Below are 142,036 nucleotides of genomic sequence, written 5' to 3'. Positions count from 1 at the left end.
AGAAACGCCTTGTTTACGGCATCGAGGTCCCATCGTGGACAGGCAATTACGTTAAATACTGTAAATATCGTCGAAGAAAAGCTTATATACCTCGGCAAGGTATTTAATGTAATCCGATTGCAATAGTAATTGGTCCGCGATTTTCCAGGTTCTTACCGGTCTTCGTCGCGCGAGACGGTGTACTGAAAAAGCGGTTAAACTGTAATTTTATGACACCAGCTATAACGCGTTTGGTCACGTGCACACGGAGGAACCGGTGTTCGGCGCCGATTTATAAGATCACGACTACACGGCGGGATACTTACAAAATTTCCTCGGAATCGCTTGGCGCGGCTGCAACCTTGCAATTATCGCGAATGTAAATAAGAGAATTATAATTTAGAAGCAGCATGTCTTCTTCTATTTTTTTTCCGTAACAAGTTGCCGCGCGCGCGACTTTTTTGCACGCAGCCGGAGCTGCGTTTTCATGTTACGCGCGCCAGAGGAGAGAACAGGCGAGTCGGAGCAACGGTGGGCGTGCATATATTTGCTGTCAAACTATGAATCCAAGAGCTCTTTTATCGCGGCTCGTCCTGTAATTACACGACCCGAGTTATGCTCGTCTTAACGCTTCTGATCTTTTCTCGCGAACTGTGTGATTTATTTTCGAACGACGCGGGGGTTGTTTGAGAAATCTGTGGTTTCTACGGGGCACGTGTGCTCTGAATCTCTAGGATATAATATTTCTGTCAAAATTAAATAAGTAATCGATGTGATTAGTGAACGTTGAACGATGAATACCCTATTATGGTAGTATCTTGAGAAATGTATATTATTCAAATAATTCGAGGCAATTTTTGAATCTGCCAAGATAATCGATGTATCAGCACCTACGAGTTTCTCTTCTTCTTATTTTCACATTCTCCAAGTGTGTCACGCGAATAGTGTTCGCCGATTTCGTTCCATCGATCTTTATATCCGGAGACACATCGCTTTCACGGCTCGTGTCGTATCCCCCTACGGAGACGATACTTCCTATCATCTAAAACTATTGTTTCCCGAAGTCGTGTTTATTCCGACTGTGCACGGATCACGATCAGATTAAAGTTATTCTCGAAACACACACAGGGAGAGCGTGAGTCGCGAGCGGCCGATCACTTGTCATCGACCTAATCAACATAGCGCCGGAACGAATTCCGTGAGAGAGTCGCGTTTCTAGCTGCAGAGCTTCGATGACCTGAAAGCACCAGACGGTAATGAATATTTTATAAGGATAGAGAGTCAACCTTCGAACTGGAGCTTCGTATACGCAGAGTTATCGTTCGCCGCTCCAAATAATTAATACTTCACTTAAAGAATCGTTTCTACTCTCGATACTAGGTCCGTCATTTTAGTTGTACAAAATTACAAGACGGAGGTCAGATATAGAATTTTCTACAATCTCAATGATTACATCGGTGGATTAGTCTTATACTTCTATAAGAGTCACAAGTGATCTGTCCTTAAAATGGTAAACCTTACATACCCCTCCATATTCACAGTACATCGTCTACTAAACAACAACAAAAATGTCCTTCTACATCGCTAACTCCATCCCCCCACTCCAACTCAACACACAAAAGTAAAATATCATCCACTACAACCCCTCAGTGACCTCAACGAGAAGTCTCACCCAGCGGTCTTACACCCCAATAAACGTCGTCGCGCGCTAGGGCATCAACAGGCAATCCTCTTCACCCAGCCTGAAGTCTCAATCCTCGGTTATATACGTCTACGGATTTCTTTGACACACGGTCCGTGCACGGTGTACAGACTCCTATTCGCGCACCGTCCTGTGTATCGCGCACAAATGATTGGTACCTATTTCACGGCGGGATTCATTTCAATCGGACATTATCGAGCCGGAGAAACCATAACGAGCCCACGTAGAGTTGCTCACGGTTGCCCCGGGGGCACCGTCAGAGGCCCCGGTCAGCAACGAGCACCGGTTGCGCACGGGGTTCTACACGTGTACGCGCGGTGCACACGCGTCATGCACCGCCGGTGAACCGCGGTTACCATAAGACACGTATGTTTATATCGTTGCACCGCGTTACGTTGCACACGACGCGGTGCGGTGCGCCCATTGCCCCATGTAACCGCTCTGCACCGGGGGAATGTATGCACGTCAGCTACGTGTTCGTGCTTACATAGAGTGTCGTTGTAACTGCCTGGTTGCACCGAGGCAGCCGATGGTGAGGCGGCTACCATCCTCTATACGGTGGAATATGTGTACGCGAGACCGCTGCATATTATGCCGCGATTACGCGTTCATGCGTTCGCCCTGCAATCGCTCCTCTAGGTCGATTATCGAAGAGTTTATCGGTCCCACGACACTTTCCAATGTTCTTTTACTCCGCCTCTACGCAGGATTCCCGCAGTATTCTCCGATGTTACTTCGGGTCCGCCTGGATGCTTCTTCTACAGCTATATCGGGACCACGAGCCTACTGGAAAGTTTAACGCCGCGGAGATAGGAAGCGAATATAAACGTTGCCTCTATCTTTCGATTTTAGTGCCTCGGAAAAAGCTGAATATATGTACGTACGCCTGGCTGGGACGTCCACCCGGGTATTAAACCGGATGAAATTAAATCCTGACTTTCTCCGTTTGCCACGGTTGGAGATGCTCGCTGTGCGACCTTGGTAATATAGATTCTAAATGGTATGCACGGCTTCCACTGAATATTTCGCTGTTATTTCATCTTTTTCCACTCGGGGAAATGTATGTGCTATGGTAAACACTGTTTTACCCTAGTGTACCTGGTGTACCTTTTTCTTTTCATCTTACTCGTTCACCTGATACTGTAAGTATTTCAATGGTTCGTTGCTGTGGAATGTCAGAGGTGGTTTCTGAAATGAATCCTGCGCTTTTCAAGATACAGTAAAAGTGTACGTAACACAGTACTAGTGCACGAAACGATCTATAACAGTGATGGGCAACCGAGCCCGTTCGGGTATGCTGGCGGAAATTTAGTCGATCGTATTAACTCGGAGCAACTGATGAAGTCATCAGTGGTTGCCTAAGGCCCTAAGTACCGTTCATCAACCAATGCGCGTGATCTCGGATTTCCTGCGTGCCGTTCCATCGGCTCGCGAAACCGCCATAACGAATAACGACCGCCGCACCATGCGTGCGCTTGCTCTTTCGCCAGCCCTCGAACGAGGAAGTGGGATTCGAATGATTGAACGCAGTCCGATCATTCGAACGCGTAATGCATGGTGTAAACACAGCACGCGAGCTGTTCGATCGAGCATCGAATGAAAATGGTACGCGATCAACGGAAGAAAAAAGGGAGGGGCCGTGGAACGATCGGGGTAGGAGGCCGATTTGTTTAGATGGAATTACTCGGTGACCCGCAGGCCCGAGGTCGAACCGGAAAAAGCATCCATGCCATAGTATCCGAACTCTTGCCCATCCACGAATTGCAACATCCCATCGAAGACAAATAACCCTCCATGCTACGGAATAACTATATAAACATTCCCCGCAGTGCAGCCATCTGAAATATAAAGTGTACTCCGATCCCCGTACGGGTATATCCAGGGCGTCAAGATGTATCGTTACCGTGGCGTGTATTCTAAAACCGCCTCGATTACCCGGCTAGAAGCGATTTATTAACGTTCGAAGGGCCAGCTCGCCACGTTTCTACCGAACGAGTGTATGTATGTATGGAACCTGGCGATCGGTAATCGGCGCCGAACGAGCCCGTAGAAACTCGTCGAATCGCTTAATTACGAGAAGAAACGCCTGGCGAACATGGTCTCTTACCGCGGGGCCCGATTTCTCTGTAACCCCCTCCACCCCTTCCCTCGTAAATTGCTGTAACGGAGATAAAACGACGCGGTGCGCGGGCCAGGTTCGCCTGGCGGTCGAATAATTGCGAGCCGGTTATTTTTAATTGAATTACACGAACGTTAACCGAGTGCCTTCCGTTGGATAACAGTGCCACAAAAGGCGTTCCCGTGATGCCAACCGGCGGCGTTGCTAGCGAGTTCAACGAGGGATACGACCTCGGTGGAATATAATCGACCGGTGTGCTCCATTTCCCGCGAGATTGCACCGATGGCGGACCTAAAGGGGGCGAGGAGGAGTGGAGAGGGGCAACGAGCGGAGGTGGCGAACGAGCTGATATATACCAAGCTCGGTGTACACGAGCTCCACGAGATACGACGAGGGTATGGGTGGAGCGGGGTTCACGAGGTCGGGTCAAACAGACGACGATTCTAACGCGGCGACTGTTGGACGAGGTTCTGGAAGACGGAGGATTGAGACCGAAAGGAGAGGTCAGAAATCATCTTGTCGGGGCGAATGACGATGGCAGAATTTCCGAGTTGGTTGCGTCGGGTCATTCTCTGTAATTTTGTCTATAATTCATCGTGGTTATGCAATAATGGGGCGACCCGAGGATGGATACTTTCGAGATGATCTTGCGCGAGCAGTGAAACTGGGAGAACGTTGGAGAACTTTTGACTCGGATCTGCATGACTTTTTCAGAGATTAGTAGGTTTCCTCTTTATTTGTTTTAACGGGAAGATCGGTGTAGTAGCAAAATTAGAAGATAGCCGCATTGATTAGCTGAAGAATTAGAACAATTGTACAATATTAGTTGGATCCAGAGGTATAATTGTTTCTTTTTATTTGAAGTAAATGCTACTTATATTATTACAATTATACTGAACTACGTAATCCAAGTTTTTAGGGTCTACTCAATATTTTTACCCATTATTTTTATGTCCAGTTAAATCCAAAAACGAGAATCTACTAAATGTTGTTCATTTTTAATAAGGGCTAGGTGGACTACAAGGTAACAGTAAAAAACGTTCCCTTGTTAGTGCTATACTACACCGGTATGTTCTAGCGACTTCCCCTTCACCCTCTAGGTTACAGAAAAAAAACATTGTACACGAAGCATAAGTGAAGGAGAATCGTAATCATACAGTACAAGTACTACTACGTAGGAGCGCGGAGCGCACAAAAGCATCGGGAGCCGCCTGTCAAAGCAGTAACGTAAGAAAAATCCTATTACCCATTGTAATGGGGTTCCCGTTAAGCCGATTGCCGTGCTGATTAGACACCGGTATGAAATGACATGCTGGAGTAATTAGGACCGGTGTAAAGTGACGTATCTCGAACCACGAATCTCCCCCTCGTAAAAGTCTCAGGTTCTTCGTTACTCGATTGTGGATACGATTTCATCTATAAAAACGAACGTAATGCCGGGCATATAATGTGACAGTTGCAGTATCGCATTAATACCGCCATAATTTGTGAAATACTGGCGGTGACGTAATTGTTCTCAAGGCACTGCGGTAAACTTCACTTGAATTAGATCATCGTGGTCTACTCTTTAAATTCTAAATAGAGGATTTATTTGAAATAATAAACAGAAATTTCAGGATAATGTAAATTGTGTTTTGAACAAACAAGAACATACAGTAAAAATCAATATTTTAGAATTTTAATCACAATTTTATATTCGATTTTATTATTTAGGAGACATTCTAAATTTAATGTCACCATCGACATAAACGCTTTCAATGGCTACCGTGAACAGACTCGATGGCATCCCGTGTGCCGAAAGCGTTCAGATGGTAGCATAAATACGGTGTTTAGGTAGGCGGGCGTTAGAAAGTTAGCGAACGTGTCCGCAATTTCTTCCTCGTGTAATAAACCGCGCGAGAGCGTCTTCGCTCATCTGCGTTCGACAATTCGTCGATTGACTTTATATAAGCAACGTCTGTCCGGGGGAGATTAATCAAAACTCCTTTGTATTCCTTTTAGATTTATCACCGTCGCTCACTTCCTAATTTCTAATTACGTGTAGACGTCCACCTTTCGTGCCGCGAAAGAACATCTCTATAAAACAAAAGGACACCTGAACACTAATAGAAGATTTACACAACTCGAAACAGTGATCTCTGCTGCACGATCACTCCCTTCGGCCGCGTCCCACTATTGTACCAATCCATCCTGGCGTAACAACCAGGACACCACCGGTGCACAAAGTAAATAATCCAGGCCGCAATTATCCAGAGAAACGAGAGAGAGACGGGTGGATGGTCGATCGTGCGAGTCGTCGGGTAATTCCAAGTTGCCGGACCGTCCGGTCGGGAAATTAATAGAACGGTAAACAAGGTGGATACCCTCGGCCAGAGCGAGGTCCCTTCGGAAATTGGCGCTGCATCGTGAACGAGAGGATGCCTGGCCTGGGTTGGCGGTTGGGCCCGATTTATAACTTCCACTTAGCTTTTCCGAGAGCATCGAGAGAGATCAAGACGAATCGCGAAAGGGGGCCCCCTTGGCTGTTCCACGATGAAACCTCGTGGAATCGTGGCGCCACGACGGACCCCTGCGCTTAATAGTTTCCACTTCGAGGGAGCCTTTGACCCGGGGGGCCTAGGCAATAAATCGCATCGCGGGACTTATCAGAGTGGAATATTCGTTCGGAGTGGCGAGTCCCACCGTCGACGAGGGGAAAACATCCGTGGCGGGGGCCTGGAGCTCGACGAACACGGCGAGGAGGTGGGGGAGAAAAAGGGAAGCAAAAAGGATGGAAAAGGGAGGAAGAGGCAAACGATCGAGAATTCAGAGCCGGGTTTGCCGACCGGTGCGCTCACTGACCCCTGACGGCTCCAGCCAAAGCGGACGTCACGAGAAACCTTTACCTTCGTTACCTTGCTAGTATTTAAGGATCTTCCCCCGGCGTGCCGTACATACGGCTATGCAGGCATTTAGATCTTTATCCGATCCTCCCCGTCAGGAGAGTGAGTACTCCAGTGAACCTGAAACCTCTTCGAGGAGCCATTATCGGTTCCCCGAGATACCCGCCGACCGGTGGATTGCCTGTGAAATTGTGCCTCTTGCCACGGTAAGTGTGTCGTAATGTCAAAGAAACCGTGAGGGGGGGGGGGCGATGTTGTGCCGTTCGAATACCGTCAGCGGAATTCGGCAGATCTTACGACTATGTTTTTATACAGAAACGTTTTATACGAAAGCTTAGAAGTTTTCTGTGAAGTTCAAGAACATTTGTAAAATATTCCATTTTTATCCACGTTGGTTGTGTCGATTTGTTTTTATAGAAAAGTGTTATCTACATCGAAAGTGTAGTTCTTTCTGGTAACGAAGATTAGACATAATTTTAATGCTTCCTATAATGTCTATTATTAACACAATCGACGGTAAACGTATATCTGTTTCTACTGGATTAATAACCACGACAAACTTTTGATCATATTCAAAGTTTCAAATTAATTTTTGTTCCTTTAATAAAAGTTATAAAGGTTAACAAAATACCTCCATCGAGTAAATTTTATTTTAAACCTTAATTTTCTTCGATTCAATTTCCAATGTTGAACTAGACCCATTTTCAATCGGTAATGTTCTTCGAAAATCAAATCTAAATGATATTACACTTTCATACTTATCTTTCAACTCTCCGCAGCTATCGGATGTACCTACCTCAATCTATCTTAATTAATGTGCTTTAACCTATCGATTACCCTACGTCGTCCTATTCGCGCGATAATTGAATGAAATTGCGGCGCTTTATCGATCGATGATTTTCACGCGTAATCGTCCGTCTCGAAAAGTGCACCGTAATTATTCGAATCCCAGCGTAACGCTACCTGTGTCGACGGTCGTAACACGACGGACATGCACCTCTTGGGTCGTTGAGTTTGCGCCCTTAATCGAGGCTCCGGTAGTTCTGAGCCAGTTTGTCCGTTATCTCGACTCATCACTTTTCTTTGAAGACCACCGAAACGATGCTCACGTGGAAGGGGGAAGGGAGGGAAGGAGACGCTTCCCAATGCTATTTATCAAGGCCCGCTCTTACCTGACGTTCCTCGCGATCGGATCGCAGTTGATAACGGTACACCATAGTGGAGGTACACACGCACGTTGTTTCCATGCGAATCGGTGCTTTTGTTTCTTCGCGAATTGAGGGTAGCTCAATAATTTATGTGATTCTGAGAATTGTTACCGATATAGGTGGCAAAATTACGGTAGCGTGGTTGAATCGGTATGGAGAAATACTTTTATCCATCAGAGACAAATATTTTTGTCGTGTGCTATCTTTAAGATAAGATATTATAATACTTAAAGTTTCTAGATATTGAAAATTTTAAATATAAAAATTTTGAAAGCTATTGTATGTTTAATATAACACAGTATAAGCGTGTTTTATCACCCCTTTGTATAGTTATAATAACCACATCGATTCTTGATATCGGAATCACTACCATCTAAGTTTGCGAAACAATCTTGTAATCGCTACATTTATGCAAATGCATCACACATATTTTCTGCGCAAATGAGTACACATGGAGTTTAAAACGTGTAGAATATAGATCTAAAGATTGGTCACCTATTCCAGTTACACTCTAATCGAACGAACGTTAGTAGGTGCAACGAATAATGACAGAGAATTGCCGTAACAAGAGTATAATGTTTCCTTTAAATGTCAAGGATAGTTTGAATTCGTTCTTCTATCGTGCCGTGCCGCGATATCGTAAAAATTAGGTCTTTCAAAGCTCCTCCCGGTGCAACGGTTGCGACAGGATCTTTGCTCATTGAACGTGTAGAAAATTGGAGCCTTCGGTGCACGATTCCGCGCTATTGAGGGAATAAACTCAGGCAATGGAAGGTGACGGCGTTCTATAAAGTAAACAAAGTTGTCCTAGTTAACGCGATGCTGGGTAAATGTTACAACAGTGGTAGTCAACCGATATTTCGTTGTTTGATGTCCTATTCGGTAGAAGTCCAATGCAAAACCGATGCGATCCGCCATTTTGGAGAACTACATCGACTCTAAGAAAAAATGTATCACGATTCCATGAAAGGTCTTACGAACCTTGGTTGATGTATTTTCAGTAACACAATACCAATTTTATTCTTACACACAATCTTAGCATTCATAAAATTTGATTTCACTAACTGGAGAACAATCGAGTAGAACAATTATGTCGGTAACAAATCCGACACCAACAGCGATCTACAATGTAATTCTCGATAGATGCAGTGTAATTGCGCCACTATGAATACTATCCGTGCGAAACCTTGAGCAATATTCAAAGGGCGTTATGCATCATTTATTCAGGGTAGGAAGATACCGATGCCGTGCATGTTTCCCCCCAAGGCTCGGCCCGCGGAATGACATCGGTTGTGGGACGTTCACTCGCGGGACCGCGATAGAGTCTTGTCAAGGGCAGAAACCCGAGAATTGCATGCCATTTATCACCGCTAGTACGGGCGTGCTCTTAAGTGGAGTCCATTGTTCGAATACTTCGATGTAGATACCCGGGCACATCGATTTCCGCGATGGAAAAAACGCATTCGCCGACGCCTCGACGTTCTTCCTTGAGACTTCAAGAAAAGAACACTTGTGCAAGCGTAATTCGAATCACATTGGTGGAAACGCAAGGTGGAACCTCGGTTGGACTGTGACTTCTGATTGGTAATTTAACACATATACATCGTAGTCTTGGCTAGATTCGACTGACCTCGGAACATGAAGATTTCAAGTTGTCCTTACAATGTACTATCACGCGACGTCTATCATCTCAATACACACCGCATTATCGAATTCTGATTCATATTCCAAAGGATTACGGTCTAGTCTTCGACGGAAAAATCGTTACGAATGGAATTCATTTTCAGTGAATATATTTTGCTTTACGTATCAATGCATCTCACGATCAACAAAATAAAACCTATCTCTTGGAATAGTATCCGATTCGAGATAACTTTCGCAGAGACGCCTGTCCGTTCCACCAGGGATGTAAGGCCCGCCCAAACGTCACAGTACGCGCGACGTCGAACAATAGAAATCGACGGGACCGCGGCGCGACACTTCCGGCCGCGGGCCCCAGCGCGACGCGAGCGCTCGATCAACGTCAGAATCCGTGCTCGTGCGGTAGATCTGTAACTCGATTGCATAAACTAATGACAGAGAGGGGCCCCGTAACATTTATGGATTATTTTCCGAGCGGTTCCTACGGAAGATCCGTGGGCCGGATAGCGAGGTGCCAAGTTTCATAAGCACGTCCTTGCTTATCTGGCTATCCAGATCGGTCTGTAACGCCGCGCGGTGCGCGTCCCCGGTTATATACATAAGCCTGGGGTATGTGTGTACACTACAATGAGCCGTGGAACGGCCACGGTGGAAACCGTCTAAACGGCTTATCGGGTCCCGATCGGATAATATCGGTGCCTGAACCTGAACGTAATGGTTATGAGTAATAGCCCGGAGATCGTGGCGGGACCCGGGTCGGCAACTCGGTGAACCGTGCACGGGAATACGAGATTCAGATATACAGGTACACCGAACTCGGCCGCGCGCAACCCGTTACGCATTATCTGCCCATGGGCCGAGTTTCGCTGCCACCGATTTGTCTATTGTGTCCCAGCGCCGCGTACATACCACGCGACTCCTTTCGAATTTGTTACGGATGAGGGGAATGGGTGGGGGACGATACGCGAAATCGTCGGACAATGGCTTGTAACTGGTTATGTAAGGATCCGTTTGGACCCAATGGGGCCCCTCGGAGATACGACGGGGATACGGAATAACCGTTGGAAGAGAGGATCGAATGATTCGCTCGGTGAACCGAGGGATTCGGTGCTGGATAAGTTCTCGCACGAATTGTATATAGTTTTTACATGTAAATTAGAGGTTGAACACGTGTTGGTGAGAGACGTTTAGTATGGCCGTAAAATTCAGCAGGGGCTATAGAGATAACAGGATTGACGGAAATGTGAGGTGTGAAGGAAGCTGGACTACATTGACCGTGGGGGCATGATGTGTTTGGAATTCTATTGAAATTCAATGTTCTTGTGTCTCTAATGCGGAATCGATGGCTTTTGAACGTAAGAATTATTCACCTCTTGACACGAGAGTTATTACCTGTTTCGCAAGTAAGTCGATAATCAATTCTACAACTTGCAAATGTTAACATTTCTGTTTTTGAAATGTGTAAATGTCTCCGAAGATTAGCATTTATTAGAATTTTACCAGTTCGTCGGTGTTATATCCTGATAATGGAATTGTTGTAGATGGTCATTTACGATTATTTTTTTTTTCCAAGCGAAATCAATCGAACGTAGAGACTCGACACGGTCGATCGCCTTTCGTTCACCGATTCAGGCCTCATTAGCATGATGTATGTGAACGGAAGCTTCACGAGACGTAATTATTTAAAAAATATTTTAAATAGTCTTAAAATAACCATTGGTTCTTGATTGTGCGAAAACAAAATTTTCTACAGGTACCAAAAAGATTGAGTGAGTGGGTTAAATGGGGACATTTGATTACTGACTAGACATACTGAGAAAATAATCATAATTATCATCGATTACTCAGATGTGACGGTTTTAAACGAACCACCAGGGGATCGACAAGACACCACCGTACTACATTGAATCATTATAATCAAACTCTTAATACAGGGCCCGCAGCTTGTGACCGACTGTATTCATCACGCCCAGTCTCAACAGCACACGCATCGAATAAATACACGCACCGTGTACGTTCGGTCGAGGACAGGATTGTCGAAAACCACCCGGCGAATGCAGATAAGGTCAGACTTTATCGGGTGCATCGATACGGGCAATAAATATGCTCGTATGAGCTTGATTGGAGAAGCGCGGCGATCGGCTGTCGCGATGACCAGACGACCGAGCAAAGGAGGCCGGGCAGGAGGGTGGAAGGGCCCCGAGAGAGAAGGCGATTCATTAGTCGTACAACACGGAAGTGTTCGAACTGCACGGTTTCACGACGTGTGTCGGGTCTGTTTTGCAATGGTATCTGTGCGGTCGCCTGGGTCGATTCGTGTGTGCGTGTGTTTGCGAGCGCATCGCAAAGAAGCTGCAGGGCCAAAGTCGGCTCCTCCGTTCGTGGCCCTCCGCGAGGGCCTTATTATGCGCGACGGGGGCCCCCGGAACGAGCGAACCTCGGGACGTTTCGGTCGATCCGGCTCAACATTAAAACGCGGAATATATTGCGGTAATTCTTTCCGTTCGATCTCTCCGCGGCCAGACCGGCCCTTCTCCCCCTGTCCTCGTGTCGTTCCTTCTTTCCTTAACAGGAGGACCCCGATGTCCTTTGCAGGTGAGACGAATGCGAGTTCTCTAGCGTGAACCGACGCGAGACTCCTCAGGATCGCTGCTTAATGCTGTCCCCGGTTGCCACCACCCGCGGGCTTCGTATAGAAATTTATGCCGTCTATAATTTACCGAGGCGCGTTTTATTACGACCCAGAATTCAAGCTCGCGGAGTACGGGCCACGATCGGTGCCTCGAGATTAATAAGAACATTAGAGGATACACCCGACCATCGACCCGGGAGCGAATTTATACCGAGCACGGTTCTTATTAATTCCAGCGCGGTTTCTTTCCGTACGGGGCCTCGTTGTTCTACGGACCCCCGAGCTTGTTACCAGAGCTCCCATCCGATTTACGATGTCGTCCCTGCCTCGCGCCTATCGTGAATCGTATACTCGTCGGACCTATGGGTGGCGGAATAGTTCTTGTCGCGGTAAATCACGGTCCTACACCGAGTTTCTTATTTTCTTTGTTCAATCCGGGCCGAATAAAAAATGTTCGATCTAAATCATTTTGAGGACTCGTGGAGAGAGAGAGAGAGAGAGATGGAATATGGTAATGCGTGGGATGTGTTTTAAGGGTAGCCCCCAGAATACGAGAGGAATAATGAACGTGAAACGTGGATCATTTTCGATCTCGTGGGCGAATTATAAGCTGCTGTAAAATCACTTGTCTGACAAATGATAGTTGTACTTTCCTGGTTTCGATGTTTTATGTATGACCCTGCTGATTGTTTTGTATTTGGCGTGGTTCTGGTCAGTGGAAGTGTCCTATTATTTTCCAAAGAGAAAACGGATGTTCGCAAATTTTTATAAAGACCACTTAAAAGTGTACGTACGGTCCAAAAAATTCAAAGATTCAATACCACGCACAGAGGATAATAGAAGTCCAAGGAAAGACAGTTCTATTCCCATGCCCCTCCCCGAAGCTATATCCTTGCATCACCATACACCTCCCACACCAATCATCCCAAGTTTCCCCCCATTGAAACAAGACATTCATCGGTAGCTGGACAATTGCAGATACCACAGATTCAAATACAATCAATAAGAAACGTGTTCCACCGAACAATCTCTACCTCCATCTCCTCTATCATCCCTTAAGCTCTACCTCCCAGCGTCGCACACCACCCGCGACGAGCTTCCCACAAAGTACAACATTCGCGTCCGTTTCCTGGTAAGCAGTAGTAAAAGCTGTCGCGGTTCTTACCTAGGTTTCCCCCGTTGGTTTCGCGCCGCCTACACACGCACTGAATCGAGGGACTCGCGGCCTGGTCGTTGCCGGTAATATCGCCGCAACCGTTTCTCGAATTACAAATGATAATTACTTTTCCACCGTTGCGAGGCCGTGTGCTCGTCATTGCCGCGGGCGGGGATATATCGCGTAGCCCCCACTCCACCGAGTTCTGCTTATAAACCAAGACAACGAAAGACTGTGTCTCGGATTCCACGGTCGGACTATTAGTGATCCCGGGCCTTCTCACGCACCGCAAGGACCGCGAATTCTGCAGATTGCTTCTGCTTCCTGGTTCGTCGCGGCTCATTCTCCGAGGGCCGCCGATCAACCAGTGTCCCGTTGCTATAATCCGTAGAATCCAAACGGATACGCGGCCTGTGCACAGATCAGGAAGACGACAAAGGGTTAATGGTCGCGTCGGGATTCCCAGGGACAAAGAGGATCTCGATCGACGACCACGTTCGCTGATTTACTGACGGGCCACGGTTGACGGCGGGGAGAGAACCGGCCCGATCGATCGGGGGCCTAGACATTGACCCGGGACCGTTGCTTTCGTGCCTTTTGTCGAACCGCTACGGCTACCCGGTCACTTAACGTTTCAATTCGTGAATTGAGATATACTGTTATTTGATCGGGTATGTTCGATGTATCGAGACGAAAGAATAAACGAAATTGTTTGTATTGGAATCGAATATGTAATTTGTTCGTCGTGAAAAATAGCCGGGCTCTGGTGTTATTTAATCGGTGAATTGGAACCTGATACGAAGATCGAGGAACTTTAGGGAATTACGGTTAGGGTCTTGTTTTGATAATTATGTATTTAATTCGGTTCACGTCACGTTCAACGTTCCTTACTGTTGAATTTCTATTACCTGTTCCCACGTTTTTCTGATGGTTTTGTTTCAAGGAAATCTGAATAGAAGATACAAAACAAAGCCCCTATTATTCACGAAGACGATGCAAATTATTTACAGAAATTTCAAATTTCCCACCATCTCAGTTTAACCAGACAACGTAAAAAATATTTTACGTCTCATAATTCCATATGCAGACCATGTCACAAAACAATAGCATCAAATTACAAAATATGGAAAACAGGGTAAAACAAAAATATCCCCACATGTTCACGAGCTCCGTGTTTCACGCCAATGTATTCCAAGAATTGCTGCTCGCATTTAACGAAACACCCTGTACGTTAAAGAAAGCCTTCACCTTTTCCGCCCTCATAGTTGTTCCAAACAATTCACTTCCTTACCTGTTGCACTGCCTCTTGAGTTCCCGCCGGATACTGCTGCGCGTGCGGATGAACCTCAATGCTCCGCTGCCCAGGGAATTCGCTCTCTTTTCTCCTTTGTCGAACACTGGGAGCCACTGCTCGAGCCCGTTCTGCACGTTGTCATCCATAATCAGTCCCTTGTACACGGACCCAATCCACCAGGCTCGAAAAATCGTCTCCGTTGACGAGTTTCGGTCGTTGATCGGTCTCTCTCTCTCCCTCTCGCGTTCCCCTCTGAGAGTATATCAGTTCACCGCGCCCTCGGAGCGCGCGTTCGAGCACAGAAAGTGAACCGCCGCGACGTTCACGGCCGGTCGCGGTCCCATGGCGGTGTGTAACAACCTTTAACCTCTAACGGATCCGGTCAAGCTTCTCGCGGCGATGATGCTGATCCCCGCTCTTGATTAACCGAGCATCGGAGCTGAGAAAAGTAATACACAACCGATCGCCGTTGATCGATAGTATATTCTTCTTCCGACGTTTCTGCGTTGTACGTTCAATGGACTTCGTAGGGCCACGCGGTGATTCGTCTTCTCCGTGACGGACGAGTCGAGAAAATCGTTGTGAATTATTATTCCGTGACCTCTGTACAGAGATCGAACCGGCGATCGTGTGAAAGAATAAGAAAGAAAAAATACTACGATCGTTGGAAGAAACACACTCGGATGTCCGTTAAACTGCTCCCGTATCGCGATTTTCAGATTACTTATGCGCGTGGCGTAGGCAGAAGTAGTACCGGATTACATAACCGTTCGCGTCCTCGTATGCACGCACTCGTCCGGGTACGCACGCACGAGCACGTTCCTCTCGTGTGAGCCCGTTGTGTGCCTCGTCTCGCCGCCGCGCGCCGACCGGTCTTCTTGTCCTACCGGTCGACTTTGTCGAAACGATCCGGAGGCCGATGCCACCCTGCTGCACCTTACCTCCGTGCGCGCACAGTCTCCGCTCGGTCCCTCCACTTTCCGCTGCGCTACGGTAAGAAATTCCTCGAAATTAAGTTTCCTCGAGTAACGGGTCCGGGATTGGATCCTCTTCGACGGTCCCCCTTCTTCGATACACACCTTATGGGTCCCTCCCCCCACCCCACCTGGTTCACTTCAAGCCCTCGGTTTTCGATTTCGGTATATCCACACCGACGCGACAACACCAGTCCCCGTCCCTGTTCTTCGTTCCTGGTCCCGAAACTCAGTTACCGTAACCTCGACGAATAAGCGGGGAAACACGATCCACGGCGATATCCAAGCTCATTGCTCGGTCTGTAACTCGCGATCTCGTATTTCGTAGGCCGACCCGGAAGCTCTCGCCTGGACGGTCACGAACGAACGCCATCACGACGAACGAACGCCTCTGATTTTCGTACCGCTGTGTTTCGATAGGTACGTGGTAATCACGATCCTACGGTTTCTTTCGGCGTACGACGTCGAATCGCCACGCGTCGTCGTCGTCGTAGTCGTCGTCCTGCACTCTGTGATTACCGTGGTTCACCGGTTCCAAACGATCTTTTTCCAGCCGACAGGGTAGAGAGTACAGTTTTCTTCAACGTACACGCGAGAAGATTATATTTTACCGAACCGATTTATCGGTTACCGCGCGCACACCGGCCAGGGATCTTACGGAACGACACTGAACGCACGGACGAGGCGGAATGTAACCGGCGTCGCGTCCGTGCATCGGTTCCACCCGTTCGCGTTCACGGTACCAGCAGCAAATGTGGCCTCGAGTGGTAGCGCTCTGAAGCGACACCTGTGAGGAGACGCTACCCTCTTCCTCTTCTGCCCGAGCCTTCGCCAACGGCCCCGCGGTTCGCCCGGCTCCGGTCTCCCTTCTTCCTCCCTCCTTCTCGTGTTTGTCTCGATAACGACGGGTCCGTGAACACCCTCGCGCCGTTGCCCCCCCCCCTCCCCAAGATCGTTAAGGGGGCATCGTTTGAAGCGTCAGCGAAAGGAGGATGCGTTCGGCCGAGAAATTGGCACCGGCGAGCTGATGAATTTCACGTCGTTAGAGCTTCTAACGACCCTCGATCGATGTTGTATCCCGTGAACCGTTCATGGACGAATGTTTTCGATACAACAAGCACACTTATGTATTGTTCACACTTCGTTTATCGAAATAAATAGATAGTTCTATGGAACTGTAAAGAACATTGGTTCGTAAAAGTAATTGATTTAGTGTAAGAAACGGACTAATTTTTCGGTCCTTCCGAACTGTTTATTAATACAAGATGGCTTCTTACATGGGTAATAAAATTTAATGTACAGGTATCTGAACATCAATCCTTTTTGTATACCAACAGCCAAAGTTGGAATACCAGGCTTTTACAGCTTGTCCCGTCGGCCTATTAGCTCTATACGAGTAAAGACATGCAAATGAAGCGGCATAACAGCTTTTCCCATTACGGAGACACTTATTATAAGAGCACAGTGTTCGGGCAACGACATTAATCAATCACGAGGCCCTTTCTTAATATCCTTATTCGCCGTCTCAATGAAGTCACTTTGCGTTTTTTCGTCGCACTTGTCAATTAACGTCCCGAGCAGTTCCGTTCCTCGAGACTCTCCATCGCCGAGAGACCGCGTCGTTTCGTCTCTATTAGACGCGAGAAAGGATCTTAACGTTTATTACAGGGGAATAAAACTACACGCGTCAATCGGAGAGTGATCGAGCAACATCCACGCAATAAAAGCACGTAGCGGGCAGTTCGGTGCACGAACGGCAACTGTCCAGTGATTCCCCCTTTTCTCTCCCTAACCCTGCGCCCACGATGCCTGCAGTTTGAGTTCCTTCGCGTTTGCTTTCTTGCCCGCTACGATCATTCTGCCCGTCGTCGTCGTCGTCGTCGTCGTCCTCGTTGAGCTCCTTCGCCTGCTCGGAGCACGGTCATCCGTGTGTTGGTGTGTACAACCACGCTGGCCCGACAATAACAGGAACGACAGTAACGAGCTGGGATCGCCGGCGATGCTCGCCAATAAGGCTCGAACTTAATTGCCCTCCGCTCGGCTCGAATTTTTACTCAAGCCCAGCGCGCCGTGAACTTTCGTGACTTTGACCACCATTTTCGTTCGCTACGATGTCCGTTCGTATCTCGTACGCTAACGCTTTTCTCTAGTAATTTAGGGAAATTTACACGGTGTGAAATACAATTTTCGGAATTTCTCGATTCTTCCAATTGATAGGAAATTTACACGATATGGAATATAATTTTCTGATTTTCTCGGTTCCTTCAATTAATGGGAAAACACGATATGGAATACAATTTTCTGAATTTCACGCTTCCTTCAGTTGAGACCACTGCGGTTCAAGACGATAAGTACTGTGATATGTCTTGGTTTACAAAGTGTCTGTCTAAATGGAAAAGGAGATCATACTTGGTCTTTAACGAAGGATCAGAGAACACACGAATAATCTAAGCCGATCACATTTCGTAGTCCACCTTGTGTATAAATGTTGAGTTAATTCTCCACATTCACCACTGAACTCACAAGGTGTTCCATGTGCAATGTTTTCTAGTGATTTTCCAGACGTTACACAAGTTCGAACTCCCTGGAAAGGACGTTTGTCGGAAAATTGAGACGCCGTTCGCCGAGCACGCAGGCCACGGGGACACGAAATTGATCGTGAGAACAGACGATAAACGATCCACGCCATTTTTGGCGCGACCACGTGTATTTATGGGTAACTGGCGGCGGCGGCTAGTGTGGCAACGTGGAAGCAACCATTATTATACCGGTGCTATAAGCAGACATTACTTGATGCTACGGTTAAGGAACGAACAAACGGAGGAGGCACGGCTGGATTATAACCGAGTTGCGTCACGATAATATCAACTGAGAAAGCGGAAACAATAATTCGTCGGGAGGATAAGCTGCTACAGTTCATTCCACTCTCGGCGAGCTAGCGTTTTCTTTCCGCGGCGATACAGCGGCGATGCACCTGCAAAAATGAACGGCGACTGTAATACTGAATATGATCGCAATAATTTTCGTATTGTGGGAACTTGCTGTCCCAGGTGTAATCGTCCGACACACCAACTGGTTATTGTATTTGAATTCTCAAGGATAAGAACGTTTCGCGTACTCTATTTTTAGTCTGAACCGTGAAATTAAAGGAATGTCACGGAGTTTACTGGCATATTTTAAATTTTGAAATTCGACGGAGAATCGTAAGAAATATAGGTGTACAAATTTCTTGGTGGAATGGTTAACTTCCTATGTATGCATGCAAATGAGCTTATTGCCTGAAAAATTTACAGTTCAACAATACTCTGTGGTTGCATTACCGTGAATTAGTACGGAACCTTGTCATAGAGATGTATTCATTCATTGTGACCCACTCAGCTTAAAAATACATACTCGTAAAATCTCTTTTATCTGTCTTCTCCAATAAAGTCAAGCAATATAAAGTACCTACCTGCACTCGTATACTTAAAAAAGGTAATAAATACCACTAGCATCGAAACTTTCAAAAGTAATCTCCGGAACAGAATACACTACACCATACCAGCTTATTAAAATCATCCGATCCAACATGGACTTCGTGTACCACCAATGTAATAAGCATTATCGAAATCCCTTGTCTCTACCAGCAGCCCCTCCGCAACACCAATAATAACGCTAAAAGAACACCACCGTGCTTAAACAAACCAACGAAACAGAATAAAAGATAAAACGTAACTTACACCGAGGCTCCCTGGTCGCCGGCAATGTTGCAGTTTCGACCTTGAAAGTAACAACCTGGCAAACCCTGCCAAAAAAAGGCGGGCTTCGGTAGTGTGTTCTCCGCGAAAAGCAATCATTATTAACAGATTACAAATTATACCTACATCGAGATCGCGTAATCGATCGAGTCGCGAACAACGCTTTTCGAAGGCGGATGCAGAGGATTTTTCAAGCCACAGGTAAGTACGCGCGGAGCTGGCGAGGGTCGCATTGACCAGGCAGCGCAATGCCTCGATACAAGCTTGGCCAGCGCGGGAAAAGCGAGTAGCAAGAAGCAACCGAAGGGAGAGAGCAGCCGGGCGCGCGTTCGACGGCGAAAACAGGTGAATAACGGCCGACAGCCCCCGAGACTCCCGAGCACGTTGGAAGTCGATCTTCATGGCCGTCGAGTGTGGCGAACCCACGGTGTGTGCAGCACACGGGATGGGTTCTCTCCCCGTATGTACAGTGGAGAGGGTCACGGTCACGTGCAAGGTCGTAGCCGCGATTGTACGCGGCCCCGGTACTTAATGCATAGCGCCCGACGAAAGAGGGATAATGGGCCCACGAATTTCGCGATCCACCAACCACGGCGTGCCTATCCTCGCTTCCACCGTCCTCTATAGACACAAACACATACAAACGCACGATGGAACAGGGAACAGCACACGGGCAATTACGGTGCCGCCGCGCGCGAGCTCGTGCCTATCGACGGGGATAAATTGAAAGAAAACATCGTTATCCGGCGTTATTTTCAGCTTCCCTGTGCCCGATGCCAGCTGGATACCCCTCGACGACTGGAAAAAATACGATTCCCGATTGCGAGCGTGCGCAGGGACGTTGAAAGCTTCAAGGGGAATCGTTACACGATGGACCTGCTCGACGATAACACAGACCGAATGCCTGATGATCCTCGACGTATTTCGCGTTGGAAATGTGTTGTTGTCACTTCGATCCAGGTAGCTGGAAAGTGGACCTTCTTTAAAAAAATGCGTAACGGCGATTGGTTCTGATTGTCGTTAAGACAAAACGGTTATGAGCTCACGACTCTTCGTCCAGTGAATAGGGTTGAACAATTACGTGTTTCTCTACTTTTATACCACCTTAGCTTCGTATTTCGAAGTAATCTTGGGATATCGTCCCAGTCTATATTCAAGGTCGATTGCATTCTAAGCGAAAAACCCCAAGGAATTCCTCCGCCAGCAACGATTTGCGCCATGAAATCTCACGTTACAGCATCCCCTCCGATGACGTTGACGTCCCGCGCGAGCGCGTGTTGTTGATAGCGTTGCTGGAACGCGACGACGACATTAGCGTGTTCATACCTCTCCCTGGCCATCAAAAGGGAGCGTATAGTACGATGGGCGGTTGGGTACGCGAATTTACTCCGGAGGCCGGTACCCAACGAAGATCATAATTATCGCGTGATTCGCCGTCAACGTTCGTATTGTAACCGCCTCTATTTTCTTTACGTTCATTGGCAGTGGACGACAAGTGCACCAGGGGGAAAATGCGGCTCTCCCAGGTACAGGCACGGGTTAAAAAGGGTCGAACTCTCGACGCTTTTGTCCGGCCCCGGAGTGAATCGTCGGCGCGTGTAGGAACGCTGGGCCACACGTTCCTAGGCCCCGGCGCCCATTGAATCTCGCGGGATGTAATTATACGGAGCCGTGGCGAGCGAGCATCGATCTATTCGTGAGGCACCGCTGACAATGGGGCCGGCCGGTGGTTCGTTAACCGTTCGATTAAAATAGAATGGACGCTGTCCACGTATCCGTCAGAGGGACCGAGCGGCTATCATCGAGGGACCTCTTGCCCCGCGGGCAGAGCCACTTACGGCTCCATTAACAAAGAACCATTATTTTGACTTGTTGGTACCCTGCACGCCTCGTGACACAACGGTGAAACGCTGTCCCGATGAAATCGTCAAGATTCGGCTTGATGTCGAGGGCGGTTCTTTTGTTATCGATACGGTTTTGTAAGATTCGAGAGTGCTCCTTCAGCTGTTACGAAACATCGTTCGCCTGTCACGAAAGTGTTGAAGATTCATGGATCCTGTAGATCAAGAATGATACAGGTGAGTCGAATATTTTTCTAAGTCTCTATTCTATTCTCTGTCCGAAGGCTGACCTTGTTCGGAAAATTAAACGAATTAAGAGTTCAGTGATTTAGTACACTCCTACTTTTCATCGACGCTAATTGCATGTTACAAGTCATTGACACCTTGAATCCAATGGTAGCGTATTCTCTTACCAAGCATTGAAGTCGCTGCAGTCACGATGGCAACTCTTACCACTCATTGAAATCACCGAGGCGGTGATAGCGCTCTTACCACATGTATTGAAATCATCGGAGTGGTTTCTCTACTATTTTATTATACGATAATTAACCGTAACTTTTTTTAATAATTTCAATAAATTCTATGAAATAATAGAGGAAAACCTTGTTCATGAACTTCTGTTTCCTTATTACACTATGTACTTCCCAATCCTACATTGAGACGATACGATTCATTCTGACGATACAGTTAACTATAGGACACGAGTGTCTTTAGAATATTGGTGGCGGAGAATCGACAACGGCGACGTAAAATCGACTGGTACGATTGAAATACTAAGTTCGTTCGTGTACCAGTCGGTTGTCGATGCTAGTACGTTTCAAATGTACTTACAAAACGTTCTCAGCTCTCGCAATAATAAAACAATATCCGAGCGCTTTAGGACAAGAGGATCGTGAGTTGGCATATACTTTCACGTTGCATTTCGCCCTGCCCTCTCAGCGTATATTTCATACGAAATACATACGGTCGACGCAGCGATACACGATGGAAACAAAGGCGCGGAATAGACCACTTTAGTTTCCCGCGAATCTTATCTCGCGTTGTCTCGCCATTACCCCGACCGTTTTGTCCCGTGTTAGGCGTCTACGCTCAAGGGGCCGTGACGGTGTTGTGATTTACACGCATACCTGTGCTTTTACAACGAACACTGACAAGCCGGTTGAATCGAGGACTTAATCGACACCTTTCGACAATATCGCACCCGATATGGATAATTTCGTTTCGATTAATCTAGTTTCTTCAATGAGGCAAGTAACTCATACGATGTAATGTACGTTGACTGCCATGATTGATCGAAGCAGATATTTCGAAGGATAATCAACAATGTATAGGACTCATAAAATGTCACGAAGGCAGCATAATAATTATAAACAGTTTAATATAAAAAATTACTTTGAAAGTATAGATGCAAATCATGGCATACATCGCAAGGTCCGAGAGACCCCATCTATTTCAATTATCAAAAATGTAAAGTAAGAAATTCGGAATTTTCACGGTAAATGACTTTTTTTTTAAATAATTGTACCTTAAGTATACTCTAAATCGCCGGTACAGACGTCGCAGCGGACTTCAAACGCAATATTTCTACATATTTCAAATTTCTTTCCAAGAGTCCGAGACCGTTGCTCGCGGGAGCAGAACGCGAAAGTGTTCTCGGCCAGAGAAAAAAAAAACGAGTCGGAAGCCAAACGAAGAGACGGACGAAGGAGCTCCCGTGTTTACGCCACGGTCTAACGCACACCGTTGAACATCATCCACGGAAACTTCTTTCCCCGTGGACGTTCGGTTTTGCCCTTCTAGAATCCGCGGAGCGGCATCCGCATCTGGGTTAGGAGGCCTCCGACGGACGACACTTCGGGACGGGCAATTTGTAACCATTAAAATCCGCGGCGTGGGTGTAACGTGATTTTCTATGAACCCAGCAATTTGTACCGGCGTTGGTAGTCCAGCCGGGAAAAATACCGAGCCGTGTACCGGTCCAGCCTGCCGAGCAATAAATTAACGATAATAGAGCCAGTGACGTTGAATTAAGCGTTCTTGTGACACACTAAGCCGCCCTTCCTCCTGGCCACTCTTCTACCAGACTGCCCGATCATATTTGCAAACCCGTTCAGTTACTCTATTTGCATCCACCGGGACACAGATCGCGAGCGCGCGCGCGTGCACGAACCACGACAGGGGATACGACGGAGAGAAAAAATCAATCGGGAACTCGATATCGGGAACGATAGCGGGCCTGTGTTCCCCCCCATTGTGCCTGGGGTTTAGAAGCCTCGAGTAAAGGCTACAAGCATCGCGGGGTACCGTGTCGCCATAAACCGCCACGATTACACGCGATTTTAATAGTAATCCGCCAGTATTGGACGATCCCTCGCTCGTCGATTCAGCTGTGATCTTCTCGCATTTGTCACGAGACAGTGTTACGTTGCACCCACTGCTCAAATACCTAATGAAATAATAACAGTAGAAATGGTTACACGAGGCGTCCATGTTTCTTCTTCACGGATCGAATTTTTCATTTCTAAACTCACGACCTTGGAAAATTACTAATGCCAGTTTCTTGCAAGGGGCAACGTGTACAATCATCATAGACGGTCAGACGTGAAAAATACGCAACGGCCACCGCGACGAATCGTCCCGTCGTATGCTAATCTATGTGAAAGTCATTAACGGCGAGGGTCTTAATTAGTTCCATCACAATGACGCCGGGGCCACTTTCACCGGGGCCTGACCAATCGGGCCCCAAGTGGGCGGCTTCGAGACTTCTTATCCGAGTCCTGGTCGGATCCTTATCGAGGGATCGATCGACGATCGATTTTCCGTTCGTCGGTTTCGCAGACCACGCGATGTTGTGCACCGTATCCCGGGTGGACGTGGGACGAGAATGTTGTCCACCTCCACGTACGAGCTTCTTCTCCCGTGGTGGACGTCGTTCGTAAAGAGAGGAGACAGCTTACAGCGGACGACGACTCAATGTATATTCTTTGCTGCTTTATTTTTAATTACCTTCGCCGCCCTCGTTCCTCCTCCCTGTCGCGCAACGCGAGATTTATCGTCGAGATTGAATTATGGGCTAGCCGGGTAATTTTAGAAAGTCGCCATGGGGATTCAGTTTCTTGCGACGATAGATCATGCGACGGGCGTGGTTATAATTCTTTCCGCGTGACGAAATTTCGGAATACGTTCGTCTACCCTAAAACTGTACGACATCGCACGCAAAACTTCGATATGTCATTCTTGTTTGGTGAAAGTGTTTAATATAGGATCTAATTAGTTTACAATTACAAAGTTGTCAGAAACTTTTTACAATATTTTCGGGGTCACGTTTGCATTTTACCATCATTTTCTGCATACATTAAAATCCACGGGGATCGGATCGTTCGTAATGCTGGAAATTTTCATCAATCATCAAACCTCACGACGCGCCAGCCGTGCTCCCTAACACGTAATTTGACATGTTACAGTTACCGATGACGGTCAGATAACCGTAAAACCGTTTTTTTTTTCTTCTTTCGGCTCTCCACGCCGAACAGAATCCGTGGTACACGGGGCAGGACTTCCTCCTTCTTGGCACGGTGATTTATCTTGCATCCCGAATAATCTTGAGAATCGGAGCAAACGTGACCGAACGATTCGAACAGCAGCTCTAAACCTCCTCACGGCGTGTTGTAGGGAACGATGCGGCCGTGTGTACGTGCTCTGGTCGGGAAGCCACGCGGAATCGTGGAATCGCCAGTCGATTCCTCTGAAAGGCGTTCCGATATATGCAGAGACAGAAACGTGTCGGTTGTGTTTAGACGGAGAAGGCCCCCGTGGTGGGGAATTGAACAGGAGTTTCCGACTCTCGGAAACTCGTGGTAAAAGAGATATTACAAGCCGTGTTTCAAACGTTTCGATTTCCGTGGCGAGGTGTCGGAAGGGCGCGTGCACGCGAGCACGAGTTACGGGCCCCGTACAGTCATTAAGTCGTGGAGCTAAGGACCAGCTTGCATGACGTCCTCGAGAGATCTCCACGTCCACGGACTCTCTCTGTCTCTCCTTCTCTGAATGGGGCCCCTCGTAATCGTTCGAATAATATTTCATCTCTCTCGTATTAATTCAACGACGAGGTTACTTTGTCACGTCGCTCGAACTGTTCAGGGGGAGTCGTGAGCCAGACGTACACACAAGGAGAATCGTTGACCGTTACGCGACGAACCGACCGAGAGACGGTTCGAGTTCAATTCATTTAACGTGTCGTAATTGGTGGATCCTACTGATGCTGACGATACGATGGAATACGTTCTTTATGAACGGATAATTACGTTCGAACGGAATCTCAGTGTCGTGCACCGCGACTCTAACCGATCGCTCGATGCACGATCTCGAGAATGACAGGGAAGTGACATTTGACGGAGCTACGTTTCGAAAGCGACGTTAACAAAGACCTGTCATTGACGGAATAACAGTTCGAACGATATCTTCGGGGCCGTTCACCGCTTGTTACCAACAGGCACTCTCTTTCTCGATACCTATTGTATATGCATTTTCTTTTCCATTGCGCTCTCTCCCGTTCCTTCTTCAGCCGGCGCACGATTCTCTTCGCGGGGCGACGTGATGGATGATACGATGGCACGCACAACCACTGACATTATGCTAATTAAACGTCTAATCAATCCCTCGTTTATTCATGCTTCTAACCACCGGGCCAGGGGAACGTAATTGTTTCGTACGCGCCGGTAGCAAAATTGAAATAGAATCGTCGTCGTTGACTCTGCGAGGGAGGTGAAGGAGGGGACAAGAAAGAACGAAGCAGAGGCTGATATCGTTTCTCGACGAGATCGGTAGGCACGGTAACCCGTGCAAAATGTGCCTCGCTTCACTGGTCACCACATAATAATATTCGTGATCTCTTGTACATGCTCGTTTATCCGTTCGTACGTTTCGAAATTATTCGCAGGGAAATCTAATCACGCCCGCTGTCACGGATCGTTCTCGCGCGGGACGCGACTGAATCATCGCGGATCAAATCGGAGCACGTAACCAACCGCGGAGATATTCTGTCGTTAGGCCGAACACGGACGTGTGCGATCGTCCCGCCTCATTTTCCCTCAACTAGCTGCCAATTGGACAATTTCTTTCGTTATTTACGCTCTCTGCGATCTTGTGTCACGATCGGTGAGCTCTCATTTGCACGGGACACGTCCGCGTTGCGAATTCCTCCGATGTACTCGTCTTCTCAGGCGTTGAAGTCTCCAGCGCTACTGGACAAGACAGTTGTCTTCAACGACGTCAAATGATTTTTATTTAAAAGTTTTTAACTATCTATCGATTCAACGTGTTAATCATGGAACTGATTACTTATTTCTTACTTTCATATAAATATTCTGCTTCTGTATCGATTGCAATAGTTCTCATTCTGTAGATTAAATTCCGTTGTTACTGGTGCGTTACGAAATATATCTACGTACGACCTACATGGAATCCAGGGTTAACAATATCGACTTGGAGTTCCGAGAACAGGATTGCAAATTCAAAATGCAACCTGAACCTCGGACAGGTCTTTTTTAAATACGTGTAGTAAAACGCAATCTGAAGTGTTTAGGATCGTTCGAACTTCGCATTTTAACAATATCGGCTTGTATTTCCAAGAACAGGGTTGCCATTTTCCAAATGCAATAAAAAACTCGACGTGATTTTTTTTCAACTACGTAGTATAAAATGCAATCCATAGTCTTAAAGCTCGTTCGAATCCAGGCACCTTGGTTGCATTATTAACACAAAGTAGAGTTTTTGAGAAAAAATGTTTGTCAGTAGGACTCGTTCAACGGAAAATGGCGACCATTAAAAAGCCGGACGAGGGTTCTTGACGCAACAGATCTTCGTTTTGTGCCGTGTACGCAAAAGCTGTCGTTTACGACGCGAGGAATATAGGTAGGTACGTATATACGTGTAATCGCAAAAGGTTCCATGCAGGTTCGCCCTCGCGTGTGCACCGCTCCGCTCGTGTATGTGTGTCCGTGTCGGTAAGGTTAGGTTAATAAACGTAATGCGACGCCAGCAGAGTGCAACGTTGCCGATGCAACCACCCCCAACGTTGCTCGAAGCTGACACGGCGGGGGCGGAAGGGCGGGAGAGAAATATACACGGTGGGCCCGAGTGTTCGCGTCGAATCGCTTCAAGGTCGGGTATACATTCAACATTCAATTTTTTGGTTGCATAAGGTGAACTATTCAGCACAAACGTGGAAGAATTGTTCTGTGGACCGAATAATCTTTCTTGCTTAAAATAGTTTACGAAGACATTTTTTTTTAAAGAACAGATTTGCTTGTTAAGACACCCTATATATGCTTAAGTCTTCTCATTCCTGAACGTTTATGCGCTCTTCGTGTCCGTGTAGTTTCGTGCAAGCGAATTCGTAACGCTACGCGATAACAATAGAAAAGTAAGAGAATTTTGAAAATAGGACTACTGGTGGACTACGCGTGAATTTTTTTCGTAAAAATAAATATGTATTACAATGTCTTGAACAAGTACAAAAATTCAGCGTTGAAAAATTCTACAACGAATACATAATTCACAAGAATTAAATAAAATATGTTCTTAATGTGTTGGGAGTATCCCCTGAGAAATATATGACTGCGAAAAATCAGCATTTCTTTTAGTACCTAATTGTTGCCACGCCCACACAGCATAACCGATCGTGTACAATGAAAAAATCCGCCTCTGTTTCGAATAAACATAGTCCGGTAACGATAATAGACTCTTTCCTCGAAAGCATAATCCAATCAACTTGCGCTGCCCAACGTCCATAAGTTCGAGATCACCGTCTCGACTTTTATTTCAACGTAAACTTCTCAGCATTCGAACCAAGATACTTCTACAATCTTCTTCCAGGGTATAATTTGCAGGCGATTTCGCGGAGGTTTCCTAGACGTCCAAGAACAAGCGAACGTATTAAGGAATACGGTACGAGCATCGCGAGCGCCGTATCTTAATCCTATTAGTTCTTGTGGGATGAACTTAACAGAGAAATGATAGAGATTCGAGCGCAAAGACTGAAATAGAGCCACGGCACGTTCTAAGAAAAGTGTAATAAATAATGCGACATCGAAAATTATAAAACAATAAAATGGAAGACAAGTAACATATCCCTGACAACTAAAACTGCATTCCGTATACTATGTTACAAAAATTTCATACATTGGTATGAATATCCTATTTTACATAAACAAATTCGTTCGAGGCTATTTACATAAATGCTACTCTAAACTAGAGATGGGAAAATTTGGGTTGGTTAAACCCTGGTTTTAACTGATTAGATGATGAAAATGCAATTTTTACAATAAAATAATACTTCTTCTGGAATGAGTAGACACTTGGCAAACGATTAATTAATCTCCTTAACTGTTTAAAACTCAGGATGACATCCTCAGATATTGTTACTTTCCACTACATACTATTCGATAAAGATTCTGCCCAACTCCGTTCTAAATAACTCAAACAAATAAAAAATCCTTACCCAATTGATCTATAAAACACAAAAGAACATGATCGTAGATGTGCATCGTAGATTATTAAAATCGAGCTCTAATCGAACATTGAAAATAACAAAACCCGCTCGGCCAGAACTCATGACTCACCGGAGAGTACTTTAATCGTAATTGGAATTTTCTTTTATAAAAGACGGTCCGAGATGAATCGTGTGAGAGCCGCTTTAAAACCCTTTCAAGCGCTCCTCTCGCTCGTGGCGGTGGCGCTCGAACATGTAGGAGGCTTTTAATGGGTGCATCGCGCTAGGACAATTAATTCAAGCAGCGGCGGTGGGAGAAGGTGAGAAGATGACGTGGAGATCGGCGATCCACGCTTGGTCGCGGTGGCTGCACCCGGATAATAATATTCGCGGTGTGGCCCTTTCGTTAGCCGCAGGTGGTAGAAGGTAGGAAAGGGCTGGCCCTCCGCTATCCTCCTCAGTCGCTTGGTCTTCCTGGCCAGCTACGGCCGCCTCTCCTCCGAACACCTTGAAAAGAAAAGCTCGGCGCGCCTCGGTTGCATAATGCAAAGGCGGGTCCGTGGCTCCGTCAGCCAGTTTATCGGCCTGTCAGGTATATATACCCGGTTGACAGATGTTGCCACGGGGACCAGGGAGGTTCTGGTACGCGCGACATACGTTCCTGGTCCCTTCCTCTTCCCTCTTCGTTTTTGCTCGCCTTTTTCCCCTGTCCTTGCTCTCGTCGTTGCGGATAACGTCTGGCACGTTCAAAATATTGTCGAATCTCGTACATGTACCTCGAGAAAGAAATATTTTTACAGAGACTGAGGTCTAAAGAAATTTAGAGATAACTGTCTATTAGTTACTTCGAAGTAAGTGATATCTCTAGTGGAGTCTTGAGGGACTTCTAATAGTTGCGGTTCCTATTGTTGGATTTTACTGAAATCGTATTTATATTCTCCAAGGTTCAATGCTGTAGTTTTTCCTCTGCATAATCGTAGTTTTTTTTATCTTCTTAAGAAGGCATCGCTGTCCTCATCGTGTCACGTTGCAAATTTAAGGAACACTGTATTTTTAACACTTCGATTGCCACGTCACCCAAATATAGGTAACACTTGCATTGTAAAGGGGTTGTATAATATTATTTAAATACCGTTACAAATTTCATAATTTAACACACAATCAGTAGGCTCTATTAACTGAACGCGATTATTCGACGATTTATGACATAAGAAACGAAATAAATCGTGTCTGGCTACGAACGACTTTTTTCACTGTGGCAGGCAAGATGTAAATTGCTACGATTATTCGTTCTCTTGTCGCAAATGAGGAATGCCAGATTCGTTTTCAGACTTTGTATACTACTTACAAAGAACACACCATTCCAAAATAATTGTGCACCACGCAACAATAGCTACACGAAGCTCCATTGCAGAGCCCACGTACGGAACCACGAGGATCCTCTCGCATCGCGTGCAAAGTGTATGATTATTGTAGTTCCGTGAATGGTGGCGATAAGACGCGTAGTTCGTTGCCAGATAGCCGTGGCCTTTCTCGCCGATATCAGCTGGTCGATGGGGGCCGTTGTTTAGCGTCGGCGAAACGATTTCCGGAGTGCAGTTTGCTGCGTAAGCGTACCCTCGGCCACGATTCACAATCGGACTATACCCAATGAATATCTTGGGGTCCTCAAAGGGAACTATAAATTTGGAACGATTCTCTGGTGGTTGGCAATACAGATCCCCGAGCGATCGGTAAACGGAGAAATGTATCGTCAACGCGGAACAATGCTAGCGCGAGGTTGTTTCGCCTTCGTTGATACCTTGGGAAAAGCGATTACCGGCCGCAGCATTATGATTAGAAACTTTTGCATAAGAGACCCTCGTGCCGTAGGAGGAACCAGATACGGTAGGATGATACAGGTGTGAAAACCGCCGGGAGGCGTAAACCACGCCAATCTCGGGCCAGCTCGGCTGGTAACAATTTCAAATTATCACATTATACACTTTTCTATCGCTCCCCCCTCCTAACTTCCTCTGGGAGAATTGCGTGAAGATTACGGGTTACGAACGGTACTGCAATTTTTCCGTGACAGAGCCATTTGACACAGTTCGAGGGGCAAACTCGTTGCGATCAGGCGTCTCAGCGGAGTCTCAAAATGGCGTAGCCGGCCGTGAAGGCCAAATATGGTCGATCGTTGTTTCGCCACCGGTGCCTCGAGTGCACCGAAGATTCCTACTGATGAGAAATGGACACAACACGTTCGTTGTCGTTTCCCGAGGCAGGTAACAACCCGACGGTATCGTCCTGCGAGGATTCTTAAAACGCGAAACAGAGTTCCGGGGGACACCGCGACGGAAAAGCCGCGCTATGCGAAGCCTTTAATGCTCGAACAGTCGCTTTGTTGTCGGTGATTTATGGGGTCTCATAGGGGGGAACGGAGATGCCGACTGTCTGGTGTCATGGCATTTCGTATCGCAGTCACTTCGCTTCCGGGGTGTCGTGAATCAAGCGAACACCTCGCGACCAGCGCGATTATACGACCTCAGGGCAGGACACGTAGGGCCGTAGGTACTCTTGTGTTCTGTCTTTCTCTTTCTTTCCCGACGCTTTATAGTAGGTATAACTACATCTGTAAAAGATCGGTACGTTCGTCCAGTCCATTTATTGCTGGGCTGCCCGAACAGTTTCTTCGCTCGGGCCTGAGAACGGCCGAAGATTTACGTAGCGCAGCCACAGATCGAGTATCTAGCGAGAGATTTCGCGGGGGAAGGGTTCGCGGCCCTTCTTCCGGTGGCTGGAACCACCGGTAAGCGATTGTTTCACAGCTGTTTCTCGGGCGAACGAAAAGAAAAAGTGTACACTTTAAATCGTTTTTCGCTGGATTCTTAGACTGTCCGTGAATCATCGTGCATGGATAATGAAATGTTTACGAGGGATAGACTCGCGCTCTGATTGGTCGGGGTTTTTCATTAATATCTCGTTAACAAAGCACCGGATAAGATTTTTGCTAAGGAAAAAGTTGTTTCGAATCATTCCAGGAATCTCTTATTTCCGGGAGTCGAAGCTATTTTGGGGACACCCTGTATGTATGATTTTCAGTCACGTATTCGCGTATGTAATGCGTGACTGATACGCATCAGCGTGTCATCCGACCCCTGAAGCTGGTGAAACGTTGAGATATACTTTTCTCAGGAAGAATATAAGACGAATGTATTGAACGTGAGTTACATTAAAATTTAACGACGACTGAATTCATCCTGTAGTCCGTAGTGTGTTTTCGTTTTCGTCACTTCAGGGTAGGAATACGTTCCACTTCGCGTTACACTTAAACGGGACTGAATACGGAGGTGAAATTTCTACAATTCCATCCCGACCGTAATTACGGCTATAATTTTTACGGGACACATCTTTTTGGTGGCAGGCAACGTTTCATGACACGAGCGCGAGGATATATGTCGTCCCGAGTGGAAGAATCACAGAGAGATGAAGTAGACGGGGGGACGACTCAAGTCCGGGCACCGGGATATTTTATGGGCCACCATAATGCGCGTTAAACGCCCAAACGCGTTTATTGTTCGTGCTTGCGAAACGAATTTATTCCGGTTGCCCACCTGCCAGACTTCGGGCGGGATTGCTGTTCCAGCGTCTCGACGGTCCTAAAATGGAACGAAATATTCAACGCGCGAATCATCGGCGAACTATTCGCTGGGTATTAATAAAGATTGCACTCTGACGCCGTTGAGACTGCTTTCCAACCTGATCTTTCGTCTGAAAGAAATATTAGAAAGTTCAAAAGTCATAGAAAATATTAATGTTCATACGACGATGATCAGAAATTTGCTTCGATAGAACCTGTTAATTTATCCACCTAGGTTAGGGCGTCAACTAAAAGTTGAACGATCGGTCAAAAGTCAACGGCTGCGAGTAATCACCGACGAAACTGGACGGTGTAGGCGTCAATCGTAGGCCAACCGATCCCTCGGATTAAACTATAGGTGGATTCGTGGAGAGGGGGATCGAAGAGACGAAGTTGAGCATGAGAAACGATCAACGCGGGGCACTCTAAGAGAATCCCACTTGCTCTTCCCTCTTTCTCTCTCTCGGTTCCTGCATTTCCGAGATACGCTTTTATGGTTGCCGGTGCTCGTGCACGCGTCTCCAGTTTCACGCGTAATAGCGAGTACATCGTCGGGATACCGTAAACGTTCCTGTGGCGCGGAAAAGCGGATGATCAGTTTCGCCAATATCGCAGTGGAGTCGATCGCCAAGTACGTGGGCGTCGATCGTGCCACGGGTCGATCCGAGCCGGCCATCTTCTGGATCACCGTTCGACCGGTGGGTTCACGAGCACCAATCCTCCTCTGTTCGTCAAACGGAATCGATGGTGGAATACGTCGAAGCGTGCCCCTCGACGTTTCTACGATTCCCACGCCCACCATCCACGCCGGCCACGAGACCGCAGAAGAGCACTCCCGGGGCCGTCTCTAACCACTGACATTACGTCTGAAAAAGCCGGCCATGAGCCGATTCCATCGTCATCGTGGTCGTGGAAGGGGAGAGAGGAGCAATCGTTCCGCTAGGAATGGACCCTTTGATTCTCCAGCCCATCCTCTTAAACGATCTAAGAGATCCTATTTCGATTGCCCACAGTTGCTTCCCGCCGTTTTACGGACAAATAGCCCAGAATCTATGCCCACGGTTTTCGGGGGGGGGGGGGTGCAGGGAGGAGGGACGGTGTACCACGGTCAGGATCATTTTAAACGCGCCGTATCACCTCCGTAATTGGTCGACGAATCGATCAGGAAGCGACAAGCTGTTGCGCGGGTGGTCCGTCGCGCGACCACGCGACGTTCAGAGAAATATTATAAACGGTAATCAGTTACCGTCCCGATGGAAAAACGGCGAACTGAGTTTTCGTCGGAGCTCCCTGGCAATTAACTACCTTAAGTGGTTGTAATTTACGACGAAACAGACGGACTTGTTGGTAATTCATTCTCGATTAACGTTTTTCTGCTACGTCAAACATTCGCCCATCTTGCGCAGCTTTACTGGTCTTCCTGAACGCGTTACTCGTGGACGATGTTACATGAAACGTACAACATACGCACACTATACGTGCACTTGTCGCTGCTTAGCATTACTGGTAGCACAAGTGAAAAGAATTCAAATTTATTGAATATAAGGTCTACATTGTGTTTCTATTTTCATCAAGCAAAACGGTATATGTATTTATAATTCCGTCAGCTTTGCGTCAGAGGGCAGTCTCTATCAACCTGGCCTTAGCTATACAAATGTAAATTCTAAGAATCTTAACCCTCTACAATTTATATTTTTTGAGTTGTCCCACTATTAAGGCCTAGCAGCAATACATGGAAAAATCGTTTAATCTGAGTAAACCTATCACTTTCAATTGTATTCAGCGACAGAAGAAAGTCTTTGTAGAAAAAGTATCCGGTTCGAAGGTACAAATGTAAATACAAAATTATTTGTCTCGAGATTACATTTTTTCACATTTTGCAGGTGACGATTTTCAGTCATATAGTGTAACTATTGTCGAAATCTAGTCAACAAAGTATAAATATTAAAAGTACAAGCACGAGATTATTTTCTATCGTTTAGAAACTTCTACGAGCCACTTTGTCGATTGTAAAATTTGTAATGTTTTAAAGACAGTCCTGGGGGTTGTTCAACCCGCCTCGGCCTTCCACTTTCCACCGCAGAAAGCACACTAACGCGTTCCAGTTGTACAAGCGACATCCGTGAAATCCTCGCGAGACCATGTTCGCCCTTCTCGAGTTCGTACCTCGTCGCTGGAAATCGTTAAGTCGCGAGACCAACGGCTGCAATCGCCGACCCACGCACCAGGTACGTGGCGACACACCGCTGCCATGCCAGACCACCGTTCCGAACCTGGACACACAGTCTTGACTGCGATCTTGCATTAACTCGATTTTTCTTCTTAACCCGTTGATCACCGTGTCGCCCTCATTTAATCGAAATGACACTTCCTAGATTGTAATCTGCGTTAGCGAAAATCATCGAAAATGTAGATATTTTCTGGTTGAGGTATTTCTTAGCTTAACTAGTGAAGTGCTTACAATATTGTATGTTTCGAATACGAATTTCATGCATTTATAGCATGAATTATTATCTAAAACTCAGTACTGTAAAGTGTACCTAAAACAAAAATTGAGAAAGATTTTACTTTCCTTAGAACCTTACAGAATCTTTAATAATGCGAACAAAAATTTTTTTTTATATCGCACTGACGTCACCAGGAACGATGTCTATACGGTTCTTAATTTTACCAGTTTGAAATAAAGAAATTTCATTTATTATCGCTACACTGCCAATCTTCATCTGCATTCGATTCACAGAACAGAATCATAAAAGAAGAAAAATCGTTCCCATTACAAATATTACATTCTACCGCTACCTGTAAAGAATCCCTGTAAATAAAACACGTGTACCCGTTCAAGGGAATGTGCACGAATAAATTCAGCCAGTTCGGCCGAGAATTAATTACATCGGTACACTCTTTAACCGGGCAGCATAAAAAATTGAACTGCTTGCGTGCACTTAAAGCAACAAAGTATATCCCACGTAATAACGACATATGCAACGGGAGGCAGTAAACTGTTTTATAAAACGTCCGTTTTATCTCCCGGGGAACCGTCCGCGATAAATGTACCCCCGTATCTTCTCAATTTGTTTCCGTTATCTCCAGATTCGCGTTGCTTTTAATCAGGACTTTATTGCGTAGATTTTTACCGCACGCTTTACGTCCAGTTGCGCCGTTCTCTTTTAAGAAGGAATCGATGCACTTCACCGTGGAATCACACTACGTTCGTCGTTCCGCGTATCGAACGGGAGAACCGCGGCCGACATTATCGACGTCCTCTCGTTATCGTTATCAGGACCGTCGATCATCATTAACGCTCACAATATCGCGGAATCCGACGGGAACTCGTCGGCGAAACCGGATCTCGCGTCGGTGCCCGGTGACTTAGTGCGTCCGCGTGGCGAGAAATTCGTGGGGACATTTTCCCCATCGAGAAAACGCAGTCTGACGTTCGCGTGATCCTCCTGGAGTGAAACGACAAGCGAAACCGAAGAGGCGAGAGACGTATGTACATAATATAAAAGTGACGAGGAGTAGGCGAAGGGTGGTGGCTTCATAAAAAAATAGAACCCCTCCCATAGCTGAGTGCAAACACATGCTGTTGCTGATAACGAGCCGTGTGCCACCCATCAAGTAAGCGGCCGCGGCCAATCTGATAATCCGTGAGATGCATAATGATTTATTATTACGCCGCCCGGCGACGCGAACCGCGGAGATACACGGCGCCGTGGAAACAACCGATCATCCACGAGTTCCGAAAGTAAAATTGGCGAGATAAAAGGGCGTGGTGGTTGGTTTCTGTTACCAGGAGGTATGAATTGTATTTTAATGGAGTCGAATGTTGATTTGGTATACTGGAGATTTATTTCGGGGTGGCAAGATATCGTCTTGATCGTTAGGATCGGTACCTCATATTTACATATTTTGCAGTTGCTTCCAGTTATAAGCGTGTACAAAGAAGAAAAAGGCATAGAAACGGGACAGACGTTACTATAGCGGTTCTTCTGCATTTTGACGATGACACCTCAGCCCCAGGGCATGCAGACACTGACAACCGGTAACTAATTGAATAAGACTATATTGAAACACGTGGAGAACCAGGTCAGAATGGTCTCGTTGCTCTAATTGATATCGCGTCAGTGTATGATACGAGCTCACCGAAGTGGATGAACGACGGATGGTCGTGTTGACGGGTGCATCTAGTAAATATTTAGAGTCTCATACATATTCGAGAGTACAACATGGATAACGGAGAATGGGGACCACTCCCCGTTTGTTCGAGAACACAGGACGAGGTTAAATATTGGATGCTTGGAGGTGCTTCCAATAAGAGCTTCTTGCGGAGTAATCTTTTCTTGCCGAAGGCGATGTGTAAAATTGCTAGGCGACGAATATCTTTCACGGTGAACATCTACCTGGGCGTGGCCTTTGAAGTGGCGCATGTAATTCCGCCAGTCACCTTAATCTGGGCTAGCTGTTTATTGTGTGGTGACGCATGTTGTTCCCGTGGAATATCGCGAACAACGCATCTTTCGCGTCGAATAAGCGTTTACTGGAATTTTCATATCATATGTTACTTTTATGCAGAATCTGTTCATTACGTGCTTCTAACTGTCAGTGCACGCAAATAAATGAGAAATATGTGACAGAAAATATAATACACCTAGTGTTAACCATGGTAGATTTAATATACAAGGGATCGGTAAATGTCAGATCCTCGAGACCCCCAAGATACCCAATAGGAACAACATTACGGACAATAGGGCCGATAAAGACAACAGATTTAAAAGGATTTAGAGGTTTAAAAAGATTATCGAGTCTATCATGCTACAGAAGTTTTTCTCCGGAATAATAGGCTTTCTGATTGATTTTAAAACGTTTATTTCAATGTAGATTACAGATCTTAATAATAACGTACTAATATTCTTAGAAGTGATTTTTTTTTGCGCATCTCACCGATGCAGTTTGTGCACCGAAACAATTGTTTACCGATATATTATAAACAGAGTCTCAAGTCGTAGATATTATTACCGAGAGCGGGATATAATCTATATACAAATACTATGAGTTAAATATCTACAGAATCGAATGCTCCCACTTTTGTACGAAGGTACCACAAACGTACCGCAGCATTTCACTGTGCGAATATAAGTGTGTCCCTTCGAAACAGTGAAAAGGCTATAAATAGTTATTTACTCGTCGTATAAATTGCATTACGGATCAGTGGAACTGTCGACGGAATATTACGTGCTCAAGAAGTATTTGCCAAATGGCATTTTCTCGGTCTAGGCGACCTTAATTTCTGCTATTCGGGTCGGCTGAGACTGATCGTACAGGATCTCGCAAAATCACGCGGCACATGTTACACATATAAACAACCCTATGATCCGTCACGGTTATTCGGTAACAGTTCCGTGATTTGTTTCGTGTTAAATTAACGCTTTCTTACAAGAATAATCCGATCTCTCCGCCGTAGTTACAGTACCGCGGCACAATATCAGATAAAACGTCGAGAAAAATATCGTATTTACATATTTTGGACTTTTTGCTAATAATTCTTGCTAGCTAAGTGCCAAAGTAAGGTGACGTCAATTGACCATTGACGGATAACGATTGCATCCGCAAATAATGTTACCAGACTACGGCGCAGTAGATCCCGTTCGTATCACTCGTCGCGCATTGGCATTGAGCATCGGCATAATCTCATACACCAAATACAACGTCTTAACTTAATCGCTCTACTATGTACACGTACGTTGGTTCGCCTAACGGTTTGATCCTCCATGTACAATCCCCGTTATTTAGAATAGTCTAGCAAAAGTCGAGTTAGTAGAAAAGTTCTTGAGCTGGGTGCGCTTTAACAGAACGCGCGCATATAAATACGGACGATTAAAAAAAGAAATCAGTTTGCTCTTTATTGTAAAAAAGGGAACATAATAAGGAGTTCCATCCGGTATGTACACAGTTTCAAAGTTAAACAAACTGAACTTTAAATAAAATTTCACATGATCTGTGAGGCAACTATTTTTTTTTTTTTGGTAAACAACAAACCTATTACAGCCTTCGTGTTCAATATTCTCAGATCACCGTTTACGTTATATTTGACTATTATAATATTAACCGAAAGTTAGAATCTTCAACTCTGGAACAGCTTGTACAAATGGACCTCCTGATTTCTCTAAATGATTCTCTTCGAGTGGATTTTGTTCGAATATCGTTGCTCGCACTCGCCTCCTATGCTGATATAGGCTCGCGAGCGTGTCGTGAAAAAAAAAATCACTTAACGGATACTAACAGTTATTAAATAACATTGTAAAGATCGCGTGCTGAATCGACGATACCGTTTCGAAACACGAGACGCGACAGCGAGGGAAGGCCGTTGCGCAACCTCTCTCTCGCCAGGTTCGCCCGACGATCTGCTGCCCGCAATTTTTACGCAAATGTGTCTCCGAGTATGGCAAATATGGCAAAAGGTTGCGTGTTTCATGCACATGCGTCCATGCGACGCGTCGAATAAATATGGTTCACGTAGGCTAACAAAGACCTTCCACCTGACTGCAGATTTTGCGAAAAAAACCGTTTCACTATTTAGTCAGCTATATACAAAAAAAGCGGCCTGACTTCTCCCGAATACAGATTCTATTCCCTCCTATATACTCACGAAAGTGTTCAAAGTTCGCCCATACACGCGGATCGTACAAAAATGTCGTAACGTTACGAGGTACCCCACAAAAAAGGGACGATCATCGTATAACATTACGTGTCTTGGAAACCCACGGTGCAATTACATAATTCGCCAGATCTATCTCATTTTTTTAATAATACGTTATATACTCTAAGAACGTAACGGAGTGTCGAAACGTCGATCGTGTCTCCCATCTTACCGCGTTATTGCACGTACGATAAAAAAAAAAATGAAGCGTTGCTCGAGATTCCCTCTAGGGAATGTTTAGGTGACTTCTTTCGTTAGCGGCAATTTTAAGATCTCGTGGCATCTGTTTACATTCAGTGCTGTCCATCGTAAACAGTCGGATATCATCGTTCCTCGCGGAGACGAATATATCCCTGGACCACGTACACACCGCAAATCTACAATCGTAGTTCCTGGAAAGTCTTCGTGTCCATAAGTTATCTTATTTACAGCGTGGCGGCACGATCCACTTCCCTCGACGTCCATTCCTCCCGTCGTTATCGTGGACGACCGCAATCGATCGATAAAAAGGAGACCCATTACCCTTTCACGCGATTCGCATTGAAAATTACTTCCTACTATCGCTGCCGGGTGAACGTATGGAACGTATATAACACCGAGTCATCGGAATAATGGACGGAATCGGGTTGCAGGCAAGCGCGTTGTTCGACGATCGAGTCGAACCTTGACAGAAAAAACTCTCTACAATGTTTCCCGAAATGTTCCGGGTCAGACGTAGACCTCTCCCCTCTTGCTGCCAGCAACTTGTGCACTGGGTGGTACGATGGTGGTCGCATTTGTGGGCGTCGCGCCTAGTCCACCCGAGAGCGAAGCGTTGGTGCAGGACACGCTGCTGATCTTTCTGGAAGTGTCCTGGATACGATGACTGGGTCTACAGAGATCGTGGCCGATGCTGTTGGTCCTGGGACGAGTATCCTGCTTGCAGTGTACCATCAGCCTATCTATATTAGGTGGATCGTGGCCGTTCGACACGGAGGCTGCACGATTTTCCCTAGGCTGAAGGCCAGGTGAATGAGGCAGGGACATGCTCCTGTCCTCCCTGGTCTGCAAAATAGGCGGACCAGGTAAAGACGCCGATCGTCTTCCACGTGGATCCGATCCTGTCCTAACATCCTGCCCGGTGGGTACTGTAGCAACCACGTAACTCAATTTCTCCGGATTCATCAAGATAGGAGAACGATCGTTGTAACTGTCGAACGTAGGCGAGCTACCGTTGCTACCCAACGGGCTGGCTGTGTCCCCTATCAAAGGTGTGCTTCTCTCTTGGCTCATTAGAGGCGTGGACCGTTCTTCCTGTCCGGTGATGCTACCACTCCTACTGCTACCGCTGCCCGAGCCCTCCTCCTCGCTGCTGTTCACCTCGGTCAGAGTCGCTTGGATTCCGTTCGGATGATGATTGCTAGACCTGAGCATCGACGCCGAGGTGGTCGTTACCAGGCCCAACTGCGACAACTGACTCATCGTGACCGGTGTCAATGCGACAGGGGCAACCAGGCCAGCGCTGGTTAACGTCGGTGACAACACCGCCTGCGCCAAGGCCGCTGCCCCCGATTTTCCGGTCGCTGGCGTGCCCTCCGTCTCTTGGATCGGCGAGAGCACCACCTGGACGACAGGTAGGTCCGTTGGATAATGTCCATTCGCCGGTATCACACCGACCACACCCGCGCCGATGTTCGCCGCGTTCGTCGCGGACAGAGCTAATCTCTGTTCACGGTCGACCACCTCTTTAGTCACGTCCGGAGTCGGTATACGGGGTCGGTTCTTCAGCGAGACCGGCACCGAGTTCAGCTTCGTCATTGTACCTGCGGAAAAGGAATCAAATTAGGTTATTACAAGCCAGCCTTGGCTCAGGTCGATACCGCATTCCCGATTGGAGGTTGGACACTGTGTGCTTCGATTATGGGGACGATTAAGTTATTCTCGGCACCGGGATAATATCGGCGGCCGAGCTAACGATGATTAGGAATTTTTGCCCGCCCGTTACTTTTACCGCTAGATATGGAACGAGGAAACGGATCCTCCGGTTTCATTGATAGCCGACACCAGGGCGATCGAGACACGGGGAGACTATATGTATATAATTGCCTCTGGTACTTTTCTCGACGCTAGTTGCTTTTTTTTTTTAGTTGTTTGTTCGTTGTGATAGCAACGAGAGAAGAAAGAATCACAAGGTCTTAGGAAAGTTTCGTTTTTTTTCTCTCTTTAGAGAATTGCAATCGCGGAAATTGTTTGGGTAACGCAAGGTTACGCATTGCGTAACGAATCATAGATGCGTCGATTGACGAGGGGGGAAAGTGTTCGGGATGGTCGCGGGTCTTTCATTGAAAGTTTTTCTCGTCTTGAGATTGAGAAACGCGATGGTCACGCGAGAAGATCGCTGGAACGCGAGGAAAAAAGACGAGGATCGCAGAATCCATTCGATACATTGATTCTTATTGTATACCTTTTTCTACGCGACATTATTCAACACGTAGCAGGAGAGAAATATTCGTTTGTAATTGAATGTTTCTGAAGAAAAAACTGTCTGCCTTTCGAGTCGAGCTAATGGACGACGTTAATTTATGCAAGTGGAAGATACTGGCGAGGTGTGCAGGTGTATTATGTAAGATCGCATCATTATCGTTCAAATGACTTGAAAATTAACGTAATTATGGAACAAGCGGCGGTGTGTTAACACGGTCGGTAATTGCGGTTCACACGTTCACGTTACGAACCTCCGAATTCAATTTCCTTCGAGTTCGTATCTTAATTTACAAAGTAGTTTTAAAGGTAACTCTGAATGATCTCACGGAAGATCGGTTCCGTGGGTTGTAATACTTGCCTTGTCGACCCATTCGTTGGCTTCGAATGCTTTTACGACCTACTAATCGATCGTAAAGCGACATTTTAAGATTTGGATTATTTGTCTGTGGCAATCCTCCAGTTTCAGGACTACTGTAGACGCTGTTGTGGCGGTTTCTTGAGAAGAAACCACCACCACTGCTGTATGTGGTCGAGGAACTGCGCACGGAACCCATTCTCGTGATTTGTCGCTGTAGCCAATTTTTCCTTCGCTCCACTAACGGAGTATCAACGCTTTCCTGTAAAATATTCAATAATTTATTGTACATTTCGTAAGATAAAACCGAGTAAGAAGATGTTTAAGTTGAAGAATACGGATAATTGAATTTGTCACGGATTTCGATGGAGACACCAGGTGCATCTGTTCGAATATCGACAGATTCAAGTTCATTTCGTGACGTGCACTTACGTAATCGGCATACATGTCGTCCTGATGGGTCTTGCGATGCTGAACGTGATTGTGAATCTGTGTACCCAGCATTACGTTCGCATAAAGAGCGTTGCTCTCCTTGACCTTATAGTGTTCTGCAGATCCTTTCGGCTCCTCTCGTCGATATTGTTCGCTGGCCACCGTGTACGGTAGATCTTTTGGCACTACTTCGTCCCAGTATTGGTCCTTCAACAGCTCGGGGTGCTCTTCGTGCATTTCGTCGACGATCATGTATCCTGCCTGTTGAACAAGTTAGAATGGTGTCAATGATCCGATATTGCCTTCGATTCGTGAATTATACACAGTTAAAGATGCTATTAAAACAAGTTTTTGTGGTATAAGTTAACCACATTTTAATACCGAATCGAGGTATACATAACTGCTGTCGTAACGTATGGAATAATAAAATCCATAACTAGCGATGGAAGGTTTAAATTTGTTAATGGAAGAAAGAACGCAAGAATTATTTGACGATCGGGCCATTCGGTAGGATTCAAAAGTAACTACAAATATTGAATTTCCCCCTCTATCCGGGGAATTAATTTTAAACGTGACTTTATTTACGAGATGACTTAATAAGCAAGGAATTTATAACCCATTAAAGACGTCTACCATTACTTGGCGATACTGGAAACGGATACTGTGCAAATAATCGTCTTACCTTAATGTGCCGATCAATGAGCCAATTCAATTCGATGTCGTCGTCGTCCTCGCCGAACGGATTGATCAGCACCTCGGCGACTTTCAGCCATCCCACATAGAAGCAAAACTGAAAGGAATGCGTCCGGTTGATTGATACGCAATAACAGGTTACGGTTTTACGAGCCGCGTGTATTTCTCACCTGCAACGCCGTGAAAAATGGGAAATACATGTCTGGTTCCTCGTATTTCCCGCCTCCGACGTCGGTCCGCTCGATAAACTGTCGGCCGAGCAACGCGGAAAAGAAATACGCGTACAGTGATAGCGTGACCACCTGGAAAACGTAAATAAAATGAATATTTCCAGTTGCTCGGATACGGCTCTGATACGGGGACTACAAAATTGTACACGGTCCGTGCTTGGATTATTGTAATTTAACCGCGTAGAAATTGAGTCATTGTTAATTTCACCGAACAATCATCATCGTCGCGGTCGTTAATCGAACAATCTTCTATGAGGACACGGGTGGGATAATCGAATGATTTAACTAACAGAAATTTATAGATGGACATGTTCCTCGATTACATCATTTCATTTGATTCTCGGAACAATTGTTATACACTTTCTGCGCATGAAGGAAGTGTCGTCGAAAACGATCGACGATAAGAAACGGGTATAGCATCGCCATGAATACATCCTCTTTAATTTTTTAGCCTTTCTTTATTATTTTCCTGAGTATATTCTTGATTCTTTTCATTCTTGGGTGGTTTTGAATTTTTACGAACTCGATATCCTGGACAAAGTACGAATAATGTGGAGCCTTGGGGTAAAATTTTATCGGTAGGGCATCGAACGAGCAAAAAAATCGACGATACGATCAAATACCAAACGAGCTACGTCGAAGGTAAGTGCGAGGTCGCACCTTTTGAGTAAGGTAGGTTTATCATTTAAATGGTACAAGGGGTGTGGAATTTCGTTGGAAAGCTTTTTTTAACTGTCTCGTCCTTTCTTCTCTTTTCACGACGTGCGTAAGAGCGAACAGGTTTGAATGAAATAATATCAAGGTCGGCAAGAGCAGTACCTTTCTCGTCGAAGGCCACCAGGAAATGATAGTTTATGCAAAAGCTTGTTACCAGCATCGCGAAAAAAAGGAATGAACGATAGTTTACCTTTACACGGCGATGTCCACGCCTGTAGGTGGTCATAACACTGCAAAATTATTTCCGCGAAATAATCGACAAAATCGATGATCGACAATATTTTCAATTAATTTCATATCTATTTTTAAAACATATAATCCAAACAAACCTCGGAATGTTTTCAAACGAGCTGTCGCAGAAAGTTCACTCTCTTGGAACGAAGTAAAAGGTCCCAGCTGTTAGAAAGAAAATTCACCGCGGCGGTTCCGCCGGTAATTAAAGCGTATTATCGCGTCGAGCTGAATTGCCGTCTCTCTGTCGAAATTTATAAAACGACGGCAAGCAGAGAGTCCGTTACTATGCAAACGTTCACGATAACCGACGTATCACGTAAAACACAGAGGTCGAAGCGTTCTGTGAATGTATCATTTCACAGCACGCGTGCAATCGTTTACGCATAACCTTGCAATTCTGGGCAGTCTTTCCAGTACAGGTGAGACATGTTACAATTTACACCGTGAAAGATGAGGAGACTCTTTGTGGTGTTCCATTGCGAAAATATGACGAAGTGAATAATTGCACACCGGTTGGGTCATTCTTCCTGAAATCCAACCTGTTCTCTTAATTGTAAAGAATTAAACTTGTATTATTTAACGTCTAGAAATGTAGAATTTCTTAAAAATGCTCAAAAGTTAATGATTCGATTAAATGAATCCTAATTTACTAATGTTATTTCATTTCGATCATCGTGATTGATTGTTATTACAGTCACCGATCAACAAAACAATTTAGAACTATCCCAAGAAAAAACCTGAATACCTTCGCGAGAGTTAATTGATCATCATTCCCATTAGCCTCGAACTTGTTCCGTTTTCGAAAGAGGAATTCGATGTATCTCTTCGTCGATTGATAAGCAAATGCGAAATCAATGCTGGAATTCTATTACCGATTGAATTTATGAGAAAAACACGAGCAATGGAAAGAGAAATGTACTTCGTTTCACGCTCGCTGACTAACAGAGACGATTCATCCGTGTCTACGATCGATCTAAATTCTAAATATACCAGTAATGAGATGCCCGACATTTTCCATCGAGGAAACGGCCGGACGATTGTTTTTTAGCCGCAGGCGATCGCCGATGCCTTTGAATTTCGCGTCCAGTGAGCATCGATCGTAACCGATTACACAATCGTTCGATGAATGAATGTATTCCCGCTGTTCGATCCCGAACTCGGTCGTGATTGACATGTTGTTCGTCGCATTAGATCTGCGGATTTATCGTCGATTTTTAATCGGTGTTTGGAAACCACTTACATCCAGTGGACAAGCTATCGAAGCTTCTGCTCGTCGAAAAACAATCACTTCCAACGACCGATTAAGACCAGGATACGGAGACGGACTCGATAAATAAACAAAGGTCGTGCAAAGGCCACTCTCCGACAAAGGAACAACCCAGTGCAGCCGGTTTTAAGACGACGCGAATATGCTCTTTAACTCCAGTGAAGACGATGGCGTCTGCACCCGACAATTAGGGATGCCCGCTGATGAGCAATTAGCATTGCACAATGCATACGTGTCGGATAATTGCGAATATGAAATATCTTTCCACGAACCAAACCGTTTTACGGCTGTGCTGCAGTGAATCGTGTCCTTCGAATTGGACTGGTGGATCTACTTGTACGTCGATCACCTCTGATACGGTGGATACTGGATCGAATAAAGGATTTCTGTAAGTTCCACGATGTACGTATAGGAGCCTTTTGTCTACGCGATACCATGTTGAAATCGGGTGACGTACTTTCTAATGATCTCAACCACCCAGGGAGATCGTTAAGTTTTTACCCGCTGAAACGGATTTATCCGGGGAAAATAAAAACGTTAGAACGCGTTATTATAATGCGCCCCGTGATACTAAAATGCTAGTGAAGTTGGCTCGAAAGGATGAAAAATCGGAATCGAGAATTCTTCTTATAAGGAAACATTGGCAGGCAGACTTTACGCGAGATAAACGCCACGAACGGGAGTTACACAATGTTGTGGCCGCGGGAATATCGAATCAACGGGATGACGGTAATGAGAAATAGTTCGCAATGAAGACGTTTTAAGCGCTCTCTGAACGACAGTAAACGACGGGACAGTTATACAACTAGTTAGCGTGTGCATGATGGAAAGAAGTAGCGATGGATAATGACAGGTAAATGATTGATTGAATGTTTGAATCGTGAAACGCTTCGTTGGACGAATCCATCGGACACTGAAAAATGTACAAAGGAATACTACTGGGAGATTAGTTCCAGAAAAGGTCCAATTCCCTGCTGTGAAGATCGAAGAAGACTAAACGTCCCAAGTTCCTGGCCCAGTCAGACCCTATTTATATCCAGCTTTTCGCTTCGCAACACTAGAAACGTTATTTGTTCTGGATCCCATTCGAAGTGTCTTTCAAACGATATATCCACCCGTAAATCCTCGTTCGATGATCGAAGGAAGAAACATATGTACACGTGTTCGATCGAGTTTACTAAAATGTCAGGATACTCACCTGAGTGTAAACTAGAGGAACGCAAACGGTGTCGTAACCGATCAGTGCGCCAAGCCTCTTCCTGATGTCGCTGAGCTCGACAAGGAGGGTTTGCACCACTTGATCGCTGGTTATCAGGGCCTCCCTCCTGGCCCTGTTAATTATATTTGTCGCCCATACCAGCGGCATCCAGTACTTCGACATCGCCGCTTTCTTGTTCATCATCTCGAAAATTTTCTTCTCGGATTCCATCATCAGGCCTGCAAGAAGTAGATACGGATTGTCTCGAATATTTTCTCTTCTATTAAAACTTTCGATCCACGCCGGGCGAACGGGGTGATATCGTAGAAATGGCGCAGATCTCGCGCGAACTTTCACCGAACGAACGGTTACCGAATTATCGCTAAAAAGAAACAACGCGACACGGGGCTAGGATCATTATCGTTGCGGCAATAAGTCAAACTGTCCTCATTACTGAAATTCATTCCAGTGGTTCGTTAATCGATCGACACATGCTCGGAAGCGTTATCGAGCGATCTGTACCTACCTCGTACCGACTTTCGCGCATGCATCGTGCGACCGACAATCATTTGCTTGTTACATGACCGTAAATGCAGATATTGTGTAAATTTTTGTCTGTGATACACAGGGTGAGGCACCTAAAACAGGCCACTTGAATATCTCGGCTGTTACTGGTGATAGAAGAAAATGTGTCAGATCAAACATGCATGATATCAAGGAGCACGAAATTCGATGTGAATGGTTTTTTGATAGGTGGACGTGTGGAGGTCATACGAAGGTCAACTTTGTTTTTTTGTTAATTAGTGGCCTGTTTTTGACGCCTCACACTGTATATGATTGTTGGATAGTACTTTTGCTAGCATTCGTAACTCGACGACAGAATTTTTAAAATCGTCTTTGACACGATCGTGTGGACTATGATCGCATGAGTTTCGAAAGTGTTGATATGCCAGGTCAGTAAATTCAAACGATCGAGTGCTTGTAGACATACACTTCCAGCAGAATCGCACGAAGAAAGGCCGATTATTTATTAGTTGGTGAGCCGATGATTATGTAATGGCTCGGGGCCGGTCACGTGATACGCTCGTAAACATGGAACACGTGGCGACCGATGCACATTGCGCGTAGCTAACAATGCAGCTGAGAATACGCTATTAGTCAGTCGATGGTCGTCCTCTTTGTATCGGCACGCGGAATTGCCTGGAGGCCATAACGGCGCGAAATATGGACAGATGATTTTCGAAAGATTTTCGCCCGGCGGTACGTTAAGTTGCCTGTTTCCGTTCGCGATTTGCGTTACGTGTCTATTACGTAACATTCGGTCGACGGTTTTCAGCCGCGAGATAGTGTGTTGCACCAGCAATTAACGATGCCTATTACAAAAACTTCCATGTTACCTGGCCCGGGGCATCGAAAACAATTTCATCGAGGAAACTACCTTCTTTTCTGAATAAACTAAACTAAATAATGAACCGTCTTTACGTTGATCGGTCTCGTGAAACAGATCCCAGAAGAAACGTCTTTCTCTCGATGCGTTACGTACTAGAACATCGCAAGAACCGGCTTAAGTTTCTACAAAATATAAGGAAGAACTTAACGGTTATAATTATATATGTGCTGATATGTAATAGGAGAAACATTATACATAATTATAGCGTGTTACATCATTCTGTATTTCGTGAATGTGGAATGGGAATATTTCAGGTCCTAGCGATGGAGACTTCAACGCAGGCATAGGAACAATCTCACGAATGTCTATTATGAATGAAAGCTAATTTCTGTGAATCGATTAGCCGTCGACGTCATATTTATTCAAGCCTTCCTCAGTCTCCTCTGACGGTTCTATTAGCCAAGTGAATCCTCATCTACAATTGTAAAACACATTGTATAAACAATGGACAATGCCTTCGAGCGCGCATACCGGCGATAGACAAAGTCTCGCGTCGCGATACCCCGAGGATCGATGAATTACACCCTTTTGCGCTTTATGAATGCAACAGGAACGCTCCCAGGCTCTCTAGTGGGGAGGGTGCCAGTTTAACGACGGTCAGCGTTGCAAAAAACGATCTTAAAAGACACGACGACCGCAGAGAGCATCGGTAACTACTTCTCGATTGGTATCCGATCGAATAACGGGAACACGGTAATTTCTCTCTTTCTCTCTCTCTCTCTCTCTCTCTCTTTCGAGTTAGTGGGGGGAATCTTTTTTATTGTTAGATCGGAAAACGGGCGCGTCCAAATGGACGTATCTCCGTAACGAAGACTGGATCCCTCCTAGACCGAAAAAACGAGACGCCTTCCTAAGGAGCGGTTATCGAAATAACTCGTGGCGTCATTCCGACGAATCGTGTCGGGATCGAAGAAACCGTCTGTACGATCGAAGAAACGCAACGTGCCGACGTGTGGTTATTAATGGTGGCACACATGTACACTCCACTGTACCATAGTCGCGCGCAAGCAGGTTCAGGTAATGACCTTAATAGCAAAAACTGATGTGCTTAAACGGCCGTTGAAACCAATACGGTTACGCGGTATGTGCTCGCCCTGTTGCCACACCTGTTGGCCATCTCACGTGATGATGGTTGGTCACTCGAAAATGACAAATGAAGTTCTTAGTCGGTAGCTTAAAGATGAATTTCTTAATCTGCACGAGATAAAGCGTTATGAATTCTGATGTTTATCTCTGTTACGTAATTCGTTCTACGGAAGAATAGAATACTCTTCGATCGAACCGATTCGATCACCGACGTCAGACTCGCGATTTACGTCAACAATACAGCACTGACTCCGATCGAATCGATACACGCAGTCGGCTCTATATTCGGTGTGTATGACCTTGATGCAATCGCACGGTCACATGGTCTCTATAGAACGAGAGTTCGAGAATTTGCAAGCGAGAGTCACGGCCGATAACTCATCGTATGAGTCACGACGCGTTGTCCGCGGATAGAATAATGTTGCACGGCCAAACGATGGGTAAGACAATATCATCCTGAACTCGTGTTGAAATTCGATATTTTAACAGAATAAACGATCACCTCTTAGACCGTGAGAAATTTTAAAGTCAGAATGTGTCGTAAAGACTTTTGAGAATTGTTGCTCGATAAGAATTCTTTTTACGTCACATTCGCTGCAGAGCGTGCCACGATGGAGCCCGGCCGATCGATAGCGGAACAATTGGTACCGCAACGTGATAGAGTACCGTTCCAATCAATTAGCAATAAAAATGATGGAACGGTAGTCGCGCACGTCGTCTTGCCTTCTAGATCGAATCGGAAGTGGACGGGCCGATGACGGAAAAGTCACCTGGCGAGAGAGAGAAAGAAACGCGTCGGGTTTTCCATGGTTACAGGAAATATTCTAGTATACACCTAACCGATCCATGCTCAGTGAAACTCGGCCGCTTTCGCGCGTTACACCCGACGATTTTCGCACGAAAAATATGCGCGCCGCCGCCGCCGCCGGCGACAACGACGTATCCGTCTGAAACGAAATTTTTCGAAAGTGTTTGTAAGGTATCAGCGCCAGGGGGGAACAACTTATGCCCGCTTTCACGGGTTTTTACAGCCGAGCGCCGATATCCACGGGGAATGACGAATTTCGTTCGCAGAACCCGCAGGATCTTCGAGCAACCGGAGTCGATGACACCACATGGTAACATTGCAGATTTCAAAAGACTCTCCTCGACGGTTACTCAATACGGTCGATATCCGCTAACGAAGCCAAATCGGCGTTAATTATGAAAGCACGCGCGCGAATGAACGAACGGATCGGTCCTTGACGCACAGTCATTTGCACCTCAGGTATGTAAGTCAGTGACGCGCACGTTCCCGGCTGCGATTCCAACGTAAATTATTACGCTCTATGAAGCCGATGTTAACGACATCGAGACGGCAGCAAAATAAAAAAACAATTGCGGAGTATTGCAACGACATGCGAGCCGGTGGATACTCCATTATCCTTTTAATTGGTCGACGGGCTCATTTGTAACGGATAATAAGTACCCCGTAGCGTGGCGTAAAACAGTCCGATTTGCAGAAACGATTACGCTCTACGGGCACAATGGAGGAATCGAAGAAATTTGCAACGAACATCCGCGAGTTCACCAGCTGAAACGGCTAATGGTGAATAAGAAGAACAAGAAGCGGTTTCTAGAGGATGTTTACCTCGCGAAAGCGTCAGCTGAAGACCGAAGATAACCAAGGGAGGTAGCGGATATACGAGCAGCGCGGGGGGGCCTTAAAGCGGAGAATGCTTGTCGGGGTCAATAAACGCGAGGATCCTTGCACGGCCGGCAAGGTCGCCACGATGGTAAAAAATCAACCGTCTGCCTCCTCGTCTCTCCTTCGTCTTATCCTCACAGATTCGCCTCATCGGAGCTGGACCGATGCTGAAAAGCATCCTTCGGTGAAAACCAGTCCGTCGGCCAGTCCTTAAGCGTGATCCATAATCGCGGTAGTTCGAGCACACGACACGTCATCCAAACGTGTTTTCCTTTTTCTTTTCCTTTTTGTTCGAACGCACGGAACGTTGATCCACCACGAAAATCACGCTACGTCACGATCGGGTTGAGTCGATCGACGATCATCGAAAGGCGGGAAATCGCGATATCGACGTTTTTGGCGCGGATTCATGGACACGCGGCCAAGCTGTCGCTCGACTCCCTAGCCGAGACCTGGCGCCCCGGTGAAACTGCCCACTGATTAGGAAATATTCCCGCGTAATTAGACGGGGGCGAGTTTTAAATCATGGCGAGCACACGCGGCCCGCGAATGCGGCCTGGGTGTCAATAGACAATCGACCTGCCAAGGAGAAAATCGATCGTGTCCACGCCCGCGTTCAGGCCGTGCATGGACGATAATCCGGGCACGTGTACCGATCATAGAAGCGATATCGATACGTAGTTTACGATTTCACTGTCAACGGGGAACAAGAGGTGGGCTTGGAGAAATTGGGATGAATCTAGTGGTATAATGTCTAGAAATGGCGACGGATACCGTAGTATAAGGGTAGGCAATTTGTTCGATAATAAGAGCCACGTATGATACTTTTCATGCATTTTTAAACGTTTCAGAGCTACAGAAATAAAGTATTCTAATATTGGTACATACTATACGATTATAGATTATGAATATAACAGTTTAGGAAATATGGCAATGAAACCCAATATTGGGAGCCGTAGTTTGCCCACCGTCGTCATAGAATAATGGGACTCGCCACTGATAACGGTACCTGGGATCTCTTTCGAGGAACTCTGTGTCCTACAAAGATTCATTTTTGGATTGTTACTCCGCAGAAACTGCCATTTACTCCTGCATGTCTTATTTCACTCTCTCTGTTCTCGAGAGACTGTTGTTCTCCGTAGCCTGTCATGGTACTTTTCACGTACAAAACAGAAATGAGGTTTCGCGTTATATTTGGAGGTGAAGCAAACTTCGATGACGTCGTGGCACAGCTGAAATAACTTATTTCCGTGCGATTGAGCAGAAGAAATGTTATACCAGACACTTACTCCGATTCTGCGTCAAACACGCGACAATTCGGAGGCAGAATAATAAAATAAACCAATGAAACGACGAAATGATTTACGCAGACGTGAAATGCTTGAGTCATTCGTAAGCGATGAATTAACCGATAACGTTTCGAAACCTGTATTCACCGCTGTATCAGAGATTTCATGGCGTTCCAGAAGATTAGCTCGGTTCTTGTTTTTCCTCGATTCCTTCATTTCCCTCCAGTTCGAGCGCGTACAGACTAGGTCCGACCTTCCTCAAGGCCGACCTCGATCAAGGACGGCGCCGTAGCCAGCGCATTTTCCCAAGGTTTGAGGAACACCGACGACAACCCAGACGGGACAACCAGCTCGCGCATATTATAACTGTTCCGCGTTGAAGGTCAAGGAAGCTGAACCAGTGAGCTGGTGCGTTCCGTTAATTCTAGAAGATCGTCTATCTCTATCATTTCGCCAACGACTCGAACACCTTTTCCTAGATCTATGCGGGACTGGATGCAAGAAACACTCTTTCCGGGACTATGGGAGGCTGGATAACGACTTTTCAGCGTGAGTAATCACGCGGAAAATAACCTAGAAACCGTGAATTTGTGCGTTACCACCTCGCAACACCACGAACTTCCGTTTTCAACGTTCTCGCCTCGAATCCACGAGGTGTATCGAGTTGGTCGTTTGCCCACGCGTACTCGAAATCTCATAAATTGCCGCGATCGTAATCTGACTGGATGCTGATCGATCGAATCGATCGCAGCGTATCATCGACGCACCCGGGACGAAGGTGTCCGGACGTAATTATGTTCTTGCTCATCGTTCCGATATAATAGCGACGAAATTCTCTCGTCGGGACAATAATTCGCGGTAAATATAGGTAGCGCGTGCGCGAGTATGGATATACGTCGGGCGTATTACGGGTCGACCGAGAGACGGATGGTAGTAACCCGTGTAATACCACATGTACAGAAAACGTCGCGGCGAGTACAGAGAGCGGATCGGGGGATGAAGAAGTGGACGAAGAGGAAACGGGTTCTCGAGTTTCTTGCTCTGGCCGTGGTGGTCGATGAGGACGGGAACGATGATGACGACGACGACGATCTTGAGGATAATGACGATGATGACTAGCCAGCTGGCAAACGCGAAGCTCGTGTCTATCGTTGCTTACGTTTGATACCCGCTAGTCTAGCCAATTACCACCTGCAGCCGGAGATAGATTATGGCTCTCATTACGTCTGGCTATATTTAACATCGTCTATATTCGTGTCCTACACGGGCTGTCCTATAGGCACTCATCAGAGTTGTATCTAGATCTTGGTCTGAATCCGTTGGATCATTTGCTTTCCAAAGTCCTCTGCGGAATCCCTCGACTGTAGCGGTTCGAAGAGCAACGGGGCGGAAAGATGGTTTTTAATAAAAACAAAACCAATGAATAGATCTATCTACCACCAAATAGAATAGTTTCCACGTCACGTAGCGATATTAACATATATTATACGAGAAGGTTGCGGAATTTGGACCAGTACTGTAACTTGTGTATCAGCAAGTTGGACCGTATGATGGACCGTATGTTGCTTGTAGATGATCAGTTAGTTAATGGCTTATTATTGGACCGTAAGGCCCAAAGTGCTTATTCATGACAAATTAAACTAGTGGCCTAACCTAGGCGATGGTCCTAATTCAGCGACCCTCCCCTATATTTATCGACTAAATGTCCATCGCTAATAACGCATGGGTGATAAACCGGTGAACGTTCGAGAATGGAGGCGAGGATCGGTCTCTTTTGACTGAGGTCGGGACGGCAGACGATGAAGAAACCGGTGGCGCCGTGCTAACGGTGAAAATCAATGGCAACGACGAGAGATCGCGATGTCGGGAATGAAATCGACGATGGAAACAGTGCCTCGCCGGGGGGACTGGCGTGGACGCCAAAGACAGTCCCCGTGATTATCTTATCAAATGGCACGGTATCGGTACCGGCGATGTACTATAATTACCATTGGGTTATTTCTATATATATCTTCTGTACCCGTTCGCAGAGAGAGGAAGGAGAGAGAGATCGGCTCGCGGACAGAAAGAAAAAAGCAGCGACGACAACTAGGAGCATCACGACGACGACCAGCAGCAGGTAGTCAGAAGAAGAAGCTTGTTGGTAACGTCCCGGACTCGCCTCGGCTCCGGGAATAGATGGTAAACTGCATGGCCGAGGGTCCGGTCCGCGGCGTACCCTCCGCGAGCAAAACGATGACCACGGCAGCGAAAGAAAAGGAAAAGGATGAGGAACTGGCGCCGGCGCTCCGCGTTTCTAAGCGGCTCTCGACGCGCCACAGGTTGAAAATTACCCGGACGCACGTGAAAATTGCCTGGCGGCGGCGCTGGGGAACGCGTTCGATTTACTGCCGACCGACGACGACCCAGCTCTCGAGAATTCTTTCGTGGCGAATCGTAGAAGTTCCAGATCGCGATTCCTTGCGGCATGGATACGCTTTGATAATTCGAGATAACATTAGAAAATCTCTCCACGACGGACTGCGCTCGCCTCTAGGTGTCGAGCGTTCGCGGAAACGCGCGCATATGTCTCCCACTTTAAAACGAATTCCAACTGCCATGTTTTAATGGTTGCTCACGCCTACTTTGACACGGGGAATACGCTTTCGTTTATCTACCATAGCCGGGAGCGTAATATTCTAAAATTAAATACTTTTTACCGGAACCAATGCCTGTCAAGGCGATTGCTTGCGATTTTCGACAGCAGCCGGAGTCGCTGGTAAGCTACCAAGCAGAATGGGCGACTCCGCGGAAATTAGTTTTCGTCGCTTGTGACGGGGATTTTGTGTCAACGGCGATTTGCATCCATGTCTTTCGCAAAGTTCCACGAATGTCAATGACCATAACGGTTACATCGCGATGCAACGTAAATAGAATCGTTCGGAATTTGAGTACCTCGAAAATTTACTGTGTACAACTGTCGTACTGTTACACGAAGAATACTTGTTTCAGAAGAACGTGGCTACGATTGGCACGAAATACTTCGGTAAACATCACCGAACGCTATAAATAGAATGTCATAAAACTGTCCGTTTCCTAGATAGATCGTATCGCACAGGAACTAGACAACTAAAGTCGTCCGGTATCACATTTTATGAAAATATTTTTTTACCTTCGACTGGAGGTAGAAACTGTCCAGGATACGGAATAACCGAAAATTTTCCAAAACACTCTATTTGTCCGACAGAATCAAAGGAACGAAAAAACTGTTCGACGTCATAACAGAATTAACATAATCAAGACCAAAAAGAGCAAGCGAAAGGTTGCGTTTCTAGGTACATAAACAAGCGAATCGAATGGCACGAAACGCGAGGCCTTCGACTTCCTCCTTTCTCAAGATCATGGTAGGGTGTCGTGTTTTTTGTGCACGATCATAAATATCGGCGTAATCCTTCGGGAGAACGTAACAGCGAAACCGTAATCGCGTCTTAAGTGTTACCGACCGGCACACGTTCTTCGATGTCATGGGGGGGGGGGGGGGGGGGGACGCGACGCATTCGCGCTGTATGAATTATTGATGGTGATCTCGCGCCACGAATCGAGGGGCTTTTATCGATGGGGACGAGACTCGTTTCCAGTGGCGGTCGCAGAACCGATTTGGATCGTCTTCGCCAAGTTCTTTCGCGCCGGCTTGCGTTTCTTTCGCGTGCGTGACGCCGTACCTGTTCACGTGGCCGCGGAGATAATTCCACGGAAGGATCGTTTCTTGCGGTGGCTCTCGTCACTTATTTCCCGCCGAAGGGGAACGACGAGGCCCAGACTCATGTTCATGGAAGATTCGCGGAACACGGGCCGGAAAAATCTGTGCTATTTCTAGTCGACAGGCGCATTCTCGCCGCCGCCGATTAACAAAAAACCGCAGGGTTTGTAGTTTTTCTTTTTAGTATCCCGGGAACGGCTTCTTTCACCTGGTCGGTAGATACCGTAAGGTTACTCGGGTTGATATTTATGTCTAGACGCTGATGCATTGAGATTTTGCTGTAGAATTTTTCATGGGTTCTTATAAATTTTCCTGAATGACTATTCTTGTGTCGAAACACGACAAGTGTTTATGCAACGGCCGACTTTATTTTGTCTTTACTTTCTTTACGTCTGATTATATTACGGATAACACAGAAGCTGTACTAAACTGTACTGTTTTCAGGTGAATCTGTTTTAATATTGCATATTATGTACGTACGATGAAATAAAGTACATAATGTACGTGGTAATAATTGAATAAAGTAAGTAATTAGAATCGCTATATGAAACAAAGTATTCTGTGGCTATAATATGCATATAATGAAGATTGTTTTATAGACTGATTTGAATGTATGAATTCGAAAACGCCGCCATATTGTTTAGCAAGCAGCTATCTGCGCGCGCAGCTTTAATATGGCGCGCGAATCTCGGAAGGAACACGGCGCGTTACCCGGTCCGCATTTTGTCACGATTTTTGCTGTTAATACAACAACAAGACCCTCCATTTACTGTGATTTACTTTCCGTTGGTATGTATTCTCGAAAGAATGAGTAATTCGTAGTAGTGCACTCTTTATCTACATAATTGACGAGAATCTGAGTGCACACGCCCATAGACGCCAAGATAGTGCAGTATAACACTTTGTTATTCGTTCATTTTTATTGGTTTTAACTAATAATTACGTCAAAAGGAATAATTTAACAATAACAGCTAACTTTATAGTTACAATAATAGCAGTTGTTAGTGGTCAATATATAGAACCTAATTGTTGCACAACTTTTACTTACATAGTTGCTTAACGTACTGTCGTAACGGTTACTTACATTGTTTGATTTAAATGGCACACAAATTACTTCATACGTTTTGTTTCTCACGCTATATATCTGACAGTAAATTGCAAAAATCGTGGCAGTGTCGTAATAGTCGAGTCGCTATCGTAGTGTACAGGAAGTGCAGTGTGATTGAACTTTGTGTTGTGGATTCGCGAAGGTTTCAACGGTTGATGACGTGTTTTTCCGAGGACGATATTTATCAGGCAACGATGGATGCGGGTCACGGTAAGAAAAATTATTAAATTGACTTATAGATGATAAGAATACCAGAGTGTTTGAGCTTCTTTAAAAAATGTTGCAGCTCGCGTGTAAAAATTTGTAAAATATTGGCAAAGAGTTCAAGAGACACATGTAAATAGAACTTTCATTTTGGGCCTGTTACAAACATCCACAAACCATTTGAAGGTTATATTCGATACGTATGTCTCAATGTCGATTAAATAACGGTTCCGACGTGCGAGCAACACGCTGCTTACATTACAATGCACACATATAAATCGCCTATTGAAAGGTAATTGTAATTCTACAAGGAATACCAAAAATCTTGCCATATATCTCGGTTTGGAATGAATTCATGCTCATCTGTCGCTGAATCGTCCTTGTTACCATAAGAGGAAGTTAATTGTGTAGGTTCCGGCGTGTGTGTTAATTGGGTACACGTCCTTGAAGAAGCCAATAATCGGCGCGGAAGCTCGACGAACGTTGCCAATCGTACATTTACTTCCACATTACATTTTGCATCAAAACGTCGTCTTGATGAGACTATTGTGAACGTTTAATCATTTCAGGATTGCAATTCATCCATCTTGATCAATTTTTTTGCACCTTGTTTGTTGATCGTCACAGGTAGTGTAAATGTTATCAAAACATTGATATCCCATAACTACGTACGACTTGCCACACAAAAAAATAATCCAACAACGACTATTTCGCAATACTTTTAATAAATTGAATGTTATTTTTCATTTCCGTGATGGAAACAGCTAGCTTCGAGCTTCGAAAATTCTCCACTGTGCTGTGACAGTGAAATCAAAATTGAATCTGGTCTCTGAGATGAGTGTGGTCTGTAGTTAAGAGATACATACAGTATATGTTTTTGTATTATTTTGATGCATCGTTAGCCACGCGCGGTTCCATAAATAGCCCCGATTTCAGTCGCGAGGGAGAGTGTGCGTTAACGTCGGTCGCTTTTTGCACGATCATAAAGGAGAAATGAGCGAATGTAATAAAGTGAATGTAACTCACTGACCAACGTCTACGATGTGCTGAAGCGTCGGAAATCGCCTTTTAACGCGTAACGAAATCCTCTGCAGCGTGATGACGTACGCGAGCACAGCGTACCTCACGATGTTTCTCCTCATCAGCCTCCCTCTCTCGTCCTGCAATGTGAAAACGTTACAAAATTATCACTTTAATAACCATGCTACGACGCCACGGGATGCAACTGGCTCAGAACGCACCTCGTGGCTTCCAACAATCGCACGCAATTAAAAAAATGCATTCACAGGGGGAACACGTCGATGCAGTTTCTTCGTTAATGGATTCAATGCGCGATTCTGTAAATCATACTAATGACTTTCGTTTGAAGGCTTCTAAACTACGATAACTTTGTACGTTCATTGTAATAGAAAGCATTTTATTCGATTCAAGCTAATAATAGATGTTTCGTAATTTTTTGATCGTAACTGTAATTTTTCTGTATTTAGCAGAACCCTAAGCCACTGCATTTTTTGCTCTTGTCAGCAGAGTAATTTCCGTATATCCTCATTCTCATAAGTACCGCTCTAACTTCGAATAACCCCAAGTTTAGGGAATGATTAATGATTTGGGTAGCCTTACCAGTAAACCTAAACCTTTTTACTTAGATAATGGTTCTCTATAGCTTAGCCCCCTTCACTGGGAAATTGATAATCTATCATAGACCAGCAATGAAGCATTTCGAAAAAGAAACATTGGTGTTGTATGAGGTTAATGGTTTCGGTGTCTTTCCTTGATTATGATTTTACGGGATGATCTCACGATAGAATTATCCAGAGATCGTTAAGCACATTTAATCATACTTGATTCACTCCCTAGCACACGTATGGCGTAGCAATAATTCAAATTGAAATGAAGACCAGAGACTGGAAGGTTTCCAGACACCTGATTATATGATCAAATATCTTGAATGTTGTATTCCGTAGATTAAACCGTAAAATCGTATTAGCTGACGTTCTCATATCTATATTCACAAAAGTTGCGACATTTCCTTCTAAAACATCATCTGGTTCGCAAGTGTTTTCCGTTCGTTTCTATCAGACTGCGTCTCTCAGACCGACTAGGCGTCTCGATCGAAAGATACCGCAATACTAATACGAACACATTAAAAAAATAAACCAGGAATCGGTCGTGATAGATATCGACGAGACGTGTTCGCCACGAAAAAAAAATTCGTTTCCTAGGCCTCCACGAATGCCGGACACGTTTCCCCTGTCCTGTATACACTTTCCCCTTGTTCTTTTGGCCCGTGGTCGCGAATCGTTGCCGGTTTCGAGACCGTACTACCGCTAATCGGTGAAAAACCCGTGGTGGCGCCTGCCGGCTATTTTTCCTTTCGTTCCTGGCCATCGACGTGCAGCATTTTGTAACCGAGCGGTCGTTTTGTAATCACCGCCGCCGCGGTGAACGATCCTGCTCGCTCGCCAGAATGACAATTCGATCGGAAACGGTCGGTGACTAATTCCCGTATCAAAAATTTCCACGCAAAATTCACGACCAACGTACACCTTATCGTAACACGAATTTTCCTCTTGTAACATTGTTACCAATCGTGGTCGCGATTGGGAAAATTCGGTCATTAGTAGTCTAATTGAACGTCTGGTTCAAGGCGAATCGTTACGTATGGGGAGCACGATATATGTGGCTGTGGATGAAGTATTTTGTGGATCGAGGCACGTCTCGTCCGCGCCGATATAACGCATGCAACAGCCCGAAGAAAGTTTTGCCGGAACTAAAATTTTCAGGCGGGCTAATAACACGTGGACACGGTGAACGTTACGCGATCCTCACGTGCCGATTCGGAACGATCTGCCTGGCCGATCTGAAGAGGAAGAAAGTTTCCGTGGCGCAAAACCGCGAGGCCGCATTGGGTCCCATTGAAAACGATGGGTTGCACGATTATTCCTGATTAATTGCTCGGGCGTATCGTTTGCCGCGAACCGCCGACATTCGTTTTACGATTCACCGCTTCAATTGCTCTTTCCTCGAGCTCCACGATCGTTGCGAAACATGAATGGCCGTCGTGAGTAATAGGCGCGCAACCGATTGACTGTATTTTTATAATTAATAAATTCGTGTTTTACGTCTATCCTCGCGTAGACACGCGTTCGCTTCACCTCGTTCATTCGGAAACGCGAAAAAAATGGGGCTACGTTCCATACACGGCCGTTTTTCTGTAATGTCTCACAATTAGAGGCTAATTAGTTTCACCTTGTCAGAGGTTCTTCGCATTCGTTGCCCGAGGCGATTACGCGCTATGAATCTCTCCTGGTATCTAAAACTCGCGCGATAAACTCAAAGGTTGCTCCGGTTCTAAGCTCATACCTCTTTTTCAGTTTTCTTCTCGGATCGTAATCAACTCGCCGTCGTTGTGTGGATATAATGGGCGTGTTAGAACGAATACTTTAGGGGAAAGTAAAATGCAACTCTCGAATCTGCGAGACATGCCGTGAATGATTTCAAATTTTATACAGACGGAATGAATCATAAGTCATCACTGCTCAAGCAACTGTGTGGATCTTTGCCATTGTGTTGTTGGGCTAATCCTATTGCGAACCCTCGGCTAAATAAATAATCCTCGATTCAATAGAATATCCTTCAACCCGTTTGGTGGTGTCCAGTCGTCATTTTCGGCCGAGGACCTCCACCCCCGTAACTCGTAGAATCGAGTTCTCTTTTTCGTTGTCTCGTCCCTTCTATCCTCGGAATGCCGCGACTTAACGTCGCGCGTGTAAAAATGCACGGCTTGGCAGCTTGAAAAAGATCCTCTTCAACAAGGGGAGGGGGGGAGGTGGGAGTCGTCCCATCCTTCTCGCCTCGGGGCCTGAATTCCAATTAGATTTCAATGAAAGGCATACACAGAGAGCCCAGAAGCTCGGTGCTGCCCACTCGACGCGACTCATTCACAAATTCGATACTTGGCGTTACGTGACTACATGACCGACCGGCTCGGGGCCTTCCTTCTCTACGTATTAAACTTACAGTCCCGTTCCCCGTAGCTACGGAGGGGACCTTGCCCGTTGGCCTGGGGCCCCGTGCAGAAATTCCGTTGCAGCCCCGGCTGGATCGTGGGGCTGTGGCCATTGTTATACGACGATCGAGCGGCCGGGTGAGCGACTTTCTCGCGTGGACAGGCAAAATCGGAAGCCTCGAATGCAAGTTACGTCGCCGGTGTTAACGCAGAACTGCGCGTGTAATTATTTCACCGGTCGAGCTACATGTACGGGGTGACTAACTAGCTGGATCAAGAGGGAAAATGGAGAACGGCCAGGGAACGCTGTGAATTGTCGCGCGAGGAAGCGATAACGAGTTCGAAAGACTCTTTTATTAAGACGAAAAACTGAGTGGTGGATAGTTACGTTTTTATGGAACGGGATGGTATTTATGGAACGTTAACCGCGATGCACCAAAGAAAGGGCAACGAAAATTGTACACTGACGTCTCAATGCGGCTTCCGCTAGGGGAAAAATGGTGACTGGCACCTCGTACCACCGAAATTCATACCAAATTAACATTCAATTTAACTTGGTAATTAATTTACCAAGTGATAAAAGGCCCTTCTCCTACGCCACTTGTACCCCTAGCGAAAGCCGAGTTTGCTCGTCAGTGTACATGTGAGGGGCAAGTGATTCGTACCGTTCGTAGTCAGACGGTTTATGGTCCGCCACGGCAGGAATCATTTGGGGAACGTTGTACGCTCCTGTGCCCGCAAGTGCGCGTGAACGCGTAGGTTCGTCCTTCTTTCTCGCTGCGATATACACGTTGCACTTTCACTTCTACATTGTGTCACTGACCACGCGACTGGAGGATCGCTTTTCGACGAATTACGGAAGTCAGAACCGGAATCGGACTTCGACGAACGGACGGGTAGTTTTGAATCGCTAGGGGAACTGTCTCGTTGGTCTGTTCAGCGATGTAATTGAAAGGTGAAAGGCGTTGGTAATTAATGATTTACCTTTGGATGACTCTGTACGTTCACGGTAGATTGATTTTCTCGGAAGCTGTTGGCAACGTGAACGACTGAACTGTTGCACAATAAGATTCTGATATTCATCTGATATTCAAGAAATTATGTTTTAATGCACCGTGTATTAGATTTTCGGAAGTATGAAGCAACATAGTGATACTATCTATATTCAGGATGTTATTCTATTTTAATTCATAATCGAACAAGGATACGGTTTTATTTCTTTTTACATCCTTCAAGTAGTAATTCAGTCATTGAATACCATATTTGTTACACTTTCTAAACAAAAAACAAACAGTTCATTCGACCCAGCAATCACGTCTAATTAAAGAGCTTAATCGTACGAAAGTGAAATTGATCTATCGTTAACAGATGCTTACATATTCACCGTTCGATGTATCGAATAGGTCAGCCCCAACAGGTCAATTGAACCCGAGGTTAACAAATTACTTACGAAACGATTCGACGGGCGTACGAACATACATGGTAGAAATGAACTTTCGTTATCGGTTCGCCCGACGCGATCAGAGAAAGTAACGATAATCGACGCCAATTTCTCGGATCGGCGTGCACCGTGACACCTTCGACACGTGTGTGCGATGAGTTTAAATCGCGTGCCAAGGGTCGCAAGGCTGGTGTACACACTGCCTTCTGGGCCCGTTAACCCGGCACAAGAAGAAGACCAAGAAGATTCGCTCGGTTGCCAATTATGGGATGATCGTTCCACCGAGCGTTTCGTTCCTCTTTTTTTTCCCTTCTTTATCCCGCTTCTGGGCGTGGCGTGACTCCGAGCCTGGCACCTACTTAGGTTAACGACACCGAAACGTGTCACGGCAATTCATTAGCGTAATGAGACAAACGCAGCGACGACGACGACGACCATCCGAGCAAGGCCTGCTGCGCGAGTTTAGTCCAGCGATTCCAATACGGGGAATTTCGTTACACGGCTTACACTATTACGCTCGTCTGGGTGCCCGTGGCGGAACCCTGTTTCGGGGAAACACTTCGATCTTCGTACTTACGTTTCCAGGAATGGCGGCGCTGATAAAGAGAGCCAGGTTGTCCGGCCAGGGTAATAATTTGTACTGCTCCCACCATCGTTTCACGACGAGGCTCACGTAAAATCCCAGCACGAACGACATCGGTATCGACTCGCTGGAGTTCCCGAAATAGTATCTGATCTTCTCGAAGATTCTGCAACAGACGGTAATCGATTTACATAACCGATGAACACATTCTGACGCGAACGGAATGAGAATTTTAATACAGAGAAAGAAACCAAATGTTAATTGGTCTTTGAGCTGAAAGGAAATCCCCCGTAGATGTTTCCTGACTGTCATCAGACAGTCTCGATTTCCTTGGTTACCTTCAGCCACCCTAATCGAATTTTATTGGCCATTGTTTGCCATTGTTGACTACTCTCATCGGAACACCTCTATCACCTTTGGCTACCTTCTGTGGACTCCCATTGCCATTTTCTAATCTCCCTAATGGATCTTTCTTGGCCTCTGAACCTTGGAGGGTCTTGGAGGCTTTCGAGAATTAATGACTTGTTCGTATTGCAGGTAACGTTTCGTATTCGCAATTCTGTTAGTTCTCTGTAATGTTGCGTGAAAAATATATTCGAATCTGTCTCTTATAGTAACAGAATATCGACATGATTCAGCTGGAAGAATGAATCGGAAGTTTACGCGAATCGCGTGCAGTTAAATATTTGTTTAGTTACAAGTGTATCGTGTGTGGTATGGTAAAGTTCTTGTACCGCCTCGTCTATAAGTAGAGCAAGGTTGAGGTGATACCGTCACTGGACGTGACCACTGCCGGTCTTACGTACCTGTAATTATTAGCAAATGGGAATTTCCACTAAGATTTTGCAGCTGCACGTGAAAATCGTATTATCCGTTTGACTTTCTATTTTTGGCTAATCGATGATAACGAAAACAAGTTAAAAGACAAGCTCACCTGTGTTGCGAATAATTCAACTCTGCTGTTAAAACTTCGGTCTCCAATATTTTCCTCTTGCACGAATGTAAATTCTGGTCGAATAAACAAGACGTGCAAGCTACATTCATTTTTACGGCTGTAAATATTGAATATCGCGAGAATGCTAATCGTTACCACCAACAATTCCGCGAACTAAAAGAACAACGTTTCCCGCGAAAGCTACCGCCTTCTTCGTATCCGAAAATCCTATTAAGGGTGTGACAAAATTTATCGTTCGAAAAACACTTTTAAAATATACGATCGAAAGAGGCTTTACATCGTTCCCGTTTGGCGAATCGTTCATCCGATTGTCGGGCCCTGTACGGGTCCTAAGCCAAACCCCAGAACCGGCCCTAAGGTGGTTCTAAATTTAGAAACAGGCAAATCGAAGCTGCTCCAAAGGCAGGAGAGATCTTCTTTCTCGCAGCCACATCGTTCAGATCGTGGGACTTCTTTATCTCTGTTTTTTTTTATCTCGGCATAAATAACAAGTTACGTTTTTATGCGTTTTCTAACGTCGGCCGAGCCCCGTATTGTGCAAAACCCGCAATCAAACGTTACGAATACGAGGAACAATTTTCTTTACGATATCCATGATTTAGCCTCGGCACAATCCATAGTATCCGTCGTTGAAGTATTTCTGTTTCTCCTTTTCAACACTATCGAGGACCGCCATTGTACAATTACCATTCTGTCCATCGAGATGCCTCCCACGAGCCGTCTTTCCAGCCGGAAATTAATCGACCCGTCGAATCGTAATTACTTAAATTGACTTTTATTCCCCGACCGTTAATAGTCTGCGCGGTTTTGTAACCGGTCAAATTCCCTCGTTTGTCCGTCGAGCCGTAAAAGCGCGCGCCAGAGGGAAACGACGGCGAACGAGACGCCGATCGTTAAAAAACACGACGGAAAAGCGAACCGAAACGGGCAACGGTATTAATGCTAATAAAACGAGGCAGCCGTAAATTTCGTCGACGTGAACCGATGAGGTGTAATCGCCGATTGGAAACATCGGTCGACGCAGCTTTTGTTGCTTGGCCAAGGTCGATGTCGCGTGGGTTTATCGACTGGCATAAAATCTGCAGTTATGGTAGCTCCCCGTACACACCTCGGCACATCGGGCGAATTCGTTATCCGCGAGATAAGGGCCACGGGGAAGAGATAGTAACGTGTCACATTGTTTCCATCGAGTTGAGAGGAAGTTATTCGCCTCACGTCGATCGGGAATAGTGAAATGGTCACAGGGTACATGTATATGGTCGTATTGTTCGCGGAGTATACACGGTGATTCTAACGTTTGGAACGGATTATAGGTGCGTTCGATGAAAGTGAATGCAGTCGAAGACGAAAAGTTCTTTATGTAGCTAAATTCATAGGTGAATATTCTTGGAAGAGTTCATATAAGCTTAATACAGCCTACATCAATTAGGTTGTTTTCACCGGTTGCTGGTTCGCAGAAATTTCCTATACGGATTATAGGTGCGTTCGATGAAAGTGAATGCAGTCGAAGACGAAAAGTTCTTTATGTAGCTGAATTCATAGGTGAATATTCTTGGAAGGGTTCATATAAGCTTAATACAGCCTACATCAATTAGAGCGGTTGTTTTCACCGGTTGCTGGTTCGCAGAAATTTCCTGTCAGTCCACAAAGTTACTTTCGTTAATTAAATATTGCTTTCTCAAAAGTTCAAGACAATCTATTATGAGAATTTTGTATTACTCCTCAGTCTCTGGTTCTTTCAAATAAATATAGAATTTTCATTTTACAATACCTATAAGATTTAGAAACTGATGAGCAAAGCACTATATAAAGAATACTTTCTATTTCTGCATATTTTTACCGGTCCGCAGGTGTGAAAAGGTTGAAAACCACTGTATTAGGGTCACTGGTAGATACTGTGCATTACTATCAAGAAGTTTAGAACCACATAACGATGGAAGTAAAAGTATCCTATAACAGTAAAGCTGAACAAATAACTATCTGGATATTCGTAGAGCTGTTACAGCAATTGCAACATCTTGCTTAACGATGGCATATAAAGTTTTTTGTGGAAACTGATTTTGTAAGAAAGTCTGATTGTAATTCCAGTGAAAGGGATCGTTACTCTATTAAGCACTTAGTTTTTACGCTATGATGCTTGGATTTATTAAAGATACTTTAACAACGGATATTTATGGAAAACTGTGTCGGTTAAGAGAAATGTTTGTACACACATTGGTGTGTTTTTAATTCCAAGGCAACAACCCACATTTCGGTCGTACGTTATTGCCAACTGTTTAAGGCTTTAACCTTCCGAAGACATTGACTTCGCGCGGGAAGATATTCAAATGAACGTATTCATGTACTCACACCCGCTGGTGCTCGCTGAGCGCGTATCGATATGTAAAATTGATGAGGTAGTAGACGAACAGGTAGGCCAGCAATTCCCGCCAGATTAGCTTGTACACGGAGCCCCGCCATCTGTAAAAAAAATACAAACGAATTCAATGAGAATGCATACATTTACTCCTGATATTCTAATAATAGATTAATTGATCTATAAGTAACAGGTCAACCAATAAGTAATTTACAATAGTTACAATATGGTGGCAATACATTTTATGAACATAAATAGTGGACCACTTATTGGTACACCTAATAAATGTTGCAAAGATTTAGACATCGTTAAACTTTCAAGAAAGAGGACCATATTCCCGAAATCCACGTATTCAACTCGTGAACTGGTAGTTTCGGACAATTTACGGTACACCTGTTTCCTTTCATGAAAATATTCTTCCACCTAATTCGGTCATTTCACTAAAATATTCAAAACCCCTAGAATTCCATGGAACCTCGAGATTATACATCCGCGGCACGTGTTCGCCAGTTCGTGTTAGGGAATTCAGATATTATCTCGTCATCAGAATCTCCCGTGGTTATTTTAATAACGCCGATGATACAGCGAAAAAGCGGTTAAAAAAGGGTAACGAAGAAGAAACGGAACCTTGCTTAGTGGTTTCCCTTTCGCGGGTACGGACACTCGAATTTCGACGGTCGACGATATATGACGAAACCACCAGGCGGCGCTCTCGACGCTTTCGACAGCGATATTCGACCGTTTAGAAATTAGATTGCAAACAGCGGGATGTAATTTAACGATCGTCGTTTAGCGATAACAACGGAATGGATGAAATGTGACCGCGACACATTCGGGAACCACGCGGAATCTGTGTCAGGGTTAGATCGATTTTACGAGCTTCGGGTACACTGAATTCGCAAATATTTTCGTGTCGAAACACTTCCCACCGCGGTGACTCCTTCCTTTATATTGCATGTGCATGCGTCCCGATTTCAATGTTATTCGCGGATTTTTATGACTCGCGCCGAGCCTCGCGGTTCGGCAGATAGCACCACCGAGCCCCGTGGCCAGGCTAGACTGAAATCGATCCGAAGGTCGATGATCACCCGAAGGTTTCGTCAATACCAATCGAGCGAGGCGACAATGACTTTAAATTCAAATCCCGCAGGCTGTGGATAGCACGACGGAACGTAGTGCAAACGAGGCCAAAGTGAAAAGCCGCGTATTATCGACGGTCGTGCTGCTAGGTATATCTACATTGTTCGGCTGTACGGTTATGTACTGGCTAAGTATACAGGTTGACATTTCTTTGTTGACAAACCTGTAACATTTTTTCAACAATATGTATACTTTAAGTAAATGTAAAAATATAAGAATTTTCGAGTTTATAGTATCTATTATGGTGATCAAATATGGGTGACACGTATATTGCAAAGAGGGCTGAATTATTTAATTACAAAATTTTTCGTAAAATTAATATCGTAGTATAATTTAAAACAAGACCAACAGCCTCTATTAACTGAACACATATATATGTTCGACGGTTTATGATTTAATATACGAAAGAAATCGTGTCTGACTAAGTACGGTCTTTCTCACTGTGGCGGACAACGTGTTAAACTGAATAGAGAATGTTTAATCGGAGTAGATTGAATTCTTTCGGAGTAAATAATGTATCGAATAAACTGGGGATTTTTTAAAGAATATCAAAACTTATTGAATTTACTCGGGCAACTTCAGAAGAATACAATTTGTCGACATTGAACCATCCATGAAGGAAGAACACCATGAGCATATCGGATATCCGGTGCATTCAAATCGCTTTTACCCTAATGTATTCACAAGACCGTAACAACGCGGCGTTAGATCGTCGTTTTAAAAAGCTGTCTACCCACAACATAGACTCTCTAAGGTTACACAAATAAAAACTCGAATTTCAATGATTTGAATTCGACGCTCGTCTCTGGGTTTCTGGAACACGTTCCCCGAAGACGTTTTTGTCAGTGATGAAATCTCCTGAAGGAGAGCCTTATTAATCGGTTTGTAAACGACCCGGAAAAAAAAGGATCCGTTTGGGAATGAGTGAAAGTATAGCGGTACATTTTATGTATACCTATATCTTTCGGAACGATGAATACACCGAATTCCGATGTTCCCTCAAAACATATTTCGAAACTTCGTAAACAAATACCAACACACAGACGGCCCCGTGGGGCCCTTACGCGTGTATACAGTCGACGTCAGAGTTATACACGTCGAGACGGTATCTCTTTCCCAACCGATTTTTCGACCGGTGATCGTGTTCGACGAGACTGCAACCGAAGCCTTGTGCAATCCCGTACACGCACAAGCTTCGCGTTTGGCCCAGGTAAAAAGCGCGTGGACTATGAAAGTCACACGAATATCATGTTGCTCCATTATTTTTGTGTCAGTGGGTCATGGTAGTGAGCATTGTCCCACACACAACCATTCATACCGGCGTGCTGGACGCCCGTGAAACTTTGTGACGGAGACGCGCGCGTGGCGCGTGCGTGTTGCACGGGCAACGCGAGATTTGTACGTACACACGAACCATTACGCCGGCATGCGATCCAGAGGCGATCATTCAGCGTATCGTTAATCGATCTTCGACTGCTCGTACTTTGACCTTCGATGAATTTACGATTTTTTTTTTACCAGGAATATGGAATAGTCCCGGCTAATATATGGACAGTTACCGTGAACCATTAGCAGATCTATGACCGTCGTAAATGTGCTCGTTAAAAGATCCGATTGATTGATGCGGCATGGTTGATGTTCATGCAACGATAGACTCTGTACTGTCTGATGAGGATTACAGACATCGTGTTGCTGGACGCTTATGGTTTATCGACGAGATTTTTAATTACATGTTAGCAGTTTTTATTGTTCTAGATTAGGATCCTAGATCATTCCTTTTTTAGTCTTTATTTTTTAATGTTGCGGTAGGTTCTGGTGCTTGGAATTCTTTACTTCGATCTGGCCTTTCAACTTTTAATTACTTCATCTTTAATTTGAAATATTTTTCGACGTCATTCTAGTAACTTCGATCTGTCGAGGTTTACAGTAGATGATGTTCAGTGTAGAAAGACATTTTTCACGGCTGTTTACACATGGTCTGACCTAACACTTGTTCCCGCCCTCGTCGAATATCAACGACGTCGCACCTCCGCATAAATACAAGAGGATTCCTCGGCCGAATGGTTGATTTATGAAGTAATGCGTAATGATGTACAAGGATGAACATAATTAAGAAGACGACCCGTTGGCGCAGCATGCTTAATCGAGCCGCTAATGATAATGGTTTGCGCGTTACGTCATTATCAAGCTGCGTTCTACGCAAATTTGTGCATCGAGTCAGGATTTCAACCGTTCCCTAGCACGATGATATTAAACTCGCATGAATTAAAACATAAATAACATGTAACCAAAGTAGAAGCAATCATGACAGACTTAACAGAAATAACAGGTAGCCAAAGTGGAAGCAATTATAACAGGCTTGATTGTCAATTAAACAGCCTTAATTAACTTAAATTCAACAACGCTTCCTATTCTCACGCTCTCTACCTTGAAACCGATACCATATCCTGAAATTACAGCTCGAACTTGAATCGATCTTCACCATTTATTCTCTCAACCGGTATTTTTTCCTCCAACATCAGCATACTGTTTTATTTGTAATTCTGAAGGACGTTGTGTTAAAACATAAAAAAGTCTCGAATGATTTCGTGGTCGACGCAAGCATAGAGGATGCCTCATAAATTTTCGCGGCAGTAAATTCAGATCCCCTAGTGGGTGGTTTGGCATATTTTTTTATCGTCGTCGTGGTCGATGTCGTTGAAGAAGACGTTGACGCGGCTCGTAAAGATTGACGTATAATCGCCCGACTATAATGACGTACACATTGACGATCCAGCTCCGTGATCCTTCGGTGAATGGACGAGTCTGAGGGCTACGTTGCGCAGCAACCAGATGTCGTGCATTTATGCAAGATCATTATAACATAAACGCTATATAGCGGTAATTTCGCCTGGCACAGAAGCATTTCCTTTTTAGTCCTTTCCCTGCTCGGCTTGTGGTCTCCTCGCGAAATCGGCCGCGAGCCTCTCTATCCCTACCAGTGACTCCGAAAATATAGATCGTTCACAAACACGCTGACTACACATTACGAACAATAAACCACATTTAGTACGATATTTAAATAACGAACTATACACAATTACTACAAAAATTTTGCAATAATCCTGCGTGTGAAACGCTTCCAATTTACGTAATATCATAATGTTACCGAGTGAAATTCGTAGCAACGGTCTGTTACTCGATATATAATTTATGGATTGCCATTGTTCACCGATTCCACTGGGACCGTAAGGTTTCAGCCACGTTTACATAATCTTTAGAAAGAAATATCAAAGCAGCCAATATAGGTGTACGTTTTGCTTCCGAAAAAACTATATCGTCGGATAAAAACTTTAACATGAATAATCAATTTTCGTGGACTGGTTATCGTTATATCTGCCTCGAGACGGTTCAAGACGCGTAGGAAGTGACCGGTGCGCTGTAACTGCTTTCGTATCACCGCGGAATGTTAAATATTGCTGAAACGTGAGTCACCGGCTGTGTTGCTCCGCTAACTAGCCAACAATAGTTCCCGTGTTTCGAGTCGACTCGATTATTTATCGCCGCCGTTGTCCGTAGGCATTGCCCGCGCGCGACAGTGTTTCGCGAAATGATCTAGATCGAGATCTATGCCGCGTGCCCGGCTCTACGTGGTGGCTTTTCAACGGGACGATAAACTTTTGTTAATTTACGAGAGGAACGTTCCGACGTGACGAACGCCGTTCGAACGCGTTAACCACGAAATTGCACATATTTACGCGGGGCCGCGGACATTCCGTCTCGAGTTATGAAATAATTGCCCGTGGGTATCGTCTTCGGTTAGAAATGCAACCAGGAAAAAAAAACGCGTCGGCGAACAATTTCGCGAGTTATTTCGCAACGCTGTTCGACTAATTCTTTAATTGCACGGCACAGGAGATATTTACCGGTTTCACGACGCCGGTCGATGCGCAGATTTTATCGACTGTTTGAAAATATTCGAAAGCGTGCTTTGCTTGTTGGGCAACGAACTCCGTTACGGATTTCGACGACTTTAGATACATTCTTCTTTTTTTTTAGGGGCAGTCGTTAAGCCTTGCTACCTAGTGGTCTCGTTGGCAAGACAGTTCACCTCACGCGGTCATTGTTATTTAATCGTTGTTATGTTACGTCAGAACGTTACAGGTGGAAAAATACGACACGTGTTTGTTATTCAGAGATTCCTTACGTGGACTCGATGGACTAACCAATAGTCACAGATAGGCAAATTCAACATCTAGGTAAAGAGTTTCGAATAACGAATGAAAGATAAAAAAGTAGTACTTCGCCGTTTATAATTGATTTAACGTGGAAATTTCAATTTTTGTAATAAGATAGTATTTCTTCTTGAAAGAGTAGACATTTGGTGAGCAATTATTTCATCGCATTAACTGTTCAAAGGTTAGGATGACGATCTTCGATACTGCTACTTTTTGGTATGTATCATTTAAATAAGTTTCTGCCCAACTCTACCAATAACGAATACCTCTGAATGAAAAATAAAACTAATATCAGGATTGAAAAATATTTAACCCAATTCTATCAAGAATCACGATTAAATCATAATCGTTAATTACGTTCTACAATTGGTAGTTGCTACCAACTTCAATTAAGGTTTTTATCGAAGCCAGTCGCATCGTAGAATTACAGATCAAGGAAGAGTCTCAACGACACGCTAAATTTATGCAGTTATTTCCAACAATATAGCGTAGCATCCGAAGAATGTCTCTATTTCGATCGAATCACGACAGATGTCCAATTCGATGGAATGTACGAAGAACATTCCGCTAATTCTTTCCTCCGATCCGCGACTCCACCGATGTCTAATCTTCGTTCCGTTAGCACGATTACTTTCTCCTCGAGAGTAACCTTTTCAAGGATGTACAAGAGAAATTATTTCATGCAGGAAATTCTAATACGTTTATTCGCTTAATGCCTGGATTGCGCAAACCCCGTGCTGGATTTACGATGGTAGGATAACAATAAAAGGAGCACAGCTGCAACGAAGCCGCCCCGGTAAGAGGGAAACAAGGAGCTTGATCCACGCTGGATCGCGTAAAGTAACGGTCCACCGGTCAAGGCTCGCCAAGGCCTTTTATCGCTCTTGTCGACCAGACAACGTACGACGACGACCACACCACCACCGTCCACGTTACACAATTTCGTCCGTATATTCGATTCCCTGGCTCTCGAGCTTCTCTCCGTTTTCACCGTATTTGGCCTAATCCCGCGCGTTCACGATCGGTGCACACAAACACACCATCGTCTGTTAAACGCGTTACATCATGCTGATATATCGGGGGACGGTCCGTTTGTTGGCAGTATACGAAAGCGGAAGTGAAATTATGATCACGACGCGGATGCTGACCCGACTTGGATCTCTTACCGTCGTCGTCGTTTCTCGTTTGCCGCCTTTACGGCCGAGCAACGGACTACACGGTGAATTATTCACGAAAGGTCACGGGTGATAGTCCCGGTTCCGTTCCTAAAAATAAATTGTAGGTGTTAAACCACCGATGTTTCCGTATGACATAATCGATGCAACGGGCTGGATCACCTCTGACGGGGCTGGAGCAAAGAAATTCGGGTGCAGCTGACATTTGAGAACAATGGGACGTCTCGAGTGAAAGGGATTCCATGGAAAAAACGCTTTCGAAAATCCTGCCAGGGGAAGTGAGACGTGAAACGAGCACCAAGGTATACACGGATATCTCCTTCGATACAATGAATATTGAAATATTCAGAAGTAAAAATTATATTCTAGGTGTTCGAAAGTATCCGTAATACGTTCTGAAATTGTTCAGAACAAACGTGATTAGAATCGTATCTTTTCGAAGTACACACTTGCGTTTAGGAATTTGCTTTTGAATTAGCTACTCAAACCATGTTTGGAGAGTCTCGGTAGCTAAGCGATATGTCAAGTCATCGACGAAGCGCCCGTTCCTCGTAACGTTCCTCATGGTCACGGTCGTTGAGCCTTCCTGCGGTATTCGAGTCCCCCGAAATGCTCTATCGCTCAAAAACTTTCGAATGAAAAAAAGCCTCGATTTGTAGAATATTTGACAAAGTGACTCGCAAATAATCTCGCATAAACGTGTAATATTTTCACTCGAATAAGCTTGATTCGTCCCTGAAAACCAGAGAGAATATTCCAAAGTCCAAGGGATCCTCTATGTGATAAACACCAAATTCCTGAAATCATAAATCGTTTCGCTTGATCCGAGAGATCGTTTGCTCCCAGGAACTCGCGAATGATCCGCAGAAAAAAATCCACGGTTGCATAATTACTTCTTTCGACGGTTAATCCGCGGAACAAAGAACACGTTTCCTCCTCCCGTCTTCACCGCGAGCGATCGACGACCAGTCAAGGTCTCGTCGCGAGTTAAGATCCGATCGAAACGTATTTACGACAGTTCCTTGCCCGTCCCCACGATCTGACATTGAAGGATCGCTGCCGATTGAATTATAGTAACGTTCAGCACTGCCGTGATTCGAACGACCAACGCTGAAAACCGAGCCTCTTTTCCGATCCCTGAAACCGCTCGACCGATCCCTATAAACGTTTCGCACGCGTGGAAGAAGAAGCTCCCTTTAGAGCTTCTAGCCAGGGCAAGAAACGAGCCTCGCGAGATCTATAAGACCGGCCATCTATGGAACCCAACGAGGTGGAATGCGATAACTAGTCGTCCTCCATTGCGACTCCGCCGACTCTGCCTTTTTCATTTATTCTCCGCTCGAAGACAATGCCGAGGGAGGCGGACTTCGAATAAGTAGCGGATTTGATAAACAGCCCGTACGCCTGGGAAGAATATCCATTGGCAACACCTCTTCCTGGCCGCTTCCAGTGATTTATCGATCATTGAAATCGGAGATCGATACTGTAATTTATGGAATATCCATTTTAATGCAGGCCTGCGGTGGTCAAGCGTGAATTATGCTCGACCATCCGTTTCGTCTCTCGAAATAACTGAAGTGGTCAGAGTGCCAGAAGATTCATTAAAAAGTTCCTCGCAATGAAATATTTTCATTCACGACGAAGTGCAATGGCGTTCAATCGGTTGTGAATAATTATCTTTGTGTGATATATAATTATCTTGATTCTATAGAAGAGGTACCGAAGTAAATTCAATGAAGAATATGTGCGTCTGTTTACTTATTTTTTGGTTAAATTCATTGTTTTGTGAGGGATTCGATAAATTGATTCCTAGAAGGCGCGAACACGTATTTGTAAGATGAGCTTCATCGTTCATCGACGGAACACAATACGCAATTTTACCTCCGCCAGAATGTGAAACTGAAACTGGAAAGCTGACTTTACGCGTTTGAATGCAGCGATCTTGAACCAGGAAGAATACTCATCCGCCTACGAGAATCGGGGCGAGCTCGTAACGAGAACGAATCTCGATAAGCATTGTTACGAAAGCGAACTCGGAACAGAACAGGTGTTCGAGAGGCTGTACTGACGTAAAACCGCGACAGCTCGCAGCGTAGGCGGAGCCATTTTTTTTAAAATGGTTTTTACTCTACACTTTTTATCCGAATCGATCATTTTTATTTTTCGAACGGTGTTTACGGAAACCTGAACAAAAGCGCGTACATGAATAATAACACGTTTTAAGTGATAATAACATATCAAATTTTGTATTGCGTCCTTCAATATTATTTCACTTAAACGAACGTTTTGACAGCTGACTCGAGAAACTTCAACGGTAGACTCAATGGTAGTCTCCCACGCATTGAAATCACCAACGTGGCTTATTTTACTGACTTGAAACATCCTCCAAATGGTATATCGTTATTCCAGGGGGCTTTTGCATAGTGGTTAGGACTCAAATATTTTGAATCTAACATTATATCATACGTACTTGAATCCATACAATTTAATACAAATTTATTTATACAATTTACTAATAATTTACGTAAGCAGGTATTATTTCTTCTTTTTTAATATTTTACTATAATGTTTACCGTTCATTCTCGGGTAAATATCAAAGTTTTAGCTTCTCTGTGTCAAAAACGGCAGACCAAAAATTCGTTTCTGATTGCTTAGGAGATCAAGGCATCATTTTGATTTAAATAAAATTCTTTTTCTATTCCGTCATGGGAAGGAACATTCTCAAAAGCATCAAGTATATCTTTTTTGTTATTAAAAACCTGTTTCCAATACAAATTGCATAATTTTGTGAAGTTCTGGAATAACAGTATTATTATTTTTTAACCAAACACGCGACAAATAACCGATATAAACCTCCGTGGTTTCGACAAGAGATCCAGAGTAAGAACGAAAATGTTTGATCAGACTGATGAATCAAGTGTTTCCCATTGCGCAGTTGCAACACAAGCGATTCTGCGTGTACACAATACCCACGATATCTTGAAATCATCTTCGCCGATATGACCGTCGTGGATAACAGAGTTCCGAAGGAGAAAAATTACCAATTCGATGTATGTAATTTTCTTTTGAACGTAGAAAACACGCTGGTCGAAAACACGAACACGTTTCGCATTTATAGGTTTCTCATATTTCCCCAATTCTTAGTAATATTAATAGAGACATCTTCCAGTCAGTTGGTGTTTTAATCAACGTTCAAAACATTCAAACATCTTGAGGCAAAATCGACATCGAGTACATTGTAATCTAATCCTTCAAGTATAATTATCGAACCACTTGAATATTACTTTGAAATTGATCCATCAACATTTACCATCCAAGAGTGTCTTTTATGTACACGTGTCTTCCATTAAACGTATGCAAATAGCCATCGAATAGACGAGTTGTCTATACAGAAGATCACTGTTTTCGTCAGATGTCGTCGAATACACATTCGTTTTTTTTTTTGTATTTTCGTTTGCTCCGAGCGACACATTCCGTCCTATGCCGCGGACCATGAAAATAATTAAGCCGCCTGGCATATCGATTAGTGTTTAGATGCCCGTTATACATACCGATGAGTTTGATTGACAGTGACATAGTTACGACTAGCCTTGTATCTCGAGCTGAGGTGCGAGAACTGCGTCGATTATGCGTGTAAAGTACCCACAGGAAATTCCGTCTGTCGCCTTAGATGTTCGATTCGTGCCAGAGATCCGACTCACATCACATTTCTTGTCATTAACGAATTAAAAAAAAGCTGATACCGAAACTTGATTTTTTTCCAAAGGGCAATAAAACAGTGTGTACAAAAAAAGGTACACTCGAGAACCGGGAGCAATTCTTGATTTACCATAGTGTATCATATCATAGCTGAAAACTATTTTGTAAGACCCGTTTCGCACGTGTTTTACCTGGCGAACAGTGCCGTAGACACGTCTTTTAGATAGAATAGAAAGAAGTTTCTGTTCGGTTCCCTGGACTTTTCCTACGACCTCGTTTTCCCATCCGTCGATCATATGAAAATCGACTGTCGGCTCTTTCCGACCTCTCCAGCATATTGATCGCGATCACGATCGCCACGCTCGCCAAGGGTCTCCTTCACCTTTCGACAAGATATCATCATCAAGGCAACACAAATTGTAATTGATTCCTCGGTCTAAGCAAGATAATACCAATGCGGGCAACAAGGACGCGCGAGGCAACAAAACGTTGCATAACTAACGCCGGTCACGCTTCACGGAGTGATGCTCGGGCTGTTCGTGTCCTCTCTTTCGCGAACTTCTCGGCCGCTTCCTTGATACCGAACGCTTCCGCGGACATGAAATTGGCGCCTCGTCAAAGGCGTGCACGGATTTTCACGCCAGGATCCCCAGGTGTTCTTGTCCCTCGTGTTTCCTCGCGGAAGTGAGAGGGAAATCATGTTTCACAAAATTAATCTAACGTGCTGATCGGTGAATTTACTGGTAAGGAGATTACCAGAAAATGAAATTACTCGAAAGATTTTCGATAGAAGCAATGGTATGCAGGATATTAATTTAATATTTCATAGAAAAAATTAACGTATTGTAGACTTGATGTCATTTTGTGTGATATAATGACGTTATGTATAATAATTCTCGTGAATAATAGTTCCTGTGCCAAATTGATTCAGTAATTTAGCTATATTATGATATGATTCTTTGTTGGTTGAATCACTGTGGGTGTAAATAACGAGTAATCTCGTCTTTACCATAAACGTTAATATAAATGGAGATTACTTTTTTAGACCGTTTTAGAGGCCTAGAACTTTCTTTAAATACATCCAAACATTAGAAAACCGGTGTTACTGTGACCACTACTTCGTTGTTATCGTCAGTAAACACATTCTTTATAAAAGAGATTTTTTTCACGTTTTAAATATTCTTAAAATGACTATTGATTCTTGATTTTATGAAAACACAATTTGTGTACAAGATAACGAAAAGATGCCAGTGAACGGATTAAATAGCAAAAAGGGTGTGTAATGTAGATCCTACGTACCTAACACAAAGAGCAAAGTATGACCGTAATTTAAAACGGAACAATAAACATGTCTGTGTATCTTTACGACATTAGACCGTCTGAAACTGACGTAGTATTCCAAGGATGCGTATCAATCATCATTAAACCCTTTACGATCCCGATGCATTGGCTCGTAAAGTAAAGAAACACCACATAAACAACAAAACATAATTAACAGCTTCCACATACCCTTGAATGTACAAACGTATCACTCCTCTTCATTCAATTAAATAACCAAACAAGGAGAAAAAGAATGTAATGCATTTCAGCACACAGTCTCATTTCACCCAGAACATTATATCCAAACATCCCACTTAGCTTTCCAATCTCCTGCAACATATCCCACCCAACATCATATCCGTGTCCTGTAGAATCATTTTATATTTTCATCCGACGAGCTTTAATATACCCGCCCAAAGCACCCATTTGACGATTTCACAGGCGATTTGCATCCGAATAGTCGTGCGAAATAGCGATATTTCGGGCGGGTATGACACACGTTGGACGGGTGTGCAAGGAGGAACCCGTTCCTCCGTCTTCCGTGAACGTGCTCTTTGAAAGCCTCCATTAGTCCTTGATCAGACCCCACAGAAGAGCGTGCCCGTACCCGCGGGTTAAACGACACGATACAGGGACAGGACGGTGCTGGTTCACGGAAAACAAATGGCGAAATGGTGTTTTTTATTTTACTGCCGGACGTGTGACAGGCATTTGGGTTTGCTCGTTCACTAATTAAAATGTGGAGCCGTTCCCGCGTGGCATAGCGTGACCTAAAAATGCGAATCTAAAGAGCCATATGAACTCAAAACTATTTCTTTGCAACGCTATCTAGTGAGATTCGAAACGGCTGTTTTTAAAAACATTTTGTCCGAGATAGAAAATGTATATTTATCGCGTATTTTTCAATACGTAAGGTTTACAGGTGTCGGCCAGAAGCACGTTTTGCGTACATAGTGTTCATTAGAGATCGCAAAGAAATAGACGCGAACAATAGCGTGTTAATGCAATTAAGCGGTTTTTCCACGGATAGAATGTCAGAATGTTTCTCGCTGTTTATGAACGCTTCCGCAGTAAACCGCTGAATGAGAAAGCGAAACAAAAGTGCACGCCACTGATAATCATTATTATATTTCATTGCCACTTTAGTTGGATTACGTGATGAATTTCTTAATGAATACTAACACAGATTTTTTAAACAATTATGTGTTGATTGCAATTTAGATAGTTCTGTAGAGTTGCCAACAGTGATACGACGAGGGAAGGCTAGAATATTGCACAATTGGTAGAGAAACTTTTCTGGAATGTTTACTTTGAAGAAAAATATTTGCGCAGGTAGTAAAGTTGACACTGTTTCAGGTGTCCAGGTGGAGGCTTCGGGAAACGTTTTCCTATGGTTTTCACTGTACAATGTCAATACCCCTCGACTTCCCTCCACCGTTAACCGTCCAATTTCGTATAGTAAAGAACATGGAATAATGTCCAAGGTGTCGTGTAGCTAATGGTACAACCGGCTGGGAGGTGGTTCTACGTGAAATATTGAGTCGAAAATATAGAATAAAATTTGTTCATTCGAGACTTCAGTTCCAAGAAAATCAACTCTGAAAATCTGCTGGATACGCCTGCAATCTTAAATAAGACTTAGCTGATGCGTCTGTGCATTGCATTCCGTTTCTACTTATTGTCAGCCCAATACACGCGTTACGAATCAATTTTAAAATTCGATATTCTCCCAAACTAAACCTCAGATGAACAAATTTTTCTGTATATTTCCGACTTATTCTTTCACGTTACACGACAACCTGTATAATTAATCAAAATCAGAAAATATCTATTTATATTTTCCAAATCATGAAGCCAGATGTAAAACCCTGGGCATATCAAGATTCTGAAAACTAGATAATAGTAAAAGCTGAAACATGTTAACAAATTTTACATTCACGAGATTCGACTTTTCTGCTCGCGAGAATTTTTAAGGTACATCGCCTCGGAGTTCAACCTGTTAAAGGTTGCCCGTTGCGTCTCGTATGCACTGATTGTGAGTCGCCCGAGGTTTCTAGGCGATTCGATAGCGACACCGGTATCGCTTTGCGTTCTGCGCTCACACAGGTGAACCCAGCTGCCGTGTTTGTGTGTGCACGTACCCTTTATATCAGGCCCCGTGTTGGGCAGAGACTCGCACGACTACGCGCTTAGTACGCGGTGCAGTCCGCGGAAGACAAGAGAGGTGAACGAAATGTGTGTCATACGCTTGTAGTGTGCATCGCGCGCGACCGGGCCGCTCATTGTCATTCGTCGTGTCGCCGATGCAACTACGCTGCTCTGCGTACCCGTGCGCATGCAAGCTTGTAAAATAAACGAAGACAGCCGGTGGCGGCGCGACAACGTTACATTCGCGATAGGCACAATATTCTCGTCGGTCACGGCACACGAGACCGAACATGACCAATCGGACAGCGTCGTTTCGGCGCGATGCTCGCCTTCGCAGGATGGTGTACACGACAGATCAACCGGCTTTTTTGCATTCCCGCGAGACGCTCTTGATCGACCAATTTGAGAGACAATGGCCTAGTTACCGCGCGCACCGGTCACGGCTTCTCACGGTCGCTTATCGAAGAAAGTCGCCGTTTTTTGGGCTCCCTCCGGTCGAATTTTTCCTTGCTACTTTGATTATTTAATCCTCTTGCGGTCTGGGTTGTGTCACTTAAAGACTTTTGCGGGTTTTGAGGAGAAGCTAAGACTATATAGCTCACAGCATTAGTTTCACAAATATGTTCACGAAACCAACATTCCTCATTAACTGAATGGATATACTTTCGACGAGTTATGACTTAAAAAACGAAATAAAACGTGTCTGATTGTGTATGGACTTTTTCACTGCGGCACAAAACGTATTAATGTGGTCATGAATATAGGGATTAAAATGGAGAACGTTGACAAAGTTGAATGTTAGTTCGTGTATGACCAGTTTTTAAGAAAAATTCTATGCTTGGGTGGTGGTTCTTCTCTTTGTAAGATTAAATCACTGTTTGAAGAGTTGTTCATACATAGTTTAAGTAATATTGATTGTACACTGAGGGTCATAGCGAGGCCATTCCCACTGTGTTATTTGGTTACTAGCAACTAGTAGGTTACGATAGAACTGACTCCGATCGACAAAATGACTTAATTCCGTCTACGTGAGCTGTCATTTACTGTTAACACAACTGTAAATCGGCAATATTGACTGTCTGACCAATCACCAATATTGATCAGTAGAATTAACGCCCAAAACCCGAAAGTTGTACCAACCGGTCACAGAACGCTCAAACTATACTGGATCACCGTCCGCCTAATTAACATGCATGAATCATTGCTTTTGAAACGTTCCCTGAACTTATGGTTCCTTTCGAAACCAAACGTCTCAACTGTCTTAAACAAAGATTCTTCTGATATTATTCTATCCTTTAATTGACCCATTGTCAATACTCATTACCGTTCCTTCGAGACTTATCAAAGAATCGTGGATTTCCACGAGTGGCTTATATAAAACAAAAACAAATAAATCAGATCCAAATCATCTGCAATTCTTCTTCTATCAATTCCCTTACCAAAAAGATGGATACCGTGTCCTTAACATTCAAGACCGTAGCTCAACCCTTCAATTTCACCATTTCCCAGCTTTCGTCCCACCGTGAACCCAACGCTTAACCCTGTTCACCGTTCCGTATTCCATTGATTTCACCGTTTCCCGAGCTTTAATCCTGTTCAGCATTCCGCGGCTCTATGAAAAACCGTTCTTGCTTTCACGCGCGCGATTCGCCGCCGCGGCTCTTCCGTTCACGCGCCGGGTCTATTTAGCGCGCGTGATCGGCGCAACTGTTACGCTTGCCTGTCTAAGTACTGGTGCACACATCGTTTTTCATCGATGCTCGCCTATCGAGGAAACTGTGCGAAAAACGAATGCTCGTAAACTACTGTGCACACAGACAGCTCCTGTCATTGATGATCCCCCTGTTTGGTGGTCTCAATCCGGCTGCAGCAAGATTTAAACGCGAACTCGGGCATCCTAACAGTCAATCAACGCATCTAACTTAATGACCGGGTTCGCAGCAGTTGGTAGCCCCGTAACAGATTCGTCGGCACGCTAGAATCCGTACGGTCCGATTATTTGCTATTTCTAGTTGGAAAACCAGGATTTTCTATTCCTGGCCACGCGATCGGGTATTTATAGACTGTTCTGGACTCTCTCGGTGGTATTTATAGAACACGATTCCTGGACTTGCGTTGCGCTCTTTGGACATCCGGTCCCCAGGTCGGGCGGATAGGAAAGCTGATCGTGGATCGGCGCTCCGGAAGACCTGCACGAGAAAAAGGATTTTCCCGCGTGCCTCGCGGCGGCAATGAAACCCGCAAAAGCAAACTGGAAGGTCTTCTATCTTCGTAACTGGTACATCTGCCCCTCTCTTGCTCTGATACTCCTCTTTTTTCTTCTTCTCCCTATCGTACGCGCGAGTGCGCTCGGTGGGCGTACCGCGTATACAATCGCGGGAACACGTGTAGTACATACGTACGGAGAAATAAAAGGTAAAATGGCGCAACCTTGAGCGTGCGGCAGCAAGAAGTCACCCTGTGCTCTTGGGTTCGTTCGAACACGCTCTGTGAACGTGCACGCGAGCCGGCGCGGTGATCTATTGCGAAAATATGATTGAACAGCTCGGTATGCAGAGAAGCACGTGACCACGATCAAGGAACATCGAATCGCGAATATTCCTGATAAGAATGCACAGGGAAAAGGAGAAATATTAGAGGATGAGGCGGTATATACAGTAATGTCTCGATGAGTGCGATGTACTCGGGTCCACTTCGGACCATTCGTGGCAAGAGGGAAAGGTTGTCAGCCCCTCATAATAGATCAAGACCGCGACGATTGAGATGCTGGGCCGCGATATCGCGTCGTCAAAGTGCTATCACCGATGGATTTTCTATTTCTGGACGTTCCACGTGGTATTTATAGAACGACGTCGGGCGTCTCTCCTGTTAGACGCGTACACCATCGCAGCGGCGGCGCGCGTAACGAGCCGAGGAAAGCGAGACCTTACGTGAAAGCAGTTAAGGCCGTTTTCAAGCTGGCGCCCGCGAACCCGAGGAGAAACCGAGATCGTGGATCCACCGACGCGACGCGCCTTGCTAAAGGTCTTGGAAATGTCAACAAACGAGCTTCGGCAAGGACGTTGTAAATTGTATGCAACCAATCGACGGAACGATTATACATAGTATAAGCGTTTTCACGAACGGCGGAATTTCGCGCACTGCCGTGACGCTACCCCGCCGGAATTCGTCGTGTCGCCAGCCACCTTTATTAATATCCTCGATTAGCGTACGGAATTATTGATATCATTCGGGGAAAATGTATTCTCTGTTTTATGCCGATTGCTCATATTCCTTGGAGCATGAGTAATCTGTGTTTTTCTCGTTTCCGTTCGATGCGAGTGTCAAGAGGAGGAAAATATCAGGTTGTTTCGCGAGTGATTCCGGTAAACAGTTCGAAAGTGTTTCTTCTTTTATTCGAAGGCAATGAAAGTTTGGTGGTTCATGAAAAAATAAATTAGAGATAATTTGGATCTCTTAGAGCGTGATACTTCTGGCGGAGTGAAGAATTCTTGTAAAAATGAGCTGTGACTGTATTTTAATCATCAGATAGAGTCAATGACCGTTCTAAAAATGTTTTATTCATGCTGATATTAATAACCTGCGGAATCGATAAGAGTAATTAAGAACCTGAAAGCCTTAATCTTCTATGGGTCTCTTCTATTTTTAATTAAAATATCCTGCTGGAAGGATCCTGGTATTTCCACTTATAGAGGATTATTCGAGCAGCAAAAATAGTATACTGTATTGTTCATTCGTTATTTCCATGCATCCTTCACCCTTTTCTTCGTTGTATTTCCGTTTCGCACACGCTCGCGAGCATCGACGTGTCTCGATACCGTTGAAACGGTTACTATTTAATCAAGTGATTCTGGCCCGTTCCTGGAACCGCCGCCAGATCTTTACACTCGCATGGATCGTCAAACCTGTCCTCCGTATGTGTACGAATAATCCGCGACGTGTCGCTGGTACATTTGCATAAGAATTATAGTACGACTATATAGTTTAACGCGCAATGTTCTTCGCGGGCGTTGATGTCACGAGCTTCCGAGGAAAGTTGTGCAATAATTCGATGGTTTTTCCAGCCATGAATTGACTTATTTATCAACGATCGCTCAGTTTTATAACACTCGAAGACTAGAAAGTTACTACTTGTCGTTAACAGATGAGTGAATCCAGCTTTCCTAAATAGAGATTACATTATTCATTAATGCCGGATACGTTTCATCAAATTCAAAGCGACAGAGAAATTTCACACGAATATCTAGAAAAGGATCGTCTTTGTATCTCCAGAGTTAGAGTTGTCCGTCAACGGTAAATCAATCTTACAGGATTTCGAATATATGAAAGTGAATACATGAAATTCCGCGAGTCACTATATTCAGCGACTCTGAAGTTCGCGTTACCACGGTTCCCGTAAATCAGTCTTGTACACGGCAACACAATTGTCCGAGGTGTACGTACACTTGGTTACAATGCATGTTGCACATAATGGTAATACGCTCGCGTTCAACCGCCTATCGTCCTGTTTCAACACAAGCGAAAACTGGAACGAAAATCCCGCGCCGCGCGAGGCGATATTCCACGCAACGAGCGCGCTAGCGTCGTTACGGCTAAAATCAATGTATCGACGACCTTATTTCCTTAAAACGCACCAGCAAGCGTCGACCGAGCACCATTTCTGTGCTAGCGGGTTTTACGTGCTCCGCCACTGTGATTCACGTAACCGTACGGCTCCCAGGTGGTACAAAAAAATCAGGACAATTGCTGTCCCGACTAGCACGTCAGTCCGTTTCAATTAGAACCTAACCGATCGTTTAAGCAGGATATAAAACGTCGAAGCTATCGATCTACATAAGAAAATAACAGAAGAAAATGCATCGACAGAGTGACACCTGACCAGGTGTTCTCCCGATCGTTCGGAAAACCGGAGTATATCACATCGATTTTCCACGCGCAATTTCGCAGAATCCTTGCCCAAGGACTCGCCCCCGCCGCGACGCGTGTGCAGCCGGTCTCTAAATCGAGAACACACCGAGCCAGTCGAAAGTTGAACACACGTTGCACAATCGCACCACCGGTCGCAATATCGCAATATCTTCGTCTTACACGGCGTACACGGGGACTATGTAAGACCGTTTAGAACCGTGCTCCAGTATCTTGGAACGCGCCGCGGCTCGAGCTAGCACGCGTGTCGAAAGTTCGTCACGGGAATATACGAGTATGTATTTTGCGTTTTGACTCTGCTCGATATCCAAATCACGAACCCGTCCACGAGGGGGAATTTTGCAAGTCTCGTTACGGAACAGGGGAACCAAGACGGGGGGAATCCGCTCGGAGTACTTCAGACGAGACGGATCAGGGAACGTCCTTCCGTCTGGGTATTGTGAAATTAATCCGTCGCGATGAAAGTGAGAGCACCTCGTTTTCGGTCTCGAGGAGAGCGCGCCAGGTACACACTCGTGCCATCGTGTTACATACACAGTTGTGTGTATAATAACGAAGAACGGCGTATATGTACTACCGATCGAGGGACAAAGTGCAGACAGCGTGATATTTTTAATACACGGAATAGAGAAGTGTCGACGCCCGTTGAACCTGTTGCTAAGGCCCCCCCGTGGGTGATCTCTGTTCAACCTGTCAATAGTGTCACGAGTCGACCAGGTATCGCGATGCCAGATGGAAATCAATGAACCCCAGTGTCCCGATACGGAACGAAAGCAACGGCGACGATGTGTAAAAGTAACGTGAACTCACTTGACCAGAATCCTCCAGAAGCAGCCGAAGCTGGAGCCGTTTGGCACTTCGCTAGCGTACGATATAGTCATTTCCTGCCTGACCAGGTGTACACACCACCGTGTCCCGTACCACGGGCTGGTCTATCCTTCGAATCTTCTCGTTGTTCTATCGCGTTATTGTGTCTGGCTTCTTCGGCACCTCGCCACCGTTGGTGTTTCCGGTGGAGATGCTCTCTGTACACTCGCGCACATGAGGCGCGCGGGCCGCCGTTTCTCTCTCCTCCGATTCCTATCAGGTCGAGTGTGTTTCGTTCTTCCTATCAGCTGGATGAGTTTCGACTCGACGTTCATGGAAGCTCTTGTGACTACCGTTCAGACGGAACCAGCTGACCGGGCCGACCGACTGTCTACTGACTGAGCTCCACTGACAGACGACAGGACCAGCCGGGGAACGGGGCCCGGCCTGCCACCTCCACCTGGGCCTCAGTGCCGTCTACACATGCGCGGTTACCTTGCCCGCTTACCGACCGCCACCGACACGTACTGGCTGCCAGTGAACTCGATTCCTTTGATACTTGTACGATACTGTCGATGACAGTTCTTACTTTTTGCAAGACGAGACCGATGGTGCTTTTAAATTATTTCTGGATATCACAGTTCAGAGGTACTGTCGATTGTAACACGAATTCTAAGTTACAAAATTTAGTCGAAACATTATATTCCGTTTGATACTCGAACACCTGTTTCACCTCGATACCCAGAATCGCGATAAGGTTCCGAGAGCCGAATCGGGGAAAGAATCAAAGAAGAAAGGATTCACATGACACCGTTCGCGAATACTTTGAAAATCAATGACACGCCTCGGCTTTCAAATGGGATCTGCTTTCGCGTCGAGTAAAAGGAGAGCGTCTCTGACGTCGCGAACTCGCGTCTTCGATACAAACACCTGCGACTATTTCGACGCGCGACGCCGATCGTTCCAGCCTCGAATCAGCGATTTCGGTTCTTTAATCGCTTTTTTATCATGCCACCGACGTTCAGTGATTTCTGCGAAGTTCGTTCGGGGGTTCTCGATCACCGTGAAATCCTTGGAACGATCGGTGGGATTTTGTAATTGTGCGTTTTTATTCCGAGAAGCTGAACGCCTCCGGAGGACCGTTCTCGGAAGAAAAAGTGCCGTTCTTACGGCACTGTTCGCCGTTCGAATGCCGTAACACCGCGCCGCTGTCGCCTTACCTGACGATTCGAACGCGACATCTCGCGGCCGATCGCGGCACTCTCCTCTCACCTTGCCGTGGCCTAGCCTGCGGCGGAATTACGACCTTCTGGTACCATCCACCGGTCACCTTTCGCCATTTTTAACGCGCACCCGCCGAAGGAGACGCGCCCGTTGCATCGCGAGTCTCTGGCGCACCCATGACATCTAACATTAAGATTCTTTAATTATTGGGAAAAGCATATGAGATGTACTGAATGTATTGTACATTTCACAAGAAAGACTCTCGCTTCTTTAACGGGGGACCATTTCGACCATCCACAACTGCGTGGTCCAGTATAATCTTTGGACCTTGAAGAACATCCCCGATTCTAGTACCATTACATTTTCTGTTGTGTTTCCATTACTGTGTTTACACTGGTCCCACAAAGGTTGTATGTATGTTTGATATGATTAGAAAATGAAGAGGAAAAGGGTAGAAACGGACCTAGGGGATATTGAATTGTATTCAATTTAGTGAAAGGTTGTGTTATGAGGTCATCTAGCAATGTCCATACCATTGTCTTCATAAAAACATCAATTGGAAAATGGTACTACCTCTGTGTGGTACACATAATTAGTGTATCTACTGTCATTCATGCAGTGTAGTCTATTGCAACAATACGTCTATCTTCAATCGACAATATAACGTCATCGGTGATACTGGTCACGAAATGGTAACCAGTCTAACCTTTCTTAACCTTATTAATAGGCAAGTTTTGCCACGGCTCATTAATACCTATCTGTCACCCATACCAATCGATTACACCGCACAACCCGAGTTTAACTGGCTTAGAGTATTTTAAGCACTCGAACCGATCTAAGATCATCGATAACGTCAAGTACGACAGACAACAAGACGAGAGCACGATGACAAGTAACCGCAACGATGCAAACAGGCCGAGACGGAAAATTCTTCTGGGAGTCTCCGGGAGATCGCGAGATAGGTCATTGACGTCATCGACACGTCGAAACCGACATCCATGTGATTCACAAAGGTGAAAAGGAAAAGAGTCCACCAGTTGGCGCTCTCTGGCTTCGTCATCGCACGTGTTTGCCTCGTGCATTAAAAGCGGTCGTCGAAACGGCTGGGATCATTAATTCGAGGAAGTTGTCGCAATGATTCTCTCCCGATGCTGTGTGACTCGGGGGAAGCAAGCAACGGACGAAGAACAGTAAAATTTAATATCCGACGACATGATATATTTAAAGACGTTTTTCTTTTTTTACAAGGACAACATGGAACCCACAATGGAACGTTACGCTTCCGGGATGGTGGAAAGGTACACTTTTCCGATCGACGATTCTCGAGATTGATCTGGCTTCTCACGTTTTAACGTCCTTCTGCACGTTGTACACGACGTTCGCCGACGCCTGAAACAATTTCTTCTCCAACTCCGTAATACGCATTCGTATGATATTCGTGATCCCGTTCTCCCCGATAGTACAAGGCAGGGACAGAAATGTCTCGTGACAGATATCGTGGTGACCCTAGAAATTAGGGAATCTTATAATATATTTATAATACTCAAAGACTAGTTCTGAATTTGGTAAATCAGCATCCTTCGAAGTAATACTTAAATCTATTGCGTAGAATTTTCCGCAATCAGCACTTTAAAGGTTCCAAATTTCTCGTGGTGAATTTTATATCTCATCGATTGCGTAGACATACTGGGAAATTTTTATGCAATAGAGAATTTCATACTTGAACTTATTAGACTGATTTCATACTTGGATCATGGTTGAGACAGGTATAACCCTCTGCGTGTTGTTCAATATAGCGTCAACAATGTCTGCAACCGAAAGACCAACCGCCGTGTTCGAGTATCCCTTCAAACATCTCACCGTGGGACCTCTAAAAAATTCGAAAGATTCATAGATTCCTTTACTCCAAGGACCAGCGACTTCATCAAACGTGTGGCAGCAAAACTCACAGTCTGATGACCGCTCTGGAAACCTCGAACCATCTTTCGTCGTCGGTTTCCAGGCCGATATTTGGCAATATATCGCGAAACTGCACGCCCGCGACATTCACTCCGGACCAGAGTGGAACTAGGAAATGTTTAACGTTTAATCACGTAACGTTTGACTTTCTCCTCCGGTTTGGAAAATAACGAAAAATCAATGGTGCATGATCGATGTAGAATCATGGACAGAGTCGTTCGACTCACCTTGACTGTCCCCGTGCTCGCCGATAATGTACGCGTGAATCGAGCTCGGGGCGATCCCAATACGATCGGCGATCAGATAACGAAACCTCGCTGAATCGAGATGAGTTCCACTTCCGATAACTCGATAGACCGGTAATCCGCTCACTTTCCACGTTACCCACGACAAAATGTCAACTGAAAGTAAAAGTTCCTTTTCTAGTCCCGGGTTAGATATTGTTCGCGCGCGCAACGACTTCCCCCGTCAGGTAAATATTTTTTCTATTCCAAGTGAATTCTGTTCTCGACGTGGAACCGAACCTGGATTAGAGACGATCACAAAGATCGCGTTCGGACTGTAACTGATCAATGTGGGTACAATATTCTTCAGTATCTCCGAATTCCGTTGAACCAAGTCCAGTCGGGTCTCGCCCTTGATCTGCCGCACGCCCGCCGCCAGTATGATCACCTTCGAATTGCTCGTGATGCAGAAGTCTGAAACGAGAACCCACTTGTTGTCCGAGGTGATCGACAATCTGAAGGGAAAAACGATCGAAGACCATCTCTGGGTTGCTCAGTTACCATTGCCATTTTTTGGAATTGTTTTAAAGAAATAAAAATATAATGAGTGACAACTGACTCTGATTTTCGGGGATGTCTCTACTTTGTAGTGATCCAGATCAGACAAACTCCGACGGTTTTTCCCTCTGACTCGTGATTTTCGTTACCTGTGTCGTAGTCGATTCGCGGATCGCCAAGGAACACCGAGCCGTGGCAATAATCCATTCCCTCTCCCTCCAGCTTCTTCGGGAAAGCATCCACGATCGCGATATGTGAGACGATCCTCTACGAGAAACGAAAAGAATTACGTGCGTTCGTGCCATGGCTACTTTTCATCTTCCAGGGGTGCATCTGTGCAACCCGGCGGACATTAAGCCGGTTTTTTTCTAACATATTCCTCGACCTATTCGTATTTGCGCGCGTATTCGCGCCGTTTTGAATTGTCTCGTGCGACACGCGCGAACTTTCACTTGGGTTTGAAAGAAAACGTTGTGTTACTTGAACGTTCGATGGTGGTGGTCGTTAGGTATTCCAACAATTCGTAGGACGAAAAAGAGGCGTACCTGAAATAGAAGCGCGTTCGCGATCGCCACGCCGACCATACCGGCCCCTACGATCGTCACCTTGTGACAGCAATCCCCGACCGGCTCCGAGACTTTGCATAAAAGTTCCTCTTTTAGACATAGCGTTCTAAATAGAAAGACGAAGTATCGTGGAACAAGTTATTTTCTTTAGTATCTTGTACGTGGATGTAACTGTTGCATCGTCACATATGAAATGTCAACGTGTGTTACAGAATGGAACTTTAACTCTATTTTGTTTTCTTAAAAAGAATCATTTTCTTTTCTACAATATTGTTTAAAGCTTTCACCGTCGATCGAGAGCTCAAACGTTGTATAGCGCCGTTGAAAGGTGATCCCAAAGTATTAAACTCTAATATTCATTTATCTAATATTAAATATGCATATCTTTTAACATTCTGAGCTACCAGAAACACTTCGACCACTTCAATCAAATCATTCCAATTGTTTCACGATTACTGTGATAAATCTACTTTCAAACTTTCATTGTTCACCTCCACCGCAGACTTATTTCATCTATCCAACTCTCGGTACTAACATGACGGAACGTAAACATAGAAAACGAACGACAGGTTTCAATACTTTCGAATTGTATGGTGCTCTAAAATCGACAATACAATTTGATCATCGACATTCGAAGAGACACTTCATACGCGACAATCCGTTCCATGCAGAACGTAGGATAAGCTGATTGAATCCTAGAGAACGATGGCGCTTACTCATAACTGACAGCTCTCTGTAAATCGGATCCGGCCGTGGCGTCTTTACCGAAGTCCGCGGCGGTGATTCTCTTTGTCTTCTTACCGGCGAATATCTCGGACAATATCGTCGGTGGTAAACTTCGACGATGAAAGTTTCTGCGAAAGCTTCGTCTCGGTATCCGGCACATCGCCCACGTCACGCATTTTGGCAGAGAGGCAATTGACAGTATCCGTGAGAATAGAATCATTGCATCTGTCGCTTGACAATTTTGTAAATCACATCGCACAGGGATTGATTGACGGTTGTGACAAATAAGAGGACGCTGGTGATCATAACCCATTCAGTGATCCGCCATTGCGATTGGTTCGCCAATTGTTAAACAATCCATGGTTACAAGGTTTCGACGAAATACGAACCCTCACAAAAATGAGCACAGTAAATTGTAGTCGACGTACTGGTAATACTAAATTTATTAAAATACTCTTATAAACATACAAGAAATGTCACAATAAGAATATGCTCAGTATAAGGAAATATTAAGATTTTGTGACTTGCATACGAAACTCGTACGAGAATAATGTAAATCAGTCGGCATAAATACTTAAACTGATACGTGAGATTTTTCTTCAAATTTTCGAATACGCTTCGTGACAAAATAACGAATACAGTTCCGATCGATTTACGATTATTCTCCTTTTATTCGTCGATATAGCAGTTAATATTAAAATACTGTTTTTTAAATCACCGGGAAACCACGTAATTTCTCACAAAATATAAAGCTTCGTGGCAATGCACAGCGGTAATATCTTACGATTACACACACATATAGACACGTTACACCAACTCAAAGTGCAATTAGATTCGACCCGACACATCCGAAACACATTTCACAATGTTAAATACTCTTAAGTGTTCATAAGTTCTGTAACAAAAAAAATAAGTAACAAAACGTACGTAGAAATGATGGGTAATGGCTCGAGGAAAATAATACTTGTTCACGGATGAGAAACGGGTGAGGTATGCAATTCATCTAGGCGGAGGTATTACGGTAACACGCAAAACGAGATAATATGTCTAGAATTTTAAGCCTTCTTGAACTTTGCTCATCATCTCCGCTGAATTGTTCAACCTAGAGCGCTCGTCTTCCGTTAACTTTTGTTGGACTATACACGTCACTCCTCCTTCGCCTAAAGTGCAAGGCAGAGACAGAAACACGTCTTTGGTAATTCCGTGGAACCCCTGAAAATCACAAAATGCCATTCAAATCATTTTATCAATAATCCATTAATAGTAAAAAAAAATAGAACAACTTCTTTTGTTATTCGACATTCAGTGTAGTAAAAAGTTTCATAAATATACGAACAATTTTTTGAATTAGTTTGAACATTTCACTTCATTGGAAAATTGTCGTGTACAATTTTAGCGTAACGCAATGAATACGAGTTATCGACTTACGGTAATCAACGTAGACACCGCATGGACTTGATTCGAATTTCGCAGTATAGCCGAGGCGAGGTGCGATACGCTCAGCCCGATTGCCCACGACGTATAACCTTTCAGTTTGATCACCTCGTACGCGCTGTCGACTACTTGTTTGTGCATATTGCCCCATTGCTCTTCGTCCTTGTCGGTACCCACGTCTGGGTTCAGATCGCGCAACCGCACGCCGGCGACGTTCACTCCCGACCATACCGGTACTGAACAGAAATGCCAACAAAAGGTACTTTACTGAAAAGTGCCACATTCAAACACCAGATATCACTTTGAGCAGCAACAGAAATTACAATCGAAACTTTATATCTAATCACCTTCCAGCATAAATCAATATTCATCATTCAACGCAAATATTTTTTTATTTTATTATAAGTAACTATCATGCATAGTGACGATAATAACACAATAAACGTAGAGTTCACTTTAATCACATGGTTGTTTTTAACCGGAATAACTTCACAGTAGATCAGAGTAATTTAATACATTATAAGTGATGACTCGTTCAATAGACATGGGACTGTCCAGAACCTTTGTCACTCGAGTATGTATTCTTATCAGAGCTGACAGACTGTTATCAATCAACTGTTCAGGACAGTAAGGACTTATCGATCAATTATTCAGGAGAGTAAGAGCTTATCATCAAATGTTCAAAGAAAGGAAATTAATAAGTGAATGCGTACCACTAGTATCCCCATGCTCCCCGATAATCCATCCGTGGCAAGATGTGGGTGCGACATCCAATTTCTGCGATAGGAGGAAACGGAATCTGGCAGAATCGAGATTGGTGCCACTTCCAATCACTCGATTCTTCGGCAGGCCGGACAGTTTCCACGCCACGTAGGTCAGAATGTCTACCGGGTTCGAGACGATCAAGAGGATCGTATTCGGGCTATATTTGACCAGCTCCGGGATGATGCCTTTGAAGATGTCTGTGTTTCGTTGAACCAGATCCAGCCTGGTCTCGCCTTCCCTCTGTCTCGCTCCGGCTGTCACGATGCAAAGGCTAGAGTTCGCCGTTGCAGCGTAATTAGTACTGGCGTTGATTTTTGCATTCTTTAAGAAAGCGCTGCCGTGCTGCAGGTCCATCATCTCCCCTTTTAGCTTGTCCGCCATTACGTCCACTAGAACCACATCGCTAGAAACGTGCTGCAACAAAAGCGAGATAGGTTAGACGGATGTAAAATATCTGGTACTATTTTCAGAATGCTCCGGTCGAATACTTACGCTCGTTAGAATGCTAAAGGCGCAGGCCATCCCGACCTGGCCGACGCCGACCACGGAGACTTTATTCCTACCGGTCGAGATCGGTTCTATCACCGTGCTCAACAATTTGTCCTTCAAGGAAGTCATTATTCTGGAAAGAAATTGATTTCATTAGGTTTCCAGCGAATTCAGAGCAGGGAATGCGAGAATAGTTAAGTCGTATAAGGACTATAGTGACGAACTGTGGTCATTTTTCACATAAATCGCTCCGAGGCTTTCAAGTCTCTAGTCATGCCATGTAAATCACCCATCAGGTGACTGGTAATTATATGTTAAATATTTTGTAGCAAGTTTCGTTGTGGTGTGTCGCAAGGTCAAGTAATAACGCAAGGAAAATTAATCTGGCTATTGTTAAGATTCTGAAAAAAATAGAGCGCTGTTGCCTTCGTTTTCATTTGCAAATGTGGGTATGGCCTCTGTGGATGGGGGCCTCTGTTCATGGTTCACTTAAGGTCAAAAGGTCATAGAGGTAATTTTTCGTGCTATATATGAACGTGGGAAAACAAGACAAAGTAACGCATCTATTCGAATAGAAAAGTCATAGTCATAGCGTAATTTAGGACAGTCATTTGTTAGGAACTCGTTCAAGGACCAAAGGTCACGGAAATTATCCTCTGGATTACACTAGTATACGAATTGAAATATCAAACCACTACTGCAGCTATTCTTTGCTTATGAACTGTTTAAGATCAATTGTAAAGAAGAACGACCTTTCCTGAATACAAGCACCTAATTTCCAAGTACATACTATGTACTTTTAGGGTATCCTCTTGGACTCTCTCAAGGTTAAAAGGTCAGAAGGATTACGAACACACACAGTGAGTCTTCTTCACAATTACATTAAATTTTCTACACCTGTTTTCATCAGTTTTCTCAGTCACAATTTTCGAGTAAAAACTAAAATCAGTTCCACTAATGTTAATAAATCCGAACCTCTGCACTTTTTTCCCTCTTATTATGTACGAAAATAGACGATAGCACGAGGAAGTCCTGATATTCCCCACCTTATCAACGTATTTACAATTTCCACCGTGCATGAATGAATCACGTATAAGAGAACCGTGAGTAATACGTGGCTCGCGAGATGCCGCTACCTGTACGACAGGCACGTGTACCGCTGCACACCTGTACACGCCTCGCGAAATGCAAGTTACGTGGAAAAAGACAACGACGAAAAATACTGAATTAATTCGCCGTTGATAACACGAAGCAACACAAGGCAACACGATCAATCAAGTAACACCAATTAAGTAGCGTCCAACGTTACTTAGTTTGACCTAGTTTCTCTCACAACAAAGAACAAAGAACGCTGGAGGAACTAGTGCTTCCCATGACTGAACACATGGCCCGTAACCGTTAACTCATATACATATATCACACTATCTTCCGTCACAATAAATGTTCAAATAAAATACCACACGACCCACTTCTAATGTAATAAATCTACTACACTCTACATTCACTAACCTTATTTGCCTTTTAACTCAAGAAAAGAAAGAAAAACACTGATTACTATATAAGAGTTTGTTAGCCGCAGCAAGCAACGCGCACACGTCTGACTCTTCTGACAGTTCAGAGACTTCTGCCGGCTGAGGTGACCTTGCCCCCTCTTTTTATACTTCCCATAGGACCAGCGTACCGACGCTGACGAAACGGCCACTCGTCAGGCGTGTGCATCCCAGAGGAGCCTAAATTCGTTTTACCCCTTTCCCGCGAATTCGCACGGTGAATACGAGCTGTGTTATGGCTAGGCTCGCAACCATGCATACTCGTATGGATTGGAGCGATAATAGGGCGCGAAATCTCTCGCGTGTTGCAATTTTCCGGAATGAAAGTGACGCGCACGCGTCGAATGACGCAATCTTTCGCGTGCACGCGTTCATCGATCCAACCGACACTTTCTTCTGGATCCCCCGCCGGCTCGGCAATAAAAATCCCGTCTAGTATCATCCTGGTGTCTCGTTCTCGAGGGGACTAAAAATACTTCCTTCTGGAAAATTGTGGAATGCCATCGCCGTAGGGGGATGTTTTATTTCGATACGAAGTTAATTTTGGAGCTGCGTGTCTCATGGGGGCGTCGATTCGTAAAGGATCAAGGTATGAATCGCTAAAATGCAGATTCACGATTTTCGTGGTTTTGCGATATCATCCTTGTGAAATGACTTTCAATTTGGAGATAAAGAATTGAATGAAAAAAAAAACGCGTGATCAGTTTTTATCTGAGAGGAACGTCAAAGTTCAATTACTCTAACACCATTTTGATGAATTGATGAGATTTCGAAATTTTTTTGGGGCTCCTAATGACTAGCCCTTTGCACCCCACTGGCGTTTCTGCGGCGATACCGTGAAATACGAGCAAGTTGTGTTTTATTATAATGCAAACGAAACACTACGAATGAAATTTTTATTTTATGAATCTTATAAATCGTTGTTAGGAAAGCCACAGATAGACGTTTCGGAACAGACACACCAAATACATCTTTAGGATTCTAGTCACTTACAATAAAAGTGTTTTGGAGTGCAAAGAGCTACACTGCGGTTGTTTATGCATTCATAATGTTCCTTAACTTGGAAAATGCAATAAAATGAAGGCTTTAATAAAGTTAAACACTATTTACGTGTTATGACTAAAATCCTCTGATACAGAATTCAAAATTCGGCTTCATTTTAATTTTTAGATATTAGTATCTGAAATTGTAAATTTGCATAAACTTCCGCAGTCTACTAATGACAATTGTTATTACAACTTGAAAATGTTAATTAACTTTTAACCTCTGTGAGTCTTGGAAGTAAACAAACATGCACGAGCGCACATGTAGTTTATAGATTATCGACTGAATTCTTTTTGCTCTTCGAATCTTCACATTACTCAAGCGTAGACGACAGAGATAAGTAACATTTCAATAAATCTAATAACGTCCAATTTTCTTTTTACACTCTTCCTTTCGCAATCGATTGTCCGCTATGCATGTCAGACAGGACAGTGAGATTAACATATAAACAACGTTACCAACTTTCCGCGATTGCGACTGACCACAATGTATGTAACGATGTTGAATAATATTCAAATCGTGAGTTAACAAAATCATGATTGCAATACAGTGGGGGAATATCAGTATTATCTGTCAATGCCGGAACGAAGTTAACCTATCCACCAGCGAATATATTTGATCATTTACCTCAGATAACGTGTACAAAGAAAAACCCCACACGGATTTCTACACTGTCTCGATAAACTTGTCACCTTGCTTAACACCATTTCACTTCACTGCCGAATCACACCGCGGTATTAAATTTTGTCCATCACTTTTATCGTATAATCGAACAGCTTTATCTAACCGTATCGATCATGGCCTTTTAGCAGATACATTATCGACGCAGCATTTTACGCGACGCGACCGCACGCATTTTCCAGAAAATCGGATTGCTTCACGTTGCCGCGAATTTTCGCAATGTTGTGTCATTATTAATGCCTCGACTCGCGCAGACGTCCAGTGATGCAATATGGCTTCACGTGCTGGTAATTCGGCATGACTCTATACGTGTAATATACGTGTTCTCGATCACGATCCTTTTCGACGCCTCTAACTGGTTCTATTCGGTCTCTCTGTTGCTCTTGAACACACCTATTCATGGTCTTTCCCACTGTCGATCTCCTATTCAAATAAATGGATGTGTTCGTGGAGAGACGACGTGAGGAAAGACACGTCTTACCAATGCTCCCGGTTAATTCAGGCTGGTCGTAAAAGCGATTCGAATTATTACCCCGATCGAAAATGCTGCCAAGAACCACAAGACGCGTAAACCATGTGCTTCAACGTAATTTCATCGTTTCTGAACAGTCTCGCGTTTAGGTAGCATGTTTAGTGTATGTCGTTGGTGATGGTCAGTAGTGTTTTTATAGTAGATTTATTGGAGGAATAAAAAAGAGTCCAATGTCACGTATACCTGTATATAAGCAGAGACATTGTTTTATAGCAGAGTCAGTGAAAGTATGAAGACTATCTCGAGGTCATTTATTCTTTTTATGGTAGAATCAGTGAAGAAACAGAGATAGTCAAAGCTCAGTTACGATTTTACGGTAATATAGGAGGTACTTGCATTTCCGTAATATCATTAGAATTTTAATAATAACAGCAACAGATGAACTAACGAAATTCCAAGGCCACTAGTCGCTTTTAATTACAGAAACCACGTTTTACATCGCATACACCAATGCACCTTCCCTTACAATGCCATTTTTAATCTTTTTAATTGCTACCGATAATTTCCCTTTCTCTTCACCCAACAGCGCATAATTGCCCCGTCAATCGTGCGTAAAACATTCGAGGATGAAATGGACATTCTCGAAACGACGTCGCTCGTAATTACGTGGATTACCGTTCCGTGGCGCGTCCCGTTCCTCTGAAATTAGCGGGAAAATTAAATGGACGTTTAATAGGCAAATTAACTGACAATTCGATACGCGCTCGGCACCTCGGTTTACGGTTTAAGAGATCGGATCGACCGACGTCACGCAACAGGTATGTCGTGTCATCCGGCGAGGCTAACGGCTTCGTTCTGTCAAGATGGCGAGATTCTAATTACAAGGAAGGATCGACGTATGTATCGAGGATTAGCATAAACGCGTAAACGCGACTAGACGCACCTCCATCGCGACGGTTTACGCTCGATTTGCTAGACGTAATCCATTACGTTCGCCAGTTTCGCGGTGTAAATACAGCGAACCGTGAGATTCATTCCTTCGAGAGGAAGCTGTTATCGTCGACGATCTCTGGATCGCGGTAATTAATGCTGCGTCGCGTGCGCTGCTCGTATATTCCATTACGGAAATAGAACACCGGAACAATTTTCACATGCATTAACCGTGTGTGACTTTTATGTTACGCTGTCTAATGAAGGGCAGGGTTTATTTAACGGGGGGGAGTTGTATAGTGTCCTTGGTACCGTTAATGTATATTTATAGAGATAGAGTTATAGGATAGGAAGCATCGATGTATCTGGGAAGTTCAACATGCGTCGTAAATCGATCTAGAATATAAAAAACTGTTATTATAGTACGCCTTGGCCTTGCTGGAACTGTATTATTTATACGGTAATTCCGTTATATTTTTTTTATATTATGTACTAAACACGGTGTTGAAACGCACAGCGGGACATTTCAGAAAATTACTGGATCGAGTTTACGTTACCCGAGAATAAAATGACACGTATGTTTTGTTTATTGATGCAGCTGCAATCGAAATCTGCAGTTAAAAGGACAGAGATTATACTGCAGTTTGTTGTGATTCCACTTTCTTTTTACGCCACGTCGTTCCATATTTACTCAAGAGATACAATTTGTCCTAGATACACCTTCTCTGTAAGCAATCGTTTCTGATCCATCTGTCAACTTTAAAGTTGATAATTTCGAGGGCATTGAATTGGTTCAACATTATTAAGCGTATTCCCCGTTTCCTTTGTGACGCAATCGTCGTTTACCGGAGTGAAACATCGTTCCTCGAAGAGGAGTGTGGATACACGGTTGCATCAGCTTTGCATTTGTCTGATAAGTAGTAAAGTCCACAAATGTTTTAAGACTTCCAGGGAATCCGAAACTACACCGAAGATTTCGTCACACAGCAGTCAGCACCTGGACAAATTGTGGGCCCGTGCAATCGGGACAGTATTAAGGATCATCAACAAAATGGTAGTTACGGAAGCCCAGATTCTGCGGTTCAAACAATATTCGGTTAATGTTTCGGTTATTGTGGCGTCATCTTCTTGTGTTATAATTATGGGAGGAAGGATCACGGGGACCATAATTCGAGAGCTCAGCTTACCTTCGCTACAAAAACAATTCGTTGAATCGTCCGAGGGCTCATCGGACGTCATTTCTTTCGCGTCTTCGCGAAGTCCGCCACACCTTTGATCACCGTGACGCGATAACGAAGTGAAATAGAGACCTTTATATTCTTCAAGCTCGTCCATTGGACCTTCGTATGGACCGTAGAATGTAGAAATCTACACCCAAGTAGCACCCCCGTCGTTCTCCTCCGAGTAATCCGATAGACGAAGTGTTGAACTTCGCGAAACCAGTTCGTCCCGTACAATTTAACCCGTACTTAATTATAACGCTTTCCATTTTATCGCAGTGCTTTACGATACGGTGGCCCGATAATTATGCCCGCCGAACGAACGGCCAATTAGTACCCCGGCTAGGGGATCGTGATGTCCGACCGCGACCGTTTCTTCCCAACGAATTACAATATGATAAATTAATCGATCACATAATGCACGAAACCGATCGTCCAATTAGTACCAGCTTACGCAGCCGGGATTCTTTACGGACCGCCCGAACATTCTACAACGGTGACGAGTAATAGAACCGGACCGGATACGCAAATCCCTATGCTACTCGAACTCGCCAATTACGTTATAGCCCCGGTATCGGTTCCGCCAAGGATGGACAAAAAGGGACTCCATTCGAAGAAACTAATTACGTACCGCTCGCTATATTCCTAAGAATTTACAAAAAAAATCTACGTACCTTTCTGTGTGAACCGGATACTCCATGCAAACCGTTCATTTTCAACGAGCAAGCGATACAGACGAAAGGGTTGAAGTACGTCGAATCGAAAAAAGCGAAGGCAGGTCCCTTAGCTCGTATATAATTACGTAATTCGAAATTACACAATGTTGCGTTTCGATTGATGAACAAAATTTGATCTCCAGCAATGTTCCCATATCCTCAATGACCAGGGGTGGTCATTGCCGAGTGTTAAAAGCACGTGTACGCGCGTGCAAAGGTGAGACAGTATGTACACGCTAGTACGGAGTGGTCAGATATTTAATGGAGCAAACTTAATAGAATTTTGAATTTTTTTTATTGTTATTTAGAGATTTTAATTTACAGAAAATTACATTGCATGTTAGGTCTATTCTTAGATCTCGTCTGTGCCGCCAGCTCGCCAGTTCGCGTACCGTCGATGGTAAGGCGGGATCTAGCCTTTCGTGGATCGGTAATCCAGGATCCTGCTATAAATCAACGATCAGGGATCTTCCCCCCTTCCTAGCGCCGACCGGTTGCGCAGACGAGGAAATTGTTCTAGCGGAATTACTAGTCCCAGCCTCTATTATCCTCACCCTCGACCTTCGAGACAGCGATTTCTCGGGCATGCGATCTATGCGGGCTGTAAACATTACGGTACGGTGAGTTAGGGGAAAATGGAACGCGATATGTAATTGGGAAGGAGGATAAGAGGTGTTCTGTAATGTATGGTGCATATTTGAAGGATGGGCAGAATTATTTCTGTTTTATATATGTATTTATACTAGGATTGAGTATTAATAGTAATCAGTGATATATTTTTTTGTAATAATAATAATGATTTATTTACGAGTTCACAGCCTTTTTAGATACATCGAATTTTCGAACGTATTACTTTAACCCCCTGCACTCGAAAATTCCTAATTCCCTGTAGATTTTGTCCCTTTAATGGGAACAATCGAATGCATTGCAGAAAACAAAATTACAGAATTTGGCAGATTGCTAATTACTTAGAGAAATATCTTCTTTTCCATAGCAATCTCCTACTTTCGCAATTTCACGGCAACCAAAGTCGCGTCTCATGCCGATGGTCACGTATCATATTAAGGGATGCAAGACTATCCCCATCCTGTACATACGTACCATGCATCGCGGCTGAGGTAATTACCTCCGCGAACGTATATCTATAGGGATTCGATTACGCGGAGATTTTTTTTAAATACCCCCGTGGGGAATGTGCAATTGTAGAAGCTGATCGAGGCGAGCCCTCCTCGATTAACGTTTCCATCGCGTGATCGGTAATCTCTGAAATCGCAATCAACCTGTTTTTCGAAAACAACCTCTCTCTCTTCGCTATCTGGCACCAGTCCTTAAACTATATAATCCTTAAAAACTAATGAAAACCGATCGGTCCTTGCAACAAATCCGCCACAAAGATCGTACAGCCCCGGTGTTCACCGTAATAATTCTCCCCCAATCAGCGCAATTAGAAACAGCAGGTGCGAACTATTTCACGATCCGATACGATACCGCCTTCGTTCTAATAAATCTTAATTAATTTGCGATAGAGAGTCCAAGTTGGGATGGAAGAGAGAAAAAAACAAACGAGGAGAATGGGTGCATTGCGTTCGGAACCAGTCGCGAATAACTTTCCGCGTTCCTCCCCCCGGAGATCGGGCGCGCGCGCGCTCACGCACTCGTTTCTCGGTTTTATCGTCGGGGGACAAGTGTAACGAGAAACGAGTTTCGACCAGGGCGAAACACGAATGCACGGATCGGGACAGGAATCGCTTTCGGACAATCGGCCCGACGTATTGGCGTGATTTCGCGCCATTAATCTTTTCCAACCTCGACAATTAACCGGCCGCGGGGCTAACGCAATGCCCCGGCTATTAATTACAATCAACGCTATTTCACGCACAGGACCGATACGACGTTTAATCTCGAGGACCAGGGGAATGCCATCGTTCCGAATTCGTATCGACACTTGGGTCCCCCTCTGATCATTGTCGAACTGAAAAAGGTTACTCTTTGCTGATAATAATTATTGCCGGTAACGCACGACTCGACCGTTGACCGACTTCCTTCGATAATGGTCAACACGACTGTTGTTCGTGGAGAAAAATGAACGGGAGTAACTTTCGAATCGAGCGGTCGTGTCCCCTGTTGGTCGTTGTAGAGTGTTGCACGTGGTTCCTTCTGCGCACGAAAGATGGCACGATTAGGATGATTTTTTTCTTGAATGCGTTGAGTTTGAATTTATGGACCTTTTATGGTTTTACATTAAGGTGCGTCTTTAATGAGATATGTAAATGTATCCACTTGGAAGAAGGTGGGATGCATCTCATTAGTATAAATATTTTTACTGCGTTTTTTGACACCCAGGTGGGTTCTTCTTCGCTATAATATAGCTTGAAGTATATGATAACATACTTCAGAATAACTCGATCGCAGACCACATGGATCAGATTTGTTGTTTTCTTTTTTTCTACACTTTTTACCCGCTGTATGTAAACGAAGCTCACGTTCTGTTTGACTCTGCATATACCATCACAATTGACGAGTTATTTTGATCCATTCTTAAATGACTATGCATACCATCTATATAGATTCTTTATTGTTCATAATATATCCAGTACCCATCGTAGCCCGTCTTCTCGTTCATTCGAAGGTGGGGAAAAGGTCACGGACCGGTGGAATCTCGAGGAATCAAGATCGAGAAAACCGTATGTAAAGTAGAATCAATTAGTACTAAATGTCGAGCGGTCTGATTTACGAAAATGAGATTCGGAAACACACGTTGCACAAGCGAGAACTTTCACGTTAAGTAAGCACGGCTGTTTCGAGCCGCTCTTTCCGGAAGATACGATCGGGGTGATGCTAAAGGCTTACTTAAAATATTTGTCACACGGCGAGCACACGATACGCAACCGCGGCGCAGTTATTATGAATTACGAGGCCCGCTCTGTGAAATCCAGGCACCATATATTTGATTTAATGAGGTAACAAGTGCACCGAGACGTATAGCAAGAACCCGAACAGGTAATTAATCTCACCCCGATTTCTACCTGGGGTTTGCTTGGACGCATTCTACTTCATTTAAAATGACATCTATTTCGGAACCCGGCTATGCCCTGTTCGTTAGCCCTCAACGGAGGACGCAATGTTCTTCCGGCGAATTTGATTTGTTATTCATTATTTATTGCTTCCTTTATGCGCCGATGGTACATCCCAATTCTTTTGGAACACCATTCACGACCTGTTTGCTTCTTGAAAATTTTGTAATAAGCTTTAATAATAGACGTAATATTACGTTATCCTTATGACGAGTATAGTATATGCAGGAGTAATAATGAAAGGAATATATTGATTCTGGGGGAAAGGATGATATAATAATCGCAGTGCAAAAGACGAGGTTGTTATTCAATTCGACGGTAATAAACCTTTCGCTTCAATTCTTAACGGGAATATTATTCACCATAAATTGTATATCAGCATTATCATCCATGGTAGTACATATAGTAATTGGAACATCTTGAATCTTCTGAACGCAATTCAATAATACCGTTTTCATCTATATTTTCATTTCCAAAATTGTATATTACTCTCTCCCATCAACCCTCATTCAATTCCCTCAAAAACTGTCGCGAAATAACTCTATGAAACAATCTCATTTAACACAACCAATGAAAACACGCACAATTGACTCAAAGCTGAATTAAGATCGTGTATATACAACTTAATCCTGCCCACACCCAGTCCACGCACATTCCCAGCGACCAGCAAGAGCTCTCTCCACTCCAGTCCTAGTATGCATAACGAGGACCACCGAATCCCCGATTCCTTTTTCCTTCTATCTACTTTTTTGTGGTCACCCCGACGGGGTTCCTTCTTCTCTTTTTTTTTTTTGTTGGGGGGATTAATCACGGCAGCGTAGAATCCTCCGAGAGCTGCCGAACCGAGCAACAGCCCAATCGCGGCCGATTGATTCACGGCCCCCGGGGTCTCGTCGGGAACCAGGAAGGATAAGGTAGAAAGTGGCGAAAGAACAGAGAAGGAGAACGTGGAATCGCGGTGTTCCCTCGCTAATGCACGCGTCGAGGAGGGGAAGGAGTGAGAGGAGCGGTGGGTGAGGCGGGCCCCTCGGTTCGTTGATTAGCGGATATCTTAATTACTGATTGGCCGCGCGGACTAATTAAATCGTAACTCAATCAGGACCCCACCCCATTCGACGCAACCGCCTGCGATTTTACGACGACGGCTACGAGCGGTTTAGGATCCCCGCATACACATACATACATATATGTATACGTGTCTCAGTTTGTTGCATAAACGATTCTAACGCATCGGGTATTGCACCAGACCGCCGGGGCCCCGTTCCATCGGCTCGCTAAGGCCCGTGTCTCCTTTTTACTCGTACACGCGCTCGCTTTTTTCCATCGGCCTTCTCCGCTCCGGCTGAACCGAAGCTGGCTCGAGCCAGGCATTATGTCGGGATGGAATAAAAAGTACTGTAATTAGTAGTACCTACCGCGGTGTCCACGCAGGTGAACGATGTCCTACGGATCCTCCCTCTTTTCGGGACCCATTCGTCCGTGATGCGAATTTTCCCCCGCTTGGGCTACCACGAAATTAACTTCCGTGGGGTTCGTTGCCCCGTAGCTGTTGTGTTTCTATCTGTATTGTTTAAAGATAATAGTATTGTGGGCTGTTAACCCTATCGTTACTAAGGGTGAACCTATGTCGAGCGTTCGTTGTGTATTATCGGTGGCTATAATCCCAATGAAGGGCCCCAAGTGTCCGACTTCGATTTTAACAGGGTTCTGGAAGATGACAGTGTACAGGTTTCTGATGATTTATATTTGTGGAATATTAGGTGTAGACACTCGATAATTTTACAGATATAACAGTTAAAACTTATCGAAGTACAAGGGTGTTTCGCTGGTAAATCGGAGGTCCTGGGATCCATTGGGGAGGTCATCCTGGCCGTGATAGACAAGCAAGACCTCGTCAAAAGGCAGTGAGGCAGACGATCCGGGTTGACGATTGAAATTCGAACACGTTTTGAAAGTCAAATCGCGTACGGTCGCATTATGTCGGGCTGAATGTGCACGAGTGGAATTATGTCATTAGATCCATAATCAGTCGCCGCTGTATAAATTATGCGCGCGGGGACGCGTCATCGAGATAATACAGAAAAATTGCTTCATCTCGGAAGCCGGTGGTGGTGGCCACGAGATGAAGACGTTGTCGGTGCGTGCCCCGTCGTTATTGGTGTGGCTTCCAGCCGCAGGAAACCCCGTTGTCTCCTCTGTTTCTCTCTCTTTCTTTCGTAACGCACATTCGTTAGCGTGGATAATGAATCACCGACGCGTTCCCCGTGCTCCTGTCGCGAGAGTTCGACGAGATACCGACGAAGAATTCGCCGTTGGGTCGGTCGACGACAACGCCGCGTATAGGGTATCCCTCTTCTGGTACAGTCGGGCCAGTCGTTTCGAGAATACGAATCGAGAAAGAGAAAAAGAGGGAACGTGGCGGAGCCATTAAAAGCAGCAGGTACTCCAGCTCGCCACTTGTCCCTCTCTCTTTCGTGCATTCCTTCTCGATGCAGATTTTCGGCACCATCGTCTCCCCATCGGCTCGATGAAGTTTTGACTCTGTAATTGTCGTAATGTATCATCGCCGATTATTTCCTGGCTTGTATACCTGCAAAAAAAGGAGGCCTCTTCTTCCTGCGAGTCGCGCAGTCCTGAAACATTGGAATCGGTATGGTACTCGTACAAGATAGGGCTTAATTTGTGATACAGTCGAAAGTAAGGTGTTTATTGTTTTTTTTTTTCTCTGCGCTGGTATATGTGTCCATCTTCATCCTCCACTTTATAGCCCGTTGGATCTACCGATAATTGAAGCTGCTTCGGCCGTATTACAGACATCGTGCCCGCTTCTGTTCTAACTCGACGTGACTGACGGTTCCGGCAGGACCTCCCCGAAGATGCTGGATGACAAAGAACCTTTGACAGTGGTGTCGACGCTTAAACATCCTAATTGATGCCCCGACTGACAGAGACGGAGGGGCCGGGTATCCGGGCGCGCAGCCCCGCGAAATTTCATAACAAATCGGCGTATCGTTGACGGTCGCGGCTACGAAACTGGCTGTTCTTTATGTATATAATAGCGATCGTTTTATCATCCGGATCGCCTACGGCGGGACGTTTAACCGCCCCGTACCATCTCGCCAATTAATTACAGCCGGTTCGCATTAATCTCGGCAAATTGGCCGAAATCGTTCCAAGCGCCGCGGCTCGATTTATAGCCGCTCCCCTATTCATTGGCCCTGCGCAACAATAAAGAAAAAAGAAAAAAAAAACAGATCGATTTGTAAAACAAACACGCCTTATAATCGTGTCGCGTTCCGCCATGGAAACGCTATATCCACCGTGGCTCTCGTGGTTTCCGTGAAATCCCTTAACTGATGCAAACAAGCACATAAAACGATTCGCGATATCATCCGCGGCTCGGTTTTATTTTCCGCTCCGACCATCCCGTGACTCTTCTTGCGCCGCTGCGTGATGAAACACGATCGAGATCGCGCGCCAAGAAACTGCCTCGTGACTTCGCGAATTTCTTTTTATTTTAATTCCGCAACGTGACAAAATTGACGAGGACAATTTTGGGAGGTTCCGAGGTGGATTTCCGCGTTATTGGAGAGCTTGGAGTATCGATCTCTGCGTCTCGTAGATCGACCGGCAAGATGCCTCCGTGAGCTCTTGCTCCTCAGGTGTGTAGGGATGACGTAAAAAGGATTGGATCCCGTTTCGGCCGACTATACAGGGCAGGGACATGTACACGTCCTTTTCTAAGCCGTGTCGGCAACCCTGGGGAAAGGTGAAGATTGGTTTACGGGCTTCGTTACACGTGTCGGTGGGCTTGTCGAGATAAATGAAACCGGTAAAAGTCCGAAAGCTAAGAGTTCCTTTGGTTACTTGTTGATACTTTCGTGCCTGGCGATGGTTCTTTATCGAGCAATCGAATCACCGAATTTAGTTTCTTTTTACGGCGTAAATTGTCGTGTTATTTAACCGTATTCGAACTGGGTATAGGTACTAAATTTACAGAATCTATCCTACTTGTTGAATCTATTTACTAACTTCACGGAAATTGTTCGATGAATCTGGTGATTCTGTGTAAACTAACAGAACTACAGAATCGGTTGATACTAAATAAAGAAGGTAGTTTAAATAAGAATAGGAGAATTGAATTGTTTCGAGTCACCTTTAGATAAGCCGACACAGTGATGCAGATACACGTGTTCCGAACAATAGCGTCCACAACTTCAGCGGCGCAGATGCCAATGCCCCAGCTCCGATAACCCTTCCTGGCGATAAGATCGCTGTCGGAATCGACGACTTTCGTGTGCAGCTCGCCCCAGGATTCAGGATCTGTTTTCATTCCGATATCCTTATTGATGTCCTTCAGCTTGATCCCCATTACCGACACCGCGGACCATACCGGCACTACATCCATTCGTGTGAAAACGCACGTTGAAAAATGTTGAAATGACGAAAAAACTTTATGGAACGAGATTCAAACTAATCACCCGACGTTGCTCCGTTTTCACAGATGACAGACGCCTGCACCGCGCCCGCCGAAATTCCAAGCTTCTGCGCGATGAAGTGCTGAAGCCTGCAGCTGTCAAGAAACGTCCCAAGCCCGATCACCCGTTGCGGTGGGAAACCTGAAAGCTTCATGGCTGCGTACGACAATATGTCCACTGTAAGGTAGGCATTCCATCATTACACTGACGCGTGCTTAACGATGTCGAAAGTTATGTACGGTAAATACCGGGCGTCGTTACGATCAACAGCACGCTGTTTGGTGCGTACTTGCATACGTTCGGCACGACATCCTTGAAGATCTCGAAATTTCGCTCCAACAGGGAGCCGTTCTCTTGATTGTTCGTTGACCTGTCGCCTACCGTGAACACGCAGACTGTCGCGTCCCTGGCCATAGAATAATCTTAACGGTACAAAAATTAAAAATTACAATCTCTGATCGTCCTGTTCGAGATTATACAACGGTTATTATAGAATCGATATCGAGAATAGTGAATTATAGCCACCTTTTGTCCCGATGATCCTCGGATTACCGAGAAACGCAGCTGCGTGGCTGATGTCTTCCGCTTCAGCTTTCGCCAAGTCCTCGTTTAGGTCTATGAACACCAGCTCGGATGCCAGACGCTGCGGTGATCCAGAGGAGATGCGCGGAGAAATGAAGATTATAAAGGGTAATTAACGGGGCAACCGACCAGCCAGTGGCTCGGGGGGCCGGGAGTCATTACGCACTCGGAATAGTTACGCAATCAAGACCCCCAGGAATCGCATTAAGACTCGACGCGCGCGGGCGCAATCGATCGCGGCATTCGAGCGATCCCTTAATGCGAGGGATCGTTAGGATCTGATCGTCTCGGTTCTCGACCAAGAGGCGGCTCTTTACCCGGCTCCCGTTGTAGGGCATCAAGGGCGGACGAAAAAAAAGATCTCGATTTTTCATGCGATCCGGGTTTTCATTTGGTAAAGAGCCACGAAGGTATACGGTAACTCGATTACTTTTATAATGTATAGGATCGTTCGGAAAGTTTGTAGAGTTTCAAGCACAGTGTTTTCATTATTTTTTCACTGGACGAAGGAAAAACCTTTTTATTTATTTTCCAAGTATGGATTGAATTTATTTACAGTACAAGATATTCGTAGTCTTTTTTTATGAAGAATACCGACGAAACGTATGGCAAACATAAAGTCTATTTTCATTAAGTTCTATTGGACTTGTAAAAACAATTACTCTGACTGGAAAATTAATTAATCTTTGTTCAATCAGATGATTATTCTTTTAGATTACTAGAATATTTTTCATAGAAACACACTTACGAATACTACGAACTTTTCTAACAACACAAAATTTTTGTCTCGACTTACTAATTTTAGAGTAGATATTCTAAATATCAAACTTATGTTATTTGTTATCTGCTGCTTAATGTCCAGAAAAAGATCGTTCCTGTTTCTTCTTAATAGGTTAGGTACAGAGTAACATATACTTTTCCATCGTCTGACATTTATAATCCCCGAATATCATCCGTGGAGCTGTTGTAACAAGCTTCCAAATGATTTTCTTTTCGACACTATCTCTTCCCATCATCGAGAATCCATCATATTCCCTCGAGATACTTTTTTTTTCACCATAGCCGACACAGATTCTCGTAACGTTGCTCGGCTCCAGTAATCATTCATAATCACAGTCTAATTTGACCCATGAAAAATAATAGGGTACCCCTTCCACTAAAGGGGGGGAAGAGGCCACGTGGGGCCTAGACGCGAGTTCCCGTGGTGAAATAGGCTCCTCCGATGGATGCACGCTTCTTCACTTTCGCTTCCGCGCGAGCAGATGGACACATTTTTCTCTGACAGATGGTGCTTTCACACGTTAAGAGAAACCGGTGCGCTGCTACCGCACGAAGAAAACGGCTTCTTAATATATTACGTTACGCCCTTGTGCGTCCAATCTGTTATTGTACACCGCTTAATCACCATACTTCATCAAGCATGACTTCCGCAGCATGCATAATATCCCCCCTAGCTGATGAAGTTTCCTCGCAGGGGCCACAGTTCTCTTTCTTCTTCTTCTTTCGTGTAACCACTCCTACCCCTCTGCGTCGCTCGTAATACCCTCGTGACGATATTGTCTCGGTAATTAACTTACAAACTCTTACTATATAGATTGTAACGAGATTTTCTTTTTTAATGATCCGTGACCGATGATAACCGACGAAGGGGAGAAAGTGATGCTAGACAGAATCCTCCAATGGCAGGACGATTCAAGCGAAACGAGCCGCCCCGGTGTTACGTAATGACTGTAATTTGTATTCTATCTGATCGAAAGCGAGTGGTGTTTTGTTCGGTGCGCAGCTTCTATGTATGCCTCTCGTGAGGTTCTAGTTACCTAGGTCGATGGAGAGACAGAGGCGTCTTCTTGGTTACCTTCGTATACTTTTCCACCTCATAGAGCCACGATTCACAGGACACCGAAGCTGCGAGACACTCGATCTGTCGCGGCGTTTCATTATTCTATCGGTGTGTTCAGCTTTGATATTTTATAAGTGTCTTCATACGTCCACAAGATATTAGATATTCTTAATACTTGGTTCACATGGGGGATCAGTTAATTAAGTGAATCGAACGGGATCAAATCTGTCGCGTTGGTGTGTTCACGAGTGTGAGTAGTTGCACTTGTCGAGAGTTTGATAGACGGACGAATCTCCTCTAGGTATATTCTAGTGACTTCGGTATAAAGACTTTAAAATTAAATCAATTACGATACTGCACTCTTGGTAAACTCTCCAAAGTAGAACATCTAACCAGATTATTGCTATTTTTACCACTTAGCTTCAATTATTCATCATCATTCGACCTATCAATCTATTAACTGGTGAAAGCGGTTTACCACGTCGTTCATACGCGTCTTCATCCTTCAGCACTTCACGTAACTAATGATTCATAGATGTGGTCCTAGTGAAAATTACATTCACCTCGCGTTCACAGCGGCAAAAGCTTCGTCTTCTTTCGTTTTCATTCCTCCTTAATTATGTCCGCATAGATGATCGTGATCGCAGTGAACAGCCGGTCAACAGGTTCAAGCTTCAAATTTAAATTATCCTCATTTGTCGTTACAAAATTGCAAGCAGAAGCGCGCACGAATAGCAAGAAGGGAAGAGGACAAAAAAATGGGGTTATCTCGAAACGAGATTTGGAGCAGGCAGCGGCCGCGGGGACGGGCGGCGGACTCTTCATCGTCAGTGCCGACCTGCGAGATGGTTTGTACGATTTAATGCGGCCCGACGGACATGACATGTTACAACGGCCCGTGGAACGGACGAGAACAAGAAGAAGATGAACGTCTTATGCAAGTACTACCGAGGGAACTTGGGCGTAGTTGGTCCGCAAGGTGGACAGTAAAGGGCCTTTGGAGATGGTACTGGAACGCTGGTGCCTCCTGCGATCATCTCGTTGATGCGATCTGCCAAGCAAGATGGGGGAAGGGGGGCGACCGCACGGTTCACTACCTTGTTCTCGTTTTCTTTCTCACCTCCTTTTCCTTGTTCTTCCGCGACCGTCCCTCTTCGTTCTTTCCCCCGTTGCGGTCCATCCGTTTTCTAAGGACGGCGCTTATTGGCACCAACGGACGAGAACTTTTTAGGTTTTCGTTTAACGAGTTCGATGACTCCCCGACGTTGACCCCCGATTCTTCGAACATTTCTAAACACTTATTTCGCGTTAGAGATTTGCAGGCGGCGGAGATTAACCTGTTGATACCTCTTCACCGTGGCAGTTCGTAAAGCTACCAGGGCGGATGTAATGACAATTCAAAGATAGGTACCATTTTTTGGGTCTACTGATTAGAACATTAAAATCAAGTTGTTAACGTGGTGGGGGTATAACGGTATAGTACGATATTGCTGTATCTTCATCAATTTGTTCGAGGACATCGTCAGTGAACGCTAATAGCGTTCTGTTCTTTCATACGGAAAATTAGTGAGCGGTGCAATTTAAATAATACCGTTGAATATTCTATTCCTCAAAAGCTACTATTACGCGACTTAACTGACGGAAACGTTTCTAAGTAATAGCGTCGTCATTTGCATCATAATTTCGTCCAAAAAGGACTCTAATAACGGTCAGTTGCGTTCTTATGTTCGCGGCTTTTATAGCCTCCTCCCATAACGATCTACGGAAACCGAAACCTAAAATTAAGTCGGCCACGTTCGTTGCCCCCTTTCGAAATGTGTCGACTGTGCCTTGGTTTACCCAGTCGCTGTATTGTTCTTCCGCCGACAGTTCACCCTATTTCACTGTAGTTTCCTCCACAGATTAATGTAGCAATTACACGTAGTTGTATTTGTGTCAATTAGGTGATTCATCTGTTCAACCAGGTGTTTTAGGTTACTCTATGTCCAGAACACCCTAACTCCCAACAAGGGTTCATTTTTTCTACGTAATGTTACCGGTTAAACAAATCACGGAGTACCGTAACAATTTACAGATATTAAAATATAGGTTATGTTAAAGTTTAGGGAAGGTGGTTGTGGAATTTAACCAAACCTTCTCGATTCGGCTTCAATTGCTACTTCCGCGCTAAAGGAAGCACCGGCGAACGCACGAAAAAGGAATGCTCGGATGAGCGACCGCGATAAGGACAGGGTGTCCCTGTGGACGGGTATGGATTTCAGCTTTCCTCCTCGGTGACTAACATAAATCAGTCCTGGGACAATCCTGCGGGGGCGTTCTACGTGTAAATGCTCGCGTTACGATCCGATAACGAGCGAGAGGAAGCACGTTCCTCTTCTACTTCTGTCCCATCCCTCCCTTCCTTCTTCTCCTTTTACGTTCCGATCTCTGCCCTGTTCCCGTAGCCGAATTCCCTCTTCTGGTCTTTCGTGAATCATTTGCATAATAGCCTTTTTGATCCGGCACACTAACGAGCCAACATTCAGCCCTCGTTCACCGTAAACGTGCGTATACGAGCGCACACGTGTAAATGTGGGACCAAGTCGGGCCATTCCGTGGACTACACCCGCCCTTTATCGACCATGATCCTCGAAGACATCGTTCGAGATCCTCGAGAGCCGAGGCGATGATTCCTTTTTGGACGACTACGGATCACGTGCTGTATTGATCAAGTTGATTCGCAATCTTTGAATAAATGGTCATTACCCATTTATCCAGAACTGTTCGTTGTATTTGTCACTGATAATAGCATATAATGGTAGATTAAGTGGTTTAAATGGCGTTAAATTTGAAAAAAGCTTGAAATGAGACGTAATACTCTGGGTCTTCATAAGGAGGAACTTATAGCTTCAAGTCCTTCGTATGGCAATAAGAGGCAGGATACTATCATCATTTAAAAGACATTAGACGATTCTTAATGTCTCGACCACTTGCATTAAAGTGATATCATACCACGTGGCATGTTCAACGACTAATTCGAGTAAGATTGGAGCTGAGGTTAGAATCGAAAGTGAGACGGTTTCCACGAACCTTGAAGAGTATGGCAATCCCGACAGCGACGCCGGTGTAACCGCTGCCGACGATGACGATCTTGACTCGATGGCTGTCCGCGTAATCCTCCGCTTGTTTCGTCAGCAAAAACTTTGCGGTGTTCCCGGCGGTGTCGTTCGCCTTCTTCTTCGCCACGGACATCGTCAATGAACACGATACTCACAGTCAAGCTTCTGCATCACAAGAATTTGAATATACCCGAACCATGTCAAGTTTTACAGTTTTCATGTAAATAAAAAATTTCACAACATCGAATAACCAAAGTGACAGATCAAACATTGACATCGGATTTTCGTGTTTGAAGTTGCCTCCGCATTGGAACATATATACATATATAAACTGAGCGCACAGAGAAACTATTGTTAATTCTACAAAGTTACTAATTATCTTTATTTCCTATAATACGAACACCAACACGAAATCGACGAACAGCTGTCGATATTCGCGCAGGTGGGATATTACACATCATAATCGAACGCGTTGAACAAATTTCAATTTCCGGTCGCAAGAGCTTTTACATCGAACAACTTAGGATCCATTTACTTACAACACCGGGGCCCTAGGTACGAATAACTAAATTGCCACCAATTTAACATCACCCACCGTATTAAGTTCTTCAAGGAACCGTGCTATTATCGAGCGTATTCGGTTGCCAGGATATGTAATTACGGAAATTTCTAAGCTCGAAGCTTCGTCTCGAATAACAGATTAAATAAAGTAATGGAACCGTGCGATTATACTCCCCACGTAATTACGGTATTGGATGTTGTTTCGTACAACTATTTGAACAACGCGTTAATATCGCACACGTCGAAGATCTATGGACCGACACCACGAACAGCGCATAATACGACACGAAACGGACAGTCGGTTGGTCGCGATAGTTTTCCACGAAGTCGAGGCCTGGGTGTCATTTATTACGCCGATCAAACACTCGCAACAGGGGGAACCGGTCGCCAGGTGCGGCCGCATCGTTATTGATGAAGACGCGGTTCTAAAACGTTCTTTCCTCTTCCTCTGTTTTCCCCCAGACCGCAATTTCCGGCTGTACACGCTGCTCCTCTCGTCGTGGTGTCTCTTCCTCCGCCTTTACTATCCTCCCCTTATTCTTCGCCAGCGTTTTCCGACTCCTGGAATATCCCACATTCTCGCAGCACGCCTCGGATGCTGTCGGCGCACGTCTGCACCGCGGACTTCTCCCGGTCGGACAGCTTCTGTCTAACAGTGCAATACACACCTTCCCGTCCGATCACACAGGGCACCGACATGTACACGTCCTTGTCCGTCCCGTGGGCGCAACTCTGCGCACAAAGAGATTGCCTACCTCACCAGCCGCGTGTAAATCGTTAGAAGTGTACCGATGCATCGACTAGTTGCACCTTTCTTCGAGAATTCTCGGGACGATTTGAACGAGTCATGTTTGTGGTATAGGCAGTGTATTCATTCCTGAGATAAGTGTGACAGGGGTAGCATTTTATTCTGAGTATTCTGTATTCTTTCTGTCGAAACTTAACACCTTGACACGTGGTGCAGTCTAGGTTTTGTGTTATGTTGCTCAAACTCAACGAGTTTGTTGAGGTATTTGGAGTGTTTAGGATGCTGAAGGTATTTCTAATATTCGTTATGTTTTACTAGTATTTATTATGATTTATTGTAGACTGACTTACGTGTATATGTGTTGACACTGGCAAGACGACTTTCGTGTTCCTAACAATAGCGTCGACGATTTCAGCAGCACAGATAGCGTGTCCCCAACAGTTTAAACCCTTCTTTTCATCCAGTTCTTTGCCACTGGAACGTGCACGTCCATAATAAGATTAGAATCGTCCGTTTAGTCTCCTCGTCTTGCACAATATATTTTTTCCATTTACTATAACAACGGTCACATACCATCCCTTCACAGCGTCGTCAATTTCGTACCATTTTTCGGGGTCATCCGGCTCTCCTATTCTGGGGTTTATGTCACGGAGCTTCATGCCTCCTACATGGATACTCGACCATAGAGGAACTGACAAGTAATATTTTTCATAAAATTTTTAGTATTCGATTAACCTAAATAAAATACTGTATCAACAATCAGTTCCTCGTTTTTACGTAAAATGGCCAACAAATGTCCCAACGTTTACTCAGTACAAGATACCCTATTTAGCCAAGCGTTTTATCCTTGGTTCCGAAACTAGAGACGAATTAAGAGGTGTTACTGTACATGATTAAGTACCTGCCATATCTCCTTGAGCACCAATCGTCATACAACTAACGGAGCTCCTAGCCGTGTTCAATCTCCGACTGAGGAAATCTTGAAATCTGACGGAGTCGATCAGGGTTCCTGTGCCAAGGACACGATTCGAAGGAAATCCTGAGAGTTTCCAAGTGATGTAAGACATTACATCGGCCGGCTGCGTCACGACCAGCAGAACAGACTTGCACGCGAATCGTGCGATGCCTGGTATAATCGTCTTGAACATTTTGAAATTGTGCTTTACATTGGGACTCTCGCCGGGCGGTGGTTCGCAGGCAGTAATTATGACTACTGCCGATTCCTTCACCATGCTGATATCTTTCACGATAAAAAATTCCAAATTACTAATGGAAAATAAAAATTGTGCATAAGTATATTTACTGTCCCCTCATGGAGTAAATTTATGCTCCTCAAACCATCTATTTTTCCTGATAATATCTATTTTTTTCTTTCCCTATTGAGAAATATACAAAACAGAATCGTTATTTTAATATAATCGTCTCTTACGGTATAGTGTACTTAGAAATTAGAAGTTAGAACCCCCAGGTGAAAGGAGAAAGCCGTTCGCTGAATATTTAAGCGAACCACATTCTAACGGGAAAGGATACTCGGAAAATTGTTAAGAATCAGATGTCCCGTCACGGAGACCCTTCAAGAATCTCGCCCTTTGATGAAGTCATCGGAAGCTCGTGGCATACAAAACAGTGGAAAGGATCATTTCCACCGGTTTCGAGAGATGGAATTCCCTCTTTTCTTTTTTTTTTTCTACAGGGGGAGATGCACCGATAAAGGCGCGAAGAGTACACAATCCAGCGCGGTCGGAAAAATAAAAAAGACGGAGACTTTAGTTAACGCCTGTATAAACGGCCTGCAACGTGGTCGCGCATCACGCCAAGATACACTCTCTCTTTCTCTTCTGGCAGGTAGATGATGCCCAAGATAAATTAGCCGGTAAAAACTCGTCTCTGTTCTACTTGTTCCGGTAATTGCTACCTCGGATGGATCGAGATTAAAGGGGTGTTCAGCCCTGGTGTTCGTACGGACGCGAGCGTTACAAACGTAGGAACGACCAGTATGAATTATGAAATTACGCTGTGAAATTAATGTTATACCGGGCGTTCGAACGGAACTCCGTGGTAAGTAATTTCGTCCGAACATCAATTTCGGAGCAGATTACGTGAAGATGATCGAAAATTGAACAGATGCACCTGAACGAGAAAAAACAACATCGTGCGATCGGGTCACATGGGAAAAAACGTAACAAAATGGGATATAACACTTTTTTTTACTGTTACACCATTAATCTTCAAGAATTGTTACCCGATAATACGGACAGAATTTAATCGACATGTGTTTCCGATCGATCCCTTCATCGATGCTTCGTCATAAAGTCCCAAAACATCAAAATCCTCGAATCTGAAAACCTCGCGGGACACGGTCGAAGCGCAACGTTTTCAGTCCAACGACCGCGAAAGGGCCCAAAGTCTTTTGTTCCCTGAAATTCCCGAGCAAGGTGGTATATTTTTTAACAAGCGACGGTTTACAAGGCCAGTCTGGAGGGAACTCGCGCGCACGCGGAGACACCGAGAAAGCCATGGGGATACCGAAAAAAATGTATCGTGGAGTCGATCACGGCCGAGATAAATAAGAGTGCCACGAAATTTACGAGCCTGCCCCGTGAAAAGCTCCGGGGAAACGCTTGGCTGGCCCGTCGCGTCGGCGTGTAAGCACGCGGCAATGTAGATGAGGGCCGAGATTAAAGGACAGGACCAGAAGGATCCTCGGGACTGCTCGTTCCTAAACCCCAAAACTCATTCCCCCTCCTTCCCTTCCCCCTTTTTTTTCGAGGCTGGTGACCGTTGTTTCTGACCCGTTGCACGTTGACAGAGGTCCCTGTCTCCTTCCCGTGGAACCCGATGCGACGGCCGGGTCTTTTTAAAATGGTCCCCGCGGCCGATGCTCGCCAGGCTCATCAGTCCGAACGTATCAATCGGAAACTTTCGTGAATCCCACCCCATCGTTCCAGAAGCAGATTATCGTTCGATCGCCGACACGCGGAAGAAATCGGTCTCCTCTGTCCCTGAGCCGATCGCTTCTGGGGCCCCCTCGATTCCTTTTGCGGGTAAGTAGGCCATGACGCTGAAAACGCCCGGGACGTGATTCATTTCTGTGCACATTGTACACTTGGTTCGCCTCTACTACTCTTTGTTGTTCCGGTATTTCGATGATATTTCACGGGTCGTTTGTGGTCGACGGGATGACGGTGACGGAAACGAGGGTTATGGAAGTATTGAAACGCTATCGGTCGGAAATTTTAATCGATAGAGTTTGAAATGAAATGCTTGGCATCGTACTGGGTTACTAAGAAGGTTTGATAAGTGATTTCTATCAGTCTACGTTGCTTCAATGCAATAACCCCTAACTGGCTCAGGTGGAAATCTTATTACTTGTTACAACTTTGTTATTTTGCATTCTCATGTTAGAAAATGTTGAAATAAACAAGCATTTTTTTAAGTGACTGTTGAATAAAAATAAAATATTCTACAAGTGTTCATGAGGTTCCTCAGACCCCACCTGACTAATTAGGGATTAAATTATGCATATTAACGTGAGTATGTCGATGCTAGATTCAGATACTGGTGATGTGCTACGCTAATTGGACGACAGCGTTAATTCTTCTCCACGAAGCATTACTGTTAAAAAATTATTGTGTAAAAAAAAGGCTTAGATTGAGATATAACGAACTATATGTATACCTGACGTGCCAGTTACTAGAGGACTTCCCAAAAAAACCCCGACGTGCTGAATGTCTTCGGCCTCGGCGGAAGCCTTGTTCGCGTCGTAGTCGATCAGGCAGACCTCGCTCGCCAACCTCTAAAGATCACGGGGAATCAAACGGTTGATCGAGCGTTGCGATCTGCATGCCTCGATCTCCCCTCTCTATACTAACTCTCATCAGTATCGCGATGGCGCAGGCCATTCCGATCTTCCCTATGCCCACGATCGAGACTTTGACGCGATGCGGATAGACGTCGCATGGGCCCAGCTGAGTCGTTATCAAGGCGTTCTTCGTGGTGGTCGTGATCGGGACCTTGTCGTCCTGGAATGTGGAAACGTCCTCGCATTTCAGTATCCTTGTCTCGTTATACAAAAATTCAGAAGCTGCCCCGATAAATATAATATTATAAACTAAATTTCTAAATTTATAGTTACGTAGGAAATTTCGTGAAGATTATTTAATACGTTATAATATGAGAATATTCGGTGGAAAGTATTAAAAAAACCACATTATGGTTCGATTTTTATTTTAACTTTAAAAAGTGAGGCTACATGTGAAAATAAAAGGGAAATTAAGAATGAAACAATTGTATTGCAGCTTTTGTCTTCATGGAATTAACAATCCAAAATTGAAAATGAAGCCTTCGACACAATTTCGGTCATTCTTAATTCCAATCGAATTAATCCAAAATACCAATAGAAATGGCAGAAAACTTTACATCGTCGCACGAGTCGCTGTTGATCTCCGAATCCTCCTTCGCCGTGATCTCGGTCTCGTCCATGCCGCGGGACCTGGAACCGTCAATTCGTTAACCACACGATTTCATCCGGGCAATTCGATGGCCGAATTTAAGTATCCCGCGAACCTTTTAGGGCGCTAATTGGCAGCTTCAAGTAGAGACGTTCAACGTCCTTCGTGGCTTCTCTGGCCCCCTTCCCAGCACGGTGGTTATCGGACTGCCGACTGGATGATCGTCAAGGTGGTCGGTCGGCTGTTCTTTCGCATTCGGGTTGAAAGTGCTGAAACAACCGGGCAGGTAGGAGAGAGAGGATCGCTCGTATGCAGATCCGGATCGACCTACGCAACCGCCGAGGATGCTCTTTCGGTGGGGGTCAGGTATTTCAGGCTAATCGCGCGCTCCGTTACGAGAAACAGAGAGAGGACTAAGAGCTGATGGTGCAGTAGAGGGGAGGGGAAAGGTGGACACGCGGGAAATTCTAGGGAGGAGAATAACGACGGAAGTTATCCGCGCGCTTCGCTGTAAATTAGCCGCAGGTAGTCGCCCCGGGAGCGCAGGTACATCGCGCCAGATTGTTCATATATTTCCGACTCGAATGTATACCCACGCGAGAACGAGCGCGTGTGAAATACATTATTTTCGTGCGTCGATGGCGTTACACACAACCCCTCGCGCGTTTCTTTTACGATTATCGACCTCCGCTTGCCGCTTTACGATTGACATTGTAATTTGTCACGGGTATATATGCGCCGGTCTCTGGGAATAACGTCGAGGCAGTTTCTTCTTTTTTCTTTGTTCTTGCTCCTATAAAAGCCCAACGTAATAATTGGACCCTGCAGTGCACGAGGTGATTAAGATTTTATAAAATTGTTTAGCGTTAGTTTCTTTAACACCTTTAGATTACCACTCGTTATGTACCTGTTCTCCTGTAGTTATATGAAAGTGAATAATCCCCAGTATGATTGTAACTTTAACTATACGGTATGAATAGACTGCGGATTTTCATGTCGAATATACTTCTATCACATCTATTTAGAAGAGTCCAAAATCGTGCCGTATCTCGTTGATAAATTACGGTCGATATTTGTGTGTTAAGGCGTTCCTAGTGGAAGATGTTTCGAATCAATGAAGTTCGTTTTCGCGCGTGGTTCCCGCGGATCGGGGCGCCACTTGGTCGCTCTTGGGACACATTCAATTTTAACGTTAATAATCGCCGGGAAAAATGACGGTTCTTAAATGGCGGCCATTAATCAGGCCCCGATCGATATTGCGAATGCGGCTTAACGACCGCCGTGATAACATCGGCCGTCCCGTGGCCCAGAGTTATTGAATCGCGTCAAATAATATACGAGCCAATAATGTATGAATAGTCCGGCAATTATGGGCCCTCGCCGATCGTATCTAAGGGCGCGTTTGTAATTTAGTAATCGTTCATTCTCGCCGCAGCGCGGGCGGGGTATCCCGAGCGAATATTGCTGGGGACGCGATCGCGTGTACACCGTTTCGTTTATTTCCAATTGAACATCCGCAGGTGTGTCGCGAATTCTTGCTCTTCGTTTCTCGTGACCACGCACACGAGTGGTTCCACGGCGTGGAGACCGTGTCTGTGGGTTTTCTCAGTGAACCACGTGAATTTCTCATGGATGATGATAAGTCCTCCCTCTTAGAAACAAATGATAGAATTTCTATTAAACAGTTTAGCTGGATGTGTAGCGATAAAGGTGCTTGAGCATTTCCAGTGATTCAAATTGTAATAAATTTATTGAACAGAATAAAAAATATAAAATAGTAGAATATGTGGCGGCTTTAGGACTGCCACCACGCCCTTGTTTCTAGGCGTTTAGTTTTTAGCGTTTCTCACGGTCTCGTGCGAGCCTGGTTATTGTCATGAACATTTGCTAACCAGGTTCGGGCGAGACCCGGGGTCTTACAGCTACGGCCACTTTTATCGAGGGTCTTTGGATTTTCCTAAAGGTCCTTCTTTGTTAAGCTTTTCTCTGTTTTAATTTTAACTTCCCGTTTAGGGCGCCGTGAAGGTCGAGTGCCCGTGCACATTTGGCGACCAGCTTGTGCGGTCCTTGTTGTACCCTTGATTTCTCCTTTTTACCATTTCGACACTTTCTCCGGGTTTCCCGGCATTTTCGGTTTCCTCCCCTACGTCGTCTGTCTTTCTTTTCACTCTGTCTATCCCTTTTCTTTTCGTCCTTTTTAAGTGAGCGCGTAAGGACGAGCGGGGTCAGTCTGGCTATACCGAGGTTCTGAACAGAACTTTGTCGCGAGCGCAAGGAACTTGTATACCAATAAACTAAGTATCACTGAAACGTGCTGATTACTGCTCTACTCCCTGTAATCCCACAAATATATATAATTCGGAAGGTGAGTGTATTTAAGGTAGAGTGTGGTCGTGGAAATTTGTATAATATAGTCTTGACATTTATACTAGGTGTATTAATCAGTAATCCCCTGTTTTTGTTTAATTGCGTGGCGATATATGTTAAACTGAAAGTATTTTGTCAATGTTTTGTTGAATAACGATGGTCCAGCATGCGAGTGTGTGTTATGTGATTTTTATATTCAAGTGAATCTTGCTGGATCGATCGCGATATATTTAGGTACACGTATTTCCCTCCCTCCCATCGAACAATTACAATTTGTCGCGACTTCTCATACTTCACGATTGCAAATGTATTTCGCGTCACAGAACGTGTCGATAGTGTTCGGTCGTTGAATTCATTGAGAGTGTTCGAAAGTCCTCCCTCCCGTGATGCTTTCAATTGGATAATTCGTCTTGCGCGGTTTTTTATTGACCCGGTACGGTACTTATCATCATTCATAAGGCTAGTTGAAATCGGTATCTATGAATTAAACGATTCCTCAGGGAACAGCTACGCGTACGATCGCCGTGGCGAGGAAGTAATTTAAACTCCGACGTTTATAGTTAACCGCGGCAAGTGGGAACGAAACGACCTGCTCCTAGATAATTAATTTTCCGCTTTAATTAATCATCCCCCACGATTTTATCGGGCCGGCTGGGTCAAGTAACAATAACGATCGCGTAAAGCCGGCCCCTTATCGGTTATCCCGTCGGTGCGAGAACGTTCCCCCTTGATTTACTAGCGGGCTCCGCCAATTAATGAAACGTCGATTGTTACCGGACAGGAGTAAAGAATCGTGTGTATGCTGTGTTCGTGGTTTCAGAAATTGGAATTTTCAAACCTATCACATTTTTCTTTTCAAAGAATTATTTTAATTTTCCAAACGGACTTTTTTCGTACCACTTAAGTTGACCTCAGACTACATAAACTGGCTCCAGAGAGTAAGAAATCAAGTAGGACTCTGACAAGAAAAACAACGCTAAAACAATGACTGTTCAGCGCCGCAAGAATGTATGATTAATCGTGCCTCGAACTGGTAACCCGCTCGCGGATGCTTTTTTAATTAACAGCGGGCCGAGTAGACGTGACAGGAGTAGCGAGCACGAAATCGTCCCGCGATAAAAGCGCGATCGCCTCGATAACGATGTCTCTCTCCTTCTTTCTCTCTCTGTCCCTCTTGGTACGCCAGGATTCAGCTGAACGGAACAGTGCAAACCGAGTGAGTCGGCCCGGTTCCGCCATGCGGGAGAAGATAGTCCTTGAAGGTTGGTCGTAAGCAACCGATCTTCTGGTTGTACCTCGGGCCCAGTCAACCGATCCGGACACCGGCTCGCGCGCATGCCTCCGGTGCACAATGGTTGGTAGTACCGCAGCTGATACAAGTATGTTCGCCGTGCAACCGGAATTTTAATTGGCTATTTGTTTGTCCGCTACACTTCGCGGCGCTGCTATTGTCCGGTCCCGCTGCTGGAGAAGAATGATCACCGTTCACCCCCCACCACCCCTCAACCCCCTACCTGTCCCATCGCTCGTAGTTTTGCTTTTCACCAGCGTTTGGTATTAATCCACCTCGAGGAAAGTCTCTCCTCTCCGGTGAGAATCGGGGTCTCCCTTCCTCTCTCTTCATTCGAGTCTCCCGCTTAGCCTCGAGTGTATTACGATATTTCGTTGCCCCGGTACCGATCCAACAAAGATTAAGACTCGGTGAAATTGCAGTGATTATACCGTTGAACCCGTATATACCACGAGGCGCAAGTGTAATCCCCGCTCCGTGGTCCAGCGCGACGCGCCGTATCGTTTCTCGCGGTGTACACTTATCGAGTCATTATGTACGATACGCTGTAATTGTGCGCCGGGATTTTTTTTGTTACTTCGTCGGGGTTCCTACCTAAGCGATGGACATTAATCATCGATACGATCTTCTTTCGACGCCGCCATTGCGAATGTCTCAATTTACCCAGCCGTGAACGTACCACCAGGGCGCGTTTGTCGGTCCACCCTCCCCTCCCGGATTTATCTCCATCGAATTTAATTTCGAGCAGCCGTAACGGGCGCGGCTGCGAATTTAATTCAACGCCATCGCCTCCCAACCCCCTCCAACGATTCTCTTCGGTAACGCGCCCTAATAAATTAGGAAGCGACAGGCCCGCGATTCGCTTTAATCGCCGGCGCAAGAACCGAAACACCGTGGACCGACCGCTTGTCCCAGAAATCCCGCGGACAGCCCGAAGCGGGACAAGGAACGCCGATCTGGGGGCCCGACCGGCTTCGTGGCCCATGGTTTTTGCACGGTCCGCGGAACTTATTCCAATTAAAATCGGTACCTCTGCTTTAGGTCAGACCTCCGCGGGTACGGGTTGCGAATTAACCGGGCCCCCGTACACCAGGCGACGACGATGATTTCCTAAATGAGCGAACTGCACCGCGATACCTTGCCGCTTATGTAAGCGGGTGTCTCGATCGTGAACGGAGAGGTTTTTATCGCTATTAACCCGTGGACTGTTCGGCTCAAATGTTCGTTACGTGGTGGGTGGCTTTGGGTGGGTAGTTGTATGAGGTTGTATGAGGTTTTCAAATTGATTTGGTTTGTAATAATGAAGTAGTCAGGACTTTTATATATGTATAGATAGTACATCTGATAGATAGTAACACTGTTAGATACATGCTGCTACATTTAAGTATGTATTATGCGAATAAACGTGTGCCCAACCCAGGTTAAGGGCAGTCTTATAAAATTCTTCGATTGGAACGAATATTACCCCTTTCCGCCCTGAATTATTTATTATGTCACACTGAATCTTCAGGCTGATAGCATGAGTTACAAATGCTAAGTAAGTTGACGATTCCAAATGGAAGCACACGACCACCTTTTTCTCCCACTATAATTACTGCAACAATTTAAAACTGACTTCAACTGTATCTACAATCGACATTAACGGGACCAGTACACATTCATCGCAAGGAGAAGCAAGAATGTTAAAAAAAAAAAACGTTGAAAGAATCGAGCAAACAATACCCAGGCAACGATATCCCGACGATGTATACTCATCCTCAGCTAAGAACCACGCCGGGCGACTTCGATCGAGCAGATTCCCCTGCGCGCCTGTATACTCGCCCATAATTGCAGCGTTTACCTCGATACTAAAAATCGTCGTGCGCGCCGTCCCGTGGATCTCCGCGCGAGTCGGCAGCGCGCGTGTAGACCTTGGAGCGCGATCGTAGGAGGTCGGGCCCTGTAGTGCCTAGCGTGGACGACCCCCGTGGCTCGCTGAAATATCGCGCGGACGCCGCTTCATTTCGATATTCCTCCTGGGCCCTGAGGCCCCTCCGATGAGGAGTAAAAGTTCTCCGCCGAAGATCGAAGCGACGCAAGAAATAAGGTAGGTGGAGGAGAGCACGACGATGAGGGGGACCGACGGGGTGTGTGTCTGTGTGCGTGCGCGCGGAGGGCAGCGCGAGAAAGATCTCTCTCGTTTTATTACGTCGTATCGGGAAGGGGCGAGGCCGACGCGCAATTGTTTATGCCCGTGTGTCCCGCCCTATTGGACGCATCGGATACATACACTCTTCGGAATACATACCTACCACGTATACGCGAAAGAACGAACGGTGCCGGCGAAACCGCGGCGTCATGCGTGCAACGTGCGCTCGAGAGCGCATCGTGCCCATCCGAACCCCCTCTTTGTACCCCGTTCCTCCCTCCTACGCTTTGTTTCTTCGTTCGGGCTAAGGTTATTAATGGCGTGGGCCCGGGCCCCCGGTTCCACCGAAGTGTCAGTTCCCTGACAATGACGAAGTTTGCACCTCGGGTCCCACCCCCTTCGCGTCCTATTCGACGCTGGGACCCGTCCTCGGTCCCCCTGTACGAAATTTCGAATCTTTTCGATTACCGATTTGATTGTCCCGACAGGGGGAGCATGGAATGTCGTGGGTGATGTTCGATTATCGTGGGATGGGGTCGGTGGGAGTTCGTATTTATTTCGGGGGAAATTAATCTGCTGGATTATCGTATTTGTTACCAATGCCACTATTCGAGGACTTATTCTGCTTTTCAGAGAGTTGTCTCGTTTCTAAGTGTTCTTTACTATCATTTCTTTGCACCCTCTAGTGCCCAGGTGGAGTCTCAAAGACTCTGCTGATTCATTGATTTAAACATAAATAAGTGTATTCTGTCACATTTATTTCGAAAATGTATAACTAAACTAAATCAGTGGAAAGAATTGTCAAATATCTTGAATATTTATATATTCATTTTTTTGTGTGAAACATTTTTTAATATTACCAAAAACAAGCGAGATATTCCGGGTGATAAAGTTAGGTGAACCACCCTATATGTATATGTAGGTATACGAAGAAGCGATAAAATCGTTCGCGAGTGAGAACGAAGCGTAGCCATCTCGCCATTTGCCGCGGCGCCGCGTCGCGGCACGCCGTTCTACACCATCGTTCGTCTCACCTTTTCCAACGCTTTTATATTCACCTTTCTTCCCCCGATCCGTAACTGTGCCCCCACCTCTCCTTTGGTTCGCGCAGGCTTCTCACTTTCTGGCTGTTTCTTCGCAGCAACCACGCCGCGGAAGAAAATTAATACTCGGCAAACGCTCGGTCATAAAGCTTCCTCGCGACGCGGTAATTATGTAGGGCCCCGTATTATGCGCTCCTCACCCCCCTCCCCACTCTCGTTCCCCGTTCTACGATACACCCCGTGTACGCGGCCGCGTGCTTTACGAGCTTCCGCCCGTAATAACAATGCTCCGCCACGCGATGACAAGTTAAAAACGCACCACGGATAATCGTGAATCCCAGTCAACGCGCTAGCACGCTTCGTTTCTTTCGTCATAGCGCAATAGGTTTGTCGATGCTCGAGTCATTATAATCATCGAATTTCCGTTGGTTTCTTCGTCGGTTTTCTGAAGATTGCATACTGAGAACGAATCGACGATCCCACTTAGGTTGATTCCGAGACCCGTAAAATTGATAGTTAAGGAGTGGTTGCAATTGTCCAGGCAGAAAAAGCGGCAGATGCCAGATTCGGTGAGTACACGTAGTAAGAAATGAACGGAATACTTGACTTTTTTACTGTTTCAACATCCTTATCCCGAAGGATCTGAAACCTCTCAATAAGGGTTCCAGCATTGCACACGGGCACCAAGAAAGTCGCGTGTTTCCATAAAAACAAACTTGTCCCGAACGGATCGAATGTTCTGCTAATTACAGATGTCAATCCCCCTCCCCCAGGATCCGTTATTGCCGCGCGAACAGTTTCTTGCGTGTTGACCCTAGCGAAATGTATATCGGCCGGGGCAATAACGACAAACGAGAGACGTCAATTACGCAGATTGTAAAGTAGCGGCGACGCTTGTTCGATCCGCTTTTACGATACCCCAGCTGTACCTGGCCGTGGCTTGACATGCTTTTACGCGTAATGACAAGGTGCTTGCTGCTGTTGCTCGGGCGCGCGATGAACCACGGGGGAAAAGACATCCTCCACTCCCCGAGTAAGTTTGCACGTCGGGCGGCGCATCTCTGCGTGATTACGGTCGTGAAGCTATTCCTCGGCTCGGAGAATAAAAGCGGTTTCCTCTACGGTCCATCGTGCCAAGCGAAACTCGAGCATCGGTTCCGCTTCTACAGTTTATTTGCTGCTCGTTAGGCACCGAGGGCAGCAGCAACCACGTCGTTGTTACAGTAAACGCCGTAACAGGTGAAACCGGATCGCCCCCAGCAAGAAATTGTGCCAATGGATTTTCCGTGCCGCGCCTTCGAGCAGGATCGATTGAAGCAGCAATTCTCCGGCCAGAAATGGACGATCACGAGGTGGTTTAGCGTTAATTATTGGGTTCGGTGTTACGGATGCTGAATTACTGGAGGTTGTTCTTTTTCGTATAGGTCGGTTCACGAGATAACCGTGAGTTTTGATGTATCGATTTCATTGGACTCTTTATAGTTTTATATCGAGATCGATTTCATTGGTATTTCCTTTCAGTGGATATTATGTTTCGTTCCCATTTCCCTTATCGGTTTCCTCTTATTCTTCTATCGCGAGATCAGCTATACATATAGTAATTGTAATTACCGAATTCCTTCTGTAAGGGTGTAGATAGTGTCAACATTTGAATCTCTTTGCCTGATCTTCATTTCATCTGTTGCCTCTTGTGTATAATTTCTAGTGGAACAATCATACAGACCAGCGAACGTGTTAGCTGATAACACGTTAACAAGTAGGGTATTCGGCAAATCAAGTGCTTTTCCAAGAAATACCAACAACCATAACGCGAATCAGTATACGCCAGTTGTGAATTCCTCGTAATAAACGTTCCGACAGGCTACGATAACAAGTATATTCACGATTAAACGGTTTCATGAATTTCACCAGTTTCATTGCGCGGAAGAACCTGTTCGTATAATAGGTAGCCGGACGCGTATCACCGTAGTTCACGGTAACGACAATACGGCGTTCAGAGCGAAATTAGCGTTTGCAGTTCGCGTAAGTGAAACCGTCGAGCAAAGGACAATTAATCGGACGGATAATGGCCACGTGGAGACGTTTCGCTGGATGTGAAATAAAGGGATTGTCGTTCGATAATCATCCGACTGTTGGACGTGCCGTTGAATATTCAAGCGATCGTTATTCCTACGGGGACGAGACACGGGGATAATTTAATTGGCAAGAAACCGCTCGAACCTTACGAGAGAAATTTGTTGCTCGTCTGGTCGTAAGGTTGACGTCTCATTTTCAGCAAAATATACCGTATATATGCTGATGAGACACCGGCCAATCAAATTCCCTGACCAGGTCTATGATTGTTCTTCAGTTTTAATATTTCATGAGAGGATGAGCGCACGTGACGAATCCCGATTACGCTAACATCTTCATGGGTTTCAATAATCACATGGTTCCTTCTTCGCCGCGCAAAGGTGCCAGACCCGGGGATACATTACGGTCCGTATCAACATAGGCATGCGCCGTAACGAGATTTACACTTGTTCATTAACATACCGTGCGTTGCGACCTCAGGTGCGAGCTGTTACTTCGTTAGCGGAATAGACTCGGTCTTAACCGGTTGAGGGTAAATTGATTGCTCGGACGTTATTTCCGTTGTTCCGGATAATAACTCTCTTCTAGCGTATGCTTTTGCTACTAGGATTATTGAGAATACAGTAAATCTTTAGGAACGTGAGTTTTTTCGTTAAATCTTCCGGATACAGTAGACTCACGTTAGAGTATTGCTGTGCTGGAGACAAGAGTCCGGGCTTCTTTGTTTCTACGAAGGCACACGGTACGAAAGAAAGGTTGGAAGGGAAAACAGGCGCTATTCGCCTCCATTTCACCCTAAACTAATCGACCATAATCTATCTCCTGACAGTAGCAAAAGCTTCTACAGCAACCACACTCCTAACTTCCGTCCTTTCAATACGTGGAACTCGGTTAATCGGTCGAACCCCGTGAAAAATCGATTGACCTGTTCAGTCGTCGAATCGCAGGGCGGCAAGGATCCACTCGGAAGCGGACACAGTGGATCTAGCCAGGGCCGAGTCAGACCCCATCGTTCCGTAATTTACTAGCGACGTTCCAGCCTATTCCGAAAGCCACTTTGCATTTATATGAGCGCTGGTCCTCGTAGTACCGCACTGTACGCGCGCGCGTCCCATCCTCCTGCGAGATCCTGCACGAGGCTCGACGTGCATAATATACATTTCCGTGTCGGATGAACGAAGAGGACAACGGACGAGGACCCGATGCCACGAGAGCATCGTCGTTCCGTCGCGGTTATAGGAACTCCTAAGGCCGTTGATTCGCTCGCGGTAAAGGGTGGAAGAAACGCTGGAAGTGGGAAGGGGGTACAAGCGGAAGAAACGACGAAGGGCGAAAGAGGATCCCGCGGCGCGCCTTAGAGAAGAAAGAAGGAGAGAGATCGCAAGAGTAGGATGAATTATGTTAAACGCCTGTTTAAATACATGTACGCCTAGGGATACACTACAGCGCGCGCGCGCGAGTCAAGGAGGCCGCGCGCGCTATTCGTCTTCTCGATTTATATTAAATCGCCTTCTCGAATGACCCGACAACGCACCATTCCGCTCTCTCTTTCTCTTTGCCCGAATGCCCCGCGCGCGGCCAGTTCCCATTACTTTATCTCCTTCCTTCGGCACGATAACAGAACAACGCCGCGAGACCCCATTTTCGAATTAAAATACTGCTGGTGGCCTCTCGCCTCTACTTGTATCTACTCGTGATTGTTCTTTTTTTTTCTTCGAGGCAGCTTTATGTCGGTACACGTGAGGATTTCATCGTTTAGCTATCTGGTGACTCTTGGGTAGAGTACCAAGGAGAGAATTTGAGGAAATTTTATTAGTTCGGTGGTTTTTTCTGGAGTCAAGTACGACATGTCTTACTTCCAACGAATCTTTACGCACAGGATCCACGATTCACGATAACGGGTTAGATCCCGAGACGCGCGACATCCCGCGATAATTATCGCGACACGGTCCCCACTGTCGACAGCCTCTGGAGAGACAGCATTCTACTGGGCAGAATCACCTCGAATCCGCAAGATTGAAAGCGAACCGTCGTGCTTGGTGAAAAAAGCTTCTCCAAGGAAAACCGGTAACGCTATTGTCTCCTCGTGGACTTTGAACTCGGTCCTCGAGGGTACACACGAGGCCGGTTACGCCCTCGAGGGTCAAGGTCGCGCAGAGGCAAACACATCCATAATCGACTTTCTGCGAGATACGTCGAAATAGGGTGTTATACGTTCGTACGCTTATCAGTTCGAGATCGATTTTTAAATAGCGTCACGATGACATTAGCATACACAGCACGTGGAATCGCCGTGCTCCACAGTGGATTAAAAATGTAGATAGGTTGATGGTGTGAAAAGGCCTGAGGAGAACAATAATCCCCGGAACAAATCTTCCACGTTTAATAACAAGTCCATACGAATTTTGTATGAAAGTTAAACGATATTTAATTGGATTCTTTTCATTGTTCAGCTGACCAATTAAAACAGTTTTTCGATTGGCAAGCAATTAACCGGAACATGAACAGCACCAATATATCATTTGGAAAAATCCTCCAGGACACGGCTTACCCACTTAACAGTAACACCAGTATAATGTTTCTTCCTGAAAGCCTCAAATTTCCAAACGAAATTCACGGCTTACCCACTTAACAGTAACACCAGTATAATGTTTCTTCCTGAAAGCCTCAAATTTCCACCATTCCTTTTTCACCATTTCAGCTGCTAAATTTTGATTCTGTACCGCTGTATACCAACAGGGGTTTATATTTACGTAGCCCATGAAAAATCATGAGAGCCTCGTTTCACGAGGTTTCTCGGTTTCCTGGTCGATTCATCATTCATCGAGGAACAGCAGCGCGACGTACACACACCGTATTTTCTCTTTTTCTTTTCCCCCTCGTGTCCTGTAATCCTTGACGCCCGTATCCACCGTACACGCGTACCTCGCCGAGTTAGAACCTACCTCGACTCGCAGCCCTCTCGATCATAGCCGATTTACTTTATGACTCCCGCCGCAACGGTACATCCCCGCGAGTGATCGCGGCGGATATACATTCAGGTGTAAAAGCGGCTCGCCTCTCGTGCCCGTCGAGACGTTCGCGGAACAGGAAACCTGTAAGGTTAGCCGCGAACCATCCCCGACAATGTTACACCGGCCGTGCCTTCGTCGTGCAGGTGCACACGCGGCCGATACACGAGCCGCGCTGCACGGTTCCTGCAGCGATTCTTCGGGATTTCTTCTGGTTAAATTGAAATACCATACTTGATACTTCGGGGAACGTTTCCGAGCTGTCGGAACACGCGCCCTTTGATTCCAGTGAATTTTTTCGCCGGGGGGGGAGGGGGGGAACGACGGGTGGGTCGATTTCTGGTCCACTGCGATTATTTAATCGAAATCGCTGGTTGAATACTGTGGACCAGGGGTGGGTAAGTTCTTCGATAATAAGAGCCACATATAATACTTTCCAGCATGGGCGTAGGTAGGGGGGCAAGGTGGAATGGAAGGAAAAAGAGTGGCTTTTGTAAGAAAAAAATTACATTGCTCCCCCCACCCTCCTGACTAACAACCTCGGCACCCTCATGCTTTTCATACATTGAAATGTCTTCATTTGTAAGAAAAGTATGTTGATTTTAATAGATAGATCAAGAATCGCATATTTTAAAAGGTGGACGGTGGTTAACCAAGAACTTGGTTCAGAAACCTTGTTCAAGAAGTCTAAATTGATTCCATTAATATCACGCGTGTTTCACTTAAACCAGAAAGACTGTGTACAAATAAGTAACCCCGCACTTTACTAGTTTCTCGGAAGCATATTGAATCGTAAAATTGTGAGTTTATTCACTTCAAAAGCAATCTCTAAAGCGTACGTTATCTCTAGCTGATCCTCCAAGCACTACTGTTACTCACCGCAAGAATTACTCCAACTCCGACGATCAGCAATGAAATCGATGCCACAATTTCTCCGTACATCTTCTTCTCCCACCTTTACGCGAGCAACGAGCCCTAACAAATCGCAGAATAATAATCCCTTCCGCTTAAAATTCCATCGTACCAACCAATCCCCGTATCTTCGGCCATTGTTAAAACCACCGCCGATAATACCCCTACAATTTACACTTATTTACAGCCCGATCAATAACGATTTTAATCTCCGCTGTTTCCATCGGCTGTTCGCGAGTCGTTTGGACAACGGCCTCTCTCGCTCGAGTCAGGCAATCACTTCGTTGGAATCAAATGCCTCGTAACACCGCCAAGTAAATTGAACTACACGAAACACCTTCCTCCTTCCACTTCCATCGAACGGTTCGCTTTCGCAACGGTGTTCATCGAACAAGTTCTGTTCTGTCCCGTTGCCGGGTTTTCCAATCAACACGTTTCATCGTCGGGCTGATGCAAACGAGAGGGAACCGTGTATCGAACACGGATACAAACGGAATCATCCTTTTTTTTTATAATATCCATTCGAGGTAACATCCAAAGTCTCGCCGATCCGAGATACATACCACGCACAATGCCCTGCCTCGCTATTACTAGTTCTAATTAGACGATCCATCCTGAGGACTTATCTAGATATACACGTATACAGGGCTGCAGCGTTAGATAGAGATCGAGGTTCCTCGGTGCCGATTCGCGCGATTCATTTACGTGGTATCACGCGCGAAACAGCGCCACGAGTGCTGCTGGGCACGAGGAGGGGAGCAATAATAATAAGGAACAGACCCGGGCGGGCGAAACTCGTGTATATACAGGGTGTCCCATGCAACTGGGCCAAACTATAGCGTTAAAGCGGCGAAATATAAAAAAGAAATTCGTTTAAAATAATTAAACGGTTTCAGATGAAGCATCACGCGATGTATGTGCGTTCTCCAAAAGTGGAGGCATTTCAAAGATTCGAAGGTCACCTCCATTTCTTTTAAATAGAACTATATATGTTCGTAAACACTATTCAATGCATTTTTTAATTCTATACAAGAAAGTATTAAGGTACTTGGTTCGAAAAATGATTAACTATTCTTAATGAGATTTTCTTCCATCTTCTACCGTCTTAGTGCTTGGCCCAGTTGCGTGGTACACCCTGTATAAACAGGATTTCATCGCGTACGTGTAACGGAGCACGCGGGCCAAGGGCCCCCGTCTCGTCCGCGGGATATCGTCGGCCCGGCGGCAAATAAACGATAAATATTAATTGAAATCGGCGAGATAAAACAAATGAATCCTTTTTGCCACCGGGACGAGCGGCGGCGGCCGGTCACGAGCTCGCATCGATGAAAAGCACAGAGAGCCAGCCGACTCGGCAAGCGTGGTGTAGCGAGGGAGTAAGAAGATGAAGAAGAGAAGGAATAAGAAGGGTAGGATGAAAGAGACGAGGGAAGGTATCGAGGAAAGGTAAGCCGGAATCGTGGCTCGAATCACGAAGATGAGAGCTGTACAGAGAGAGAGAGGTGAAGGAACAGAGTAAGAGAGACGCATACACGCCGATGAAAAGAGAGAGAAAAAAAAAGGAAGAAACATACGGGTGGTGGATGGAGAAAGAGAGAAAAGCGTGGCCCAAGCAGAACGATGCCGCTGCGGCGGCTCTTCGCCCCGGTGATTTATATAGAATCATATCTCCATCTGAATGTCTTCATTTTTAACGCACCGCCGCGCAATCGTTCCCGTCTCGCCGAACTTTTGCGCGGCGCGGGGGCACAGCTTCGTTTCGGCCCAGGCATCCTTCCCGTCTCGCTCTCTCGCCGCCGGGAGCGACCGAGCAGCCGAAGACACCGAGGAAAAAAGAAAAACGCCGAGAGGAGATGCTTGCGCACACGGAGCCTTCGAGCCTGGCAAATTTTACCGACGCCCCTGCTCGGTGGTCCTTACGGTTTAATTTCTCCGGGCGTATTGGTTCTCGTTTCCCTTCCTCTTCGTCCTTCTTGCCACGACTTCGGCCGGAGGTCTTCTCGACCCGGAGAACCGTACAGGGGACCACTGTACCGGCGTCGTCTCCTGTATGACGATTACTATGTGGACCCCACGGCTGCGTTATGCCCGATAATACGGCCATTTTGCACGGCACGAACGCACGGGACCAACGGACACGCTCGTAACCGACGATTTCGCGGAGAGCCACGCCGTGGAGAATCGCGACGCCCGTTAGTTTCGGGGCTCATTCGAGCTTTAAAGGGGCGAAGGTAGGTCACACTCGAGGTAGAGACCAGGAAGTCGGGGGTTCGAATGTCTTAAATTCGACTCGGTGATTCATCACGGACGGAATTTTTGATCTTGCGAGAACGGGGAAGTAAAAGGTTCGTGGAAGAGTTTTCGGGACATTTAGAGGACAAGGGAACCTTTAATTATTTGCGTTCTCTGGTGGACAGGCAGAAGAGTGTACGTCGTACGTAAGTTGCAGGAAATGCTACGTCACGAACTAACGGAATAGGGATTTTGTAGAAACAAAACAGAGTTGTAAGAGATGATCGTTCGTTATTAGTGAATTACAAGACCCTGGTCGATCCGGTTAATCGAGATTCTACGGTACATGCCAACGTCTAACAAATAGTTTCGCTATTGAGAAATTGCTCTGTCGACGGTAAAGTTAAGTGAAAGCAGTAAAACTCCGCGGCGTCAGTGATCATACAAGATAATTCCAGATCAGCGATCGTATGAAGTGTGTTCTACCACGGCAAATAGATCGGACAGCTGTGTAAGTTGTTCAATTTATACACGCACTGTTAATATTTGCAACTTTCGCGGCGAGATACAAGGAGATGAAAACCTTTAATTCGTTTCCACCGCAAAGGAGATCGTATTAATAACGATCTTTTCCAACCGAGCTAATGGTAGTTCGCTGTTCGAATGCTCGATTCGACGTGCACCGCGATCCGCCGTTAATCTCACGGAACACATTATACGCGCGTTGCCGCTTGAAATAGTACAGGTACAGGGCCCATGAAAAGCGGCCGCGTCACCGGTTACGACTATAAGGGAATATTTCCGCAAGATAGTTTCTTCGCGAGATAGGAAACTTTGCCTGGAAGAAACGCGACGCACGGGTCGAGATAAGGTGAACCATACAGACGCAGAAACAAGACGAAGAAAAACGAAACTTCGTGCGATTTGTACCTGCCGTGTAGCTCGGTTGGGGGACGTTCGTTACGAATGGTAATCGTTACGAGAATTCACGGTCCCCTCGATGGTTTTCACGATGAATAATCGTCGGATGGTTGTGGGCTACCAAGTATCGTCACCTACCGCAGGAGGATTTTCCATCATAGGAGAAAAATGATCGACAAGTGGGTCATGAACTTTTCTCCGTCACCTAGACGAGATCTGGTGAAACCACCGTGACGAAGTGTTATGAGGTTTACCGAGGTATAGACCTCGGGGGAATCTACGGCGATCCGTCTTGGTCACATTGTGTCTCGAGGGTACTTGTAACAGACCCTGAAACGTCTACTCGTGACGACTTCTTTCGAACGATGACCAGCGGATTCTCGACCGGCTGCCTGCTGACGATTGCCTTTCCTCGATCCCCTTTCCGACACACCCTCGCCGCTCCGTTACGAGATGATATCCGTCCACCGTAGGCCATGGATCGTCGATGGCTGCCTGCTGATGTATATGGCCCTCGAAGACTGGCCAGCGGTGCTCGAGTCAGCGGAACAACGCTCCCTTGCTCTGACATTGGAATTGTGGAGAAGATATTAGATCGATCGTTGTGTAGATAGAATACGATAGTCCAGATACGAATCCATGGGCGTAGCCAGGTCATCATTCAGGTGGGGGCAAAAATATTAACACATCGACTGTCACAGTGAAAAAAGTCGTACGTAGCCAGACACGCTATATTTTGTTTTTAAAGTCATAAATCGTTCAAAATGTATGCGTTTTGTTAATGGTCGTGTTTCACATTATACTGGAATATTAAGTCTTACGCAAAAATTGTGTAACTCTGGGAAGGGAGGGCGGGGTGCAGAATCCATATTTTTTCTTATAAGATGCAGCAAAAGTCACTTTTTTCCGTCTGGCTACGCCCATGTTCGAATCTACTATCCCAGAACTCCTTGAATTCCAATTTCTCGATTCTAAATTGTTACGTTGTCTTCAAGCACTGAGTTGATCATATTCAACCACGTCTGTCCTGTTCCGGTCATTAGCACACATACTAAACAAGTCTCAGTCTTATCGAACATAAATTCCTCTCATTCTTCATTACATCTACCTACTTCTTTTATCAGAGAACAAGCCATAATACTTTACGGTTCACGATCACACAGAAGCAGTATTCGTCAGCAATTAAGGAATGACCCCCCTCTCCTGGTTTCTTGTTGCTCCCCATCACCGAAACAGGTGCAGCTGAATTTTTCAGCCAGAAAAGGCGAAGGAATTCCGTTGACCCGTGGCTGGTACCTCCGACAACTCGGAACCTCCATTTCGCCTTTCTCTCGCCCCCCGACCCTTTCGTCTCTTTTCTTTTCCTTTCGACTTTCATCCTCGCGATATCACACGGGCGGCCCGGGCAATAACGGCGTGTGTCGGTCGGTAAGGTGCAAGGGACTCGAACAGGCTCTCCGTTGGCCGAACGTCTGTGTGCTGCTGTTGCTGCAGTTTTGCTTTACGACACGGCTGAGTGACATTTAATACCGAACGGCGCCCTTTAGCGTCTTTACCGCCTCGTCCCAATGGAGACTCCATTCTCAGCTGGCTCGTAACCGGCTACTCGCGCCGGGGCTAATTTTCCGTGGATTTCGCCGCGAGTCCTGGTCACACACGAGTGTTCCTACCTTCAACGAAAGAAATCGACGAAAGTAACGGGTGTCTTTCGCGTAACGGGACTCTAGAGGGTTGAAGAGGCGAAGCTTCTCCCAACAGTTCGGAAGAAATCGGTCGCCGATCGGCATGAAGCGAATAAGCGTTTCAGACGAATTATCGTCGACGGCCGTGAACAATCTCGTGTGGAGTCCAATATCAAATTAGGGTACGAATTGGCCGTGGTTGGATGGGGTGAAAACAATATCTGTGCGTCTAAGTATAATCGTTTTTCCTTTATAACCATTCCACTAGGAGAAATATGGGGGTCGTTAAGGGGGACGTTTACGGCGCCGTGAACAGAGCCACATCGACGATATTTGCAAACATCTTGCGGCGCGAAAGGGCGTGACCGCCGGGACCCATCGCGATATTTCGCGGCGATCGATGAACACTTTCGGCCACGGTTTTACGTCCCGGTGAGATACAGGTATTGGTCGGCCGAGAGTCGCCGACCGGCTGAAACGTTCCACAAGGAGTATCCCTCCGCGCGCCACCTGACATCGTTCCAGCGATCGTCCACAGGTCTGTTACGACGCTGAACGTTTATTAAGCACGATTAAACGTTATTTATTCCGTAGTTACCGGAGGAGCGCGATCGTTGCCACGCGAGAGGCTACTTTGTACCGAGGCTCATTTGCATCGTAAAAATTCTGACCATCGTATTGTTCGCATTGGTATTTTTATTACGGCAACTTTTTATCTTATTCGAGGGATCACAGAATACAGGTGGAGTAACTTAAAACAGAGGTTTTTTTTAAAGAAAAAGCAATCTTCGTGGTTTTGTAGACAATTATCGAAGGTGTTATTCCAGTTTGGTATTAAGAAAGATCTAGATACCTTTTCCAATTTGCATAAGTATCCACAGTCGAGTGATTAGACGGAGAAACGAGTGCCGTGAGAAACACGCGGAAACTGGTTTATTCGTTAGACCGATGAATCGTTAACTAGATTTCATGGTGGTCGCGACACTCAAATGGTTTTTCTGCCGGTACTTAACTACATACCGATGCGTGTAAACCATCGTCAACAGTACGAGCAAATGCGTCACGGGGTCTCTTCAGCCAATGAATACATTGACCCTTGCGAAAGGGCCGATCGGGACCTCTTCCACGGTCATTGTTGTCGTCGCCTTAACTCGCGTCTCTTAAACGGTCCTTAAATTCATAAAATTCAACGGTCCAGCACATAACGCCTTGTTTAGTTCCATTGAATGTCGTTGGAAAGGATGCGGAATTTAAAGAACGTTCGAAATTAGCCAAAAATATTCCAGTAAGTAAACATATTACGAACAATCCTCATTGCGGATTACTGTCTTCTGAATTGTATTTGTACAGGTATTTAACACAAAGTCAGATAAAATCTCATTAAATGGCCTACTATAAACATTGGATAACACTTTTAGGAAATAACGAACCAGACGAAGTGATCGAAGTTTGTTTTATTACCGGATAGGCGTGAATAATAATAATTTCATCTTAGACTTACAAACTGTGGAATTACTTTTTTTTCATCTTACACATAACTTCCTCTGGCCATACATTTTGCCTTACAAGATTCTTCCGTACACTTACGCAACAGTGTTTAAATGATCCAGGTACCGTTCAGGTAAACAGGATTCGGATACCTGAGCTTCTATTAGAAAGTTATCGCGACTTTTCGCTGTAGCGTGAAGGCGCTAGTCGTTTGACGTGGCTCGCAAGGAAGTAATGGACGAATTGCTTAAAGTGACGCATGTACGAACTCGGAACAAGACCTGTACGCAGCGATCATTCAAGCGTTCGTAAACATTCCTAGCCGTAAAGTAATCAGAATCGATTTTAATTACGACGACATCTATGGTTCCTCGTAATCGTATTCCCATGATAGCGGCACGCGTGAGTTATCGGACGTTTACAGCCGTGCCCGTTATACGATTTTACACTACGAACGAATGGTAATAACAAATATGGTGCCAAAGGTGGCCGGTGTCGTTACCGACTATCCATAACCTCCCAGCGAATGGAAATGCTCGTTGCACAGGGAATCGACTAATCGGTGCTTCGTGACGCGTGACAAAGTGATCGCTCGTTGCAGTACTCCTCATCGCATAATTTATAAATCTGGGGAGTCCTCGCGTGACACGATGATGCAGACGTCTCGAATAATGGCGTCTAACTTATCCTTTTTGTGACCGTCTAATTACATTCCAATGAATATATCTCGTGTTATTACGTAATGTTTCTTTCATTAATTCGCTCATCGGACTACCACGTCAGTGTAAGAAGATATGTCAGTGTGAGATTATATTAGTGTAAGAGAACCAGTACGGTAAGTTGGGATAACTTTGTTCCAAGTCAGAAAATGATCATTTTCGAACATGCAGCTCTGAAAATTGATAACTTAAATTGACTTTTGGGCAAATTTACCTCTGACTAACAATGGGTGAAGATTACTTCAACTTACGGTATTGTGGTATTGAAAAAAAAAAGATATTAACAATTCAAATTTTAAATAACTGATGCAGAAAAATGATACATTTAAACCGAAATGTAAAAAGTTACCTAATTACACCCGAGTCCACACCATCGATCAAAAGGCAGACGGGGATTAAAGTAAGATTTACGATGGCACAATAACAAGAAGCAGGTGTCTATAAAAACCCCGATACACCAACAGAAGGTTCTGGAAAACGATGGGAACTACATGATCACGAACTATCGAATACCAGAAAGCTCCCAGAAATCTCTTCAGTCCCAAAACACCCATAAAAGTCTCCTGAAAGCGTCGTCACTTCTAGATTACGGTCTCCCCAACATTCGGGAAGGCAGCCAGGTGTCTACAGAACATTAGCCCCGTTCCCCTTTAGACGATTCCACCCGTTCGGACCGACAGAAAATTTACGTGGTCAGGTGGGTCGGATCGCGAGTGCCCGTCTTTTGCGCCGATGTTTCTCTCGCGACGTACGAGTATTCGGTCCGCGGATAACTCATAAACCAGGCTCGTTTATTTCATCGTCGGTCCTTTGGGCCTCACTCGCCGGCTTGTCGGCTCAGGCCAGCGGAACCACGTTCTCCTAGGGACCCCGTCTACGTCTCGGCTGAGTAACGACATTTTCGAAATAAGTATGTCCGATGGTATATATACTTGTCTTTTTTGCCTGGACGAAAGTACGAGAGCCCGGACGGGCTTGGGGACGAAGGGCCAGGCCACGACGGTCTTCCGTGCGGGGCTTCACCCGGGGCACGCAATGATCGTCGCGCACGTTTTCTCTACGTAGAGAGGAAGGACAAACACCGGGGACCTGTGTGCACCTGCAGCCCAACATGGGAATCCCTGGAATTCCTCGATCAACCGGCCACGTTCTTCGGTACGATAGATGCAAAGCGAGCCTTGTCGTCGATAAACGACAACGTCCCCGCGCGCATGTCCCGTGAAAGACGCCCGGGTTGGTTAATTTATACGGAATACGACGCACGAGGAGGCAGCCCAGGGGACCGCGGATCGACGATTACGAATCGAAATTTATCGTCGCCGCGGTTTTATGATATACCCCGTTCTCGCTCGTTAGGCGGCGCCGCCGTGGTGATGGGAAATTTTCAGACGTGTTGCACTTTCACGCGAATCGATCGAACCTGCGTCATGATTTTTTATGCTGACGAGGGGACTTATTTTGTGTTGGGTTTGCAAGCATTTTTTCATCACCAATTTTGGCTTATTTTTATTAATTTTCTTTTTGATTGATCATGCATAAAATTTTGTTTGGAACTATCTGCAGTTGGGAGGTGCAGTCGAACCGCGAAAGATTAAGCGCGCAAAATAGGTAGGCATAATCGTAACTGTAGTACAAGTTTGTGGGTTTCTTTCCCGAAGCGAGTACTTTTGGCGTCGACGTAGTTCCCATACGTATTGAAATCCCGTTGGAAAACTGTATACACACGTGAAGGTAGAATGTGCACCTGCGACCCACTACGAACCCTCCACGGAATTCCTTTGGTGACAAACGGCTTAGCGTGAGAGCAACGCGCCACGGCGTAATTTATAATTGCCCCTACGGAAATAAGGCGCGTGTAAATTGTCTACATCGGGTGGAAAACTTTCTATTAATAACTACATAGAGTGTCTCGCAGGTCGTAAGAAATAGTTACCCTCTCATCGCAAGAACATTCCCATCTAGAATTAAAGTGGCTCACAATTTTATTCACGAAGGACTGTCACTTCTGGTTAATCAGATTATTTACCAAAATGCAAATTTTATTTCAAAATTAACTAAAAGTTTTTACATCTAATTGCTATTTCCAAAGTCTCTGAAGCCAGCTCCAAGCTCCAAGTTCTCAGTAATTTCCTGCGAACATAAGCGCCATAAAATTTCTCGTCCCATCAAAAATTCAGATCGTTACACGACTGAACCGGGTTAGGTCAGTAACGTCGGCCATACATCATTAACTCGAAACAATCTCCAATCAGCTTCGGTAGTCGTTCGGCGAACGAGCAACACGGCCACGCTACGGACCATCGGGCCCGATAAAGGGTCCCCTTTTCCGTGTATTCAATTTCATATGTCTTCCAGGATGACCCATATCAATATCAGATGGAACAACCCCGATGCCCGCAAACAAATGACGTCGGTCTGTCCCCCCCCCCCCCGTTTAAAGGACAGTTGATCGAACGTCCGTTCGCCCACAAAAGGGATCGACCACCGTGCAGAACAAGGCAGTTTGTTCTCCACACTCCTGGAAATGGTGTCCAGTTGAAATTCCAGAGATAAGATAAAATATACGGGCCTCGGATAATCTAACACGCTCCTTCTCGTATTCCGATGGTTTAATTTCTCCTGGGCCGTGTCGCGCCTGGTAGGCTCGATCAGCCACGCTGGTTCTAGTTACTCGGCTTGGCGTACGTACAGGACACGTGAGTGAATCGCAGGTGTTATCAACAGAGATCGAGAATTTCGACGTCGATAAAGGAATTCGCGCTTGGGGCCGCCCCTACGCTTGTGTGGGAGTGAAACGGGCCGGGTTGAAAAAAAAAAAAAAAAATAACGAAACGGACATTAGAGAACTGTGTCGCCGTAGCTGGGGGAACGTTCAAGC

At 45.2% G+C, this 142,036-nt stretch overlaps 5 protein-coding genes across 5 annotated transcripts; all 5 read right to left on the bottom strand.

Annotated features, from left to right (window-relative positions):
- Positions 1 to 39,544: 39,544 nt before the first annotated feature.
- On the bottom strand, positions 39,545 to 85,975 carry LOC107193288 (bestrophin-3). The gene is made up of 10 exons (XM_015582692.1): positions 85,905 to 85,975; positions 66,463 to 66,573; positions 63,153 to 63,324; positions 58,156 to 58,285; positions 46,563 to 46,801; positions 43,087 to 43,218; positions 42,906 to 43,013; positions 42,224 to 42,484; positions 41,795 to 42,053; positions 39,545 to 40,775 (listed from the first exon to the last, which is right to left on the bottom strand). Exons 1-10 carry the CDS (start codon positions 85,973 to 85,975, stop codon positions 39,682 to 39,684), a joined length of 2,577 nt encoding a protein of 858 aa, XP_015438178.1. The 3' UTR covers positions 39,545 to 39,681.
- Positions 85,976 to 88,466: 2,491 nt separating this feature from the next.
- On the bottom strand, positions 88,467 to 90,465 carry LOC107191836 (L-lactate dehydrogenase B chain-like). Its single transcript, XM_015580975.1, has 7 exons — positions 90,412 to 90,465; positions 90,016 to 90,133; positions 89,609 to 89,782; positions 89,312 to 89,485; positions 89,075 to 89,192; positions 88,872 to 88,995; positions 88,467 to 88,631 (listed from the first exon to the last, which is right to left on the bottom strand). Exons 1-7 carry the CDS (start codon positions 90,448 to 90,450, stop codon positions 88,467 to 88,469), a joined length of 912 nt encoding a protein of 303 aa, XP_015436461.1. The 5' UTR covers positions 90,451 to 90,465.
- A 1,630-nt stretch (positions 90,466 to 92,095) lies between these two features.
- LOC107191998 (L-lactate dehydrogenase-like) lies at positions 92,096 to 94,930 on the bottom strand. The gene is made up of 5 exons (XM_015581171.1): positions 94,893 to 94,930; positions 93,850 to 93,979; positions 93,306 to 93,771; positions 92,587 to 92,828; positions 92,096 to 92,370 (listed from the first exon to the last, which is right to left on the bottom strand). The coding sequence occupies exons 2-5, from the start codon at positions 93,973 to 93,975 to the stop codon at positions 92,206 to 92,208; spliced, it is 999 nt and encodes a 332-aa protein (XP_015436657.1). The 5' UTR covers positions 93,976 to 93,979; positions 94,893 to 94,930; the 3' UTR covers positions 92,096 to 92,205.
- A 12,185-nt stretch (positions 94,931 to 107,115) lies between these two features.
- LOC107193315 (L-lactate dehydrogenase A-like 6A) lies at positions 107,116 to 113,664 on the bottom strand. Its single transcript, XM_015582719.1, has 6 exons — positions 113,503 to 113,664; positions 108,537 to 108,654; positions 108,260 to 108,433; positions 108,015 to 108,188; positions 107,690 to 107,931; positions 107,116 to 107,292 (listed from the first exon to the last, which is right to left on the bottom strand). Exons 1-6 carry the CDS (start codon positions 113,662 to 113,664, stop codon positions 107,116 to 107,118), a joined length of 1,047 nt encoding a protein of 348 aa, XP_015438205.1.
- Positions 113,665 to 114,626: 962 nt separating this feature from the next.
- LOC107191831 (L-lactate dehydrogenase-like) lies at positions 114,627 to 119,322 on the bottom strand. The gene is given in 7 exon segments (XM_015580965.1): positions 114,627 to 114,824; positions 115,191 to 115,314; positions 115,414 to 115,575; positions 115,708 to 116,080; positions 118,519 to 118,636; positions 118,713 to 118,862; positions 119,260 to 119,322. Coding segments are annotated over 7 exon segments (1,188 nt in total).
- Between the last annotated feature and the right edge of the window lie 22,714 nt (positions 119,323 to 142,036).

This window comes from Dufourea novaeangliae, unplaced genomic scaffold, assembly GCF_001272555.1.
Source record: "Dufourea novaeangliae isolate 0120121106 unplaced genomic scaffold, ASM127255v1 scaffold7, whole genome shotgun sequence".
Classification (NCBI taxonomy): Eukaryota; Metazoa; Arthropoda; class Insecta; order Hymenoptera; family Halictidae; genus Dufourea; species Dufourea novaeangliae.
Note: the sequence above shows the minus strand (reverse complement) of the source record. Positions and strands in the feature narration are given on the sequence as shown.

Bases quoted from the DNA above. Each gene is read 5' to 3' on its own strand.
- LOC107193288 (XM_015582692.1), bottom strand. From the start codon at position 85,975: ATGACTATATCGTACGCTAGCGAAGTGCCAAACGGCTCCAGCTTCGGC. The intron at 63,325-66,462 runs GTGAGTACATGA...CGTCTGTTGCAG, and splicing joins CTCAGCGAGCACCAGCGGGT to AATCTTCGAGAAGATCAGAT. The intron at 42,054-42,223 runs GTAAGTGCACGT...AATATTTTACAG, and splicing joins ACGACATGTATGCCGATTAC to GAAAGCGTTGATACTCCGTT.
- LOC107191836 (XM_015580975.1), bottom strand. From the start codon at position 90,450: ATGGTCGGCGTGGCGATCGCGAACGCGCTTCTATTTCAG. The intron at 89,193-89,311 runs GTGAGTCGAACG...AACATTTCCTAG, and splicing joins CGAGCACGGGGACAGTCAAG to TTCCACTCTGGTCCGGAGTG. The intron at 88,632-88,871 runs GTATGAAATCAG...CCTAATTTCTAG, and splicing joins CTGTCTCAACCATGATCCAA to GGTCACCACGATATCTGTCA.
- LOC107191998 (XM_015581171.1), bottom strand. From the start codon at position 93,975: ATGACTTCCTTGAAGGACAAATTGTTGAGCACGGTGATAGAACCGATC. The intron at 92,829-93,305 runs GTACGCATTCAC...ATTTCTGTTCAG, and splicing joins GGAGCATGGGGATACTAGTG to TACCGGTATGGTCGGGAGTG. The intron at 92,371-92,586 runs GTAAGTCGATAA...TGTGATTTTCAG, and splicing joins CGGTGTCTACGTTGATTACC to GGGTTCCACGGAATTACCAA.
- LOC107193315 (XM_015582719.1), bottom strand. From the start codon at position 113,664: ATGTCCGTGGCGAAGAAGAAGGCGAACGACACCGCCGGGAACACCGCA. The intron at 108,189-108,259 runs GTATTTACCGTA...CCTACCTTACAG, and splicing joins GTTGATCGTAACGACGCCCG to TGGACATATTGTCGTACGCA. The intron at 107,932-108,014 runs GTGATTAGTTTG...GAATGGATGTAG, and splicing joins TGAAAACGGAGCAACGTCGG to TGCCGGTATGGTCCGCGGTG.